Source organism: Halichoerus grypus, chromosome 10 (genome assembly GCF_964656455.1).
Source record: "Halichoerus grypus chromosome 10, mHalGry1.hap1.1, whole genome shotgun sequence".
Lineage (NCBI taxonomy): Eukaryota > Metazoa > Chordata > Mammalia > Carnivora > Phocidae > Halichoerus > Halichoerus grypus.
In genome coordinates, this window is record NC_135721.1 from 46,790,838 (window position 1) to 46,906,564 (window position 115,727).

A 115,727-nucleotide genomic window follows, 5' to 3' on the forward strand; every position below is an offset into this window, starting at 1 on the left:
CAATCTCTTAGCAGATTGCATGATGCACATCACATTCTGGCTTAATATGTACTCAACAATAAATCCATTTTCTTTCTCTACTACTTTTGTGAAGAGGTTTTCTAGGTTGAAAAAAGATTTTGTTTTTAATTCTATTTGCCCAGCAGTAATCGACCTGTCCAGATATACCATGAATCCCAGAAACATTCAGCCAGATAAGAATCCTATGAACCAAACCACTTGCTTCTGCTGGTCATTACCTCCTTGCCTCTAGACACAATGTGGATCTTTTGCAATCAACAAAAGAGCACTGAACAAATTGCCCCCATGCCAAGTATCCAGTAGGCTGTCAGTAATGTGTGTGGGTTGATGTACGCAATCAGGAGGCCTGCGGACACAAGGAGGCCCAGGGAAAGGGGAAATGTTGGGAACAAAGATGGCATCCCTTGATTGTTGTTACTGTCATCTCCGAGCATGGAAAGTTGGCTCCCCAAATATCACCAACACAACCTGTTGAGAGATAAAGCTGAGTTTATTGCTTACCACAATTAAGGGAGAAAAGCATGTAGCAGTGCTTTGGCAGCATCTGAGAAGTGGGAAGGTAAAGTCAGGATGTATTAAAAATTGGAAATTTGATTTAAGGCAGGTCTTTCATGGGGAATTGGGGGGAAAACTTGGGGGTCTGATCAGGATTGTGTAAGGATTACAATACAATAGTCCAGGATTGGTGGAAACAGTAAGGTGAGGATTTCGAGGAGAGAGATTTAAAAACTCTTAGGGCTTGTCTATCTGTTGATGTTTTCCATTGAAGAGTTGATGGGTCTTTGGGGAAGTTCCTATAATGAACAGTCAAACCATTTGCCCAAATAGTGAAGTTCTGCTAATGAAGACAGAGGGGTGGAATAAAGTAACATTAATGTAGGCAGTAAGGCATGGCTTTAATTCTCAGGCTGAATGTGGAGGTAGAGGCTTTTGATTAAGAGCTCAGGCCAAAACTCAGGTGCGCAGGAAATATTCTTCTAATTTTTCTCTAACTCAGCTTATTTTCTATTTTGGATCCTGTTAAGTTTTCAATCTCCATATTTATTAATATTATCCCGAATATACACACGAGGTTTCTGGAGCAGAGCAGATTATCCATGAACAACGAAAAGTACAGGAAGATTTATTTTCCCACAGGCCCTGATTATACTGGAAAATTCATCTCAGCCCATTAGGGTCCTTCATGCCTCTTTTCTCAGGGCTGTATCTAGGTTTCAGGGGCTCTCAAAGCACAAGGCAAGGGGAGGGAGCCCTTTCTGGTTCTCTGGGCCATCTGTTCTCCAAGGAGCCCTCCCATCTGGCTCTTGGTCTATCATTTACCCCTGAGGTAACCCTTCTCCCTCTCACCTGCTATGTTCACCTGGCAGCAACTCTCTCTCTCACCTCTGCTTTGGGCTAAGGGACAACCACAGCTTTGAATGGTCATCTCTGAGGCTGTCCAACCATCCCTCTGGATCTGGACCCAGCTCCTCCTCTAGGTCTTCTATCTCCCCACAGGTGTACCCAAGGAACATGGTACAAGGCCCCTGTGTATGAGAAATAGCCTACATACGTCTCTGCTCTCATCTCTTTCCCTCTGTCCAGCTCGTGCAACCCAGGAAATCTTAAAAGAAGGGGAAAGCCCTTGCTGCTCTCAAACATTCCATCTACTTCTCTCTACTCTTCTCTACTAGGGTTTCTCAACCATCCCCTCCATTAACATGATAATTCTTTTCAGCAGGGGGTTTGTCCTGTGGATTGTAGGATGTTTAGCAGCATCCTACACAGACCCACTAGATACCCCCTGGCTGTGACCACCAGAAAGGCAAAATGTTTCTTGCAGGGAGAAAAATAGCCCCATGTCAAAAATCATTACCTTAAAAGCTTGAATTTTCGTGAAACAAACACCAGGAGGAAAGTCCCTGAGTGTTTCCTTCCTGCTTGCCTCACGTCTCCCCTGAGATCCAGAACTCAGGACAGCCTCCCTGTGTGATGGGGCAAGGCAAAACGAAAGGAAATTTGGTGGAGGGAGAACACAGATTAATATTTCATAATAGTATCCCTTCACCAGAACCCTCCATCTCAGCGCTACTCAGAGTCATCTGATGGCTCGTTAAAAACACAGAATCTCAGGCCCCACCCCATACTTACTAAATTAGAGTCTTGGTTGTATTTTAACAAGCTCTCTGGGTGATTCTTATGCCATGTAGAAATAAAGGAAGACCATCCAAATGAGCACAAGGAGAGGCTTGCTATTCAGAGCTGGCTATTGCAAAGGAATCTGCCATCCATTGGCAAAGACTCAAAGGCAGGCAGAGGTATGGGAAAGCTTTACAGTGAGAGAAAGGGTAGGCTGCAGGTGTGCCCTGATTGGAGGTTCTTGATGTAAGGAAGCTGAAGGAGGCTAACTAGAAGTGGGACATCCTATGAGATTGGTTTGGGAACATATTTCACTTCCTCTGGTTGGTCCTGAGTTGAGAGTGGGGACAAAAATTAACAAAGCTGGCAATTATCAATGAAGACCTAACCACTCTGGGCAAATGGTTGTAAAGGTTGTGGTTTGGCTTCCCAGGCTGGTTGCTGCATAGGTTTTGAGTCAGGTTCTATTGTCACATACAGTCTGGCAACTGTTTGTATATATTCCATCTCTCAGCCACTAAAGCTTCAGAATCATTGCCCTTTCCAAGGCTGAGCCAAGTGCTAAAGATTTGGAGAAGGTGCCCTCCTGTAGGTAAACTGTAGCTGACAGGTTAGCAGAGGAGAATAACATGAAAACTACCTGCCACACAAACCACACTGAGGCAGAGGGCCATGAGGGTGGCCAAAACAGGGTGTCCTGAGAACGGGGAGAAGGAAGTAATTCCCCCTGACAGGGAGATGAGGGAAGGCTCCCAGAGGGTGCAGTATGTGTGGTGAACCTTGAAAGATCAGTGGGATTTCAAAATAAAAAAGTGAACTAAGAGGAACCTACTACTTCTGAAAAAAATAAAATATTTTTGGTCAAGGGAGAGAGTCTACAGGGCTCAAAACTAAAATCTGGTCTCTTTAGATTTCAGGGAAGGGATTGTTCCTACAGTTCTCCTAGCAGCCCACCTATTAGTTTTTGCTGTATCTGTCTCTTTGTACCCAAAAAGACATAAAGGCCAGGGCCAGTTACAGAGTGACGTGTGTCCAGAAGCAAATGGCCTGGCCTTCTGGCCGGGAGCATCTCTGCCCCTGGCCAGCCCTTAAAGACTAAAGGCACTCAAATAGCACAGGTGTAGCAGGAGAAAGCCTGGGAAAGCGCCAAATCCTAGAAGGGGAAAGAAGGTGGGCAGTCATGTAAATAACTTGTGCAGAGTGGAGAGAGGACAAAGAGGAGGGGTCAGAATGAAAACTTGAGGCAACCCAGGGACAAAAAGAAGATGCAAAATGTGGAAGGGTGAATGAGGAAGGAAGGGCCAGAGAGGACGAGCTTTTCTGGAGAGGCCATTGTGAGCCCAGGAGGAAGAAGGGGGCAAAGTCTCCGTGGGGATAAGGAAGGGGCAATGAACTACTTTGTACCGTTGGGATTACAGAGAAGTGGAAGAGCAGAGTGATCATGTCTCCAGTGTTATATTCCCTCATGTGTGGGAAGTCCTAATGCCCAGAGTCTGTTAACTGCCCATCCCCACCCATACAGCCCAGAGTGAGGAGCCCAGTGGTTGGAGCTGCCCGGTGAGTCCCAGAGCAGGGGAGAAGGGGCAGGAGCACAGGGCCATCAGCACAGGGATGTGCCCAGGGCTTGCTTCCTTCCCAGGGGGCAAGGCGGATACAGCAACCTGTCTCTGCTCATCTGCCTTCCAGAGCTGAGAGTTCCTCTCCCTTTCCCCCCTTTCATTCCCAGTGCTCAGCTCTCATCTTTATGATATGGGGAAAGCAAGCGGGGATGCAGCTAATCTTCTAAGCTCTCCTGTCCTCCAAGATGTTAAAGACACATCCTCCTAGATTTTAATCAAAGTCCAAATGTGACTATTCCCTCAAATCCACAACATCTTCCCCTAATTCCTTTCTCAACAGAAAAACTCTGTTTCCAACTGATTTTCCCGGTGAGTACCCTGAGGCACAGAACCCGTGCATTTTGGTCAGGCAGGAACAACTGTCACTGGGAGAACCAGCCCTCAGCTCAAGGGTAAATTTAGTGCAGTTAGTCCTTCTGTGAGGGAAAACTAAGAAAGGCAATGAATATTCGATGGCAGCTGTTACATGCCGGGCACTTTATATAAATTCGTACTTAATTTGAATAACAACACAGGGAAATTGGCACTGTGATCCATGATTGGCAGCTAACACACTGAGGCTAAGGGGTTAGCAAACCAAGTCACTCCTTCAGAAAGCAGAGAAACTGAGGCCCGAACTCTGCTATGCTGAACGTCAGTCTTCTGCTCCCTTTGCCTTCATGATAACTTATCTCTGCCCACCCAGAAGCTTAGCTTCACGATGTCTCCTTCAATTCCCATAGAACCTTGCTTTTTGGAAAGAATTTGTTGCCAATCATTTAACACTGAGTCTATTTTCTAGAGAACGTTGGTACTATGAATTATGGGTTCCATAGGCAAATAAATGTGGAAAGCACTGGACCAAACAAATGTAAACATAGACGTTTACTGCAGGACTTTCTCAGAGCCTTGACTGTGGTTATGTACCCTGTGAAATAAGAAGCCGATAGGGTGATAGGGTGGAGTGGGGTATTGCAAAGGTGCATTATGATTCTCCAGAAGGGGATATTGTGAGGCAAGATAATGCAGTGGGTTATGCTCCCAGTGTCTGGGGCCAGATTGATTAGGTTCCAATCCCAGATCTGGGCAAGTTACCAGGCTTCCTATGTTTTATTAAAATGGAGATAATAATAGAATTTACCCCTTTCATGGGTTTGTTATAAAGGTTAAGTGAAATGATACATACCAACTACCTTTACATTAAAACTTGGGTGGGAGCCATGAAGATACGCCTCTCAGACGTCCTGCTGCAGGGAGCAAAGTTGGCTGATGGCCCCAGCTGTCAGCCCTCTGGATCCACCACTGAGTTTATGTAGACGCCACATTTTCCATCTGGTAGTGCCCTGTGTGGGTCCCAGTGCAAGCCCATTCCTGTGGGGCATGGGACTCCTCCAGCAGGTGACTTCAGCTCCAGAGCTCCCGTGCTCACTGAAACTCTTCTAGCACTGCGCTGTAGCCTGGGATTCTTCCTACCTAATCCTCCTTATTTCTCCCTCTGCTTTCCTGCCTGCACCTGCTTCTTCCCTTTTATTCTTCAGGTGCTTTCCTAATAAAGCTCCTGCATGTCTAATCCCATTTTGGTGTCTGCTTCCTGAAGACCTGAGCTGATACGCGCTGGTACAGCCAGGCATAGCCCCCAAAGGGAGTTTGCCCGTGGAGTCCCTTACTCGGGAAGCTACTCAGGGGACACATCCCGTGCAAAGCATTTTGGGAAATTAGTGACTATATCTATCTGTGGAGTTTGCCCATAGGGAGAGACATTTTAGGCAGCTGTTAACCAGGGAGGGGAGAGAGGGGACACAAGGGCAGAAGGATCCTCAAGTTAATCTGAAATGAAATTGCATACCAACTAACTACCCAACTTAACACATATAACTGGCTCTAGTTAGCATAGCAAATAGACTCTGCTGGGATTCGCAGACATGAAATAATCTGTGAAACTCTAAATTCCCTTTCCACCATAGGACACCATGAATGTGAGTTTAGCTCCATGAGAACCCAATTGGCCCTGGAGAGGGCAGGGGAAGCAAGGACTGGAGAACACTAGCCCTCAGTCCTGTCGTCCAGCAGTGCCCTCACTCATTTCGCAAAGAAGTATTGGGTTGTCAGTCCGCACTGGTTCCGTTCCTAGGTGCCAAGGATAAAATGATACAACAGTCAGATGTGGAAACAACTTCAACAAATGTGATAAAGGCTGTAACGGAGTGTTAAATGCTACAAGAACACAGAGGAGAAAGAACTTGACTTGCCCTAACACTGAGAAGGAGTCTTTCAGGGTGACAAGGAGGAAAGGGCATTCCAGGTGGAGAGAACACCTTGCGAAAGAAAGAGCCCACCTTGCTCAGAAAGCTGACCCTAATCTTAGTGTCTAGAATTAGGGTCCGGAGAGGGAGGAGACTGTAAAGACAGGCAGAGGTCAGACCCCAGTGGGCATTCCCCAGCACACTGAGGACTGTGCGCAACCCTAGGGTCCCTAGCCGGTCACAGTAAAACAATCCATGAGGCATCTGAAGATGATGTCGGTGAGGATGGGCAGATACTGCCACTTGGGGAATTTGTTAGAAAAAAATGTAAAAACCTGTTGTCAGTATTTCTTTTTTTAAGTAGGCTCCACGCCCAGCATGGAGCCCGATGCGGGGCTTGAACTCACGACCCTGAGATCAAGACCTGAGCTGAGAGCAAGAGTCGGGTGCTTAACTGACTGAGCCACCCAGGCTCCCCTGTGGCTGGTATTTCTTAAATTTGTGCGTATGCATGGTCTGGAACACAACAGCAATGCACTCACCTGTGTATCGAAATAAAAGTAAAGGTTTCTCATATGAAAAACCAAAACTAAAAACAAAACGAAGAAAGACTGTGCCCTTGCCCATGCAGAAGAGACAAAGAGCCATGCAGTCCGGCTTGGAATCGAGCCCCAAACACTCAGTATGAGGGACTGGAAACCTCCCTAGAGTGAGTTGGGCCCAAACTGGTACTTGCAAGGCCCTATCAGTTCAAGATAGGGATGTAATAAAGCAGGAATGGAGCACGTGAGAATTTGTAAGGAACACACGTGCGTTATTGCTTTGTTCCCAGAATAAAGTAAGCCCATTCTGTTGAAAATCATCAATATAGAATTGATCTGAAGCACTTACAAGTAATAGAAATGCTCATGTTTTCTATCATAACAATAAAATAAATACTAATGGAATATGATTTGGGAGGAATTGAGATTTCAGAGAGCTCTGTGAGTTTTTCTAATAAGTGGCAGGGTAAACGGTAGTTGACCAAAAGAACAGAAAATTTCTAAATTTGAAAAAGTACAGTCCCAGCATCTTTGTATCATGTGACTCTTCTTTGTGCCCTCATTTTACTCTTGTGCTCAAAATTTTTTTAATCCCCATTTTAAAAACCCATGCATATTTTATGAGCTGAGCCTAAATGTCCCATCATCACAAATTCCTAGGACTCTTTCGGCTCAAGAACTGGTCATTAGCGAATTCATTTTATATTCTAGTGGTTGTCAAAGGCAGTCCTGAAGGTGTTACATTGAGTTTTGACATTAATTGATGAACACTTAAACTCATCATAACTCTGCTGGGATTCAGAATAGCAGAAATTAGAAAGACGAATTTCAGGAGATGAATCCATTGAAAAGAAATGTGACTTCAGAGTCATTATTGCTGAACACTCAGTGTTCCGTGACACCCACACAGAATGCAATAAGGGCTCTGGCTGCAGTCGAGCATGGGGCTCCAGTGGAGAAAAAGGGGGTTATTCTGCATGTGTCAAGCAAAGCTGGACCCAATCACAGTTTTCTGTTCCTGGGCATGCATGAGAACTCGGTTTGCCTTCTTCTGTTAACTAGTGAAAGACGAGCATCTCCACAAGGTAGGGAGAAAACTCTTTAGGTGGAAATCATAAAGAGTTCTTATTTCTATTAGTACCAAAGGATTTGATGAAATAGAAAATGTCAGTCTTGGCCTAGCAATCAGGAGTCAGGGCCATGGAATCCCATCAGCTCTGACAAGCAAATATTAAATAAAATCATGGAGCTGAGAGGGAAATAGAGCAGTTTTCCTTGGTGACAATGGGTACCTGCCTAGTGATGCCATTTGAATGGCTCCATTGGGAGTTCAGTGTGTTACTTGATATTACAAAGCTTTCTGGAAACAGGAAACGATGATGAAATGATTATTACACAGGTTAAAATAAGAAAATATTCAAATTCCATAACTGCTATCCCAGTATGGGTCTAAACCCTCTGGGGTCACATTCTTGGAATCCAAAATCCAATCAATACAAATGACTTCCTTTCTATTTGCTTTACTCTTCAAAGCTCCACAAGGGAGTTTGCTTTGTTTTGTTTACTTATTCTCTAATCCACAGGCTTTCAACTGGTCATGAGAAAAACCATGTGCCAAGAGGTATGGAGGAACATAGAGGAACATAGAAGGCTTTATGAAGACATTATCTCAGTGAGGGCAAGAAAGTTAATCAGCTTTTAGGAAGTATTGAATTCATTAATAATTAAATAATTAATAGCGGCACCTCCTTTGGCCCTGGCATAACGCGAGCCTCCATATACTTTACTTCTTATGCATGAGGAAAGGGATACAATTACCTCTAATTTACAAATGAATAAGTTCAGTTTTGAAAAAGACCACTGAATTTTCAGTCAGACGACTGGTAAATTTTGTACCCAGATTTCAATCCCAGGCACCTTAACCTCAGAGCCCAATATGCCATTTTATCTCCCAACTCCTGGCTCAGTTGACTTATTCATCATGAACGTAGAGTGAGTCATTCCAGCTGAAGGCAGAAAAGAACTGTTCTCACTAGGCACCTTCTGTGCCACCAACCAACTGACTGAGACCCTGTATTTGATTACACATAGATCACAGTGGTGTTACTAGTGATCACAGAATTGTCAAAGAGCCTTCTGGTGAACATTGCATTCAGCCTTGCCCCTCCAGGGGCGACTGGGTGGCTCAATCGGTTACATATATGCCTTCGGCTCAGGTCATGATCTCAGGGTCCTGGGATCAAGTCCTGCATCGGGCTCCCTGCTCAGTGGGGAGTCTGCTTCTCCCTCTGCCCCTCCTCTCCGCTTGTGCTCTCTCTCTCCCTCAATCTCAAATAAATAAATAAAATCTTCAAAAAAAAAAAAAAAAAACCTTGCCCCTCCAAACCATTTATAGATTTGGAAGCCAAGTAATAAATACATCACCCCAGTGATTATATTTTCTTGAATCTAGCATGCACCTCATGTTCCTATGAGTTTTGTAACCTGTTATGTGTTCTTTAAACATTTTTTCTTGTAGTGAATATAATATGAGCTAACACAAAGGATCATATCCTCGAATTAGATTCACAAGAACCAGAGATCTTACTCAGTTTTGAGTCTTAATAATAACTTCATGGATTCAAGTAATCACAACGCATAGACAGAGCATGGAAAAGTCCAAAACTACCAACCCATGGCCAACGTTCTTTCTTGTTCTGGTCCAGATTAAACATACAGGGCTTTATGTGAAGGGTACAGGTAGCATTTATACTTATGAGATAGTCAGGAAACATCTCTATTTTATACTTTGAGAAGTATACATAGCTTTGGTAACATCTTCCAGTGACTCATGATCCAGAAACTCATGGATTCTTGATTTATTTAGTATAAGCAATTCTAGATAGACCAGGTACCTCTTGCTAAAAGTGTGTCACAGATTCTGTACTGTTAAATACTACTAATCTGTTTTCTAGTAGGTCTGCCATTAGCACATTCACAAAGGGACTTAACCAAGCCATCTTTCTCTGTTTCCCCAGTCTTCCCTCCATAAAGAAAATAAAGAATGCAGGGCTCCTGCTAATCCTTTCCTTCCCAAATAATACTCATTGGCAACATCTTTGAAAATATAGAAAATCACCTGTAATTACTAATTGAGAAATATTTACTATTAAAAATATTTTGTTGTGTTTCACCCTAATCATTTATCTATATACTCTGTATCTGATGCACTGTAAACCACTTATTCTAGAGAATACATTGAGACTATATTCCCTTATTTCTACATAATCTTCCAAAATATTATTTTTAGTGATTATGCATTATTATAGCATTTGGATTCAACATTCATATTTAATAAATAACCATTATTGTGTATTTAGATTATTATATGCCAGTGGAGTTTATCCCCCATAAAATTTGCAATTTAATACTACACTCCCAATGAGGTATTCAAACACCAGAACTAAGCTATTTCCCAAAGCTAGATTTTAATAACATATTTTTAAATTTTATTAATTACATAGGAACCTATACCAGTCTGGATCTTTCAGTGGCTACAATTGGTAGAACCCTCTTATTGCTCCACACTGGTCATATTACATGACCAAAAAGTAAACTGTTGTGTTAAGTTCTTGATATTTGGGGGCTGTTTTTTACTTCAGTATAAGCTAGTCTATTCCTACTGATACACTTGCAAATATTTTTTCAATTTTTTTCCTCTAACTTAAATGTAGTTAATTTTTTTACTGTATAAAAATTATTATAATGGCAAATATCTCTGGTTTCGAAAATTGTAGGTTCTTCCTTTGTGTTTACTCATTGAAAGCTCTTTGCTAGTAATGAGATAAATATTCACCTGTGTTTCCTTCTAGCTCTTTTATGGTTTTGGATTTCACATTTAATTTTTCTTTTCTTAATAGCATTCACTACATATTTTTCTAATTATGGGACTAATACATACTTGAAACAAAAAAATCTTTAAAAATGTAACAATCAACAAATGAAATAAAGACAAAAATCTTATGTCACCACCCAAAGATAACCAGTACTAAATATTAATTTATATATGTTGTCAGGAAATCTTTTTCCTATGCAGAGACATACACCTATCTAGGTGAATAAATGAAATGATACTTTCTGTAAGATTTTGAAGCCCATTTTTCAATGACACAAAACATCATAAATATTTTCTTAGATAAATACTTTTTAAAATTCCTGCTTGGTATTTTGCCATGTGCAGATACCAAATATAATTCTTCTAATTCATTATTTTGGGGCCTTAAAATTGTTTCCAATTTTTCACTTTTATAAATAATAGTGTGAAGACTATCCTTATACACACAGCAGATAGCAATAAGAAGGACAACTGGGTACCCACTTGATTCTGGTGTTAGCAAAGAAGGATTGCTCCTTTGAAGGCTTACCACAATCCCCAGATCTTATGGCCTCCTGTCTGTGCATCCCTCCTGTCTTTATACCCCACCCCATGCCCCTCTCTCTGCCTGTGGCATCTTTTCCCTACTCTGCATGTAGGAAAAGTAGGATTTCTGCCTACCTGATTGATTTCATTCTCTCTTTGGTCTTGTTTTTATTTTACTCCAGAAATATTATTATGACTTGTGTTCATCATTTCAGAAGGCCTCATTTGTGTAGATTTTCAGTCTCCCAATCTTGTTCCAGTAACATATCTCATGTCTAATTAGTTCCATATATTTCAATAGCAGCTGATAGTCTGGCTCCGACTAATTACAGCTATTAATGCAAGATAATGATATAGTGGTAATAAAAAGACCACATCTCTTTTCATATTTTGGAATTTACTATAAGTTCCTCTGTAGCTCAAAGAGGATCATGTTTTCATTGCTCAGCTCAGAGACTAAAAGAAATGTCAGAAATCACATTTCAGTACACCATTAATAGTTCTTTGGCTAGCTGGCTGTGTGGGTTTTCAGATTGCAATCTAATCTGTTTTGCAAGCTTTTCTACCTAATTCTTGGCTTTATCCCCAGATTATATACTGAACACTGTTTTAGCTGCTAATTTCCTTGGACAGGCCATCAGTACTACAAAACAGAGGCAACATTTGCAGTCATTTCTCAAGTCACAGAGATAACTGATATAGTTTGCCATAAAGCAGCTAGGGAAATATATCAATTAATATCCCAATGTTCATAGATCTCTTCAAGGTCCAGGGACAGGTAAAGGTGAATAATAAAGGGATTGACAACTGCCTTATAAGAAGATTGAGAATTCTCTTAGGTTTGTTTTTAATTTAACACAAAATCAGACAATATAATATAATTACAATCTCTAAGGTCAGAAACTCCATGAATACAGAGGCCAGGGAATTATTCTAGAAATTCCAACATTCAGTAACATCCATATCACAAAAAGGTGAATGAGGAGGAATAGAGGTCACTGATAATCCCAGATTAAAACTTGTCAAAGCACAGTACGAGATGGACTTAACATGCACTTATTCTATAGATGATAATGCAAATGTGGGTTTTTTTAAGATACAGAAGATTAAAATAGTCTGTTGTTATGGTTTCTTATGATAATTAAAGACTAAGCAATGAGATCTGAACTTAGAAAACTAAACATGGAAATTTACTAAAATGACAAAAAAGCAAGACCTAGCCCCCCTACCACACCCTGCTCTGGGAGAAAAAAGGCTAAAACCATAAAAGTTTTCATGAACAAACTGCTTGAAAACCCCATTCTATGCCCCAGAAACAATTGAAAGTGACTGCAACTTGCCCGCTTCACCTAATCCCAAATTGTTAAATTCCATCCTCAAATCACCCAAACTCTAAACCTAATTCCAATCCTAGGTTGGTAAAAACCATTTTGTAAATTCTCCTTCAAACCAGCGTTGAGACTTCCTTCTTAGCAGTTCTCTCCCTTGTCTGGAAGAACACGAATAAACTAGCTTATATGGTTAACATGTGTTTCCCCAATGATCTCAGAGAGGTCTACAATACATGTGAGCTGGGCTGGGCTTTTTTTTTTCCTTTTGGTTTTGTTTATCTTCCTCTATTTGCTTGTTGCAGTTTTTATTTATTTTTTTATTATGGTAAGAACACACATGAGATCTGCCCTCTTAATAAATTTTAAATGCCTAATCACAATGTTGTACAGGTCTCTAGAACTTTTTCAACTTGCAAAACTCAAACCCTATACCAATTGATCAACAACTCCCCAATTTCCCCCTATCTCCAGCCCCTGGCCACCACCATTCTATTCTCTGTTTCTATGAGTTGACTACTTTAGATCTCTCCTATAAATGGAAACATGCAGTATTTATCCTGTGACTGGCTTATTTCACTTAGCATAATGTCTTCAAGTTTCATCAGTATTATCACATATGGCAGCAGGATTTCTTTTCTTAAGGCGGAATCCTACTTATTGTATGTTGGGGCACCTGAGTGGCTCAGTCGGATAAGCATCTGACATCAGTTCAGCTCATGATCTCAAGGTCCTGGAATCAGCCTGCGTCAGACCCCATGTCGGGCTACAGGCTCCTTTCTCAGCGAGGAGTCTGCTTGTCCCTCTGCCCCTCTCCTGGCTCATGCTCTCTCTCTCTCAGGTAAATAAATAAAATCTTTAAAAATATATATATATATATATATATATATATATTTATTGTATGTATATACTACATATTCTTTATTCATTCATTGGTTGATAAACATTTAGATTGTTTCCACAGTCTCGGCTATTATGAATAGTGCTGCAATGAACATGGGAGTGTATGTCTGTCCTTGAGATCCTGATTTTAATACTTTTGGATAAATATCCGAAGTAGGATTACTGGATCATATGGTAGTTCAACTTGTAATATTGTTAAAGGAACCTCCATACTGTTTTCCATAATGGCTACACCTCTTTACATTCCCATCAACAGTGTGCAAGGGTTCAAATTTCTCCACCAGAACACCAAGTGTTCTCACCAACACTTGTCTTTCTTTTTTCTTATAACAGTCATTCTGATAGGTGTGAGATGATTTGTCGTTGGGGTTTTGATTTGCATTTCTCTGATGATTAGTGACATTGAGCATCTTTTCCTACACCTAGTGACCATTTGTATGTCTTCTTCAGAGAAAGGTCTATTTAAGTCCTTTGCTCACTTTTTTTTTTAAGATTTTATCTATTTATCTGACAGAGAGACACAGTGAGAGAGGCAACACAAACAGGGGAGTGGGAGAGGGAGAAGCAGGTTCCCCACTGAGCAGGGAGCCTGAAACAGGGCTCGATCCCAGGACCCTGGGATCATGACCTGAGCCGAAGGCAGATGCTTAACGACTGAGCCACCCAGGCGCCCCTGCTCACTTTTTTTAAATTAACATATAATGTATTATTTGTTTCAGGGGTACAGGTCTGTGATTCATCCCTTTGCTCACTTTTTAATCAGATTTTGTTGTTGTTCTTATTGAGTCATAGGAGTTCCTTATATTTTTTGCATATTAAGCCCTTATCAGATAGCAAAATTACAAATATTTTCTCCCACTTCATAGGTTGCCTTTTCACTCTCAATTATTCCCTTTGCTGTGCAGATGCTTTTTAATTTGATATAGTCCCACTTATCTATTTTTGCTTTTGTTGCTTGTGCTTTTGTTGTCATAGCCAAGAAATCATTGCTAAAACCCCTATCGTGAAGTTTTTCCCCTAGGTTTTCTTCTAGGAATTTTACAGTTTCAAATCTTATGTTTAAGAGTTTAATATATTTTAAGTTGATATTAGTGTATGGCATAATGGTCCAATTTTATTTTTTTTCTGTGTAAATATCCAGTTGCCCAACATCATTGGTTGAAGAGACTATCCTTTCCCCCACTGCTGGTCAAGGTACTCTTGAAATAAACTTACACATAGACAATCAACTGATCTTTCACAGGGGCACCAAGATCATACCAGGGGGTTTTTAATTGAGGATTTAAATAAAGGCAATGCAACATTAGCTTTCCATCATGCAAATCACTCTCCTCGCCTACTAAGCACTCCAAATACTGTCTTAGTAAGCACCTGAATGTTCACACAGCATAGCTTGCTCACCCTGCGTGCTGTGCCTCCTGAAGCATCTGCCCAGGGCTGTGAAACCACGGTTCATACGCCACGTGCTCGAGACGCTCATTCAAAAGTTCCATCACCCTCCTCGTTAATGTCAGAGCCTTGCAAAATTTTTCTTTCCTTCCTGACATTGTCTCCTGGGCCTAAAATAATTGTATAAGTACTGTGAAGAAATATTGGATGGAAGTTTAAAAAACAAGTTCTCGCCTACATGCTAACTGCCGTACAGACTTCGTTACGCAATACCCCCATTTCCCCATTTGGACAATTATGCTTGTGGAGTAGAGAATGAACAGATACATGTCTATAGACCTCATAAATTCTAAGTCACAGGTCCTCAGACTCAGAAAATGTCATTAAATATACACAACAACAACAACAACAACAATTTCAGAAAGACTCAAACCTTTACTTGTGTGTCTTGAAAACCAGAAAGAGATCTCAGTACCTAATCCACAGAAATCCTAAATTAAATCTTCATCTCTTTCAAATACCACAGCTACTCCTGGGCCTCTCTCTGAAACTCCTCTTCTACCCCTAGCCCACCTGATGTATCTGTCTTCTTCCTCTTTTCCTTTCTCAGTACTTTATTATATAATGTGTTCAACGTGCATCAGAATCACTTGGAGGACTTTTTAAAAACACAGATTGCTGGGCTCCATCTCAGAGTTTCTGATTCAAAAGGTCTGAGGTGGGACCCAAGAATCTGCATTTCTAGCAAGTTCTCAGGTGGTGCTGGTGGTCCAGAGATCCCTCTTTGAGAACCAGAGATCCCTCTTTGAGAACCGCTGTTGTAGATCATCTTAGTTTCTCTGGCTGTGTCCTCTTTTCCTCCTGTCTCTATCATCCTGTCTCCCACTTTCCAGTCTCCCAGTTCTCTGCCACAGAAATACCAGAAACACAAGCATGAAAGATAATTAACTCTTCTGAAATGACAAAGACTGAATTCTTCTTGGTGGGCAGATTAATAGGAGGAAACTAAGTAGTCTCATTAATAAAGATTGTACCATAATTTATATAAAATATGCAATACCATGGATGAATTCTCAAAAACATTATGCTGAGAGGAAGAAACCAAACACCAAAGATTACATGCTGTATGATTCCCTTCACATGAAATCCTAGAAATAACAAAAGCACAGGGACAGAAAACAGATTAATGGCTGCCTCAGGCTGTGCAGAAGCTTTTTAATTTGATATAGTCCCACTTATCTATTTTTGCTTTTGTGTTTTTGCTGGGGAGAGGAATGACTATATACAGAGGCACAAGGGAACTTTTTGGAATGATGGAAATGTTCTAAATATTGATTGTGCTGGCGGTTTCATAGATGTCTACAACTGCCAAAACTCACTAAACTGTACACTTAAAAATGCATGAATTTACCACATGTAAATCCGGAGTCAGTAAATCAGGGGAAATATATATGTGTACATAAAATGAAATGTCTCCAAAAATAAAAAAGATTCCATTTAAATTCAACCGATGCCTTCTCCCCACTTTTCCTCTGATTTTAAAAGAGTTTTCTTGGTTTTTGTTTTTTGTCTTCCACCCCGTGTGCGAAAGGACAGCTACCCAAGCTGTATTACACAAAATCTATGTCTGAATTCATGAAAGTGAGTGAGCCTCATTCTCCTCTCCCTGGCTCTGGTTCAAAGGAGCCTATAGAATTCTATTTGTGAACCAATGAACATTGGCTAGAGTAGCTTTAGTTTGCACATGGTTTACCCTGTGAAGAAAACATAAACAAAGTTCAACAAGAGAAACAATGTGATTCAGGGCAGATCTTCACAAATCTTTCTCTGTGGCAATGCTTGGTGTGGTTCCTTCTTTTCCATCTCCCAGAGGAATAATTACACAAGTTCTGCTTTCTGCTCACCTGCCTCCTCATGTCAGATTTGGCATCTCTATTGCAAGATAATTGCTGCCTAGAATATTCAATTAGCTTTTAATTAAATATTGCTCATTAATAGAACTGTAAGACAATAAAACATATGTCATTTGATTAGCCAAAAATTCAAATATAAATTACATTCATTTTTATGCCAACATGCACTTTACCTAATGAGACATTTATCACCCTGATATAAAAAGATTGTGTGTGATCTTATTTTCTGTTAGAGATTTTTTAAATGCCTGCAAGCAAAGTTTATAAATTATACACAACTCCTATTCTTTTCCTTATCTCCAGGTTAACTATCTAGAACAGAAAATTACACACAGTTACATACAATGAAACTCCATAACAGCAGGTGTTTGCATAGTAGCTTAGCCCCCAATTTTTGACTATGCCACTTTATATATCAAAATGTATCATCTGTTAAGGGGCAGATGTCTTTTAATTTAACAATGAACTTTTATGATTGTAAAAGCAATATATATTTATACAAGAAACTTTTGAAAATACAGAAGAGAAACTTACTAATACATTGAGTATTTTCTTCCAGTTCTTTTTTTCTAAGAATGTTTTCTATGTTTCTTATTCTGCTTTTAAAATTTTAAATTATAGGTAGCTCAGTCAGTTAAGTGTCTGACTCTTGGTTTTGGCTCAGGTCATGATCTCATGATCTCAGGTTAAATAAATAAATCTTTTTTAAAAATTTAAACTATAGCATATATTGTTACATTTAATTATGCTTTTTCCATTTAGTATTATACTGTGAACATGTACCATGCCACTAACTATCCTGAAAATAAAAGCTATATAATATTCTATCATATAAATGAACTATAACTTTTGGACATTAGGGGTTTTTTTTCCCTAAATTTTTTACTGTTATAGATAAAAGCTAAGGCAAACATATTTATGCATAAATCTGATCACATCTCTGATTATTTTCTTCAGATTGATTTCCAGAAATAGAATTATTGAATTAGAAGTATTAAGAGAATACTGTATTTTCAGCTCCTTATGTCATTTTTTTTAAAGATTTTATTTATTTATTTATTTGAGAGAGAGTACGAGCAGGGGGAGGGGCAGAGGGAGAGAGAGAAGCAGGCTCCCCACTGAGCAGGGAGCCCAACGCAGGCTCGATCCCAGGACCCTGAGATCCTGACCTGAGCTGAAGGCAGGTGCATAACCGACTGAGCCATCCAGGTGCCCCCAGCTTCTGTGTCTTTACAGGGCATGGACAGGCCAGGTAGAAACACTTCCAGACCCCATGTAGACCCTGAACTTGGCCTTCCCATAGGAAGGAAGAATGACTAATATGGTTGTAGAATAGGAGAGAGTAAGCCTCTGGTGTAGGTTTGGTTAACTGTGTAGTACACCCCATCTCTTGACATCTTGGCTCACTTAGCTCTTGAAGTAAGATCACCAGACAGGGACCCCCCCCCCACCATCACCCCAGCAAGGAGTGACTGCTTTTTTTACGCCTCACGACCTGGAAGTGAGATGAGTGGGGTGTACAGTAGGGAGTCAGAATTAGCAGATCCCAAGGTCTAGGACTGGAGCTGCCAACAGTTCTCCAATCCACTTTATTCAATAGGCCTCTAGTCTAGAACACTTTCTACTCCTTGACTCAGTTTGGGACTGTATGTCATCTACAAAAACCTAAGCACGGAATAAGGGCGACTAGCAGGATGCATGCGACAAACTCTTCACTAACTCTAACAAAAAGATATAAAGCAAGAACTCAGGGAAGACAGAGCAGTAAATTCACACTTTGAAACACTCCTGTTCCAAATACATGGCAGTAATAGAAAAAAAAAAAAAAAAAACAAAGAAAAAACAAGTAGAAACTGTTTGAAAACAAAAGATACGTACCTTCATAGACCGTACATGGAAAAGAAATGCAAAATGGGAGCTATTAGAAATTCAGTTCCTAGGAAGTAATAGGGAATAAAAATGATTCACTAGACCAGGCAATAAACCAGAGCAAACCCACTGCTTAAGACAGGGTTTAGTAAAGGATCTGCACTTCGTGAAAGCAGGCTAAAGAAAACTACTATCAACTCTGCCTTGGACTGTAGATTTTAAGAGCCATGGGAAGCCAAAGACATAGATAAAATAAAATTCCAAATAACATGATGATATCTAGTGCTAAGAAGGACGTTTAACAAACTTAATATGATAAGCTTGAATTTATTCCAAGCGAAATTAATTCTATAGAACAGTCTAAATCACTTTTAAATAAACATTTTAGGCTCTCCAATTACATTAATAAAGGATATACAGCCATAAAGAAGAAAAGGAAACTATAGAATAAAGGCAAGCTGAAATTTTTAAAAATACAGGTGGATATAAAAAAAGAGATTGCTAGAAATATTAAAATATAAAAATATCAAATTTTTAAATCAATGAATGAGACAAACCGTAGAAGAGATATAGCTGAAGGGAGAATTGTTAATCAGAAAATAGTCTGGGGATTCACCAAAAGCACAACAGTGAAGACAGGAAAAATTACACATACACACATACATATATGTGCATATAGACACATACGTACATACATACATACGTGCATATATAGAAAGCAGTAAGAGACTTTGAGAGAAAAAATTGAGAGCTGTCAACATATGTCTCATAGGAATCCCACAGACTAGAGGGAAGAATAGAAGAGTAATTTTTGACAAAGTAGTGGCTGAAATTTTTCCAGAATCGAAAACATATGTCCTCAAGTTAAACACAGACTCCAACTACTGAGTAAGATAAATAAAAATAAACCCAAACTTAACTAGAGAGGGGAATTATAGAACATAAGAAAAGAAAGAAAATCTTAAAAGCTACCAAAGAGAAAGGAGACATTATTTAAAATATACACTAAGATTGACAGCAGATTTATCTTTTCCAGAAAGAGATTTCGGAAGATAATGGAGCAAAATCTTAAAAGCACTGAGAGATGACTGTCTCTCTTGCATTTATGTATGTAAGCATGTATGTATGTATGTTCTTCATGATCTGTCCAACATTTAAATGTTGGAACATTGCAGGGTTCAATCTTTGGATCTCTTCCTTTATCTCTTTTCACTCCCTCATGAGCTCATCTGGCCTCATAACTCCATGCCATCTATATGTCAAAGAATTCTGTTTCAGTTATCTATTGTTGCATAAGAAACTTCCCTAAAACTTAATGGCTTAAAATAGCAATTTATTATTATCTCTCACTGTTCTGGGGGTGGAGAGGGTCAGCTGGGCAATCTGAGGCAGGAGGCACATAAAGCATATTCATTTACAGGTTTGGTTCCAAGGCTAGGATGATTCTATAGTTAAGGGCCAGTTAGGCATCTCTGTCTCTACAAAGAGTTCTAACTTCCTCACAGCATGGTAGTCTCAGAGTAATAGATTTTCTTACATGGTGTCTGATGCCTAGAGTAAATATTTAAGAGACCCAGGCAGAAGCTGCAATGGTTCCTATCACTCAGTCTTGAATGTCCTAGAACATCCCTTCTGCCACATTCCATTGGTCAAGCAAGTCGCAGCTGCTAGAGTGGTTATTTTCAATGTGAGAGCATAGTATTTCTTTGACCAAAACCCCTCAATGGCTTCCCACATCATTCAGAATAAAAAGCAAAGCCCTTATACTGAATGACACTGCCTTATCCAACCTGATTTTTTGTTCTTCTTAGACTTCATCTCAAAGTATTCTTCTTCCACCACCTCCCAGCTTCATCTCACTCCAGGCACGATAGATTACTTGATGTTCTTTGGAAATCCTGTCTCAGGGCTCTGCATCCCAGCTTCATCTCACTCCAGGCACGATAGATTACTTGATGTTCTTTGGAAATCCTGTCTCAGGGCTCTGCACTTATTTGCTCTACTCAGACCACTCTTCCACCAGATATCTGTAGACCTTGCTCCCTCACCTCCTTTGAGCTTTGCCGGGTATCATCTGGCCTCATAGCTCAGTGAGTCTTCCCTCGCAAATTTGCCTACTACCCAACACTCTTTACCCCTCTTCCACTTTGTATTTTCACCACAGCAGTTATGATCATTAGGAATACTATTTATCTATTTATTTAATCAATTATTACTCTCTCTGTCCACTAGAGTGTAAGTTCCCCGAGGCCAGGATTTTTATCTGTTTTGTTTCCTGGTGGATCACACAACTAGAACAGAGCCTGGCATACTACAGGTGCTCAATATATAGTACTGTGTGAGTAAATGGTTAGTGACCAGCTCTCAGAAACAGCAACCACAAAAACCCACTCTGATTTGTGGCATTTGCCAGTTTCCATGGTGTATATACTCCCACCATCCAATTTCAAGCTCAGTGTCACTAAATATGGAATTGAGAAGCAATAGGGACAATTGGTTCTCAAGAGCCAATACAAGTCGGCTCCAGCATACCACGGTTATTGTTAAAGGAATGGAAAAGAAAAAAAGGAAGGAAGGAAGAAAAATAGATCTGTCCTATAATTCAAAATGGAAGGAAATAAAGACTTTTTCAGATAAACAAAGATTATGGGAGTTTATCATGAACAAACCCTCATTGAAGGAACTACTAAAAACTACTTTATTAGAAGAAGGGCAAGACCAGAAAGATTGCAGGGAACACAAAAAATAATGGTAGTGCAGCAAATGATAAAATGTATTGATAAATGTAATTAACTATCAACTGTAAACATTTTTTTAAATAAGAACTAATTTTATATGTTTCAAGATGCATCCACTAAAACTCTAGACTTACACGTTAAGCACACAGCATAGTGCCTAGCACAGAGCAAGCGCACTGTTATTACCCCATCATGAGAAGCAAATAGATAAATTTCCAAAACATGGAGAAGGAGCAATATTAGCATGCTACAGAGGTAGAGAGAAATACTAAAAGACTCATCTAAAAGAATCTAAAGGTGGGGCACCTGGGTGGCTCAGACGGTTAAGCGATTGACTACTGGTTTCAGCTCAGGTCCTGATCTCGGGGTCTCGATCTCAGGATCCTGAGATCCAGCCCCAAGTTGAGCCCCTGAATCAGGCTCAATGCTCAGCAGGGAGTCTGCTTGAGATTTTCTCCCCCTCCCTCTTCTTCCCCTTCTTTTCCTCCCCCACCCCCCAACTTGTCCACGTGCATGTGCGCTCTCTCTCTCTCCTAAATAAATAAAATCTTTTTAAAAATAAATAAATAAATAAAGGAACTTAAAGATATTTCATCTAGGGGAGGGAAATAAGATGTCCTAGGTTTTTTACAATAAGCTTCATTGACTATTTGACTCTATAATTGTGTTTAAAAAAAAAAAAACAGTAAAAGAAAATGAGAAATAAAAAAGCAGGAAGCTGGCAGGCACACTGACAAACACTAACCAGAAGAAAGCTGGTATAACAATATTCATACCAGATAAAATAGAATTCAATTATTTCAGAGGGATAAAGAGGGACATTACACAATTACAAAAGTATAATACTTTTGAACTTGTGTGTACTATGCAGCAAAGCTTTACACTAGATAAAGCAAAAATTGACAGGATTATAAGAAGAAATGTTTTTAAAAACATAAACAATCATACTACCACAGTCAGAAGTTAGTATGTGAAGCAAAGGAAAAAAATAATATATGGATTATTTGAGCAATTAAATGTATAAACGAAAAAGTCTCAACAAATAAAATAAAATTTTAAAAATCCAGATCATGCAGACCTCATTCTACGTCCACAATGAAATTGAATTACGTATCAATAGTAAGAAGAACATTTTTAAAAAGATACCCATATGTTTGAAAAGTTAGGAAAAAATGGTCTCTATATTCATAGGTTAAAACAAAATAATAATAGAAAATACTAAATAAAGAGAAGGATAATGATGAAAGTTCTGGCAGCAAAACCAGTGGATACTGGGAGGCCTTGCTAGCTCAGTTGGTGGAGCGTGCAACTCTTGATCTCAGGGTTGTGAGTTCAAGCCCCACGTTGGGAGTAGAGATTACTTGAAAAATAAAATCCTAAAAAAAAAAAAAAAACTAGTGGATACAGCTAAAGCAATGCTTAGTGTTACAGTAATGTCTTTAAATGCATGTACAGAGGCGCCTGGGTGGCTCATATGGTTAAGCGTCTGCCTTCAGCTCAGGTCATGATCTCCATCCAGGTCCTAGGATGGAGTCCCATATCGGGTTCCCAGCTCAGCAGAGAGTCTGCTTCTCCCTCTCCCTCTGCCTCTCCCCCTGCTTGTGCTCTCTGTCTCTCTCTCTCAAATGAATAAATAAAATCTTTTAAAATAAAATAAAATAAAATAAAAAACAAATGCATGTATAAAAACCAAAAAGATAAAAATTAAATGAGATAACTGTTCATCTCAAAAGCCAAAAAACTGAAAGAAAATATAACCTAAAGAAAGTAGACTCAAAATTAATTCATTAATTAGAAAAAAAAAAAAACAATAGAGACAATAACACAAAAGGTAGTTTCTTTGAAAATATGAATAAGATTTACAAATCTCTGGCAAAAATGATCAAGAAGAAAGATTAAGAAATATTAGGAACAAAAAAAATAGTATATAAAGCAAAGAGTTTTCTATGCCTCATTAAATAAATTGGACACAGAATTGAGATTTTTATATAATAGAGTAGTATTAAAAAAACACCTTGTCACCCCAAAAAATATAAACTTGAATAAAATGGACAATTTCCTAGAGAAATATAAATTAGCAAAATTGACTCGAGATGAAATAAAAACCAAAGTGAACCAATAACCATTAAATAAATGATAAGGGTTAAATGGGTGATGGGTATAAAGGAGGGCACTTGTCGTGATGAACATTGGGTGCAACACATAAGTGAGGAATCACTAAATTCTACTCCTGAAACCAAAATTACACCATATGCTAACTAAATGGAATTTAAATAAAAACTCAAAACTAACTAACTAAATAAATAATCAAAAGTTTTCCTCACTCTCCCAACAAATGACAACAATCCTAGATAGTTTCATACTTGAGCCTTCTAAACCTTAAAGGAGCATCTAATCTAGTGTTTTTCCATAGAAAGATTATGCAAACCCCCATGTAACTTTATGTTTTCTAGTGGCCACACTAAAAATGTGACATTCATCTTTGTGTGGGTGTGTGACACTCATCTTAATAATATTTTTATTTGCAATAATGAAAATAGTTCATTTTGATAAGTGATAATAGAAAGTTTATTTTTAAAGTATTAGTGAAATAATTTACACACCTTTTTCCATATTAAGTCTTTGAAATCCACCTAGTAGTTTATATTCAATTAACAGCCCACATTTCAAGTACTCACTAGCCACATGTAGCCACTGATTCCCGTATTACACAGCATGGCTACAATCTCTATTTTAGACACACTGTTTCATATAATAGAAGAAGAAGAGCTGGCCAATTTATTTAATGAGGCATATAAAAACCCTTATACCAAAACCAGACAAAAACAGTATAAGAAAAAATGTATAGACTAATCTCACTTAAAGCATAATAAATAAATTCTTTTTAAAAAATTACATAAAATTCATATGAAAAAATTAAGGCCAAGAATATTCAAGATGATTTGGAAACAAACAACAGAGTACAATTTGTCCCACCAGATATTAAAACTTATTTTAAAGCCAAGGTAATAGGATTGTGTGGTATTGGTGCAGGATCAGACAAATAGGCCAAAAGAACAATGTAAGAGAACATGATATGTGACCAGAAGTAACACTGCAAAGCAGAATGTCCTGTTCAGTCTATGGCACTAAGACAATTTACCCACAATTTAAAAAAAGAAACGGAAAAGGAAAAGAAAAGAAAATTGAACGAGATCCCTACTTTCCATCTACAAAAATATGTGCTAAGTGATTTAAAGACCTAACTATAAGAAATGAAACTTTAATACTTCAAAAGAAAATACGACTTTGTAGTGGGGTTTCTTAAACAAGATTTGTTTTTTTAAAAAAGATTTTGTTTATTTATTTATTTGAGAGAGAGAGAGAGATTACGAGCAGGGTAAGAGGCAGAGGGAGAAGCAGATCCCCGCTGAGCGGGGAGCCCAATGCGGGGTTTGATCCCGGGACTCCTGTATCATGACCTGAGCAGAAGGCAGACACTTAACTGACTGAGCCACCCAGGCGCCCCTTTAAAAAAGATTTCTTTCCTTTTTTTTTTTTTTTTTTTGTAGAGGGAAAATGATTCCCTGAATGCATCTTATATCCTTCTTTTAAAATTTATTTTATTTTATTATAAGATCCCCAAAAGCACAACTTACTTGGGTAAATATTGATAAATTTTACTACCCTAAGTTTTAAAACTTCTATAAAACAGAAAACATCACAGAAATAAAGTTTAAAAATCATATCCAGGCTGAGAGAAGATATTTATAATGATAAAACTAATAAAGGAATAGATCTGAAATGCATAAGGCATACTTAAAAATCAATAAGGAAAAGATGAAAAATCCAACAGAAAAATGGACAAAGAAAATGAAAAGAAAAATGTTCACACCAAAAAAAGAAACACAAATGGCCATTAAACATATGAAGAGGGGCGCCTGTGTGGCTCAGTTGGTTAAGTGTCTGATTCTTGATTTTAGCTCAGGTCGTGATCTCAGGGTTGGAAGATCAAGCCCCATGTTGGGCTCCATGCTTGGCATGGAGCCTGCTTAAGAGTCTCTCTCTTCCTCTGTCCCTCCTGCCCCCCACCTGCTACTTGCCTGTTCTCTCTCTCCCTCTAAAAAACAAAACAAAAAACAAACAAAAAATATGAAGAAATGTTCAACCTCAGCAGTGACCAGGTCAACGCAAATTAAAACAATAATGAAAAAAACATGCACACTGATGAGATTGGTAAAATTTTAGTTTGATGATTCCAGGGATCGTAAGAATGCAGAGCAACAAGAACTCTTATGTACTGCAGATGTGAGTATGAATTTGAATGAGCAATGAGGAAGGCAATTTAATAATATCTAGTAAAGCAGAGAATGTGCAGGCTCCATCAGCAATTACACTTCTAAGAAAATACCCTTGAGAAATTCTTATTTATTGTGTAAAACAATTTAATTTCCTCTTTTTGTCTTACATTTACTCCCTCCAGACTAGGTCCAGAGGAGACTGCAGTTCCTCAACCCCCAAACACATCAAGCTATCTTATGATGTTTTCTTCTTTTAATTTTTTTTAGTATAGTTGACATACAATGTTACCTTAGTTTCAGGAGTAAGACATAGTGATTCAACTTCTCTATATGTTATGCTATGCTCACCACAATGATAGCTACCATCTATCACCATGAAACACCATTACAATATCGTTGACTATATTCCTTATGCTGCGACTTTCATTCCTGGGACTTATTCATTCCTTAACTGGAAGCCTGCATCTTCCACTCCCCTTCACCCATTTTGCCCACCCCTCTAACTTCCTCCCCTCTGGCAACCATCAGTTTGTTGTTCTCTATATTTATATGTCTAATTCTGTGTTTTGTTTGTTTATTCATTTGTTTTGGTTTCTTTTTTTTATTCCACATATGAGTGAAATAATATTCTCAGTCTGACTTATTTCACCTAGGATTATACCCTGTAGATCCATCCATGTTGTCCCAAATGGCACAATCTCATCCTTTTTATGGCTGCATAATATTCCAGTGTCTGTGTGTTTGTGTGTATCACAACTTCTTTATCCATTCATTTATTGATAGACACTTGGGTTGCTTCCATATCTTGGCTATTTTAAATAATGCTGCAATAAACATAGAGGTGCATATATCTTTTCTAATTAGTGTTTTCATTTTCATCGGGTAGATAGTAGTGGAATTATTGGATCATGTAGTATTTCTATTTTTAATTTTTTGAGGAATCTCCATACTATTTCCACAGTGGCTGTACCAATTTACATTCTCACTAACACTGCAAGAGAGCAGTCTTTTCTTCTTTTCTTTTTCTTCTATAGTCTCACCAACAATTGTTATTTCTTGCCTTTTTTATTTTAGCCATTCTGACAGGTGTAAGGTGATATCTCAGTGTGGCTCTTATTTGCATTTCCCTAATGATTAGTGACATTGAGCATCTTTTCATATGTCTGATCACTATCTGCATGTCTTCTTTGGGAAAAAATGTCTATTCAGGTCTTCTGTCCAGTTTTTAATCAAATTTTTCTGTTGTTGCCTAAGTTCTTTATATATTTTAGATATTAACCTTTATCAGATATATCATTTGCAAAAATCTTCTCCCATTCACTAGGTTGTCTTTTTGTTTTTTTGATGGTTTTCTTCACTGTGCAAAAGCTTTTGATTTTGATGTAGTCCCAATAGTTTATTTTTGCTTTTGTTTTTCTTGCCTTAGGAAACATATCTAGAAGAAATGTTGCTCTGGCCAGTGTCAGAGAAATTACCGCCTATGCTCTCTTCTAGGATTTTTATGGTTTCAGGTCTCACATTTAGGTCTTTACTCCATTTTGAGTTTATTTTTGTGGATGGTGTAAGAAAGTGGTACAGTTTCATTATTTTGCATATAGTTGTCCAGTTGTCTCAACACCATTTATTAAACACACTGTTGTTTCCCCACTGTATATTCTTGCCTCCTTTGTCATTGCTTAATTAACCATGTAAGTGTGGGTTTATTTCTGGAATCTCTATTCTGTTCTATTGATCTATGTGTCCATTTTTGTGCCAGTACCATACTGTTTTGATTATTACAGCTTTGTAGTATATCTTGATATCTGGGATTGTGATACCTCCAACTTTGTCTCTCTTTCTCAAGATGGCTTTGGCTATTCAGGGTCTTTTGTGGTTCCATACAAATTTTAGTATTATTTGTTCTAGTTTTGTGAAAAAGTGCTGTTGGTATTTTGATAGGGATTTCACTGAATCTATAGATTGCTTTGGGGAGTATGGACATTTTAACAATACTAATTCTTCCGATCCATGAGCATGGAATATCTTTCCATTTGTTTGTGTTGTCTTTAATTTCTTTTATCAGTATTTTATGTTTGCAGAGTATAAGTCTTTCACCTCCTTGGTTAAGATTAATCCTAGGTATTTTATTCTTTTTGGTACAATTATAAATGGAATCGCTTTCTTAGTTTCTCTTTCTGCTACTTTGTTATTAGTGTATAGAATTACTATCAATTTCTGGGTATTGATTTTGTATCCTGCAACTTTACTGAATTCATTTACCACTTCTAGTAGTTGTTTGATAGAGTCTTCAGGGTTTTCTATATATAGTGCCATGTCATCTGCAAATAGTGACAGTTTAACTTCTTCTTTACTGATATGGATACCTCTTATTTCTTTTTCTTGTCTGATTGCTGAGGCTAAGACTTCCAGTACTATTTTGAATAAAAGTGTAAAGATGGACATCTTTGTCTTATTCCTGATCTTAAAGGAAAAGCTCTCAGTTTTTCACCATTGAGTAAGATGTTAGCTGTGGATTTTTCATATATGGCCTCTATTATGTTGAGGTATGTTTATGATGGTGTTTTCTTACAACAAATACAAAAAATCACCTTCCCTGAGATTATGCTACTGGCCAATAATACAAAAGTTGCTATGGTCAATTTTGTTTAAAATACTAGTTTTCTTTCCCATCACAGATATAAATTCCACTGTAGTAAGAAAGCATTGCCAGAAGGAGAAATAAAAATGCAAGTATCCAGAAGGGACACACAGTCTCCCACATCTGAGACCAGCTCACCTCCCTGTTTGGCCCTGGCCGGCCAGCAGCTGTAAAGCCCTGGTTCTCCGAGCAGCAGTGTGGACTTATCCTCCTGCAGCTCTTGCCAAGCTGCAAAATCTCAGGCAACAGGGCTGCTGAGGGTGCAAGTGTCTGCTTGAACCTGTAGCACTCAGATTCCAGGACAGAACGTGTCCGGCCAGGAGTTTAGGCTGACAGGGAAAGGAGGATAAGACATTCAAATACTACATCTCTGGAGCACTGTGAATGCCCCAGTCTCTCTCAGCTGCCCCAAGCTTAGGTGGTCTGCATGTCTCGTTCTGGCCTGCTGTGCCCTCTTGGGGCAGGCTTCACACAGCCTAGACGTCAGTAGTGACAGCTATCTCCTCGTGAGAAAACTGGCCTCCAATGTGCCCAGCTTCTTGGGCCTTGGGTCAAAGAGCTGAGTCCATCATTATTTCAATGCAAGGGCAAGAACCAATTACCCAGAATTCCATGAAACATTAGTTCCTATAACCAGGACCTAGGATGTGGTACAAGGTTTGGGACTGTTAAGTCCTGCATCAGAATGAACATCCACCCATAGATCCAGCCCCTTTGGAGGAATTAGTCTGCCCACTAGAGTATATGCTTGCCACTGGGATTTGTAGTAATTAGAAGAATGGATGGGCCAGGGGTACTAAGATAGTAGCCAGGAAGTTGTGGACATGTACCAATGTGCTTCACTATTTGCAGTGAATATATCTATTCAGAAATCCTCAGAGCCTCAGAAACCTTATCTAATACCTCACCCAGTGAGTCTTGCAGTTGGCCCATTAGATAGTGCCAGTCAGCCAAGCCCTGCCAAGGTCTATGGATGGCATTGTTAAACATCTATGTCAGGCCAGCCACCAAACAGATTGCTTGGCTTAGGCTGGAGGTCCAGTTGTTTTCAAGCAACAGACAAGAGCTGGTGGAGAGGTCCTACCCATTTCTCCTTTTCTACAGGGTAAGGACCTGCCACGCTCAACTCCCACGTAAACTGCAGCTTGACGTTTGTAGATGCAATAGGGTTAAACAGATCTGGAAAGAGTGCTACGACATCAACAGGCAAAATGGGAAATGTGTCTGTTGAGAACTACCAAAGCCAAAGTAGATAGTGCCCTCATGTGGAAAAAAAAATTTTTTTTCAGAAAAAACACTCCAACGGGTGACCTGTCGCTATTGAGTGTTTTTCAGAGATACACAGGAGGCTAATACGTCCAAGAGCAGCCCACTGACAGTTCTCCACAGATCGAGAGGGCTAAAATTCTGAAGCCAGATACTACATGACAAAATACTATGTGCGAAGAACAAATGATTAACTTTATCATATAAAATTTGAGCCCAAGAAGTTGTATGGGGCTCAACAAAACCAGACAACTTATTTTTAGTATAAAGAGGTAAATATAACAGCTAGTTAATAGAAAAATCCATTTTTCCTGCCCCACTAAATAAAGGTGAAGTTTATTTATTTATTTAAGAGTTTATTTATTTGACAGAGCACAAGCAGAGGGAGAGAAAGAGAGAAGCAGGCTCCCTGCTGAGCAGGGACCCCAATGTGGGACTCAATCCCAGGACCCTGGGATCATGACCTGGGCCGAAGGCAGCTGCTTAACCGAATGAGCCACCCAGGCGTCCTGAAGTTTTTTTTAAAAGGTCAGTTTGAATGGGTATCCAATTATTAATCTTCCCTGGGGAAACCCTTATTGGTACTGGGCCCTAAGGCATAGCCCCGGGTAAGGGAAGAGCAGCAGGGTTTCACGAGCTCACTCGTGATTTTTTTTTTTTTTTCTGGGTGAGGCAGGAACAGTGGTGCTTGAGAGCACTGGACACAGAGCCAGATCTTTGCCAGATCTTTGCTCAGTCCCCTGAACCCAGAGCCCCTGCAAGAGGGGTGAGGGTGCTCTCTGAAAAGGGAGGTCACGTTGAGAAGAAGAGAGAGGAGTGTCCGAGCTTGCAGGGAACTAAAGTCTTGTGCTGGTCTTCCGGGGTGGCAGAGTGACCCGCCAGCTAGGTAAGTGTGATAGTATCTATACCAGTTCCACCTTGGAAAGCAGCAAACCCTACAAATTAGGGGTGTTCTCCTGGAGAGCTGGCTGTTTACCAAAACACCACTGCTCCTATTACTTAGACTTAAGCTCTCTTACACTTTGATTCCTGCTACCTTTACTTTGCGTCAGCTCTACACTTGTATTCCTTTCCCCTGTCCTGTTTGCCTTGTCCAGGCACCTCCCCTGGGCCTCCCCTCTTCCCATAGCCAGTCGGGACTCTCTGGTGCTTGCACTCTTAACTACATAGTCCTACCCCGTCTACAATTTCCCACCCATGAATCCATCGAATCTATGCCTTTTTTTTTTCTACTTCATGGCATCCAATGGCATCCAAGCTTTGCTGGAGAAAATAGCATAGCCCTGAGTGTTGGTATCATCTAAATCTGTGGGATACAGCCTCACAGTGTCCTCCGTGCTTCTTGGAAATCTGCTTGCACTTGACCAGCTTAGCTGTGGTGCAACTTACACCTACTATATGTTGCAGTTAACCCCTCCTTCCCGTTCTGTCGTAGGATGAGTTGTTGTGTCATCTGACATGACAACGGTTATGCAGTAACATTTTAAGATTCTGGATGACATACATTGGCCAGCTGCAAAAAAGCAATTACCTGAAACAATGTGATTATTCATTCACTTTTGTAATAAATCTCAGAACCAGGGGCCTAGAATATAAATCCTCGACAATGAAAATATGTGTCCCAGCATCTACCTGGGTCTATTTTAGAAAGCCAGGTAGTCATGGGCTGTTTTACTTGCTTTCTAGTAGATGAACACAACAAAAAGTAATTGCTATAGCATACATTTTTCCTTCACTAGTTAAGAATAATTCTAAGGCTATGCGACTATCCACACTAACTCTAGCTAGTGAACTTAAATTTAAACTGATTTATTATGCTTCCAGAGACAAAGGTGTATAATTTGTAAGTTTTACTAAATTTTGACATTCTTTCTCAGTTGCACTTTCTTTTTTTAAACCATGGGAATTATAGCCTATGTATTATGCATAAAGAGGGAGGTAATTTTCCTTACAGGATACTTTCCCAAATAGCCTGTGCTTGCTTCTCTTTACAGATTTCTGGGCATTATTTTCAGGGAAACATGATTTCCCAGTACTTTTAATTTTCTGAAAATCTCTAACAATTATCCTGAATACACAGATTACCTTAGCGTGTGGCAAGCAGGTATATTTCACATAATTAGTACTCTAACAGAGACAGATTATACTGAGAGCGTAAGTATAAATTAATACAACAGGAGCAGGCAAAATTTTGTCCCTCAAGTTGGGGAGATGCCTTGAGTGGATTTAAACAGTTCCTGCAAAGTAGGTGTATCTCTGAAGAGAACAAACGGACTGTTGTAGGAAGAATGGCCTGAATATTAGTTCTTATTTTTGAAAGGCTAGGTTTTGCTGACACAGTTGTAATGATTTCAGCAAAAGCATTTTGCTACCACAAGGTCAAGGTTTAATTTTTACAAGACTAAATAAAGGTTGGGATTAATGATGTGAGGGAAATTTAAGTTATGGAAGGTCCTATAAAAAATAATCTACCTGTTGAAGTGTTTGAAGGAACGGTTATTAAATGTGTCGGCAGACAGTTAATTCATAGCCTAGCTATGATCTGAGGAAAACACATCAGGAAGTTTTGGCTTTTTTCTTAAGTGGCAAACACCATACAGAGTCTAAAATGATAGAATAAAGATAAGGCTGATTGTATTGAGAAGTCTTTTAGCCAGTTCATAGAGCGTATCAAAATATAATAATAAGTAAGATTAATGGTAGAGTAAAGGAAAAGCAAATGGGTAATAAAAGATTAGAAAATAAATCTTTTCTTGGGTGGAAGCTGCTTTTTCTGTAATTAGCAATATGTTCTGTCACCTTGGGTGAAAAATTTCTGTAGTCAGAGGCTTCTGGAAAATTCCAAAAAAATATAAATTTAAGGTCTCTGAATGGAATGGACATGAAGGAGTCAGAGGAAAATAATACATGTCTTGTAAGTTGAGATCAAAACCTTGGAGTTTTACCAGGATGTCAGTTGTTAACATTACCATGTAAGGTCTGTTCCAGTGGGGCTTGGCAGTTTTTTCTCTAGTGCCTCCTTTAAAAGACTAAATATCCAGGTTTCAGATCATGTAGAGTCTACCTAGGTGGATATTTTAGAAATGCAGCTCGTTAATAATTAACCTGGAAGCACCAAATTAGTCTCCAGTAGTGTTCAGTCTTATCAGCTTATACTAGGCTAGAATTTAGGATTGGAAACAATGCCCAACTGCTTGAAGCAAACTGTTTTTAACTCACAGGGAAATAACTTACGGTTCCAAGAAGGAGAATCATTATTGCTATCATGGCTAAGGGCGAGAATTCAGCCTTGGGGGGCCTGGGTGGCTCAGATGGTTAAGCGTCTGCCTTCGGCTCAGGTCATGATCCCAGGGTCCTGGGATGGAGCCCTGCATCGGGCTCCCTGCTCTGCAGGAAGCCTGCTTCTCCCTCTCCCGCTCCCCCTGCTTGTGTCCTCTCTCTGGCTGTCTCTCTCTCTGTCAAAGAAATAAATTCTTTAAAAAAAAAAAAAAAAAAGAATTCAGCCTTGAAAATGTGAGGTTTCTTCAAACTTTGATAGTTATAGTTTTAGAATTCCCTATGTTCTCTTCATTTTTCCTGAGGTTTGTCAGTGATAAGGATAGTGGAGATTCTGAGTAAAAGATAAAGCTAGAATGGAGTGACACTCAGGAGGAATTCTACCCACTGTGAAAACGAAGAGGCTAAGAAAGCGAGTTGACCAAGAGGGATAAGGAAGCAGACATGCTGACAAGAGATATGGAAAGAGAGTCCAATTTTTACTTTCAGGTCTAAGACCCATCTATATTACTACTCACAAAACACCCTGTATTTTCATAAGAATTCTTTCTCCTCCTCGCCTTCCTCCTCCTTTTCCTTCTTTGCCTAAGTAGCATTGGTATATGTTATCACCATTTTCAAGTCCTAATGAATTATCAGACCTAGATATTAAGGCTTAATGGCAGCTGATATCCTACACACCCACCCAGCCACACACACACACATACACAGACGAAGAGACAACTAGATATTATATGCCTCTCCATGGCAGAAAATCACCCTATCAATGAGGTATCCTTGCTATAAAAAGTTGAACCTGAATCTGAGCAAACCCCTACATACAGGAAATGCAGGGGACAAAGAAGCATGTTAAACATGACAACATGTACATTGCAATCAGCAAAAACCAACCAGACTCTGGAAAACAAATCTACAGTTTTTTTCAATAAGTGAATTATAAGAATGCAAGAGCAAGAGTGAGAGAAAATGGTTATCACAGATTAAAAGAAGTTTAAAAGATATCAACTAATCACCATTTTGACCCTCATTTAGATCCTGATTCGAATTGTAAATATATATATATATATATATACATATATATATTACGAGTAGATTGGACATTTGAATAGTAATTGATATTTTATGATGTTAAAAATTATTGTTGGGGTGCCTGGGTGGTTCAGTCAGTTAGGTGTTTGGCCCTTGGTTTCAGCTCAGGTCATGATCTCGGGGTACTGGGATTGAGCCCCACATTGTGCTCCATGTTCAGCAGGAACTCTGCTTTTCCCTCTCCTCCCACCCTCAAGCTCCTCCCCCCATTCACTCTCTCTCTCTCATTCTCTCTCTCAAAGAAATAAAAATCGTTTTTAAAATGTTAATTATTTTTAAGTATGATAATTATATTGTGATTATGGTTTTTTTTAATAGTATAGTCCTTACATTTTAGAGATGCCTGAACTACTTATGGATGAAACACTATGACTGTGATTTATTTCAAAAATAATGTATGAGGAGAGAAGTAAATAGTAGAGATGAAACAAATTGTCCATGGGTTAAAAATGATCAAAGCTGAGAGATGAGGGTACATTAAACTGTTCTGTGTACTTACTACATATGTTTAGAAGTTTTCCATAATTTTTAATTAAATTGGATCAATTGGATATTCATATAAAAACTTTTTTAAGCTTGTATTTATTTATTTGAGAGAGACTAATACACTGAAAATTGCAAAACACTAATGAAATTAAAGAAGACAAAATGAAAAGACACCTGGGATTCATGGACAGGAAGACTTGGTATTGTTGCATTAATTGTATTACCCAAAATGATCTACAAATTCAGTACAATCCCTATTAAAATCCCAATGGCATTTTTTACAGAAATAGAGAAAACAATCCTAAAATTCATATGGAACCATAAATCATGCCAAATGGTCAAGCAACCTTAAGAAAGAAGAACAAAGTTGGAGGCTTCATATTTTCTGATTTTAAGACATACCACAGAGCCACCATAATTAAAAACAGTATGGTACTGCCATAGGGACAGACATATAGAACAATGATACAGAATAGAGAGCCAAGAAACAAATCCACACATATAGTCAAGTCAATTGATCTTTGACAAAGGTGCCAAGAATACACAATGGGAATAGAATAGCCTCTGCAATAAATGGTGTTGGGAAAACTGGGTATCCGCATGTAAAAGAATGAAACTGGAACTATATCCTACACCACACACGCACACACACAAATCAACTCAAAATACATTAATGCAATGAGTTCTACCATTAAACTGTACAACTCATAAAAGAAAATATTAGGGATCCTCATGACATTGGTCTTGGCAATGATTTTTTTTTATATATATAACATCAAAAGCACAGACAACAAAATAAAAAATAGACAAGTGGAACTACATCAAACTAAAAAGTTTCTACACAGCAAAGGACACACTCAATAGAAAGAAAAGATCATCTATGGAAAGGGAGAAAAATATTTGCAAACCGTATATCTGAGAAAGGATTAATACCCAAAATATACAAGATACTCCTACAACTCAGTTGCAAACAAACAAATAATCCAATCTTAAAATGGGCAAAGGTTTTAGGGTTCCTGGGTGGCTCAGTCAGTTAAGTGTCTAACTCTTGATTTCGGCTCAGGTCATGATCTCAGGGTCGTGAGATCAAGCCCCATGTTTGGCTCCATGCTCAGGGCAGAGTCTGCTTGAGATTCTCTCTCTCCCATCCCTCCACCACTCCCCTGGCTCTCTCTCTCCCTCAAATAAAAAAAAACCATGTATATAGCAGTCCAATTTTCCCAGCACCATTTATTGAAGAGACTGTCTTTTTTCCATTGCATATTTTTCCTGCTTTGTCGAAGATTATTTGACCATCGAGTTGAGGGTCCCTATCTGGGCTCTCTATTCTGTTCCACTGGTCTGTATGTCTGTTTTTGTGCCAGTACCCTGCTGTCTTGGTGATCACTGCTTTGTAATATAGCTTGAAATCAGGCAACGTGATGCCCCCAGCTTTGTTTTTCTTTTTCAACATTTCCTTGGTGATTCGGGGTCTTTTCTGATTCCACGCAAATTTTAGGATTATTTTTTCCAGCACTTTGAAAAATGTCATTGGAATTTTGATCAGGATGGCATTGAAGGTATAGATTGCTCTGGGCAGCATAGACATTTTAACAATGTTTATTCTTCCGATATTTGCAAATGACACTACAGACAAAGGGCTGATATCCAAGATCTATAAAGAACTTCTCAAACTCAACACACAAAAAAACAAATAATCAAGTCAAAAAGTGGGCAGAAGACATGAACAGACACTTTTCAAAAGAAGACATACAAATTGCTAACAGACACATGAAAAAATGTTCATCATCATTATTTGAGGGAGAGAGCCAGGGAAGTGGTGGAGGGATGGGAGAGGGAGAATCTTAAGCAGATTCTGCCCTGAGCATGGAGCCAAATATCTGTTTTAAAAATAAATAAATAATTTAATTTAAATTAATTTAATGGGCGAAGGTTTTGAATAGACTTTCTCCAAAGTGTCAACAGGTATGTGAAAGATGCTTAATGTCACTCATCATCAGGGAAATCCAAATCCAAACTACAATGAGATGTCACTACACACCTGTTACGACAATTAAGATTTAAAAAAACAAAAAACAGTCAGTGTTGGCAAAACTGTGGAGAAATTGGAACTCTTATATACTGTTGGTAGGAATGTGGAATGGGAGAGTCGGTATGGAAAATACTATGGAGATTCCTCAAAAAATTAAAAATAAAATGACCATGTGATCCAGCAATCCCACTGCTAGGTATTCATCCAAAAGAACTGAAATCAGGATCTCAGAGAAATACATGCACTCCCATGTTTATTGTAGCACTATTCACAATAGCTAAGTTTTGAAAACCACCTAAATGTCCATCTTCCAATGAATGGATAAAAATGTGGTGTACTCATACAATGAAATATTGCTCAGCATTAAAAAAGAAGAAAAACCTGCCATGTGCAACAATATGGATGGATTTTGAGGACATTATGCTAAGTCACAGAAAGATAAATCCTATATAATTCCACTTACATAAGGTATCTAAAATAGCCAAACTCATAGAAGCAGAAAAGAGAAGGGTGGTTGCCAAGGTCTTAGAGGAGGAAGAATGGGTAGTTGCTATTGAACAGGTATAAAGTGTCAGTTAAACAAAATGAAAAAGTTCTAGAAATCTGCTGTACAGCATTGTGCTTATAATTAATCATACTGTACCGTACACTTAAAATTTTGTTAAAAGGGGGGTGCCTGGCTGGCTCAGTCAGTAGATCATGTGACGCTTGATCTCACGGTTGAGTTCGAGCCCCATGTTGGTGTAGAGACTATTAAAAATGAAAAATCTTTTAAAAATGTTTTTGTTAAAAAGGTAGAACTCATCTTAAGTGTTCCTACCACAATTTATTATTGAAATATAATTGACATACAATATTATATTAGTTTCAGATATATAATATATTGATTCAACAATTCTATACATTACTCAATGCTCACCACAGTAAGTTAAAGATAGCATCTGTCACCATAAAATATTATTAAAATATTATTGACTATATTCTCTATGCCATACTTTTCATCTCCGTGACTTGTATAGGAAGTTTATACTGGACCTTTTTTTAATCCCTTTCATCTATATCACCCATCCCCTCACTCACCACCTCTGTGGCAACCACCAATTTGTTCTCTGTATTTGAGTCTGTTTGTTTTTTTGCTTGTTCATTTGTTTGTTTTTTAGATTACAAATATAAGTGAAATCATATGGTATTTGTCTTTCTATGTATGACTTATTTCACTTAGCATGATACCATTTAGCTCTAGCCATGGTGTCGCAAATGCAAGATTTCATTCATTTCTATGGCTGAGCAATACTCCATTTATATATACATCACATCTTCTTTATCCATTTACCCATTGATGGGCACTTTGGTTTTTTCCAAATTGTAAATAACACTGCAGTGAATATAAAGGTGCACTTACCTTTTTGAATTAATTGTTTTTGTTTTCTTTGGGTAAATATCCACCAGTGAACTTACTAGATAATATGGCATAACTATTTTTAATTTTTTGAAGAAACTCCATACCATTTTCTACAAGAGTGCACCAATTTACATTCCCACCAACAGTGCATGAAGTTTCCTTTTTCTCCACATCCTTGCGAACATCTTATTTCTTGTCTTTTTGATACTAGCCATTCTGACTGGTGTGGGGTAATATCTCATTGTGACTTTGATTTGCATTTCCCGGATAATGAGTGATGTTGAGCATCTTTTCATGTGTCTGTTGACCGTCTGTATGTCTTCTTTGGAAAAATGTCTATTTAGATCCTCTACCCATTTTTTAATTGGAGTTTTTTTAGTGTTACGTTGTATAAGTTCTTTACATATTTTTGGATATTAATGCCTTATCAAATATATCATTGGCAAAAAACTTCCCCCATTCACTAGGTTGCCTTTTTGTTTTGTTGATGGTTTCCTTCACTGTGCAAAAGCTTTTTATTTAAATGAATCCCAATAGTTTATTTTTGCTTTTGTTTCCCTTGCCTGGGGAGACACATCCATAAATATGTTTCTAAGGCCAATGTCCAAGAGATTACTGCCTATGGTTTCTTTTAGGAGTTTTATGGTTTCAGGTCTCACATTTAGGTCTTTAATCCATTTTGAGTTTATTTTTATGTATGGTGTAAGAAAGTGGTCCAGTTTCATTTTTTTGCAAGTAGCTGTCCAGTTTTCCCAACATGATTTATTGAAAAGCCTGTCTTTTCCCCATTTCATATTCTTGCCTCCTTTGCCCTTTAAAAAAAAAAAAAAAAAGGCATTTCCAGTAAGCCAACCTGTAGAGCTAATTTGGCTCATAGCACCTGACCCTTGGGAGCAGGACCCCATATGTTGTGACCCTCTGGTCCGAGCACAAGGTTCCCATCACAGTAAGTACTCAAAAAATAGATAGTGAATAATGAAAGTATAATTAGGTCCATATTTTACGGATGCATTTCCACAATAACTTTAAAAAAAAAAAAAAAAAGGAAAAGGGAACTCACTCAAAGGAAAGAGTGATACTTTACTTATAAACATGACTTTGAAAAATTTTGTCATCTGAGAAATTTTGACATAGGTTGGCTTAAAAGTGAATATATATCCATTACTTGTAACAAGAGTGAATGAAAAAATAGCTCTATAATAAGAAGGAGGCAATTTCCAAAAGATTATTTGACACAATTCTTCTGTAAGTAACCCATGTCTCACTAGAGGGAGCTCAGAACCCACTGATCAAGAGCAAGAGACGCTGAATAAAATATCATTTCACTTCGGGGGGGGGGGGGGTGAAGAATCTGAGTAAACATGACATTGATTTCCAGGAGTTGGTAATTTTTCATATGCCAATTATTAACTTCAATTTTTAATTATATAATAGGTAAATAATACAAAGTCTCCTAATAATCAGTCAATCGATTTAATAAGCTTTTATTGTAAGTAGGGTGTAGGACAAAAAAAGAGACACGGCATTATCCTTGCCTTCTTAGGGGAAAAAATTCCTAGTATTCATGAAAAAGAGCAAACAATATAAGGCAGTAATGAGTATAGGTACCCAGAAAGGCTCTTTGGAGAAATATAATTCTCACTCTCTGGCTGCTCTTTTCCTATCTCCGTGGGTAAACATGCAGGGCACCTTACCCTTTAAAGTTGCGCCTTCTTGGCTACCTGTAGGGAAGGGGTCTTTCTCAGAGCCACACCAAAGCCAGTATGCTCAGCAGCCTGCTTCTTTCCCTGTCACCCCCTACATCTCCTCTGACACTCTCACATGAGAAATTAAAGAGCCACCAGCCCTTCCTCATCTCAAAGGGGCTGCCACCACCGTGGCCTCAGCTATCGAGTCCTTCATTCCCAACAGCAGTGGTAACTCAAGACTTGGGGGAGCAAAGTTTTACTAAAGGCTTGGGGAGAAGAGCATCTTAAAAGTCCCTTGTCCCACTGTCCTCTCACTCCCCGCAACTGGGACCTTCGCATTGAGCATCATTTCTCCTCAGGTTCCAAAAACACGACCACCCACAGGTTGCAAAACCTTACTCTACCTTTTGAAATTTTTCACATCTTTCTTTTTCCTAGGCTAGGGTTCCAATATGTCCTATTCAAGTATGTCCCAAATATTGGATGGGACATACTTATACTAAAAAACAATTCCTTGTTTATCTGAAATTCGAATTTTATTAGGCATCCTATAATTTTCCTAAATCTAGCAGCACTACCCTAGATCCTTTTCTCTGCTTCCCCTGGGGTCAGAGGAGGAAACTCAGGATTCCTCCCCCTTTGTTAAATGAGTCCCTTTTTAAAAAAGATTTTATTTATTTATTTGAGAGAGAGAGAGAACGCGCAGAGGGAGAGGAAGAAGCAGACTCCCTGCTGAGCAGAGGGCCTGTGGCAGGGCTCAATCCTAGGATGCTGAGATCATGACCTGATGCTGAACGCAGATGCTTAACCAACTGAGCCACATAGGCACCCCTAAATGAGTCCTATTTTATCTTCTCCCATTCAGACAATACCAAGAGAAGATAACTTATCTCACTTCTCTCCCTTGGAACATATATTTGGTTTATGTTTTAAATAACCAAGTTTTTCCTTCTATCTGATAACTTATTTGTGCCCAACAAGTTAAAGTGATTTGTTTTCAGGTTTCATTATCATGATCGAAGAGAGGTGTTTCAGAATTGCCTCATCCACACATTTAGTTCATTGAATTCATGTTAATTCAATGTGTGCTATGCATTAGACACTATACCAGCTTATCTCCTGATAAGCATATCAGGGGAAAGAGAAGGGTCTTGTCTGGCAAGGCAGTGTAACTTAAAATGAGTAAGTAAACAACTAGCTCATATCAGCTGATGGCTCAGAACCCAACTGAAAAAGTGACATCTCCCTACTGTTTTAACAAACATGGTTTGTGAGTTGGTGACTTTTGAAGGGAAAGGGAACACCAGCATCATACTTAGATTATTCTTAAATAAACTGCTTCCTTTGTGAGCAACACTGAGAGTTAATTCTGTCCTGTTGACCAACTTTCAAACTAAGACAAATGCCTAAAGCAATTTTGGAGACTGGTGGAGAATCCTTCTTGAGAAAATGTAGACAGATATCCCTTATGGTAACTAACTACTACAGTTAGATTAACTCAATCAATGTGAATAGCTTCTTATTAGTTTCCCTCTTTGAGGATTATTTAGCTTCCAAATTTTGAGGTACATAATGGCATTTGCATGCTGTTACAATTTGAAATGGAACTCATCAATGATTATTACCCAAAACATTTTTTTTTTTAATCTCTTAAGGGTCATTAACTTTTCTTAGTATCTGCCCTAGAACCTTGCTACTTAAAGCATGGTCCTCAGACAAACAGCTTTGGCTTCTCCTAGAAGCTTGCTAAAAATGAGGATTCGGGTTTCACTACAGACCTGATTAATCAGCATTTGTATTTCCATACCATTCCTAGATTATTTGAAGAACAAACACTAGATTTGAGGAGCACTGGCCTAGGGCCTAGCATGGTGCTTGGACTAGTAGATGCATAATAAATAATGGTTGAATTGTATAATGCACGACCATGTTTCTTTATATAGTGCATAAAAGAACACTGAATTTCCTTCTAATTACAATCATGATCATCTTACCTCATTCTCTTCACCATTTTAAAGCCATAATCTAGGGGCGCCTGGGTGGCTCAGGCCATTAAGCATCTGCCTTCAGCTCAGGTCATGATCTCAGGGTCCTGGGATAGAGGACCAGGGAGTGTCAGGCTCCCTGCTTAGTGGGGAGTGCTTCTCCCTCCCCCTCTGCTCCCACCCCATGCACTCTCTAGCTCTCTCTCTCTTTCTCAAATAAATAAAGTCTTTAAAAATAAATAAAGTTATAGTCTACTTACTGGTTTTACATTAAGTGCTTCGTAGTGTGATTTAGAAAGACATCCTCCTCTGCTTAGGGAGAATAGAGCAGCACTCCCCGCAGGACTTGGGAATTCTACATGGGTAGCTGGTATGCCAAAAAGCAAAGGAAATACTCACTGACACCCCATGCCTCACCTTCAATCTTTGGAGTTCTTTCTAGCTATAAGGAATGCTTGGTCCATGTGCTGGGAAGCTCTTCTTTTAGAAAACACTAATATCTCCATTTCCAATTATTTGCCACCACCCGAATAAAAAGTCTTTCAGACAGTGCCCTAATTTTATCTAAATTTTTTTTAAAAGCTCTCTTTAGAAGTCATTAATAAGTTATGAATAACTGATAATCCTTAATTATAGCATTTCCCAAGTGTGTTCTGGAAAGTACAAGTTCATCAAGATGAGCCATGGAAAGGAACTAAATCAGTCAGGGAAATTCTGCCTATTCCTTATCCCTTTGGTGGAATATAGTCAGCAGTACAATGGTAAGTGTTCGAAAATTGGCTCTCTGGAAGAAAAGTCCTGATTTTTGAGATCTGTAAGTTTCTGTGGTATGAATACTCCCACCATGGCTGATTTCAAGCTACCAACATGACACCACTGAACACGGAGTTGGTAATAGATGTGTAGGAGCACAACAATACACAGTATTTCCACCATACAGATACAGTGGACATAAATGACCTCAACAGCAGAGATAACAGAGAAAGGTTGTAGGAATTAGGAGTGGTGAGTTTTGGGTACTTATTACCTTTATTTTTTATATACTTTATTTGATTGTATTTCTTTAATTCCATTTTTAATGATGACTATGTTTAACAACTGGCTCACACACTGCCTGAACATTTTGCAAGCACCTGTCCAGCACACACAGGAGATGACCTCAGCTCACCACTGAAAGAGCTGTCTCACAGCTCAGACATTCACAGGCTATGGTTCATGCCACACACTCAGGAGAAAATGTGGCTCTTTCCCAAAGCTAATATCCTAGAGAAAGATTTTACTTGTTCTACCATGGTTAGGTGTCTATTCTGATCCTGCTAGCCTTGTCCCAGGAGATGGACATAGCTACAGAAACCTAATTTGGGATGGAGGATGGATTTCTAGAGGAGAATTGGCTTATTGGTAGGGTATACCCCTTAAAATGCACGGCAATGTCTATTCTAACTATGACTCTACCCTCCAACCAATTTTTTTTTTTTAAAGATTTTATTTATTTGACAGAGAGAGAGACACAGTGAGAGAGGGAACACAAGCAGGAGGAGAGGGAGAGAGAGAAACAGACTTCCCGCCGAGCAGGGAGCCCGATGCGGGGCTCGATCCCAGGACCCTGGGACCATGACCTGAGCTGAAGGCAGACGCTTAATGACTGAGCCACCCAGGCGCCCTCTCCAACCAATTTTTAAAATACAATCCTTATGAGACTTCCTATGCAAGAAGTTTTTTTCTGTCTTTTGAGCAACTGGAGTTTCCACAGTCAGCAGAAAAAAAGCTAGAAGTGGTATAGTCATCTGTGATGGTGAACTTCACACTTTTTTGCTTGTATATTCCTTCAGAAGTTTTAGAAATCCATTATCTCAGAACATTTTCAGGTATACATTTATGAGTTCTCATTATAAATTTTGACAGTTGCCAAGGATGTAATTTCTGGTGTATTGTACATATTGGCACTTTTTAAATATTTATTTATTTATTTATTTGAGAGAGAGAGAGAGAGCACTTGGGGGGGGGGGCAGGGGAGAGGGAGATAGAAAGAATCTGAAGCACACTCCCCGCTAGGCACAGAGTCCAACACAGGCTCTATCTCACAACCCTGAAATCATGACCTGAGCCAAAATCAAGAGTCGGATGCTCAAGGGCCTGAGCCACCCAGGTGCCCCAGCACTTTTAAAATAGATGTGTTCTAATTGTGGGAATGCAAGTTGGTACAGCCATTCTGGAAAACAGTATGGAGGTTCCTCAAAAAGTTGAAAATAGAGGTACCCTATGACCCAGCAATTGCATTACTGGGTATTTACCCCAAAGATTCAAATGCGGTGATCCAAAGGGGCACTTGCACCCCAATGTTCATAGCAACAGTGTCCACAATAGCCAAACTGTGGAAAGAGCCAAGATGTCCATCGACTGATGAATGGATAAAGAAGATGAGGTATATATATATGTGTGTGTGTGTGTGTATATACAATGGAATATTATTCAGCCATCAGAAAGGATGAATATTTACCATTTGCATCAATGTGGATGGAACTGGAGGGTATTATACTGAGTGAAATAAGTCAGAGAAAGACAATTATCATATGGCTTCATTCATACATGGAATATAAGAAATAGCACAGAGAAGCATAGGAGAAGGGAAGGAAAAGTGAATGGGAAGTCATCAAAGAGGGAGAAAAATCATGAGAGACTCTTAACTATAGGAAACAAACCGAGGTTTACTGGAGGGGAGGTGGGTAGGGGGATGGGGTAACTGGGTGATGGGCATTAAGGAGGGCATGTGATGTGATGAGTACTGGGTGTTATACGCAACTGATAAATTGTTGAACACTACACCTGAGACTAATGATGTACTATATGTTGGCTAATTGAATTTAAATTAAAAAAATAGATGTGTTCTGGAGTTGGCTGGAGCTGTTGCCATGACAAGCATTTTCTTAAGAAAGCTCTGCTGTTGAGACCTTCCAAAGCTGGGGGTTGAGGTGGGGAGCACGAACTTCCTGGGGAACCATCCCTCCGAGGAGAGCAAGGCCAGAGACACCCGTCCAGCTCCCCTGCACCCATTTTCTTCCAGGAACCTGAGAGGTCCTTCCCTTTGGGAGGGCCGGGGGAGGAGACCCAGCCCACTCCCTGGCCATAGCTGGAAAGGCGAGAGGGCAGAGGCAGCATCTCTAGCCTGGTTGCCACACTGGGGAGACCGATGGGTGGTCACCCCCATCCTACCCCATCCATGGAAACCCGGAGGGAGAGTCCCGCTTGGAGAAGCCTGGATCTTTGCTAGAAAGAGAGAGAGAGACCCAGCGAGAGAGGGAACGCAAGCGGGGGAGTGGGAGTGGGAGAAGCAGGCTTCCCGCGGAGCAGGGAGCAGGGAGCCCGATGCGGGGCTCGATCCCAGGACTCTGGGATCATGACCCAAGCCGAAGGCAGATGCTTGACGACTGAGCTACCCAGGTGCCCCCTGGAAGATATTTCTGAAGAAATTATATAGATGATGGAAAAGAAGATGGAAAATATGGAAGAGGTGTACAGGCAGGAAAATAGAGCAGGGGTTGACAAAGTTTTTCTTTAAAGGGCCAGAGAGTAAATATTTTAGGCCTGTGGCCCATATGGTCTCTGTCATAACTACTCAGCTCTGCTATTGTAGTGTGGAAGCAGCCTGTAGTCGATATGTAAAAGAAGGGGTATGGCTGGACGCTAATCAAACTTCCTTTACAAAAACAGGCAGCAGGCCAGATTTGGACCATACGTTATAGTCTGCCCATCCCTAGAATAGAGTAAAAAGATCCCAGTGTACCTTTAATTAATGTTCCAAGAGGAGGTAATAGAGAAAACAGGAATATGACAATATTTGAATAAGCGGTGGTCAAGAATCGATGAAATACAATCATTATATTTATGATACCTAATGAATCCCAAGAGGGATAAATAAAATTCACCCCTAGACACATCAAAATGAAACTACAGAACACCAAGGGTAAATTATTTTAGAGTAAACCCAGAAGGTAAATTGCTTTCCAGGGAATGACATTTAGACTGACAACTGATTTCTCAACCTCAATGAGAAGAGCCAGAAGACAGTGGAATAATATCTTCAAGGCACTGAGAAGGTAACTGCTAATACGGAATTCTAGCATCAGTGACAATCTTTCAAGAATGAGGGTAAATAAAGGCCTTTGCAGACAAAAACAAGCTTCTACCAATAGTGATTTCTAAAGGAAATAGTTCAAGAAGAAGAAAAATTACCTTAAAAGAAGTCTAAAATTCAAGAAGGAATGATGAGTTAAGGAAATTGTAAACATGGTGCTAAATCTGAATACTGATGCCAAAGAAAATAAAGACAACAATGTCTAACTTACAGGGATAAAATGAAACTACAATTAAAATCCCCAGTAACAATAGCATATAAATTGGAAGGTGAGTAGTTGGAGTTCAAGTGTTCTAAGGTCCTTGTGTTGTTTGGGAAGAGGTTAAAGATACTGATCATAGGGAGTTTTTAAGTTAAATACATATGTTAAGATTTCTAGACTAACACTAAAAAACTAGGAATAATGTAACCTCAAACTAGGGAAGAAAGAAAAGGAAATAGGAATGAAGACAATAGAAAGTGTGGCCATTAAAAAAAGGTTTAAGGTTGTGATCTAGAAAAAATAATAACTATTACCATTTATTGAGGAGCTACCATGGAGTCATTTTGATTCATTAACATTCATAATTTCATGTGATATGTGCAAGAGTGCCAGGCAAAAAGAAATCATAAAAAAAAAATAGATGTGTTCTGTCATTCATTTAAATATATCTAATGTAATCTAAATACCAAACCTATTTAATACTCATCATCCATTTAAAGAATGCACAAACCCTTGACATCATTGCTTTTTCTCCTCAAATATATATTTTTATCACCTACAACATTTCATCTAATGAAATATAGTTAACACTTAAAAGTCTCTTATTGATCAATGTATACTTCCCTATAAAAGTATGTATGGTGTGTATACATTATATATATGTGTGTGTGAATTTTATATATATATAAATATATAATTTCTTGTGATTACAAAGCTCTAATTTTTTTTTATCCTGGATTGAGTTGTCTTCATAATTTTAATAATGAGAAAGTGAAAATCAACTCAGCTGGAAGTCAAGACCATACTGCCACTGCAAGAATTACTTCTGAGTGACTCCCCCTTCTTACTAATGACACTCCAACCCCAGAGTCTTCTCCTATTCCTCCCACTTCTTGAACAAAGTTACAAAGGTACCCAACTGCTGAACTGTCCCAACTTCTTGACATTATGCAATCCAAATCTGGCCCTGCTTCCCTTAGCTCTCCTTAAAAATCTCCTAGTACAAAGCAAAATAAGTCAGTCAGAGAAAGACAAATACCATAGGATTTCACTCAGAAGTGGAATTTAAGAAACAAAACAAACAAACATAGGGGACATAAAAGGGGAGACAAACCAAGAAACAGACTCTTAACTATAGAGAACAAATTGATGGTTACCAGAGGGGAGGTGGGTAGGGGGATGGGTGAAATAGGTGATGGGGATTAAGGAGGACACTTGTGATGAGCATTGACTGTTTTATGGAAGTGTTGAATCACTAAATTCTACACCTGAAACTAATATCACACTATATGTTAACTAACCGGAATTTAAATAAAAACTTGAAAAGAAAAATATCTAGCACAAACCCAAATCCTATAATAAGCTCCACTCAACTCCCTCTTACTAAGAAACACCATAGTTTCTTTGGTCTGTGTGTTCCTTTCCTGAGACAAGCTAAATGAACTTGACTTAGTGTCCTCCTGGTAGCCTTCAGGGGGCTGGGCTTCAACACACTTGATCAACACAACATAAATACATCAAAATAAATCTCAACTTTTTTGACAAAAGAACATTTTTGTTGGGAATGCATCTCATAATGACAAAGACAGTCTTCCCACACACATTAGTTCATACATCCAAAGACAGCTATTACTTATTGCTAAAATGGTATAGTGTTCATTGTTAATTGCATTATTATACTTTTATTTTACATTATATAGGCACTGAGAAAACTTTCCACATATGAAGGGGTGTATTTACCCCTATTCTTAGTTCAATTCTTAGAACTCTGTCTGAACTCTGCAAAAATCAGTGATTCATACTCAAAAATTATTTTGAGTGGTCAACTGAAAGCAGGAGTTGGTTCTTCATTGTTGTTGAAAGCAAGACATTGGAAATGGTCTGATTTCCAGCAGAACTATTGAGTTTAGAGGTATTTATTCTCAACCTGACAATAAAATTTTAGATGCAGGAGTTTTTACACGTGGATGTATGTACTGTAGTACATTCAGGATGGACAGCGAATTATGTCTCTTCTTTGTAAGAAGGGGAGAGAAGACTACATTGGCAGAGCGCTGCATGAATGTAGGGGTTTTCAGGCAGCTACATACAGAGGGGGGTGAGCATCTGGAAATTGATCTCTTAAAACAATTCTTTTTATGAACCTCTTGGAAAGTCTTCCTGAACTTTAAAGCACGAACTGAAACTTTGTGGAGCATGGGGCCAAAACCAGCAAGAGAATTTAAATGAACGGAATGGTTATTTGCTTCAGATGGATATGGTCAGAGGCGTCCAAGTTAAGAATGGGCTTTACCAAGGAGACCAAGAACTCAGTCCATGGTGAAGGCTTCCTCTCTCAGCAGTGCTTAATCGATCCAGTCCAAGTTTCCCACGGTTTTTGCCGTCCTTCTTACCACTGCACGTCTTTCTAAACAACACCCCCTTTTCTCATATACACTTTTTTCTGATGGGCCAAAGCATTTAACCAGGCTCTGTTGAAACCTGGCTGCCTAGAGCAATCATTTGATTTTTGCTTACTTGTGCATCGATCATTTATGTGTAGGTTTTACTCTTTAGCTTTCAGAAGCAATCTCCCCAAACACACACACTCTTCTGATTTTTTGTTTAATTCTTGGTTGGAGAGAATTTTACTCTCTTCAGAAAGTAGAAGACAGCAGATCAGGTTCCAGTCTAGGATGTAGATATAGTGCCTGATTCCTAGATAGGGTTTGCACAAGGAGACCCTGTGAGTGATGCTCTCCGTGGCACTCAGCTGCAGGAGTCTGCCGGACTCTCTCCACAACGAATCGCCACCTGCACAACCTGGCCTCGGAAAGAGAACACTTAGCATCTCCAAGCCCCAGCCCTGAAACACAACTCCATAGACCAGAACGAAAAAGACAGAGCACGCATGCGCAGGGCGAAGGGGGAGCGGTTGGCGCGCGAAACGGGCGCGCGCAGACGGTCGTAAGACCGTATAGGCGGGAGCGCGCCCCGGGGTGGACGCCGGAGACTCGTCTGGCGTGTGACGGAAGAGGACGTGCGCGAGGCGCCGGGGCCTCGGCCATGGCTCACAGGCCGAAGAGGACTTTCCGGCAGCGCCGAGCCCACTCTAGTGACAGCGACGGCGCCGAAGAGCCGTCTTCTGAACCCGGGGCGCCGGAGGAGCAGGCGGCCCCGGGCCTTACGGAGGAAGGGCCGCCCTCTGGAGGGGGACGCGTGGAGGTGACGGCCCGGCGTGTTCGGGGCCGGGGCCCTCGGGGCCGGGGCCGGGTGTGGGCAAGTTCCCGGCGCGCCGCGGGAGCGGCTCCGCGCGCTGAAGGCGGCTCGGGCGTCCCAGGTGAGGCAGGGCGGGGTCCGCCGGAGGTGAAGCGAGGTGGGGTGGGGGGAGAGGCCCCCGGGGTTCTCCGGAGGTTCCTGTGGCCCGCTGCTGACCGAGAGCAGTCGCGGCGACAATAAACAAGACAGCCCGCCTTCGAGCACTCGCCCGCAGCCCGCAAGTCCGTGGTGGGGCGTGAGGGGGGAAGACCAGGAAGAATCCTGTATGGCTTGTGGCTCGTCTGTGTTTGCACCATCAGGTGAACTCTCACGAGTTGTAGCTTTAGTGCAGTACTTGCCGTTTGTGAAGAACCTGAATCGTCACAGAAGTTTAAAAAAAAAATTCCTGATACTTTTAGGTAGGGGAAAGTTTTATGTACTTTTGGAAACAGCTCCAGTTATTTTTCTAGAAAACACTTAACCAGAATAATACATTAGAAGAATCTAGGTGACAGACACATGGGACGTTTTCTTTTGCTTGTTTTGTTTTTCATCAGTTATTTGCAAGAACGGAGATTAGAATAACGCTCTGTGTCCCTGAGTAACACAATGGGTTGACGACGCTGTAGACTGTACCAATAAAGGCGTTAAGTACAATGTAATAGTTTTGAAGTACCCTTTCGTTTTTAAATACAGAATTTAAGCAGCCTAAAGTTGTTTACATAAAACGTGTTCTAGTTTGAATTGGAGCTTAATAAAAATGCAGTTTTCGGTTAGTATTCAGGTAAAAAAAAATTTCTCCCCCACTATTTTTAGTACAAGTGATTTTGGTGATTTCTTAATTATGACCTTCTGTTTGTCTAAAGCTTTGATGACTTTTTATATTTTTCTACTCTATGGAAGTCACCTGGTCAAACCTTAATAGGGAGAAGTGAGGCCAGGAGTTGCCTTTTTTTTTAAGATTTTATTACAGAGCACGAGCGGGGGGGGGGGGGGGAGGAGGGGGCGGGCAGAGGGAGAAGCAGGCCCCCCCCAGTAGGGAGCCCCATGCGGACTCTGTCCCAGGACCCCGAAATCATGACCTGAGCCTAAGGCAGCCACTTAATCGACTCAGCCACCAAGGTGCCCCCAGGAATTGCCTTTTTGCTTGCATTCCAGAAGAGTGGTTCTCAAAACTTTTTGGTCTTAGTATCCCTTTTATAAGGGTATCCCAGAGAGCTTTTGTTTCTGTGTATTATATCTGTTGATATTTACCATGTTAGAAATTAAGATAAATTTTTATTCACTTTTTTCTAAATTAAACCATTACATGTAAGGATAAGTGACATTTTTGTAGGGGGAAAAAAAACTTTTCCAGAAAATAGAGTGACATTGTTTTCTATATGCAAATCTTTAATGTCTGGCTTCATGGAAGACAGCTGACTTCTCAAAGCAGCTTCCACATTCAGTCTCTTGTGATACGTTGTTTCATTTGAAATATGAAAAGAAAACCACAGGTATGTATGTGGTGTAATAGGAATACCTAATAGCCTTTTTAGATCATTGAGTGTGTTCTGCTTTGATATTACAACAAAGATCAACAAATAGTAGCTTTTTAAAGGTAGTTTGCAACATGGCAGCTGAAACCATACCTGTCAGTTTTTTATACTCCATTACATTAAAATCCATTGGTCTGTTTTGCACCTCAATGAATCTTTTACCCATGCATGATTGGTAACATCATGCATTGACTACTGGAAAGTATTGGTTCACTGAGTTTGCAAATGTTGGTACATTTTATTATATAATATCCAAAAAAAAAAAAAATCTGTTAATGTCACTGCGTTACTTCTGATAATCATCAGTCGTTAAGTGACTGAAAGATACTAAGTTCACAGAGCAGGATGTAAGTTTTCCAAAATTCTTGAAGTGATAGGCACACCTTTGCTCATTTTTGAGAAAATTTGTCAGGTATACATGTGGGAATAACTTTGTCAGTTTGTCAGTCATTCTTTCAAGTAAAACAGTGTTGCTCCTTGAAGACAGTGGCTAGCTCCACTTGTAACTCATCATACAAATGCTTTTCAGTGAGGCAACCATTGTGTTTCAGTATGCCCCAGAAGTGCTTTATACACACTTCCATTTTGTCCCACAGAATATTTAAAAGATGTGTATTCAAAGGTCAAGATTTAATAAAGTTAATAACTTTTTATTGCTTCATTAAGGATGGTAAGTACAACTTTTTTTTTTGTTTTTCCTCGCAATGCATGGTGATGAATACAATGGCTGTCACTGTCTTGATTCATACGGAGAAGCCAGGGGTTTTACCCACCACTGCTTTTGCTTCATTATGTAAATAGCAACAGACTGAAAAGGGCAAATAACATAAAATTGTGATGAAAGTAGTTTTGAACTCACATACCCTGTGAAAGGGTCCTAGGGATTTCCAGGGGTTGATGGCAGATGCTCTTGAGAACAACGGCTGTGGTATTAATCCACTTTGACAGCAGGTAGGAGTTGTCATAACTAGTAGCAAAGAAAGATATAATCTGTAGTTATATTACTTTGTGTTCTAAGTTTTGATCTTCAGATTTTTAAAATTCTATATAGGTCTATTAAGGGACATTTTTAAGGTAAAGAGTACTGTTTTTGTAATCTTAAGTTTTAAAGTTGTTCATAAAAAATAGAAAATAATTATAAACTAGCCAGTCCTTTCTTGTCAATAATACCATGAATTCTTTCACATTTTGTTCATTCAATTCTCACAACACCCTTATGGGTGTTATCTCTTAATGTTATTTTTGCTTAATAGATTATGGACAGACTTTCCTTCCCAAAATCACGTAGTGGAAACAAAGAGATCCATTATTTAATGGAGACCACAGTGCTCATTACAGTACTACTTGCCACCAGCCATTGAAATATGACATAGAGTCTAAATTTCGGAGGTGAATAAAATTAGATTGAAAGCCCTGCTTCTCCACTTAGTAACTTTGTGACACTGGACATGTTATTTAGCTTCTCCAATCCCTAATGTTCCCATCAATAATAGCATTTACTTTATAGAATTGTGAAATTCTGTAATTGTGTGAAATAGACCTTATAAAACAGATTTAAGTGTGCCTAGCATATAGTAAGTGTACATCCAGTTTTTTTTCATTTTGAACTTACTACCACTATTTTTCTTTTTTGTTTTAAATTTTCCTTCACTTTTTGATGCTTTTTTTCTCTACTGTTCCCTTCCCTTTTCTCATTGCATCTTTTAAGAGAATATTTTATTAGGTAAGTAGATCTATACATTTATTAGATCATCCACTGGTTTCAGAAAGAAGGGAAACGGACAAAGATCTGTATATATATTTTAAATACATGGAGAAAAATTAAAACACTGTACATGTATAATGCTATGTGTTGTGTAGAATTTCAGTTATTAATTCCACTATCTTGACTCTTTCTTGTTGTATTCAAAAAATGTCCTGTTAGAATCCAGAGTGGTTGATCTTTCAACAGATGAAGAGGGTGAAACACCTCATTCCTCAGAAAGTAAGGATGATCAGGGTTCATCATCCAACAGCTCTAGCTCTTTGGAAGAAGAATTTTCATCAATAGGTTAGTAAACTCTGTAATTTTGATTAACTTTATTTCTAATATCAGTATTTTCTATACCAGTGATTCTTATTATTGATAACACAGCTATAGTGAAGTATGGAGCAAGTAAGTCATTACCAATGATTGTCAAAGTGCCAAAATTAACTGCTGTTTTCCATTACATGACATGTGCAAGGTCAGACAGCTTGTAAGAGGCAGAGCTAGGATTCAGACCCAGGCAGTCTGCTCCAGAACCTGTGTTCTTAACCACTGTGCTATACTGGGTGATTCATGCCAATATCTGACGGATGGTAAGAATTTGTTACTGAGGATGATTCTGGTATAGGATATAGCAAATGTAAAACTCTAGGGAAGTTAACATAGCATATGCAGAGAACTAAAAATAGTTGTTGAAATGAAAATATTTGGTTGGAGTTTAAGAAGGAGGAACAACAAAAACAGACAAATTGGAGTCAGACAGTATAGAGTTTGGGAGAATTTTATGCAAATACATGGCATGACCATTTTTGTGTTTTAGATAATCCAGTTCAGTGGTTGGCAAATTACCACTTGTGAGTCAAATGTGACCCATCACATGCTTTTGCAAATAAATCTTTATTAAAACACAGCCATTCTCATTCAATTATATATCGTCTGTGGCTGCTTTTGCATTACGGTGACAGAGTTTAGAGGTTGTGACAGCTAATTTGTGAAAGCTGAAAGTATTTCTCTGGCCTGTTACTCAAGCTCAGGGGTTTGTAACTTGTTTTGTGCTTTGGACTCTTGTCAGTCTCATGAAGTCTGAGACCCCTTCTGAGAAAATAAAAATATGTAGCTTTATAATATTAACTTGAAATGTAATTGTTTAAATACATTTTTAAAGACTGGAAATAGGACACCTAGGTGGCTCAGTCAGTCATGCGTCTGCCTTCGGTCCTGGGATCAAGTCCCGCATCAGGCTCCCTGCTCAGCGGGGAGTCTGCTTCTCCCTCTACTCTTCCCCCCCTTCCCATGATATCTCTCTCTCTCAGATAAAATCTTAAAAAAAAAAAAAAAGATTTGTAATATAGTGAAAGTGCTTTATTAACTTATTAAATAACAAGAACCAGTAGCTCTTGTAATTTTTTTCTTATACAAGTTCACGAGGTACAGAAATACTTAATGATGAAACCAGTATTAAGAATTGAAGCCTGGTAGATGAGTGATTGTCTTGTCTAGACTGGAGATACAGTGCTGTCCAATAGAACTTTCTGCGACGATATAAAAGTTGTATATCTTCATTGTCCAGTATATTAGCCCCTAGCCACATGTGGCTGTAGAGCTCTTGAAATGTAGCTGGCTAGTGCAGCTAAGGAACTGGAATTTTAATTTGGCTGAATTTAAATGGTCACATATGGCTAGCGGTCACTGTATTGTACAGTGCTGCTTTAGAAAACGGTGGATTAGACAGTATAAGCCAGTAGTTGTAAAGTGTTGGCAGCATTGCACATCTAAGGAGAGAAGACATTGTTTGCCAGTGCGTGGGATAGTTTTTAATTATTGTCATGACAGAGGTGTTGCTGGCATGTAGTGCCCTGGAGGCAAGAAATGATACATGTCTCAGAGAACAGGGCAGTTCAACACAGTGAAGAATTGTCCCTCCCCAGAGCTCATTTCAGAAACACTGAAAGTTGAAAATTTGTCCTGTTTTTCTTTTTTCTGGAGAAGAAAAGATGAAGGAATGTGAGAAGTTTGGGGATTGGTTTGTGGATGAAGGAGTGCATTTGTTTTTTGTTCAAACAGTGGAACTGTTAGAATGATCCAGTAGTGGAATATCTGCCTTGAGATGTTGCAGATACAGCATGTTACACATGGGGCATGATGTTAACCTGTACTCCTTAGATAAGATGATGTATGTGAAAATTATTTAGCTTATAAATCTGCATGTTTATATTATAAAGCAATATGCTAACGTTATTAATTCATTCCATGTTTGGCCAGTATCTGCTGTGAGCTAAATGGGTATAGACAGGACAGGATAATAACTCTTCTCTTGAACTCTTTTTTCTTTATTGTTAGCTTTATGTAGCACTAGTACTTTACTAGTCAGTCTGGTGCCTGTGATCAAGTCATTTGCAGTTGAATCACTTACACTTCCTACACTTCCAGTATTTCTGCTTTTGTATTCATACACTTGAGTATATGAACCTAAGTGTATCATCTTAGTCCTGATTTTACATTAAAATTTCCTAGAGGTCTATAAAAACATAGTGCTGCTCAGCTCCACCTCAGATCAACTGAATCTGAATCTCTGGGATGGGGGGCTTAGGTACCAGTAGATTATCAAGCTTCCCAGGTGACTGTAATGTGCAACAAGCATCAAGATATGTTAGTGTTGGGGCGCCTGGGTGGCTCAGTTGTTAAGCGTCTGCCTTCAGCTCAGGTCATGATCCCAGGGTCCTGGGATCGAGCCCCACATCGGGCTCCCTGCTCAGCGGGAAGCCTGCTTCTCCCTTTCCCACTCCCCCTGCTTGTGTTTCCTCTCGCTGTGTCTCTCTCTGTCAAATAAATAAATAAAATCTTAAAAAAAAAAAAAAATGCTAGTGTAACCTGTGAAGGTTTTGAGTCTTAATTCTGCCTTAGGTTATATTTAGCTGTCCCTCCCAGCTTTAAGGACATGTCTTTTTATCTTCGTTCATATCACATTAAGATCATTAAACCAAGCAAGACGAACCACAGAGCCCTTAGCAGATCCTTACAATGCTTCATAATCAACATTTTTTTTTTTTTGGAGTAATTATTCAACCAGTTAAGAATCCTGTGCAATATGTGATTTTCCCCCACAAATTTTAACATTATCTACAAGGAAAACATGCAACTGTTAAATTCTTTGGGAGGATGAAGAAACATCTGACCTGCATCATTTCCCTGATGCTAACCTATATATTAGTACTGGTCTATAAAAAGTAAGTCACTTGATTTGATATTCCTTATTTATTTATTTTTTTTTAAGATTTTATTTATTTATTTGAGAGCGCACACTGGTGTGGGGAGAGGGAAAAGGAGAGAATCTCAAGCAGACTCTGTGCTGAGCACAGAGCCCAGTGCAGGCTCAATATCATGACCCTGAGATCACAACCTGAGCTGAAACCAAGAGTTGGCCATTTAGCCTATTGAGCCATCCAGACACCCCTGATATTCCTTGTTCTTCGTGAGCATATGTTGGTTTTTAGTGATCACCTGTTACTGTTTCATAATTCAAGCACTTGTTTTCCTTAGCACCAATGTCAAGCATATTGGTCCATAATTTCTATATTTCTTTTTTTGTTGTTTCAAGAGTTGGAACATTTCCACATCTCCAGGCATAGGACATCTTTTTATTTCTCAAAGAATTTGGAACAGTTTATGGTTAAGTTTAGAACCTTTTACTTGAGCCTTGGTAACTTAACATCCCTAATTAACATTTTGAAGTGCTTGAAATAGTGAAAATTTCTTTTACCATTTTGTTTACCTTGGTATTTTGCTTAAGAAACTATTTTTTTTCCAGAAAGTAAAGATCAATTTCAGCTTAGATCATGCATGAAGAAACTTGTTTTGAATTGGAAGAGTACCCATTAATATGGTTTATACTCTATAAAGAAAAATTAAAACAAGGCTGTACTAAAAGATGTCACTTAAATATTTTTCACCTAGTTAATGAACCTGATTATTTTCTTTACGTTTTTTAACTTCTTATATTTATTCATGTGGAAATCACCACAGGACCTTGAAGGCTGACTTAGCTGTGTGCTGGTTTTAGTCTCTCTCACTCCCTATATGCCTGGATGCCCTAAGGGGAGGGGCATCCTCTCCCTCTTTGTGAGTCAGACTTGCCTATCCCCCATCATTCTAACCTCTACAGTTCTGACTGACTAAGCAGCTCCATGCTCAGCAGTCTCGACATCCTAAACCTCACAATCTCAGAGCTTCTAGAAATGAGAAAGAGTCCTCAACTAAAAGCCAGCAACAACAGCTGATGAATAAGAGAGCTAAAAGATAAATTGAAGTGATATCAGTATATTTTCTGATACTTCTAGATTAGGTTCATTTTCTAATTTATATTTAATCTATAAAAGTAATTTTCTTATGTAGATTTTGAGCTGTGCAGTTACATTCGTATCAGAATATGAAAAAAGTTGGAAAGACACTGCTTTTTTATTTTATTTAAATAATGAGGATATGTATTTCTGTTGGTGTTTGTTTTTCATTGTCTTCCTCTTTGTTTCTTTCAGTAAATATCCCTGATGCAGCTTTTATTCAGGCAGCCCGCAGAAAACGTGAATTGGCCAGGGCCCAAGATGACTATATCTCTTTGGATGTAAAACATACCTCTACCATCACTGGGATGAAGAAAAACAGTGATGAAGATTCTGAGAGTGAGCCTGACGACCATGAAAAGAGAATACCATTTACCCCAAAGCCTCAAACCCTTAAACAAAGAATGGCTGAAGAAACAAGTACTTACTTAATTTATTTACAATATATTAATATTAAGGGATTTTTCACTTGAATATAATATGTTAAAATCTCCATAAAGACATAATGGAGTGTCTCATACTTTAAAAAGTGTTAGAAGTTGGTTTTTATTTAATACCAATTTGGTCAATGACATCATAGTCTCTGAAAGACATGTCTGTTAAAATATTATTATCAAATAATGTGTAATAACATTTACTATTATCTGACCTCCACTTGATCTTTTTTGACAGATTAAAAAAAATTGTACAGTCTTATTTTTGATATTGAAAATTTTCATTCTCACCTTTATAAAGATTTTTTTTAACATGGAAACATCTACAGGGATTTTAGCTGTCATTAAAATCTCCCCTGCTCTAATAAAATATTTCCTCTACTGATAATCCTTAGGTCTCAAAGGACTATTTTTACATTTCACATTTATAAACAATATGTTTTACCAAAACTTTTGTTACTTCAAATAATAATTTTTCAGAATGAGACTTTTGGTTTCCTTATAACCCAGAAATTATTTTTCAATATTTAGATTTTTTTTTTTTTAAGATTTTATTTATTTATTTGACAGAGAGAGACACAGCAAGAGAGGGAACACAAGCAGGAGGAGTGGAAGAGGGAGAAGCAGGCTTCCCACTGAGCAGGGAGCCTGATGCGGGGCTCGATCCCAGGACTCTGGGATCATGACGCGAGCCAAAGGCAGACGAGCCACCCAGGCGCCCCTCAATATTTAGATTCTAAGGTAGAATTTATACTCTCTGAGAAGGAATACCAAATGTTTCATTTTTCCAAGTTTTTTTTTTTTCCCATGTGTGAAACTGTAGTGTTTTCAGTGGGACAGTTTGGTGATGAGTACGGATTCCCAGATTCAAGACTCGGCTTCAGCACGTTCCTCAGACAAATTATTTAACCTCCTGATAGGAGTTTCCTCCTTATAAAAAAAAAGAGTGATAATAGTGCTTTCTTCCTAGAACTATTGTGAAGAATAAGTTAACACGTGTAAAGCTGCTAAGCCAGCAAGTTATAAACCCCCCCAAAAATGTTAGCTGATGCTTTTAGAATGGAAAAATATGGACTATTCATGAATTTTTTTTTTTTTTTTTATTCTTAGCACCCAGAAATGAAGAAACAAGTGAAGAAAGTCAGGAAGATGAAAATCAAGATATTTGGGAACAGCAGCAAATGAGGAAAGCAGTTAAAATCACAGAGGTAGTAATTGTTTATACCATTTGTATTAATTTTCTGTGGCTGCTATAACAAATTATCACAAACTTGATGGCTTAAAACAAGACACATTATTCTCTCCCAGGTGTGGAGGCCAGAAGTCCAAAAGCAGGGTGTTAGCAGGGGTGTGTTCCCTTTGAAAGCCCTAGGGAGAATCTTTTCTTGCCTTCCAAATTCTGGTCACCCAGGTGTTCCTTGCTTTGTGACTGCATAACCCCTCTCTCTGTCTCCTTCTGTATATGGCCTTCTCTGTGCCTGTAGTCTTATTTTATAAGAATACTTCTCAGTGGGCTTAGGGCCCACCTGAATAATCCAAGATTTCTCATCTTGCGATATTTCACTTAATTAAAACCACAAAGACCCTTTTTCCAAATAAGGTCATATTCACAGGTTCTGGGGGTTAGGACATAGACATAACTTTTGTGAGGCCACTGTTCAACGTACTATACCTTATGTTCTTTTCCTTTTAAACACCTTCCACATTTTACAGGCCACCTGAGGGGACCATATTTTGTCTTTAATTTTATAGTAACTGTGACATAGGTGTGTAAATGTAAAGTTTAAACAAATAAATAGATTTAAAACAAAACTAATTAAAAAATACTGTTCTTGAGGTCAAAAGTCCTAGATTTGGGTTCTGGCCGTACCACTAAAATATATGCTTCATGAGGTCAAGAATTACTAACTATTCAGTGTTTATCCCTCCGTGTCTAATACTGTGAGTGCTCAATAAATACTTGTGCAACTTTGAGCAAATTATTTAATCTTTTTTTTTTTTTTAAAGATTTATTTATTTATTTTAGAGCACACACACGCCTGAGCAGGGGCTGGGGATGGTTGGAAAGGGAGAGGGAGAGAATCTCAAGCTGACTCCAGGCTGAGCATGGAGGCTGATAAAGGGCTTGATCTCCCAACCTTGAGGTGAAACCAGGAGTCAGACATTCATCTGACTGTTCCACCCAGGCACCCGAAATTATTTCATTTTCTAAATCTGTTCTCTCATCAGTAAAATGGGAAGATAATGTTAACTACATGAGTAGCTGGCTATAGGCTCAAAATCATAATTTAAATCAAAGCACTTATAAATTATATAATATTCAAATATAAAGGTCTTATTTTTTTAATCTGTTTAACAAGAATGCTTTGAAAGATTATATGCTCTTTTAGGTAAGAAAAGTATTGTTAAGATCTCTACGTCATTAAAACTAAAAAGCTAAGTAAAGATAAGCCTTTGGTTTTAACAACATTTAGAAATCTCTGACCAGAGAAATGGTTTAGAGGGCTATTTTTATGATGTAAAAATAATAGATGTAGGACCCCCCCTCCTCTTTTTAGTAAAGTCAGTATAGCTAAACAGCATGAAAAAAATAACTTTGAGAAAAAACATGTCATAGTTCTTACTCTGACTGCTCAAGTTTGCATAATTCCTTTTTAAGTATTTGTTTAATTGCAGTCATAGTATATATTAGAAGTTCCCAGACTTCCCATTCATGGAGCCCTCAGTGTCAGTAACTTTATCCTGGTTCCCCCAGGCCAAAAGAAGTACCAAACAGTTCTATTTATGAAGTATTTAGGGTCAAAGAATTTAATAATGTTTATGTCCTAATAACTTAGTAGCTTTTGGAAAACACATAGATAAATTAAGAAAAAAATCTATTTCATTTTTAAATAACCACAATTACTTATTAATGGGATGCACCTCTTGGGCACTGCATGATATCTCAGACCTTGGAATCAGATTATTCACTGTCATTCTCACCTCCTTTCCAAATTGATTTTCAGTCACTACTTTTTTTTCGTTATGTCCACCAAGAACCCACCTTCAATAATAAGACTTTATCAGAGGATGTAGCACAATCTAATGTTGCAACTGTGAACTAATAAAAACTAGTAGTCCAATAAATGAATATGTATTCCCCTAAAATATTTAAAATATCTATATTTAAAATGTATATTTAAAATATTTTATAGCACTCCTTTGAGTTCACCAGGATGCCTTGGCACGTAGTTTGGGAACTACAGTATGCATGCAGTTTCAAATTCTGGGTTTTTTTGCTTGACCTGTTATAAATATTTTCCCCTATTTCTATAGATATCATAATAACTAATTTTTTAAATTGCATAATATTTATTAGAGTCAGTGAATTATAATTTTTTAGCCATTCTTCCTTTTGGCAAACATTTTAAGTTATTAACAATCTGAATCTTTTTTTCTATTTTTTTTTTTTTTAAGATTTTATTTATTTATTTGACAGAGAGACAGCGAGAGAGGGAACACAAGCAGGGGGAGTGGGAGAGGGAGAAGTAGGCTTCCCTCCGAGCAGGGAGCCCGATGCGGGGCTCGATCCCAGGACCCTGGGATCATGACCGGAGCTGAAGGCAGACGCTTAACGACTGAGCCACCCAGGCACCCCTTTTTTTCTATTATTAATAAGAAATAGGGGCGCCTGGGTGGCTCAGTTGGTTAAGCGACTGCCTTCGGCTCGCGTCATGATCCTGAAGTCCCGGGATCTAGTCCCGCGTCGGGCTCCCTGCTCAGCGGGGAGTCTGCTTCTCCCTCTGACCCTCCCCCCCCCTCATGTGCTCTCTCTCTCTCATTCTGTCTCTCAAATAAATAAATAAAATCTTTAAAAAAAAAAAAAAAGAAAAAAAGAAATAGAAGGGGCACCTGGCTGGCACAGTCAGTAGAGCATATGACTCTTGATCTCAAGGTTGTGAGTTTGAGCCCCACGTTGGTTGTGGAGATTACTTAAAACTTTAAAAGAAATAATAAGAATTGGTAAATATTTGCTTGCCTTTTTTTCTTTTCTTTCTTTTGTTCAGATGTATGTTATCTTAGGATAGTGGCCAAGTGTGGTGTTAACCAATAAAGGACATTTTTATGGCATTTACTACACTTTTCCCTATTGCTTTCTAAAGAAAATTTAGAACAATCTGTAATGCCATTGATATTATGGGAATGTTTCATTACAGTCTTGCCAGCTTAGACGCAAGATTAGTTGCACCAGAAAATGGAATCTCAAGCTATTTGATTTGCATTTTTTATTATTAACTGTGAGTATATTTACAGGGTCCTTTATTGAAGATCTACCACATGCTACTGTGTTAGTTTCCTGTGACTATTGTAACAAATAACCACAAACGTTGTGGCTTAAAACAACAGAAATTTAGGGGCACCTGGGTGGCTCAGTCGTTAAGCATCTGCCTTCAGCTCAGGTCATGATCCCAGAGTCCTGGGATCAAGCCCCGCATCGGGCTCCTTGCTCAATGGGAAGCCTGCTTCTCCCTCTTCCACTCCCCCTGCTTGTGTTCCCGCTCTTGCTGTCTCTCTCTCTCTCTCTCTCTCAAATAAAATCTTAAAAAAAAAAATTTATTTTCTCACATTTCTGGAGGTCAGAAGTCGAAAATCCAGGTGTTAGTAAGTCTGCATTCCTTCCAAAAGCTCTAGAGGATAATCTGTTCCTTGACTCTTCCAGCTTGTGGTAGCTGTTGGGATGTAGCCACCTCTCTCTCTGCTCCATATTCGCATCACCTTTTTTGCGCCCCAAAACTCCCTCTACCTCTCTTATGAGGATATATGTATTGCATTTAGGACTCATCTGGATAATCCAGGATAAGCTTCTTCTCTCCAAATCCTTAATCACATCTTTGGCCACGTAAAGTAATATTCACAGGTTTGGGAGATTAGGACATGGACTTACTTTTTGGGGTCGCCATTCAGCCCCTACACCACTTAATAATGATAGACACTAGAATGTACAGTCTTTATATGGGAGAGACAGCTAAACAAAGTAATTGTAGTGAAATCTTACAGATTCTTTGACAGAACCTATACCGGGTCCTGAGATAGCACATAGGAGCAAGGGAGTGGTCAGTTTTGTAGGTGATAGGGAGATTTGGAAAAGCCTCTACAAAAGTCGATCATATTTGGATGGGTCTTTGAAAGATGTTTATAATGTAAGGGATTTGAGACAATATATCAGGATGTAAAGACATAAGATGTGAAATAATCTGACTAATTTGAGGATTTGCAGGAGTGATTAGAGCCGGATGAGAGGATTGGTTAAGAATTAGCATGAGAAATGATGCCTTGTGGTAAACACAAGGACAGTTAAGCCAGTGATTTGGCTTAATATCTGGTCCACTTCTTTGCATATCCTTGTCTAAAACACGCTCTTAGAACTCTTTCAACATGCTAAGTATGATGGTGATAAGCTATGATTAGTCAGAGGATAGTAATACGAAATGTTGTAAGGTGTACTAACTAGAACATGGTCCTCGACTAGTAATAGATAACCCAAATAACAACAGTAGCTTAAACAGAACTAAAAGCTTTATCCCGAAACCCTCCAAAAGACTTCCATTTACTTTTCTTTGACTAGAGGAGTTAGGTGGATACTCCTATCATGGAAAACATAATCTTCTGAGAGTACATTAGGTCATAAACAAAACTAGCTTTAAAAACACTGAGAAGCAAGCTTTTGTGAAAAGTAAGATTTTGTAATTTGCCTCTTGCATGCAAAAGTTATATATATTTTTTATTTTGTTGTTTATTTTTTTATTTTTGAGAGAGTGTGAGCAGGAGGTGGGGGGTAGTGTGGGGCAGTAGGGCAGAGGGAGAGAATCGTAAGCAGACACTGCCCTGAGCCCAGCGGCCCAACGCAGGGCTCAGTCCTCATGACCTGTGCTGAAATCAAGAGTCGGACGCTTAACTGACTGAGCCACCCAGGTGCCCCTAAAGTTCTGTATCTTAAAACTAAGAATTATAAAAACATTTTATTGTAACTATAAAAAACGTCAAAGGCACGGAATTTTGAGCTGGTGAGACATTGGAATACCCAGTCTGCTTTCATGTTATTCATCTTTATAAGATTAATGAGTCTTTTAAAACAATACAAATTTTCATATTTTTAGGGACCAGGCCTAGATCTTTCCTACAGCAGTGAACCTCAAACAGTAAAGAAGTTTGATACTTCGATTTCATTACCACCAGTAAATTTAGAAATTATAAAGAAGCAATTAAATACTAGGTAAGTAAATACTGATTTTAAAATACATTTGTCCTAGACATTTAATAGTGAAAAAAAGCACTGTGTTCTTCTTAATTAAGTATAAATATTAGTATTAAACAGATTTGTAGGAAAAAAAATAGCACCACCTTTGTTACCACACTAGCACAACTGATTTTCTTTTCTGTATGTGTCTTTTTAGTCTTTATAATAGATACATGCTACATGGTTAAAATCAATAAATATCAAATTCTGCCTTTTTTCTTAGTATTTTTATAAGCCTTCATCTGCATTGTTAAATAGCCTTTAATTTTTAAAAAATAGTAAGTTGGGAGTGATGTCAGGAAGATGACATAGTAGGAAGCCCCAGACTTCATTTCCCCTTAGAGATACCAACTTAATATACAGTCTAAAAAGCCTTTTTGAGAATTCCAGAAACCAGTTAGCTCAAAGCCAAGAATAGCCACACTGAAATGGGTAAGAATCCATTTCATTTCTTTTTTTTCAATTTAAATTCAATTAACATATAATGTATTAATCTCAGAGGTAGAGGTCAGTGATTCATCAGTCTTATATAATACCTAGTGCTCATTACATCACATGCCCTCCTTAATGTCTGTCACAAAAGCCATTTCATTTCATCTGCATCAACCACTCTTGAAAGCCTGCACTGCTTGTGAGAGAGAAAAAGCCCAACTCACAGCTTCTCCACTGAGAGGGAAAAAGGAAGAGTGGAACAGACCTCCAACGTTTTGGCTTTTGGAGGGACTGCCTGTTTGGCTTTTGGCTTTTTGAGGGACTGCCTGTTTGGCTTTTGGCTTTTTGAGGGACTGTTTCTACCTCGTCTGTCTCAGAGCTGTAATGGGGAACTGTCATACCTTGGTTTACTGGGGACCACAAAAAGCTCAGTTGTTGCAGAGCCAGAAAGCCTGCCATACTGCAGACAAACAGCAGAGGGAGCAAGAGACTATGAATGCCTTAAAAAAGAAACACCCTCTCTAATAGGGAAATTTCATATAGAAGCCCAAAGAAGATACATCCCCCATGAAAGATTTGAGGAGACCTCCCCTTGCCCCCCAGGTCTCTAGACAGGCTGGCTGGTGATGTTCCTTCCCCGTATGAAACTATTTCCCTTAAGTGCATTTTCAAATGCATAAGACAACAACAAAAAATAACAGGAGACATAAACAGGAAAACCTGGCCCAACCAAAGGAGCAAAATAAATCTCCAGAACTAACCTTAAAGAAACATATCTATGAATTACTTGAAAAACAATTCAGAATAATCTGATAGAAGCTGAAAGTGCTACAAGAGAACACACACAACTAAACAAAATCAGGGAAACAATACATGAACAAAGTGAAAATATCAACAAAGAGAAACTATAAAAAAGAACCAGAGATTCTGGAGCTCAGCAATACAGTAAGTGAACAGAAAACTTCACTAGAGGAGATCAGCAACCTATTTGATATCAAGCAGAAGAAAGAAGCAGTGACCTCAAAGACTGGTCATTTGAAATTATCAAGTCAGAGGAACAAAAAGGAAAAAATGAAGAAAAGTGAAGAAAGCCTAAGGGACTTACAGGATACATCAAGCAGAACAACGTATACATTAATGGAAATCCAAGTCGGAGAAGAGAGTGGGGCAGGGAGCTTAATCTGAAGATATCATGGCCAAAAATTTACCAATCTGAGGAAGGAAGTGGACATCCACTTTCAAGCATAAAAGATTACAAGAAGATTGAACCCAGAGAAGCTCACACTGAGACACATGAACTTCCAAAAGGCAGAAAGAGAATTTTGAAAGCAACGAGACAAAGCACCTCATCAGATACTAGGGAGCCTCGTAAGATTATTAGATTTCTCAACAGAAACATTATAGACCAGAAGGAGTAGGATGGTATATACAAAGTGCTGAAAGAAACTCCCAGCCAAGACTTATAACCAATAAAATTGTCTTTCAAAAAATGAAGGAGAAATAAAGACCTCAGATAAATAAAAGCTGAGGGTGTTCATTACCATTAACCTGCCTTACAAAAATTGCTATTAAAAGTCCCTCAAGGGGCACCTGGGTGGCTCAATTGGTTAAGCGACTGCCTTCGGCTCAGGTCATCATCCTGGAGTCCCGGGATCGAGTCCCGCATCGGGCTCCCTGCTCAGTAGGGAGTCTGCTTCTCCCTCTGACCCTCCCCGCTCTCATGTTCTCTCTACCTCATTCTCTCTCTCAAATAAATAAATAAAATCTTTAAAAAAAAAAAAAGTCCTTCAAGTTGAAAGGAAGCCAGCCGATAACATGAAGCATATGAAAACAAAATATAAAGCTGTCTGGTAAACATACATATGTAGACAAATAGATACTCATGTACTACTGTAAGGGTGATGTGAAAATCACTTTTAGTTCAGGTATAGAATTTAAAAAATAAACACATACAAAAAACTGTAACACTGTTACTGAATACAAAATTTTTAAATGTAATTTGTGACATCAATAAAAAAATGGAGGACATATGAAGGAATAAGTACAGTTTTTTGTATGTGATTGAAGTTGTTACCAGCTCAGAATAGATTAGAACTGTAAGATGTTTTTTGTAATCCCTATGCTGTACACACACACACACACACACACACACACACACACACATGCACAGAACCTATAGAAGATACACAAAAGAAAATGAGAAAAGACTGAGGGCATGTCCCTATAAAGAATCAACAAAACACTAAGGTAGCAAGAGAATAAAAGGCAGAAGTGACTACAAGCCAGAAAACAATTTACAAAATGGCAATAGCAAGTCCTTCTGTATTAATATTACTTTAAATATAAAAAGATTAAACTGTACAATCAAAAGACATAGAGCAGCTGAATGGATAAAAAATTTAAGATCCGGCTACATGCTGTCTGCAAGAGACTCATTTAGATTTAAGGATACATATAGACTGAAAGTGAAAGGATTGAAAAATATATTCCATGCAAACAGTAAACTAAAGAGCAGTAGTGGCATAGTTAAGAACTATTACAAGAGACAGAGAATGACACTATGGTATATAAAGAGATCAGTTTATCAGGAATTATAGCCGTAAACAAGTATAAATTTGCATCTAACATTATAGCACCTATATAAAGCAAATATCGACAGCTGAAGAGAGAAATAGCAATACAGTAATAGTACAAGACTTCAGTATTCCGCTTTCTATAATGGATAGAACATCCAAACAAAATCAATGAGGAAACCGTGATCTTGAACAAAATGGACCTAACCAGACATATAGAACATTCCACCCAACAGCAGCAGAATGTACATTCTTTTCAAGCACACATGGAATACTCTTCAAGAAGGATCAAATGTGAGGTAACAGAAAAGTCTAAACATATGTAAGATTGAAGTCACACCAAGTATCTTTTCCAAACACAATGGAATGATGATGTTCATAAAGAACATTTTCATTGCTTTTTTTTTTTTAATACTTAGGAATTTTTTTTTCTAATACACAGTAATAGGTTCCAAATTTTCTTCCCCCGTATCTTTTGTATAAATCAGCTTTAAAGTAGGTTCATTCCGTAATCATATTGCAGTTAAGAGATATTGGTCATAGTTGCTGATTTAAATGGTTTGACATAGAAAAGGACATTTTATAGCATTGTATAGTGAAATGTAAAAATTTTTAGATGTACTAGTTTTAGTTTTAGGCTATCTATATTATGGGGAGTTAGCAAACTGCCAACCCACTGCCGATTTTTGTAAATAAAGTTTTATTGGCACACAGCCATACTTAGGCATTTATGTATTGTCTTTGGCTGTTTTAGTGCTACATCACAGAATTGAGTAGTAGCAGTAGCAACCACGTAACTCCAAACCCTAAAATAGTGACTATCTTGACCTTTATAGGAAAAGTTTGCCAAGCTGTGTTGTAGGTCATTGTTTTTCAGTAGTGATATTAAATGATGATGATTGCCTTGATTCAAGACTATTTTTGTAATAACCTCACTATTATTTACTCTCCTTCTGATAGTCCTTCCTTAATTGGAAGAAAAGAGCTAGAATTATACTTATTGTATCAAAAATTGCATATAACTCAGGACTTGGGGGGTTTTGTTTTTTTGGCTTTTTTGAAATTGTGTTGAAGACAGTTGTGTTGCATGAATTATAGAATAGGAAAAAGGTAGCAGACCACTGATAGAGATTAGCATTTCACTTTATCTGGATAGGTTTTATTTTCAACTTTAGTGTATTTTTTTTTTTTTTAAGATTTTATTTCTTTGAGAGAGAGAAGGCATAAGAGCAAGGGGAGGGGCAGAGGGAGAGAGAGAATCCCAAGCAGACTCTATGCTGAGCATGGAACCTGATGCAAGGTTTGATCCCATGACCCTGAGATCATGACGTGAGCCAAAATTAAGAGATGCCCAACTGACTGAGCTGCCCCTATTTTATTTTTTTATTAACTGGGTTTTTTATTTTAAAAAGAAAATATGTTTTCATGGTCCAAATACTAAAGACAGAATCAAACAATACAAAAAGATATGCAGAGAAAAGGAAGTCACCTTACCCAGAGGAAACCACTCCTCCCAGTTTCCTATGTTCCATTCCAGAAGTAGTCTGTATATCTATACAAGCAGATATATACTTATGTATTGCCCCATTTTTTTATACAAAAATGAAGCACACTGTATACCCTGGTCTTACCTTGCTTTTTTCATGTAATACATATTTATGAGCTTATTGCTATAGCCAATAATATTCCAGTCAATTCAGGCATTTTATTCATAATGTTTTCTGTCCATTATTGTCTTATTTCTTAACTGTCTCCATTCTTTACATAAAGCAAGGAAAAACTTTGAAAGACAAATGTCAGTGTTCCAGGGAAACTTTGATAGATGACATTTGGTTTAAGCAAGTACTTACTAATGACTTTTCAGTGTACAACACGTTAGCTGGAGGAGTTGAATTTTTGAAAAAAAGTTCAGTTCAAGACCACGTACTACAAACTTGTTATTTCATTTGTAGTTAATTCTCTAAATATAATGTACTCACAGTGTCGAATATTAGTGGAAAATACCTTCCAGATATTTTTAAAGAAATAGGTTTCTTACTCCTCTACTGGCAGGTGTATGGAGAGAGAACTGTATTTTAAAAAATAAACAAACATTGAATTATATTTGACACTTTTTTTTCATGTTACATCAGTTGATATATGTGATATTCACAAGGGTTGAAAAAAAAGGCTGTCTTATCAATAGAGAAGCGTATGGGGGCTACAGCAAAAACAGGAAATGAAATATGCCTCAAAGAACATCGAATTCTAATGACAGATAAAACCATTGAGTCACAGAACAGATTATACCAAATCATAACATGCTCAGATGGTTTTAATACCAGCTTATTCAAATATTCCAAGAAAGACCACAGACTGATCTAACAGTAACTCCAGATGGATTCCCAAATTTCAAATATAAGACCTAGGATTGTTCTAGAAACCAATTCTGATCAATCCACACTTACTAACTTTCTAAAATTACCTTCTGATTAGCTCAACAACCTAAAAACCTGTAAGTGTTCTCTCCTACTTTTTCCTTTGAGACCTCTTTTCATTGTGGCGCTCCCCTTTGCACAGCAAGTCTCATAAACCCAGGTTTATAGGATTGTCAGTTTCCTTGGTGGTCTCTGTAAGGTAGCTTTGAAAAAATTTCATTAGACTGCTATTTACTGTAGTAGAAATAAAAGTTGGAAAAACAAAGCAGTTTTTAGTTTTCATTTTTCTTTATTTTGTTTATTTATAGATTAACATTGCTACAGGATACTCACCGCTCACACCTGAGGGAATATGAAAAATATATACAAGATGTCAAGAGTTCAAAGAGTACCATCCAGAACCTAGAGAATTCATCAAATCAAGCTCTAAATTTTAAATTCTATAAAAGCATGAAAATTTATGTGGAAAATTTAATTGACTGTCTTAATGAAAAGGTAACATGGTTATAAACACAGTATTTCCTTTTTTATAAAGAAATCCCCTTACCATGAGATTTCTTAAAAGTAAATCCTACAACTAAATACTTTCCTCTAGGGTTTTCTTATACATTTTTGACATACTGCAACATTAGGTACCCCCTTAATGTTGGACAGTTAGGTTTTTTGCAATTATTTTGGTATTACAAAGTTTTGTATATAAATTTTTATGTTAAAATTCCATCCATTTAAGAAAAATTCCTAGAGGGCACCTGGGTGGCTCAGTTGGTTAAGCAACTGCCTTCGGCTTGGGTCGTGATCCCAGGGTCCTGGGACCGAGCCCCACATCAGGCTCCCTGCTGTGCGGGGAGCCTGCTTCTCCCTTTGCCTCTGCCTGCCGCCCCCCCTGCTTGTGGCACGCGCTCTCTCTCTCTCTGTCAAATAAATAAATAAAATCTTTAAAAAAAAAAAAAAATTCCTAGAAGGGGAATTGTTAAGTCAGTGTCTAAATATCTTTAAGACTTATGAAACATTGTTTAATTATTCACCAGAAGGATTGTATTGCTTTTTTTTTTAGCTTATTTCATTTAAAAAATGGTTTTTGTTTTTACATATTGTTTTTTTCTCATTTTTTTTCCTTTTTTAAAATTTAAATTCAATTAACATATAGTGTATTATTAGTTTCAGAGGTAGAGTTCAGTGATTCATCAGTCTTATACCCAGTGCTCATTACATCACATGCCTTCCTTAATGTCCATCAGCCAGTTACCCCCCATCCCCCACCCCCTTCAGCAACCCTCAGTTTTTTTCCTATGGTTAAGAGTCTCTCATGGTTTGTCTTCCTTTCTGATTTCATTTTACATATTTATTTTGATCTGAAACAACCCTTTGTTTTATTAACACATGTAGTCTTTTTTCTTGCGAATTGTCTTCTTTGCCCTGTTATCTTTTTAGTTCATAGTGGGGATTTTTCTTTTTCCTTTCTTTTTTTCCTTATATGGTGAAAATTTCTTACTGCTTAAAATTTTTAAATATTTTATCCTACTTGATGTAGATAAACTTCGGTTCATCTTTTGATTTGCAGTGGTTTTTTTGACATCCTGATGTTTTGAAATTTTTGTGTTAATCAAATCTGTGAATCATTCTTTCCCTTTATAATTTCTGTTTTTGTTTTATACATACTAAGTCCTTACATTAGGGTCTTGAGTTGACATTTTTTTCTTTTTAAGTAGATGAAATCATTTTTAAAAATACACTCTACTTTCTTCGTTGCTTTTTATTTACATTTAAAATGTTACCAAACGGATTTTTTCTCTCCTGTTGTTTCAAGTTGACTACTTTTTACTGTCCCTTGGTAGTTACTTTCTGAAGTATTTATTACAATACAACTTTCTTCATTGATCCTTGAAGAATGACACTCTTAACATTTCTTGGCCTACACATTGATGTACCCATGGCAACTATTATGGAACATCGTTGGAGTGGGGGGAATTGTTGCCCAAGAAATGTAAGAACATCGATTTTAAATAATCATTCATTTCTGCTTCACAGCTTTTCTACCTGTCTGGTTAGGTCTCTTCCATTCTCCATTTTTTCAAATTTATCAGTTTCGTCAAGTGTGCTCTTACAGTTTGCCCCCTCGGCTTGTGAAAAATAGGTGCACCCCTCATTTTCTCCTTCTCATATCTCAAATAAAGAATCCTATTTCTTGGGGAGGGTATGTGCTCTGGTAAGCACTGTGAATTGTGCAAGACTGTTGAATCTCAGATCTGTACCTCTGAAACAAATAATGCAATATATGTTAAGAAAGAAAAAAAGAAGAAGAATGTAGCAGGAGGGGAAGAATGAAGGGGGCGAAATCGGAGGGGGAGAAGAACCATGAGAGACGATGGACTCTGAAAAACAAACTGAGGGTTCTAGAGGGGAGGGGGGTGGGAGGATGGGTTAGCCCGGTGATGGGTATTGAGGAGGGCACATTCTGCATGGAGCACTGGGTGTTATGCACAAACAATGAATCATGGAACACTATATCTAAAACTAATGATGTAATGTATGGGGATTAACATAACAAAAAAAAATTAAAAAAAAAAAAGAATCCTATTTCTTATCTATCCATTCTTATCCATATTCCTGACTCCAGCCTATTTGCTTTCATTATTTATGATATTTATAGCTGTTTTAGTACAGTAAGTTGATTTTCTGGTTTTATCAATATTAAAAGCATTGGCAGCCATCTGTATCTCACAATATTTTTTTAATTAAAATGTAGTATTGAAAATGTTTCTTTGTATAAGAATGTATTACTTTTTGTAATTCATTATTGATGACCTGCAAAATGTTACTTATATATGTATTTCAGATTATCAGCATCCAAGAAATAGAATCATCCATGCATGCACTCCTTTTAAAACAAGCCATGACCTTTGTGAAACGCAGGCAAGATGAATTAAAACATGAATCAACGTATTTACAGCAGTTATCACGTTAGTGTTTTTCATGTTCAATATAATTTATTATTCATTAAGCTGACAATTAGCTGGAGAATAAAATATTTTTATTCCTGTATAAAAAATGCTTTTTGCATATCTTCCCACTAAGCTTTCACCCCTTTTCAAAAACTTCAAAATATTTAGAGTTAGGGCTTCAAAATGTCCTGAATTCTGTCTAAGACAAAAGTAAAAATAAAAATTATAACTTCTAATCATTTAGTTTTTGAGACAGGATATATAGTCAGATAATGACTGTTTTGAGACGAGTTGACATAAACCTATAGGCTGTGTCAGAAATCTAACTTAATAAAGATTTCATGGCCCTCCCACAGATTATTTATGAAGGTTAGAGATGTTTTGGTGGGTTTCAGGAGAGAATCATCTGTGAGATCTCAAATAAGATTTGGATGCTACCTTTTAGTTCTCTCACTGGTTTTGTATTTTCAGAGATGCCTTCCGTTGATTAAAGTGCAGTCCAGGGAATAGTGAAAGAGATGAGATCATAACCAAATAGCTGATTAAAGCAAAGTGACTCTCAAACACATGACCTATAGTTGGTTATAAATTATGGTACATACTAAAGTAGAAAATAATATAAATAACATATTGGTAATGCAAATAATTCTAGCAATTCAGGGACAGAAAAAAAACTGGTGAAAACTACTGAAAAAGAATATGAGAAAAAGAAACTTGGTAGAATTTTGTTAGTATTCTCAAGTGCTGAACTGTATTCACCAGCCAAGGTATCAGGCCAGCAAGCTCAATGCCTATTAATATTGTGATAGGGAGTTAACATTGAAATTTCAATGCATGATGAAATATGCAATTTAAGCATATTAAGTGTATTTATATATACCTATATGTATATACACCCAAGATACAATTTTGGTTTAATAGTGTCTCCCTTTATTTCTTTTAAGAATGAAATCAATTTTATTCATTAACAGGCAGAGCTGAGACATCAACAAATGAAAGCTTGGCTGTAGATGAAAAAACTCAATGGATTTTAGAAGAGATTGAATCTCGAAGGTAGCTATATAAACTGAAGACTTAAAGCATCATTGAGCAAGTATTTTTCACTACTTAAATATAGTTAACCCGTATGGTATAATTAACCATAACTGAACATTAATTTGTGAGAATGATGTAAAACCAAAATTTAGTTAAACAGCCCTCACCCCCAGGGTTTAAAGACACACTGGTGTATTAGGTCAGTCAAAAGGAATGGGTAAGATGGCATTTATTGGTCTAGGAATTGCTTGTAACTACAGCCAGTCATTATTATATTGTTACCACCTCTTTAAAGTGTGGGTAGCCCATGGGAATGTTCTGTAAGAAAAAGAGGGAGAACCACCAATTCAGATTAATCAAGCTGAAATGCCAAAAATATTAGCATAAAATTCTGTGGTGTATATTCTGGGCATTGATGAGTCCAGCTTTTTGTTTTAAAGCATTTCTTTTCAGCAGGAACTGTTCGTTTTTAATTTGCTTTCGGTTTATTGCAAAACATAGGTCACGAAGAAGACAAGCTAGGGCACTTTCTGGGAATTGTGATCATCAGGAAGGGACATCTAGTGATGATGAACTGTCTTCAGCAGACATGAATGACTTCCAAAAAACCCAAGGTCAGTTAGCAAGTTTCTAATATGTCTTTATTTGAAATATTGAAATGGTAGGAAATTCTTCTCAGTGCTTGCCCCCCTTAAATACATAAGCTATATAAAATCGTTGGGAAAATTTAGGAAAAAAGGAACACATTTTTTTCCCCTTTTTAGACTTTTCTTGGGGCACCTATCTGGCTCAGTCAGTAAAGCATGTGACTCTTGATCTTGGGGTCATGAGTTTGAGCCCCCACTTTGGGATTAGAGTTTACTCAAAACAAAACAAAACAAAAAAACCTTTTTCTTCCTCTGAAAAAATGGGATAAAATGGAGGAACATTGTGAGTATTCTGCATCTTTATAGTTTTTTTCCCCTCAGCCTTCCTCATCTTTTGTAAAGGAACCATGGACATTTTTTATTTTGTTACTGTACTACATACTTTCTATATCATCATTTTTTTTTTTTTTTTTTTTTAAAGATTTTATTTATTTATTTGAGACAGAGAGAATGAGAGAGAGAGAGCACATGAGAGGGGGGGAGGGTCAGAGGGAGAAGCAGGCTCCCTGCCGAGCAGGGAGCCCGATGCGGGACTCGATCCAGGGACTCCAGGATCATGACCTGAGCCGAAGGCAGTCGCTTAACCAACTGAGCCACCCAGGCGCCCTATATCATCATTTTTAATTGAAAACTTAAATTTAGGGGTGCCTGGCTGGCTCAGTCGCTAGAGCATGCAACTCTTGATCTCAGGATTGTGAGTTCGAGCCCCACATTGTTGGTAGAGGTTACTTAAAAATTTTAGTGATATGAGAAGGTAAAATATTGTATATTTGAAAGAATGTGGGCCTTACAGTCAAATAGATGGGTTTGAAGAAGGGCTGTATTCTGTGTGATCTTAGGCAGATCCATTGATCTCCCTGAATCTCATGTTGCTTGTTTGCTTGTTTTTTGTCTGTAAATAGGGTAGTGACACCTGCTGTAGTTGTGATGCTGACATAGCAGGAACTCAGTAAGTGGTGGAATTTGTTAGTGTCAATATTGCTATTAAAGTGATTTTTTCTAATAAAAAACTAATTTATATGTTAATATCGAAGGAAAGTTTTCAGCTCAGTTGATTACATACATCTTTGTATGTGACTATTTATAGGAAACAAAGTTCACAAACTTAAAATGTATTATACACCAGAGACTCATTTTGTTTACAGGTGACATTTCACAGGATCATAAGAAGATTTTTGAAGATGTACGTGATGACTTTTGTAATATCCAGCATATTTTGTTGAAATTTCAACAATGGCGAGAAAAGTATCCTGATTCTTATTATGAAGCTTTCATTAGTTTGTGGATACCGAAGCTTTTAAATCCCCTAATCCGAGTTCAGTTGATTGATTGGAATCCTCTTAAGGTATTTAAGCTTAACATATAAAAGAAATAATTCTGTCATGTTCATTATTTAAATGCCCTTGTTATCAGGTTAGCTTTAAAATACATAGAGTTGGATTTGATAATTAGTGTTTTGGGGTAATAGTTTGCATTCATCTTTTTTATTTTTGGTTCCCCCTTTATTTTTAAGCCTGAATAGCACTAAATATCTGTCAAGGAAACACTTTTTTTTTGTTTTATAGCTGCTTCTATGATAAGTTTAATATTTTTAAATGATTTAAAAACGTAAAGGTAGTATTTTAAGAATTTTAGTCTGTTTGAGGAAATTCAGCATAGGTACCAAGAGTTCTGAAGTTGGAGATGATATATTGGTAATAATTTGGTTTGGAAAGCTGCATTGAGGAGGGGGAGTTGAAATGAGGATTGGAAGGGTCTCGAAGATTTAAACAGGAGACAAACTTTTTTGTAAAGGTGCATAAGGAGAAATCGTAGTTCAGGAGCTAGAGACTGTATAGAGATTCAGATCCTAAATTAAGAGATAGGAACTTATTTTGGTAAATAATGGGAGGAGTAGCATTATGAAAGTAATGTTTTAGGAAGCCCTAGCAGCAAGCTAACTTGGAGGGAAGGGAGATAAGAGGTGGATATAATACTGAAAGGCTACTGCTGAACCCCAAGTCCAAGGTAGTGAATTCCTCACATAGAATGGTAGTGACAAAGGAGAGAGAAAGAAAGTGTTGATTAGAGAGAAAGAGAGAAACACCAAGAAACAGACTCATAACCATGGAGAACAAACTGATGGTTACCAGAGGGGAGGGGGACGGGGGAATGGGTGAAATAGGCAATGAGGATTAAGCTGTGCACTTGTCCTGATGAGCACTGGGTGATGTATGGGGTGTTGAATCACTACACTGTACACCCGAAACTAACACAACTGTATGTTAACTATATTGGAATTAAAATAAAAGGAAGAATTAGTAAAATACTGAGAATAACTCTGACACATCATCACATCGAAAGGTGGCCCCAATGTTTTGATTCTGGGTTGTTAGAACAGTGGTAGTTCCATTAATAAGAATGGGGACTTCCAGGAGGGAAAAAGATTTTGAAGGAAGTTTTAATGATAGTGGAATATCCATGTGGATATGTCTAGTAAGGAAACAAATGAGAAAATGAAATTGAAGGAGTAGAGGAGAACCAAAGGTAAAGATTTAACAGAATAAAGGAGACAGAGCCATGTCCTTTTATCTTTTTTCTGTCCTAGTCATGCATGCCTGTTGCTGTGTTAGGTTCAGGTCCAGGCAGTCTTCATAGTACAGGAACTAAGCTGATCCCTAAGAAAATTAGTAGTTGGTTGGACAGCAGCCTAGTTGTTAACCACTCAAGCTGATATGTTCATTCATTCAACAAATAATAATTGGCCATCTGCCACTTGCCTGTTAAGCTAAACCACCTGTAAAATACACATTTGTCCCTATGAGAATTGAGAGAACCAGAAATGAATTTTGCATGAGGTAAATGAATTTTTATAAACAAATTCCATGGTTATTTTAAGTGCTATTCTTACAAATGTATGAAAGTAAAGTGTGGTAGGTTCTGAACATAGTGGGCATTTTTGGAGTACTTGTCGTATGAATGATGGGTAGAACGTAGTTTCTTGTCATACTGTTTAGACATCATGTCTTAGTCATGTCATCCTGCCTAGTCTTGGTGGTCTAGTGCTAAATACAAGGGGTTAAAATATGGAATTGTTCTTTTTTGATTCTCAGAAAAGTTCCAGTGATTACTGAAAAATATAACTATTTTAAAATAATGTTTAAGAATGTATTGATAATTTTGATAATTTTATTTATAAGTTTGATGCCATAGGTTTAAAACAGATGCCGTGGTTCACATCTATAGAAGAATTTATGGCTAGCAGTATGGAAGATTCAAAGAAGGAAGACAGTTCTGATAAGAAAATCTTGTCTACTGTCATCAACAAAACACTTATTCCTCGACTTACAGGTACTACTGCTTTGTAATCTTGGTAAAATTAAATTATTCTCTGGCAAAGTCTAAGATCATCAATTTCTGTTACATTCACAGATTTTTTTTTCAGAAGTTTCTGAACACAGGGAAATGTAAAATGCAGTAAAAATCAATAGATGTCATAATTGAAGGTGATTAAAAAGTGCTTCTTTGCACAAGTGATCAGCTACCAGACTGCTAGTATTCTTCAGCCTTTAGCATTTGTGACATTGGTGTTCCTTCTATAACACTTAAGTCATTTATTAGTGGCATTCTTTCATTCCTACTACAGTAGGATTTCTTTCCCTTGACTTCTCCCCGTTTCTTTTCATTTCTTTCTTTAAAAAACCTTACTACATCTTCCCCACATCTGCACTTAGCATTGATGCTTCTTTGTGCTTCAGTCTGAGGACTTGTTTCATCTGAAATTGTACTTGATCTGATTCACCATGTCCCTGAAAACAGATTCTGATAGCAAAGACTGCAGAACTCTTAAAAGGTGAAGCAACCACCTTTGTATTACTTGTTAGCCAATTTAACTAAACTTTAAAGATTTTTCTCAGTGTATCTTGCAGTACAGTCATGGTTTTATAAGAAAGTTACTACTTTTACCTAGCTCTGTTAATGATAGCACAGAATATGTATGCCTCATTTAAGTACTCTTCTAAAAACTCCAAATACATCACTTAAAATTAAACAGTCCCTCAAATAAGTAGAATTATGAGAAATTAATACTATATATTTATTCTCAAGGTCTGTCCTGGACCCTCTTGTACTCTTCATGAGCCCCCTGGGTAATTTCATGCTCTCCTTTAGTGCCATCTGTATCTGTGTTGTTCAGTGTAGTAACCAGTAGCTAAATGTGATTATTAAAATTTTCAACTAAGTAAAATTAAAATTCAATTGCTCAGTCACACTAATGACATTTTAAATACTTAATAGTCATACATATGTAGCTCATGGCTATTAGATAGTACAGATATAATGTGTTTTTTCCATCATTCAGAAAGTTACTTCAGATAGTGCTGCTCTACATAATTTTAAATCCAAAAGTACCGGAGGAAGTCCAGATCTCTCTTATCAAAGTACCTTTCAAGTACATCCACTTGGATGTCCAACAGGCACCTCGCAGTCCACAAGTGTCATCATACTTACCATCTTTGCTGCAGATCTGCTCCTCTTATATTCCTTATCTAGAAGGTGACATCTCCATCTACCCATGTATTCAAACCAGGATTTTCGAGTCGTTCACTCCTCCATCTTTCTTATTTATATAAGCAATGGCCACATCTGGTTTGGGTTTGTTTGTTTGTTTGTTTCCCATTTTCTAATGTATTTTCTATACTACAACCAAAGTAATTCGTCTAAAATGTGAGTCTGATTCTATCATACCTCACTTAAAACCCTTTCATTATTCTTTTTTTTTTTTTTTTTTTTTTTTTTTTAAAGATTTTATTTATTTATTTGAGAGAGAATGAGAGACAGCATGAGAGGGAGGAGGGTCAGAGGGAGAAGCAGACTCCCTGCCGAGCAGGGAGCCCGATGCGGGACTCGATCCTGGGACTCCAGGATCATGACCTGAGCCGAAGGCAGTTGCTTAACCAACTGAGCCACCCAGGTGCCCACCCTTTCATTATTCTTAACTGCCCTTGGGATGAAGCCTAAACTCTTTAACATGGCTTTCTTGGCCTTTCAGAATCACTCTCTGCTTAGTAATTCTCCAGCCCCATCTCTTGCTAAGCTCTATTCCTTCTTTTCCTCATTTCCGCATTTCAGCTATATTCTTCCTAAGCCTTTGTATCTTCTATGTTCCATCCGTTTGACAAACCTCCTAGCCCCACCTCTTCTGCCTGGCTAATTCCTCTTCATCTTTCAGGACTCAGTATAGACATCACTTTTAGGAACTGGTTCACGCATATCTCTCTGGGTTCCTGTAGCACTCTGAACTCAAACTTCTGGTAACACCAACACACTGAATTATAATTGCTTATATAAATGTATTCGCCCTTAGACAAAGTTGTTCAAAGGCAGCTACCTACCTAATCTTATTCATTGCTGTGTCTCTTGTATTGAACACTAGGCACATAGTAGGCTCTCAGTATTAGTTGACCAAATATTTCTAAGGTTATTAAAAACCTTCTAGAGGCTCCTGGGTGGCTCAGTCGGTTAAGCGTCTGCCTTCAGCTCAGGTCATGAACCTGGGGTCCTGGGATCGAGCCCTGAATTGGGCTCCCTGCTTAGCAGGGAGCCTGCTTCTCCCTCTCCCTCTGCCACTCCCCCTGCTTGTGTTCTCTCGTGCTCTCTCTTTCAAATAAATAAAATCTTTTAAAAAAAAGAAAAGAAACCTAACCTTCTAGATGCTTGAGAAATCACTGTTTTTTGTCTTTTTTTTTTTTAAACCTATTTCATTTTTTCTATTATTTAACTTGTATTTTACAAGGGCCTACCCTGTGTCAGGCACTTTTGTTGACTCAGCATATACAGTAGTGAACAAAATAATAATCCGTTCCCTCCTGGAGCTTACATTCTGTGAAAAAGATAATAAGTAAAATCTAGAAAATGTTAGTTATGAGGGCTGAGATGAAAAAGTAAGAGAAAGGGATACAGATTATCAAAGAGGAGTGCAATTTAAAATGGAATGGGCAGAAAAGGCGTTCCTGAGAAGGTTACAATTGAGTAGATTCTGAAAGGAAGAAGTGGGCCATAAGAATATCTGGGGAAACAGAATCCAATGCAGTGGAAACAGCAAGGCAGGAGCCAGCCTGATTTGCTTGAAAAACAGCACATAGGCCATTGTAGCTATAGTGGAGTGAGGATGGGCAGAGAACAAGAATTGGTTAACAAGATGGTAAGAGCTCGGTCACCTGGGTGGCTCAGTCAGTTAAGCGTCCAACTCTTGGTTTCAGCTCACGATATAATATCAGGGTCATGGGATTGAGCTCTGCATTGGGCTCTGCACTCAGTGTGAAGTCTGCTTGAGATTTTCTCTCTTTCTCTCTCTCTCGCTCGCTCTCTCCAAAATAAAAATCTTTAAAAAAAAAAAAAATGACAGGGGCTACATTATATGGATCCTTATAATCATTCGTAAGGACTTCACTTTTTATTGTAAGTCAAAGAGTGAGAAGTAATTGGTCTGCCTAACATTTTAGCAGAATCACTGTGGTTACTGTGTTGAGAATGAACTGTAGGCAGACCACTTAGGAAGACTTTGCAGTAATCCAAGCAACAGATGATACTGGCTTGGGCTAGGGTGTTAAAAGTGGAAGTGCTGAAAAGTGGTTGAATTCTGCATACATTTTAAAGATAGCACGAACAGAATTTTCTAATGGACTGGTTGTTTGGAGCAAGAGAGAGAGGAATCAAGAGTGATGCATGGGTTTGGGCCCGAGCATTTGGAAGGACAGAGTTGCCATTTCCTGAAGTGAATGAGACTGAAAGGAGCATGGTTAGGGTAAGGGGATGTTATCAGGAGCTCAGTTTGACAAATGTTGAGTTTGCAATGCCTGTCATCCAAGTAGAGATGTTAACTAGGTTGTTGAATATATGAGTCTAAAGGAGAGGGCCAAGTAGCAGACATAAATTTGGAATTTATCAGCACATAAATGACATTTAGAGCCACAAAACTGACCTTAAATACTAAGGGTATAAATGTAGACAGGAAGGAGAAGGTAAGTGACCTGAGTCCTGAGGTACTCCAGCATTTATGAATCAAGGAGATGACAGGCAGCCAGCAAAGGAGACCACAGAGATAGGTGGGAAACCAGGAATGCTATCCTGGATGCCAAGAAAAGAAATGTTTGTAAGGGGAATGATCAACTGTTCCAATTGTTGCTGATAAATCAGATGGGGACTAGAATCAACCATTAGGTTTTGCAATGTGAAGGTCATCTGCAATGGTAAGAATAGTTTAGGTAGAATGGTTGGAGATAAGGCCTAATTGAAATGAATTCAAGAGTTAATAGGAAAGAAATCAGAGATAGTTTCAACAGTTTTTTGAATTTTGTTGTAAAGTGAAGGAAAGAAATAAGGCAGTACTAGAAGGAAAAAAGGGTCAAGGGAGGGATTATTTTCAGTATAAGAGAATAATTGTAGGCTGATGGGAAAGATCCAGTAGAAGTGATGGCAATACCGAAGTTAAGAGGGCAGAATTCTGGGAACAGGATCTTCCAGTAAGCCAAAGGGGTTGAGACCTTTTGCACAAAGTGAGGAGCTTGGGTGCTTCATCCATAAGAATGGAAGACAAGAGTACATGGGCATAGTTGTAGGTAGGTGTGTAGATTCTGCAGTAGTTGCTTATAGAACTTTTCTTCTGTTTTCTCATCAGTTGAGGAAATATTAGCATGAGGGTGAGAGCAAGGGAAGAGACAATAAAAGGTAAATAGTTGTCTAGAAGAGTCAAGTCCATTAACTGAGAAAGCAAGGAGGAAGAAAAGGACAGGAAATGATCATCTGGATGAGAGGGAGGGGGAATGGGCCAGGAAAACATGATTGCTAGGCAGCATGAAGGGCTCACTGGAGTTTCACAGTGATAAATTTAAAGTATTTTTTTTTCCAGCCATGTTTTAGCCATATGGTTGGAGCACAGACTCGGTGACAGGTGGATTTAACTAGAGCTGTGGTTGAGTTACACAAGTTCAACAGAGCCCAAAAAGGACAAGGAAATTGAGGATGTATGCAAATACATAATGGTAATGATTGGCATGGATTTTAAATCTCATAGGATGGAAGTCTTTGCTAAAGGCCTCGGTTGTTTATACATGAAAAGCAAAGCAATTTAGTAAGTAAATTGTACACTACTGAAACTTTTGTTTCAGACTTTGTAGAATTCATTTGGGATCCCCTGTCGACCTCACAGACTACAAGTTTAATAACACACTGCAGAGTGATTCTTGAAGAACTTTCCACTTGTGCAAACGAAGTTAGTAAAGGCAAACAGGTAATAATTTCTAGAGTTAAAAAACTTCTTGATTTATTTATAGGTTAATGTACTTTTGTTCTAAATCTTTGTTTCCAGAAGATGCAAAAGAAGTAATTACCAAAAAACAATTTGGGAAAAAATAGATTTACTTCTGATTTATAGAAACTAGGATTGACCATTTCTTCTTTATAATAATAAGATGAAAGAATATACCTTTATGTTTATGAACATTCTAACAGGGATGACAGTCATTATTAATTGTAGGATACACATACATGTAATAAGACCCAGATTATTATTTTTATTTTTATTAGTTTATTCCTCTCTGTTCAGTGGTCTGGTTTTTGTTCTCATGGTCCAGCCAGCCATTTTTCAGGTTTGTGAATATACATTGGCCCTGCAGAGATGAACAGGCATAAATGCATTGTGCAAATTGGTTCCTTCTAAGAGGAAAAAAATTATTTTCTTTTGGCAAAAATCTAGTAGTGTGGCTTTGCTCTAACAATGATTTTAAAATTAGATTAACATTCATTATATGAACTAGTTATTTGTAATCTGCCAAAGTTAAGAGCAGTAATCTCTTTAAGGATTCAAAGTTCAGTGAATATGGGGCACCTGGCTGGCTCAGTAGAGCATGTGAGTCTTGATCTTGGAGTCATGAATTCAAGCCCCACATTGGGGTGTAGATTATACTTAAAAAAAAAAAATCCTTAAAAAAAGTTCAGTAGGATAGATTTTCATCTTACCATGATTTAGAATTGAGTTTTATCCAACATAAGACATAAGGAGAGACCTTTTAGAGGCTTTGGTGAGAATTTGTTAAATCTTACTTTTATTGTGGTACTCTTTTTTATCATTCTGTTTGTTGATGAGAATGTCATATATTCATACAGTTAAATCAGTAAACCAATTATATGTTGACCTTTAAGGAAATTGAGAGAGATTGTAAGCAAGGTGATTGAGAAGTGAGGAGACATGTCGCGTTCATATTACCAACACCATTAAATTTTAGCACTGGGAATTATGAAGGAGGGAAGCTGTAAGAAGTAAGAGGGAGAAGAGGGAAACCAGCATGATTCCGTCTTCAAGAAGCATGTAATCTAAAAGGAAATAAGATGTACATAAATTGTTATTTAAGGAGCGCCTGGGTGGCTCAGTCAGTTAAGCTCCAACTCTTGATCTCCGCTCAGGTCTTGACCTCAGGGTCATGAGTTCAAGCCCTACATTGAGCTCCACGCTAGGTGTGAAGCCTACATTAAAAAGGAAAAAAAAAATGTTATTTAAAATAGGAAGTGAGAAGTGGGGGAAGACAAGGAACACTTACTTAATTCCTGCTAAGTACTTGGTACTTTATTAGGTCTTGTTCCTATGTCATCTTAGTTCTAGCAGCTCTATTAAAAAATGGGTGATAGCTTCATTTTACAGATGAAGAGACAGTCTCAGAAATTTGTTCATAGTAATACCTTGAATTAGAACTAGGATTTGAACCTTAATCTTATTTTATTTTTTTTTTTTTTTTTAAGATTTTCTTTATTTATTTGACAAAGAGAGAGAGAGGGAGAGCACAAGTAGGCAGAGAGGCAAGCAGAGGGTGAGGGAGAAGCAGGCTCCGCCCAGAGGAGGGAGCCCGATGTGGGGCTCGATCCCATGACCTGAGCCGAAGGCAGATGCTTAACGACTGAGCCACCCAGGCGCCCCAACCTTAATCTTATTTTAAAGCCTAAGCTCATGTCACTGACCACATTGCCTCCCCATCTTCCCACCCACCCCCCCACCTGAGCAGCCCAGATAAAATACTGTGAAATGTTCAAGGTGGCATTTGAGCTGGGACCTAATGGAAAGTAAAGGATTTGAACATATAGCAACTGTGATGGGAAAGAGGGCATTCTTCACCTTCCTCCAACAGAATAAAGACCTATAACTTGAAAATCATTGCAGAAATTAGAGATATTTAACTTAGAAGAAGATATACATGACGATTCTATATTTGAAGAAGGAATGGGTTTATTCTGTGTTGTTACAGAGCATAGAACCAGGATTAGTAGATAAGAGCCACAAGGAAGTAGATATGGAATCTTACATTTGCTCTCTATATGGGACTATGTAATTGTAACCTAAATATATATAGTGTTTTACTGTTTAATAAACATTTTCACATTGTCTCATTTGATCGTCACAACCTTGTGAAATGTATTGACTTTAATTGCATTTTACAGACGAAGAAGCTGGGGCCCAGAGGGCCACGTCCCTTGTAAAAGGTCACTTGGGTACTAAGTGGTAGACCCGGCACTTCGTAATTTGTAATAACTAAAATTTTCAAAAGTGTTACAGAGTCACTCATGAAGTTTTTATACCAGTAATTTTTATTCTAGTAGCCCTCCCACAATAAATGTGGAAATTTCAAATGGGTTCTTTGTGTAATTAGTAAGAGACTGGACTACATCAGGACTTTTCAGCTTCAACAGTCTTCATTTGGAGCAGATAATTATTTGTTGGGGGAAGTTGTCCTGTGCATCGTGGTGTGCTTAGCAGCTTCCCTGGCCTCTGACCCCTAGATGCCAGTAGTGCTCCCTAGTCTTGACAACCAAAAATATCTCCAGACATTATAAAATATTCCCTGGGCGTGTCACAGTCACTCCTACGTAAGAATCACTGAACTACATAGTGTTCCTGGTTACTAAGACAGTTTGCCTTGCCAGTGAGATCACTGTGTTTTTTTCAGTGACGTGTAAGAAATTGAAGAGAATGAAAAAGGTTCTAGAAGAATGGACTCAGCATAATTCTTGTTTTCGAAGTGAGAAGCAAATGATTCTATAAACTAATGCGTGGTTGAGAATAGTTTTGATTCTTGTTAAGATTCTAAAATAGATTATTACAGAGATAGATTATGAACACTTAAAGAAAGTAGCAGTTACAATCTGTTACTGATAGGATTCGTCAATACAGGTGATTGCTTATTGAAGCAAATTTTCCCATATTATCTCAGTTACTTTCACTGATGAATAAGATACTGTTCAGGTAGAGTAGGTAGTGTATTTAAGTATGTTATGATTGTTCCTGTGGATTAAATGGGGAAAGATAAGCTTAGCAGTGGTACAGTTAGGTACAAGAAACTGGTAGAGTATAGCTACAGAATACTGGACCAAGAGGGATGTGGCTACCTTTGCGGGGAGTCTTTTAGTATTAGATATCTTCTCAATATTTGCCGTGTTCAGTATTGAACTGGATGAAGATGTAAAATGCATGCTAGTAAAATTTGTCAATGGCACAAAGCTAGGAATTCTGCATAGATTTAGGGATAGTAGAATAGTATCCAAAAGGATTCCAAATACTGAGAAAATGGACTAACTCTCAAAATATATGGTGTAAAAGGAATATATATTATGTCCTACCCCTGTATTCAAACATTCAACTGCAAAAATAAAAGGAAAGAAACGACCTTGAAGCAGCATTGGTAAGCCAGAGAAGGATATAATCAACAGTAAACCCAATATGAGTCAATAGTGTCACTTGAGTAATAGAAAGACTATGGGGAGTTCTTTCTACTGGGTGTGTGCTATTTTGAATACAAGTGTTAATATGTGCTCTGCTCACAGGTAAGACTGCCCTGGGTATGTTGCATTTAATTCTGGGTGTAAGTGTATTAAATGGAAAGTGTCTAAGATGGTATGGGAAAGAGAAAATGTAGAAAAGGGAAATACCAGTCTTAGAATCTGAAGAATTGTCATGTGGAAGGGAGATTAGTTTTGTTCTGTATGATCTTAAGAAGTAAATTAGGACCAAGGAGTGGAAGGTATAGAAAAGTTTGTTTCTCATTGTTAACTGAAATCTAATAGTTAATAACTGCCCAAAGTTATGGGCGGCCTCAGGAGATCATGATTCCCTGTCACTACATGTTTTTAAGCATAAGTTGGTTGACCAGTTAGTGGAAATGTGAAAATGTTATCAAGTATTTAGATTGCTAGTTTTCAGATTTCTTCTATCAACAACTTTTTTCACATAAAATCTTACACACCCCTGTACACAAACACACAAAAGCAAAGCTGCTCTGCTGTAGTCAGCACCTCCCCTCTCTCTCCCTTGAGGGCCTCAACATCTGCCCAAGCCACCCAGGATTATCTCCGTGGATATACAGAGCAGTGTAAAAACTACTAGCTAAAGCTTCTAAGAGTCTTTTCAATGCTATTTTAAAGAATGTATACTTGTGTGTGTGTGTGTATTTGTTAAAACTTTACTGTTTGGAGACCTTTTTTTTTCCCCCACACCAAATAATGTATTTGAAAACTTGAAAAAGTTAATGAGCTCAGAGTTTTAAAATATATGAATTTGTTTTAAACAAATTTTTGGAAATAATGTCAAACTTAGAGAAAACTCTCATGAATAAAAATAGCATACTCATAGGCCATTTACCCAGATTCACCTGTCATTAACATTTTGCCCCATTTTGCTTTATTATCCGCTGTGCCATTGTATATATACACAATTTGTTTCTCCTGAACACTTTGAGAGTAAATTGCATATTTGCTCAGAATAAAGATAGTCTGTTACATAACCATGGGACACTTATTTTCAGTAAACTTCATGATATTTACTCTGCCATCCATATTCCACTTCCATCATTTGACTCAATAATGTCCTTTATAGCATTTTTTTAGAGAACTGTTTTTAAGAAACAAAAATTTAAACAATATGGAAATACTTGTCAAGGCTAGCATTCAATTACAATGATGTAATTTAATTAGAAAAAAATCAAAACATAACTGTCTGTCTAGTACAAACACAAACTCCGTAATCTCCATAAGTAAGATACTACTTTGTGGAGATAATGCCTAGAAAAATGATCTTTATTCTTTTAAAATAATTCAAAATATTTTAGAAATGGGGTAAAAAAAAATTGAATTTTTGTTTTTAACATTAAATAGTGATATGTGACCACTGGAGGAATATGTCCTTGATATTTAAGTGGAAAAAGAAACAGGACTTCAGTTAGATATACTTTTTGTGAAAAAAAATACATTTGGTTGAATTCTACATTTATGAGTAATTTGGCCAGTATGGGCTTTTGAGAGCTTAATTTGTGCTACACATTGTTACCGACTTGAAAACTATTCTAGTGTGTTTTGTGGCATTTTTATTTTTCAAATATGGATTCCTTTTTAAGAATAAGAAGAATAATATAGAAATTTTGGTAATACATGAAAAAAAATTTAAATTCCCCTTATCTTTTCATCCTCGTACAAGGACTTGATACCATTGTAGGATATTTTTATCCAGCCTTTTACTTCAAAGTTATAATCCTAGTGGACATGTACATTTGTATCCTACTTCTTTCCCTTAACATTATCTCATTAAATATTTAATTTTATTTCTTACTACAGTCTTTATAAACTTTACCTAAGTAATAGTTTCTTGCAATGGATGATATGTCTTAAAAATACTCTATGATCGAATATTTTGGTTGTTCCCAATTTTTTTTTTTTTTAAGATTTTATTTATTTGACAGAGAGACACAGTGAGAGAGGGAACACAAGCAGGGGGAGTGGGAGTGGGAGAGGGAGAAGCAGGCTTCCCACGGAGCAGGGAGCCCGATGGGGGCTCGATCCCAGGGCCCTAGGATCATGACCTGAGCCAAAGGCAGACGCTTAACGACTGAGCCACCCAGGCGCCTGGTTGTTCCCAATTTTTGATTCACAAACATTAAAATGAATGTGCCAAAGTGAATTTACTACTACATCAAAGGACATTGATAAACCAACAAAGGACCCATAGCTAGAGTATATAAAAGACTTCTACAAATCAGTAAGAAAGAGAATCTGATTTTTAAAAAATACATAAACAAGCAGCTTTTAATTAGGTACTTAGCAAAATGGCATATCCAAATGACAAGAATATGAGTGGATACTCAGAGCCCCTGTGTGGCTCAGTTGGTTAAGCATCCAACTCTTGATTTTGGCTCAGGTCATGATCTCAGGCTCCATGCTCAGTGGGGAGTCTGCTCCTTTCCCTCTCCTTCTGCCCCTCCCCCCGCCCACATGCATGCTCTCTCTCTGAAATAAATAAATCTTAAAAAGAATATGTGTGGGGGCGCCTGGGTGGCTCAGTTGGTTAAGCGACTGCCTTCGGCTCAGGTCATGATCCTGGAGTCCCGGGATCGAGTCCCACATCGGGCTCCCTGCTCAGCAGGGGGTCTGCTTCTCCCTCTGCCCTCTTCCCTCTCATGCTCTCTGTCTCTCATTCTCTCTCTCTCAAATAAATAAAATCTTTAAAAAAAAAAAAATATGAATGGATGCTCATCATCACATTACTCAACAGGAAAATAAAAACTAAAACATAATAAAGTATGACTATATACCCCAGGAATTGTAAACATTAAAAAATAAAAGGATACCACATATTAGTAAAGGGGTAGGGAAGCAGGATTTCTCATACATGGCTGGTGGAAATGTAAATGGGATATCACTGCTTCAGAAAACAATTTGGCATTATGTACAAAGGTGAATGTATATACATAAACTAAATTCCAGCAATTACATTCTTATGTGTATATCCATTAGAAATGTAGGGCTGTGTATATTAAAAGACACGTATAAGAACTTTTATACAATATTGTGTGTAATATAGCCCCCAAACTGGAAACCACCTGAATGTCCCATCATTAGTATTCATGTGACAGAATATGCTATACAGCAATGAGAATGCACTAGCTACAGCTGTGTGCACCAACATGGGTGAATAAAGTTCTCTTGTACCTAATTGATAGTTATTTTAACACCTGATTCTATGTATACAAATGTGTACTATACTTTTAAAATGGTAAATAGACTTCTACCTATGGCCATCACTGATGCTTTTAAATTTTTATATAATAGGATTTACTTAAATCCGTTGTTGTGAGAATGAAGAAAGCAATAGAAGATGATGTTTTTATTCCTCTGTATCCAAAGAGGTAAGAGCTGTTGATTTCTAGATTATATGAAATAGCTAATCATGTAACACAGAATTAAGAATGTAATACAAAAGAAACTATATTAAGTGTTCTCTCAAACATACATACACCTATTAAGGTGCAAATTGGATTTCAACAAAATATTTCTCACTTTTTATATGCCATGTATGATACCTAGCACACTTGGACATCAGTTTTTTTATGTTAAGAACATAGCAGGGGGCATCGCAGAATGGTTAAATCCATACACTGGAGCCCAGATTTACCATTACTAGATATTTGACTTTGGGCCTTTGTGCGCATCAGTGTCTTTGTATGTAAAGTGAGGTATTAATGCCTACTTCACAGGACATTGTGAAGATGAAGAGCGTGCTCAGAACAGTGCCTGGCACAGAAAGCTAGAAACTATCTGAATTGTGGATTTACTTTAGGAAACAAGTAGGGGTTTTTTTTGTTTTTGTTTTCCTTGCCTGGGGAGACATTTTTCTAGATGAAAAACATTGCTACAGCTGTTGCCAAAAAAAATTACTGCCTGTGCTCTCTTCTAGGATTCTTAGGTTTAAGGTCTCACATTTAGGTCTTTAATCCAATTTGAGCGTATTCTTATCTATGGCATGAGAAAGTGGTCCAGTTTTCCAGCACCATTTGTTGAAGAGACTGTCTTTTCCCCTTTGAATATTCTTGCTTTTTTAATGTAGAATCAATTGACCATATAAGTATGGGTTTATTTCTAGTTCTTTATTCTGTTCCATTGATCTGTGTGTCTGTTTTTGTGCCAGTATCATACTGTTCTGACTACAGCTTTGTAGTATATTTTGAGATCTGGAATTGTGATACCTCCAGTTCTGTTCTTTCTCGTGATTGGTTTGACTATTTGGAGTTTTCTGTTGTTCCATGCAAATTTTAGTATTATTCTAGTTCTATGAAAAATGCTGTTGGTATCTTGATAGGGATTGCATTAAATCTTTAGATTGTTTTGGGTAGTGTGGACATTTTAACAGTATTGGATCTGCCAATCCACGAGAATGGAATTAACTTTCCATGTGTTTTGTGTTGTCCTCACAACACAATTACATTTCTTATGTGTATATCCATTAGAAATGTTTCTTTCATCCATGTTTTATAGTTTGCAGAGTATAGGTCTTTTACCTCCTTGGTTAAGTTTATTTCTAGATATTTTATTCTTTTTAGTACAGTTATAAATGGGATTGTTTTCTTACTCTTTTTGCCACTTCATTATTAGTGTGTAGAAATGCAACAAATTTCTGTATATTTATTTTGTATCTTGTGACTACTGACTTCACTTATCAGTTCTAGTAGTTTTGGTGGACTCTTCAGGATTCTATATACAGTATCATGAATCAAGTGGTATTTGATGCATATTTATACATTTGCTAAGAAGGCATCAGTTTATAGTAGTGGATCATGAACTGAAGCTATCCAGTGAGTGTTCACAGGATCGAAGAGCTTTTGTGGGGAGAAAAGAAAGGAACTTCTAAGCTTTCTTGCTAATTTAAATTGTGAAGAGATACCTGCATGTAAAAATTATGCCCTGTTAAGGCTTGTTGTAGAATGTTTAAGAAATCTATTCATATGGTTCAAAAGTATGAGTATGTATTTTTTAATTTATATTTAAAATGGGGTCTTCCTCCCTCCCACTCCTGCCCTCCATCCAGTTTTTGCCCTTCCTCCTCCATATACATACATGCATGCCATAATAATCACTGTTAGTAATTTTACCTTTCCATAATTTCCTCATGCAATTAGAATTACTTACATATGCTATAATCTTATTTCTCCCCCCTCCCCCGTTCTATAGCAGAGGAAGTGCATTTGTAACCATTGTCTCGTACCTTACTTTGACTTAGTACATCTTTGAGATCATGTCATCACCAGAGTAGTTTCCTCATTCTTTAAGCTACATAATATGCTTTCATATAATGTAGTGTAACTGGTGAGCATGTGAGTGGTAAACCATTACCAGCAGTACTGTGAATAATTTTATAGACCCGCCATTGGTACATGTGCAAGTATACCTCCAGAAGGCATGCTCAGAAATGGGGTTGTTGGATCAAAGTGTACATGGAATTGTAATTTTGATATCATCAGAGCACTCCATTTACATTCTGTTAATGTGTTAAGGTTTAATTTGGTTGGTTTAAAAAAACACTGAGTTTTTTAAACTCTGGTTCTGAAAGATTAACAGTTTGCATTTTGTCCTGTCTCGGTTTCAAATTAGGACTGTAGAAAACAAAACATCACCACATTCCAAGTTCCAAGAAAGGCAGTTCTGGTCAGGTGTAAAGGTAAGTAGAAAACTACAAAATTATTTTTATTTTAAATCTAGTATACTGTAGAGCAGAGATTATCAAACTTCTGTAAAGGACCAGATAGTAAATATTTTCTGCTTTGAATATCTGTTGAACTGTTCAGCCCTCGGCCTTTATAGTGTAAAAGCAGTTATAAACAATATGTAAACAAATGAGCATGGCTGTGCTTTGGTAAAACTTCACCTGTGGACACTGAAATTTCAGTGTCCTAACTTTGACATGTTACAAAATACCCTTTTTTTTTTTTTCCCCAATCATTTCAAAATATAAAAACCATTCTTAGTTTACCAGCTCTGCAAAGCCAGGCAGCAAGGTAGATTTAACCCACAAGCCATAGTTGGCCAACTCCTAGTCTAAAAGATAAAGGATGAAGTCGTTGCTAAGTCAGTGGTAATAGGGAGGGATGGTAAAAAGTTGGGTTCAGAAGATACTTAGGATGGAGCACTGAAAGGACTTGATGACTAAATGATAATTGCATATGAAGACTAGGGTACTAGCCAAGTTCCTGACTTTGGCAACTTGGTAACTTACAGTGGCATTCTTTGAGGGCTTTGGAGGGGATACAGGAAGAAGAGGTTTGAAGGAAAGATAAAGGTCTGTTTCAGATGGTGAATTGAAGATATCTATGGGGAAAAATATAGAAATAGATGTAAGAGTCTGAATTGTAGGGGACAGATCGGAGTTGGAGATTTGGGAGTCAGCCACATGTAGGCAGTATTTGGAGCCATGGTCATGAATGACAACCTCTGAGGAGATGGGATGAAGCATGAGAAGAAGGCTAAGAACACAACCTTGGGAAACACTGACATAAGAGGCAGACAGAGAAAGTGAAGTCTTCAAAGAAGCATTAGAATTTATTGTGAAACTCAGAGTGGTCACAAGAGGGTGGCATTATGGAAACTAAGCAAAAGGTTTTTAAGAGTGAAGACAGAGTATTAAATGCCACCCAAGGGAATTAGGAGAAAGACTGAAAATGTTTACTGGATTTGACAATTAGGTCTTGGGTGACCTCAGCAAACTTAGTTTTTAATAGGGTGAATCCATATTTGTTATGTAGGTGAGTCAGGGAAAACACTTTCCAGGAAGAGGGAGCAACATAAATAATGACACAAAGTATAGAAAAGCATTGCATGGTAGAGTAATAAATACAGTACTGGAAAGAAAATGGAAAACACCATAAAATTCACAGAAAGGTATGGATTTAGAGGAAGGAAAGGCAACCAGTATTTTATTAGAATAGCTTATATTTTTTAATCTTCTATATCAGAGCAGTAACGGTTTCTCAGGATCACACATTAGTAATAGTGGCACTGGCTTTAACAGCAGTCCTTCATGAGTCCTTGGGTCCTGTGGTCTTGTACCTGATGGCCCCAGTCTCTGGGAGTATGAATTGAGGAGGAAGATTATTGATCTGGAAAGGCGCCAGTGAAGTTATTTGAGATGGATTTTGGGTGATAGTCCTAAAAAAATAGGATGAGCAAATATATGGAGGTTGGAAAGAATTGTTTAGAAATGTTTTCTATTGATTGTAAAATTGATACTTCTACTAATGAGTTTAAAATAGTTTGACCAGGGGTGCCTGGGTGGCTCAGTCGTTAAGCGGCTGCCTTCGGCTCAGGTCATGATCCCAGGGTCCTGGGATCGAGCCCCGCATCCGGCTCCCTGCGCCGTGGGAAGCCTGCTTCTCCCTCTCCCACTCTCCCTGCTTGTGCTGTGTCTCTGTCAAATAAATAGTTTGACCAACGTTTTATGTTTGTTGGAGACTACTACAGTTTTCCTTTAGAGAAACAGCTACATACTCACTTGATACTTTATTTTAGCTCTTCCACAATATTCTTCTTTGGAATGGACTCCTCCCAGATGACACCTTGCAAGAACTAGGACTAGGGAAGCTGCTAAATCGTTACCTTATTATAGCTCTTCTTAATGCCATACCTGGGCCAGATGTTGTTAAAAAGTGCGACCAGGTCAGTGTAATTTTATCATTTTTTAAAATTATTAAAATATATTTTGTGGGCCACCTGGCTGTCTTAGTCAGTAGAGCATGTGACTCTTGATCTCAGGGTCATGACATTGGGTGTAGAGATTACTTTTAAAAAAAGTTTAAAATCTATTTTTAACAGAATAATTAAAACTGTGGTACTCAGTAAGTCAACTTAATAAACGAGAAACCCAAAAGCAACCAACCCCTCAGTATTTAAGAATTAGTATACTGATTTGAATTATCACCAGGGAAAAGAAAAATTATTTAATAAATGGTGCTGGGCCAACTGGTTAACTCTATAAAAAGAATGTTAAATCCTCAACTTTCACTAAATACCAGTATAAATTTCAGATAAAATATAAAAATGAAACTATAAAATACTGTACTAAGAGGATAAATGTATCTGATGGTAAGGGAGTCCTTTTGAACTTAAAAGCAAGAAACGAAATGATAAAGTAAGCAATTTGATGAAAGTAGAAAACTTCAGTGAATGAAAAAACATTTAAAAGGTATCAAGATTATGTGATCAGGGGCACCTGGTTGGCTCAGTCGTTAAGCGTCTGCCTTCGGCTCAGGTCATGATCCCAGGGTCCTGGGATCGAGCCCCGCATTGAGCTCCGTGCTCAGTGGGAAGCCTGCTTCTCCCTCTCCCACTCCCCCCTGCTTGTGTTCCCTCTCTCTCTCTGTCGAATAAATAAATTTAAAAAAATCTTTAAAAAAAATTATAAAAAAAGATTATGTGATTATTGTTAAACCTGGAGGATAGGTTCATTGGGGTTACCATACTTACTCCTTCTCGTGTTGGTGTGAAATTTTCTATAATGAAAAGTTTAAAGGAAAGGGAGTTGAAAACTGAGAAAAGTTATAAGCCATACAAGGATTACAATCCATCTTTTTAAAAAGCTCTTTAAAGTTAGTAAACAATTCAGATATTCCAGTTAAAAATGGACAAAAGACATGCAACAGGAAATTCACCAAAAAAAGAATATGTAAAAATAATTTCTAAACACGTGGAAAAGGTTAACCGTACTAATCCGAGAAATGCAAAATAATATAGTAAGGATATTATTTTACCTGTTATGCTGGCCAGTTTTTTTTTTTTCCCTAATTCTTGTCATAATGAGGAAACAATAGCACATTATTTCAGGGGCACCTAGAATGGGTGGTGCTGGGGTTCTGAGAAACACTCTTTGCTGTTGGAATGAGAAATAGAACTCTAGAGACTTTTGGCATGATGGCTACAAACCTTTAAAGTTCATACCCCTTGACTTAGGATAAATTCCTTGAAGTAAAATTGCTAAGTTAAAAATCAGAGATGCACATGTAGATTTGTTTAAAAAAAAATTCAGTGGAGTAAATTTGAGATCTAAGTGGCTTTATTAAGGATCTGTGAATCAGGCAGCATTCCATCTAGCAAGTAGAGAGATACTCTCAGGAGTTGTACAAAATGGAAGGCTTTCATAAGAAAGAGGGTGAGACAAGAAAGCTATTAGCAAAAGAAAAGGATTATTTCAGGCCAGGACAAGGTCTTACTGGGGAGAGGAGAATGGCATGGTTTTTGTCATGCAGATGACCTCACTATAGCGCCCATCCAGAAATTTGGGGATTGACTATTAAAAAGTGACATTCCCGGGATGAGTTGAAACTGCAGTTAAAGTCTTGGGTTTGCTCTTGTAAGGAGCAAATGACTATCTGGGGCTTGTTTCTTCATCAGAGTTTTAGTACAAAGAATATTATTGTAGCATTATTTATAACAGAGAGTTGGAAACAACCTAAATATCCAAAAACATTGTCTATTCAGCAGATAAAAGTCATTTTTAAGAGTATGGAAAAATATTTATAAATTTAAAAACAACATAAGACGTTAGATAGCAATTCCTAACCCACCATGATTTTTTGGGCTATGGTCTTTATATCACATAGTTTTAAATTACATTTTCCCCCCAAAATTGAATTCATCATCCATGCTATGTATTTCAGGTTCAGTTTAGTCCCTTTTGACCATGAGTCTACTATCAGAAGTAGAAAAGTGGCAGGAGATTCTCTCCACAGCTTGTGGCTAGAAAGCCATGCCAAGGAGCACCTGGGTGGTTCAGGCAGTTGAGTGGCCTACTCTTGATTTGGCTCAGGTCATGATCTCAGGGTCCTGAGATGGAGCCCTGCCTCAGGCTCCCTGCTGAGCAAGGAGCCTGCTTGGGGTTCTTTCCCTCTGCATGCCCCCCACCCATACACACACATGCTGTCTCTCAAATGAATATAAATCTCTAAGGAAAAAAAAAAAACATGCCAAGACAGTGTGGTTTTAAATCCTGTGATCATTTATGGGAAAGCTAGGTAGTTCTGTGAAAATTTTATTGAGTTATGTGATACAGAGCAAGAGAAAAGCGTGTACAAATAAGTATTTCTACCCTAGGCAGTCAGTGTGTCTGCATTTTTTCTGTAACTGAAAAAGGTGATTAAGGAATAGGATAAATCTTTTTTCCTCAACTGTGTTTTTGAAAGAGTACATTCCAGAACTTTCATTTAACATACTTTATAATGTATATGTGGTGTATTTTTCCCAACTTTTTACTTTTATAAATACTGATCTTGATAATAACTGTAGGATAACCTATTTGTCCAAGAATTTCTTTGCATAGTGTGATCTCAGGTTTTTTCTTCCTCCCATTCTCTCTTTCCTTTTATTCTTCTGCTATGAGGAAGTTTTTTTTGTTTTTTTTCGTTGTTTTTTAACTTAAACATTTTTTTGTTTTTACCAAAACTTTCCCCAAGATCATGTTTTACCTTTAGCATAATGGTGTTGGTGCTTTCCCCCCAAAAGAAAAATTGAATGCAACAGACTCTGTATGCTGCCATGAACATTTAAAGCAGTGTATTAAAGGATCAGAACCATAATTTTTTTTATTCTGTGTATCTCACAATCCTCCACTGGATTCCTTAACTATAATTTGTTTATGTAGATCATATGCTAGGTCACTCAACTTCTTAGTATGAAATAATACTAAAATGTATTTTATATTTATGTTAACTGTTTTGTGTCTAGGCATTTCTGGTGTTTAGTTGTAAATGGCATTTGTACAGATTTAATGGCTTAGGAATACAGAGTATAGAAAGTATTACAAATACCCCTAGAGAGTAATCATAAAGAATAGTCTATTTTAAGCTCTTGGCATTAAAATACAATTTTTTTAACTATAAACTTTGACAAAGGAAAATTCTCAATTTATTCTACCATAACCATAAAGGATTAAATGAGATGGACTGATGTTAGCAAAAGGCCTTAGATAACTGTTATTAAAAACTGACCGTGTGTTTTAATTAACAGATAGCAGCATATTTACCAGAAAAATGGTTCCAAAACTCTGCCATGAGAACATCTATTCCCCAGCTAGAAAACTTCATCCAGTTTTTGTTGCAGTGTGCACATAAATTATCTAGAAGTGAATTCAGGTAATTTTGCATATTTGTATCTCCATAAGTGCACAGTTCAACGATTCTGTTTTACACTCAGCAATTTTTAGATTTGTACTTTTATTCTATTTTTAAAAGTCTGTGGAGACTACCACTCTAGAATTAGTAGATATTTTTATGTGCAGTCTTTGGAATCACTACTTTATACTCACATCTCATGCCTAATAGTTCATATTTTTAAATGTAAATCTCTTCCAAAATAAGCATTTTAAAATCTCAACAGTTAAGTACAGGTCTGCAGCCTGCTCTTTACCCAGCAATAACTAGAATCTGTTTTGGATGTTTCATTAACAGCACCAAATGTTTAGGGGCTTAACACCACTAAATATACAGTAATGTTCTGGTAAACCACTTCTCCAAAAGTTTAAAAATTTTTTAAATAAAAAACACAGATTTGTAGCATTTCTGTGGGTAAATATTCCCACAGAGGCTCCCACCAAGCTGATAGCCCCACACTGTAACTCAGTTTTCTGATGATAGATTTAACTGCTTTTTACAGTCATTCACATTAAAATTTGCCAGCATACATCCCCTAATAAACTATATTTGAACACTGTATGGAAAAGATAACATCTGAATAATTTTAGATACGGGTTTAAAATTGTTTCAGATTAACAACTAATGATTCACTAGGCTCTCAAACTTTTTTTTGTTTTTCAGGGATGAAGTCAAAGAAATAATTCCTATTCTGGTGAAAATAAAAGCTTTGAATCAAGCAGAATCCTTCATAGAAGAGTATCACCTAGACCATCTGAAATCAGTAATTAAAGAAGTTTGAACAAACTATAGGAAAGTACTAACATGAGATTTTAATATAGTGACACTTGCCTCCTTTGCTTGGGGGCCGGGTAGAGCAGGACTCCATCCCTCCATTCCCTTCTTACCTTCTGGTATCATGAAAGCTGCCCCCCTGTGGTGGTTGCAGCAATTAAGCACACGGGAGCACTAAGAGTTTAATTTACTCCCTTTGATTCTTTTCACGTTTCCAGTTGAAGAGAGAAATTGGAGAAATCTTGCTGTTTGGGCTTTGGTGAATCTTCTGAACTACACCATAAAAATATGTTAGTTCTTTTCATTTTAACTATCTGTTTACAAATAAGTTAAAATGGAAATCTTAATTGGAATGAATTATTTGCTAAGTATTAACTGAGTAAAAGCATTTTAAGACTTTTGATAACTACTGATTGTCAAATTGTCCTTCAGAAATCTGTACCGGGGACACCTGGGTGGCTCAGTCAGTTAAGCATCTTCCTTCGGCTCAGGTCATGATCCCGGGGTCCTGGGATCAAGCCCCACATTGGGCAGGTCCCTGCTCAGCGGGGAGCCTGCTTCTCCCTCTCCCTCTCCCAGCCACTCCCCCTCCTCGTGCTCTGACAAAATCTTTCAAAAAAAAAAAACAAAAATCTACACCAATATATTGTGCCAACACAAGTGTAACAGAGGCCAGTGAAAACCGCCCCCAGCATAGGTATTACCATTTTTTTTTAACTAAATGCAAATTTAGATGTAAAAAAATCTTAATTATTAATTTTGGCTATTGGAGAGTAAGTACTTGTTTTTTTGGCTATTTGTAATGCTTTTTTAAATAATCCATTCATCTTATGGATTTGTCAGAACTTTATATTTTAAAGATATTGATGTTTTGCCTATCCTATGTTATAGTTTCCTCATTGCCATTTTTATTTTAATTTTGTGTATGATGTTTTTAGTGTGCTAAGGCAGTACTTGTTAGGTACTTAACTCCTTTTGTTAGGGTTTTGTCATTGGGGGGTAGGCTTAGACAGGAAACAGGTATTTTAAATACTCAGAACATGTGATAAACTTCCTGGTAAAATATTTGTGTAATTGAAAAGAAGTTGAAAAAATTACTAGTAAATGCTCATTTTGAGAAATTTTTTCTTAAATCTATTTGTTAAATAACTCAAGAGCAACCCTGAAAATTGTTTTTGTAAATTATTGCCCCAAAGATAATCAGGAAAAATTTGATTTGAGCATGTGGCTTCTGCCATTATCATCTCTAGTTTTCAAGCTGTGTATATTTTAACAGGTTGATGTGTTATTTCTACTGCAGTGAAGACTTGTGATTCACTAGTAGGAACAGTTTAAATTTTCTTTTACACATATTATATAGGAATAGAATCTCTTCTAGAAAATTCAGACTGTTACTGAGAGACATTTAGCATTCCTTCACAGTTGCTGTCCCAGAGGTAACTGCTGTTTTCATTTTAATGTTATCCTTTCAGACCTTTTCTCTACTTACACAAATATATGTGTGTGTTAACATAAATGAGATTTTTATTGCATATGAAGTTTCTAATTTTTATTAAAATGTGTATTTGGAAATTTCCGTAAGACTTACGCATTTTTAATTAAAGATGTGTTGGATGTGTTCCCTACATTTTTAATTTGGGTAGAGAGATTTCTCTTTTCGTAGAATGGAAAATATTAGAACCTGCTTTCAAAACTACAAATTGAATTAAACTCCCAGTAGTTTAACTACATTTCATTATACTGGGCTTCATTATACTTGGAGTTTGAATCTCAAGATTTTTATCCATCATATACTCTAATTGAGGATATTCAAAAACATGTGAGAGGAGGAGCAAGATGGCGGAGGAGTAGGAGACCTAACTTTGGTCCCAAGAATTCAGCTATATAGGGATCAAACCATTCTGAATACCTACAAACTCAACAGGAGATTGAAGAAAAAAATAGCAACTCTCTGAACAGAAAAGCGACCACTTTCTGGAAGGTAGGATGTGCGGAGAAGTGAATCCAAGGCAATATTGGGGAAGATAGACGGTGGGGGGAGCCTCCATCAGCCACTACTGGCAAGTGATAGAGCCGCGGAGCACAAAATCGGAACTTCTAGAAGTCTGTTCCACTGAGGGATGTTGCTCCAGTGGCTAAGCAGGGGGTGGAACCCTCGCTGAGACAGTGTGATCTCGGGACCCTGAGGGTCACAGAAAGACGGGGTGCCTGAGTGCGGCAGAGCTCCCAGGTATCAGAGCGGGGAATCCGGCTGCAGAGATGGAGCCGAGGAGTGGGCTCTCAGCTCAGGGTTGCCATAAACCGTGATCCGCGGCACAGTCGGGCCACTGCTCTTCCAGCAGATCCAGGGAGACTCCCCTTCCTCCCCTGGGAGGAGCGGCGTGGGAGCACACCGCAGGGATCTGCTGGGTTTGGAGACCACACGGGGTCGGGTGCCAGAGATAGAAACGCTCGGTCACAGGCCGGGTGAGCACGGAATGCGGCCGGAGACGGGGGAGATGGGAGTGATTGACTGCTTTTCTCTGGGGGTTCACTGAGGAGTGGGGCCCCGAGTTCTCGGCTCTTCTGGGGCGGAGATTGGGAGGCCACCATTTTCACACCCGTCCTCCAAAGCTGTACAGAAAGTTTGCAGGGAACAAAAGCTCCCCAGAGCAAACCTGAGCAGATGACTTAGCCCGGACCAGCAAGGGCCCCTGCCTCCGGCAAAGACATTTGGGAACCATGGCAACAGGCCCCTCCCCCAGAAGATCAGCAAGAACAGCCAGCCAACACCAAGTTTACCGGTCAATGAGAATGGCAGAATGCCAGCACTACGGGAATTCATGGCTTTTTTCCCATGATTCTTTTGTCTTTCAAAGTTAATTTTTTTAATTTTCTTTTTCCTTTTTCTATTTTTTTTTTCCCTTTTTCAACCAACATCTTATCAGTCCTTTTTAAAAATCTTTTTCATTTTTAGAGTCATTCTATCCCTTTATTACAGTTAACCTTATTTTTGGTATATATATAAGTTCTCTCTTTAAAATTTGGGATACACTTTCTTCTAACAGACCAAAATATACCCTAAATCTCTAGTGTATGACTTTGTTCTGGTCTCCTGCCTGATCACATTCTCTCCCTTGTTTTTTTTTTTTAATTTCTTTCTTCAACCAACTTATCAATTCCTTTTATAAAATCTTTTATAATTTTCATCTTTACAGTCATATTCCATCCCTTCATCATATTTACCCTTATTTTTGTATATACAAGTTTTTCTTTCTTTAAAATTTTGGGAGGCAGTTTCTTCTAACAGACCAAAATACACCCAAAACCTAGCGTGTGGCACTGATCTATTCCCCAGCCTGATCATATTTTTTTTCTTCTTTTTCTTTTTTCTTTCTTTTCTTTTTCCCCCAGTTTCAGGTCTCTTCTGATTTGTTTAGTGTATATTTTTCTGGGGTCACTGTTACCCTGTTAACATTTTGTTCTCTCATTCATCTATTCTCCTCTGGACAAAATGACAAGACGGAAAAACTCACCTCAAAAAAAAGAACAAGAGGCACTACCGACTGCCAGGGACCTAATCAATATGGACTGTAGTAAGATGTCGGAACTAGATTTCAGAATGATTTTAAAGATACTAGCTGGGCTTGAAATAGGCATAGAAGATACTAGAGAAACCCTTTCTGGAGAAATAAAAGAGCTAAAATCTAACCAAGTTGAAATCAAAAATGCTAGTAATAAGGTGCAATCAAAAGTGGAGGCTCGGACTGCTAGGATAAATGAGGCAGAAGAGACAGTGATACAGAAGACCAAATGATGGAAAACAAAGAAGCTGAGAAAAAGAGATAAACAGGTACTGGATCACGAGGGCAGAATTTGAGAGATAAGTGATACCATAAGACAAAACAACATTAGAATAATTGGGATCCCAGAAGAAGAAAGAGAGGGGCAGAAGGTATATTGCAGCAAGTTATAGCAGAGAACTTCCCTAACTTGGGGAAGGAAACAGGCATCAAAATCCAGGAGGCACAGAGAACCCCTCTCAAAAATCAATAAAAATAGGTCAACACCCTGACATCTAATAGTAAAACTTACAAGTCTCAGAGACAAAGAGAAAATCCTGAAAGCAGCTCAGGAGAAGAGATCTGTAACCTACAATGGTAGAAACATTAGATTGGCAACAGACCTATCCACAGAGACCTGGCAGGTCAGAAAGGACTGGCATGATATAGTCAGAGCACTAAAGGAGAAAAATATGCAGTCAAGAATACTATATCCAGCTAGGCTGTCATTGAAAATGGAGAGATAAAAAGCTTCCAGGACAAACAAAAACTAAAGGAATTTGCAAACACAAAACCAGCCCTACAAGAAATATTGAAAGGGGTCCTCTAAGCAAAGAGAGAGCCTAAAAGCAACATAGACCAGAAAGGAACACAGACAATATACAGTAACAGTCACCTTACAGGCAATACAATGGCACTAAATTCATATCTTTCAATAGTTACCCTGAATGTAAATGGCTAAATGCCCAATCAAAAGACACAGGCTATCAGATTGGGTCTTGTTTTTTAATCCATCGATATGCTGTCTGCAACTCATTTTAGACTCAAAGACACCCCCAGATTGAAAATGAAGGGGTAGAAAACCATTTACCATGCTAATGGACACCAAAAGAAAGCTGGGGTGGCAATCCTTATATCAGACAAATTAGATTTTAAACCAAAGACTATAATAAGAGATGAGGAAGGACACTGTATCATACTTAAAGGGTCTATCCAACAAGAAGATCTAACAGTTGTAAATATCTATGCCCCTAACATGGGAGCAGCCAATTATATAAGCCAATTAATAACGAAAGCAAAGAAACATCAACAACAATACAATAATAGTGGGGGACTTTAACACCCCCCTCACTGAAATGGACAGATCATCTAAGCAAAAGACCAACAAGGAAATAAAGACCTTAAATGACACACTGGACCAAATGGACTTCACAGATATATTCAGAACATTCCATCCCAAAGCAACAGAATACACATTCTTCTCTAGTGCCCATGGAACATTCTCCAGAATAGATCACATCCTAGGTCACAAATGAGGTCTCAACCAGTACCAAAAGATTGGGATCATTCCCTGCATATTTTCAGACCACAATGCTTTGAAACTAGAACTCCACCACAAGAAGAAAGTCAGAAAGAACTCAAATACATGGAGGCTAAAGAGCATCCTACTAAAGAATGAATGGGTCAACCAGGAAATTAAAGAAGAATTTAAAAAATTCACGGAAACAAATGAAAATGAAAACACAACTGTTCAAAATCTTTGGAATACAGCAAAGGCAGTCCTAAGAGGAAAGTATATAGCAATACAAGCCTTTCTCAAGAAACAAGAAAGGTCTCAAGTACACAACCTAACCCTACACCTAAAGGAGCTGGAGAAAGAACAGCAAATAAAGCCTAAACCCAGCAGGAGAAGAGAATAAAGATCAGAGCAGAAATCAATGAAATAGAAACCAAAAGAACAGTAGAACAGATCAACGAAACTAGGAGCTGGTTCTTTGAAAGAATTAACAAGATTGATAAACCCCTGGCCAGACTTATCAAAAAGAAAAGAGAAATGACCCAAATCAACAAAATCATGAATGAAAGAGGAGAGATCACAATCAACACCAAAGAAATACAAACAATTATAAGAACATATTATGAGCAACTATATGCCAGCAAATTAGATAATCTGGAAGAAATGGATGCATTCCTAGAGATGTATCTACTACCAAAAGTGAACCAGGAAGAAATAGAAAACCTGAACAGACCTATAACCACTAAGGAAATTGAAGCAGTAATCAAAAATCTCCCAAAAAACAAAAGCCCAGGGCCAGATGGCTTCCCAGGGGAATTCTACCAAACATTTAAAGAAGAATTAATACCTATTCTTCTGAAACTCTTCCAAAAAATAGAAGGAAAACTTCCAAACTCATTTTATGAGGCCACCATTATCTTGATCCCCAACCAAAGACCCCATCAAAAAGGAGAATTACAGACCAATATCCTTGATGAACACAGATGCAAAAATTCTCACCAAAATACTAGCCAATAGGATCCAACAGTACATTAAAAGGATTATTCACCACAACCAAGTGGGATTTATCCCTGGGCTGCAAGGTTAGTTCAACATCTGCAAATCAATCAATGTGATACAATACATTAACAAAAGAAAGAACAAGAATCATATGATCCTCCCAATAGATGCAGAAAAAGCATTTGACAAAGTACAGCATCCTTTCTTGATCAAAACTCTTCAGAGTATAGGGATAGAGGGTACATACCTCAATATCATAAAAGCCATCTATGAAAAACCTACAGCGAATAACATTCTCAATGGGGAAAAACAGAGCTTTCCCCCTAAGGTCAGGAACACAGCAGGGATGTCCACTATCACCACTGCTATTCAACATAATACTAAAAGCCCTAGCCACAGCAATCAGACAACAAAAAGAAATAAAAGGCATCCAAATCGGCAAAGAAGTCAAACTCTCACTCTTTGCAGATGATATGATACTTTATGTGGAAAACTCAAAAGACTCCACCCCAAAACTACTGAATTCCTGTATGAGTTCTAGCAAAGTGGCAGGATATAAAATCAATGCACAGAAGTCAGTGGCATTCCTATACACCAACAACAAGACAGAAGAAAGAGAAATTAAGGAGTTGATCCCATTTACAATTGCACCCAAAACCATAAGATACCTAAGAATAAATCTAACCAAAGAGGCAAAGAATCTGTACTCAGAAAACTATAAAATACTCATGAAAGAAATTGAGGAAGACACAAAGAAATGGAAAAATGTTCCATGCTCATGGATTGGAAGAACAAATATCATGAAGATGTCAATGCTACCTAGAGCAATCTACACATTCAATGCAATCCCTATGAAAATACCATCGACTTTTTTCAAAGAAATGGAACAAATAATCCTAAAATTTGTATGGAACTAGAAAAGACCCCGAATAGCCAGAGCAATGTTGAAAAAGAAAAGCAAAGCTGGTGGCATCACAATTCCGGACTTCCAGCTCTATTACAAAACTGTCATCATCAAGACAGTATGGTACTGGCACAAAAACAGACACATAGATCAATGGAACAGAATAGAGAGCCTAGAAATGGACCCTCAACTATGGTCAACTAATCTTCGACAAAGCAGGAAAGAATGTCCAATGGAAAAAAGTCTCTTCAACAAATGGTGTTGGGAAAATTGGCCACATGCAGAAGAATGAAACTGGACCATTTCCTTACACCACACACAAAAATAGACTCCAAATGGTTGAAAGACCTCAATGTGAGACAGGAGTCCATCAAAATCCTAAAGGAGAACACAGGCAGCAACCTCTTCGACCTCAGCCGCAGCAACTTCTTCCTAGAAACATCGCCAAAGGCAAGGGAAGCAAGGGCAGAAATGAACTATTGGGACTTCAAGATAAAAAGCTTTTGCACAGCAAAGGAAAGTCAACAAAACCAAAGACAACCGACAGAATGGGAGAAGATATTTGCAAATGGCATATCAGATAAAGGGCTAGTATCCAAAATCTGTGAAGAACTTATCAAACTCAACACTCAAAGAACAAATGATCCAATCAAGAAATGGGCAGAAGACATGAACAGACATTGTTCCAAAGAAGACATCCAAATGGCCAAGAGACACATGAAAAAGTGCTCAACATCGCTCGGCAGCAGGGAAATCCAAATCAAAACCTCAATGAGGTATCACCTCACACCAGTCAGAATGGCTAAGATTAACAAGTCAGGAAATGACAGATGTTGGTGGGGATGCGGAGAAAGGGGAACCCTCCTACACTGTTGGTGGGAATGCAAGCTGGTGCAGCCACTCTGGAAAACAGTATGGAGGTTCTTCAAAAAGTTGAAAATAGAGCTACCATACGATCCAGCAATTGCACTATTGGGTATTTACCCCAAAGATACAAATGTAGGGATCCGAAGGGGTACATGTACCCCAATGTTTATAGCAGCAATGTCCACAATAGCCAAACTATGGAAAGAGCCAAGATGTCCATCAACAGATGAATGGATAAAGATGTGGTATGTATGTGTGTATATATCTGATATGTTAATCATATACATACATACACACACACATACATACACACACACACACAATGGAATATTATGCAGCCATCAAAAGGAATGAAATCTTGCCATTTGCAACGACATGGATAGAACTGGAGAGTGTTACGCTAAGCGAAGTAAGTCAATCAGAGAAAGGCATGTATCATATGACCTCACTGATATGAGGAATTCTTAATCTCAGGAAACAAACTGAGGTTTGCTGGAGTGGTGGGGGTTGGGAGGGATCGGGTGGCTGGGTGATAGACATTGGGAAGGTATGTGCTTGGTGAACACTGTGAATTGTGCAAGACTGTTGAATCACAGATCTGTACCTCTGAAACAAATAATATATGTTAAAAAAAAAAAAAAGAAAGCAGGAGGGGAAGGATGAAGGGGGGGAAATCAGGGGGAGACGAAGCATGAGAGACGATGGACTCTGAAAAACAAACTGAGGGTTCTGGGGGGGGAGTGGGAGGATGGGTTAGCTTGGTGATGGGTATTAAAGAGGGCACGTTCTGCATGGAGCACTGGGTGTTATACGCAAACAATGAATCATGGAACACTACATCAAAAACTAATGATGTAATGTATGGTGATTAACATAACATAATAAATAAAAGACAAAGACAAATTAAAAAAAAAGAGCATGCCATCTTGATCTCGAGGTTGTAAGCTCGAGCCCCACATTGGGTGTAGAGATTACTAAATAATCTTTAGAGAAAAAAAAAGTTTAAGTAATCAAGACTGGTATTAGGAGAATAGATTAACATATCAGAATCAAGAGTCCAGAAACAGACCTACACATTAACAATTTTTGACCAAGATGCCAAGTTAATTCAGTGGGAAAAGGAAAGTATAATTGTTGATGGAACAACAAAATATCTGTATGAAATAGAAAGCCTTGACCCTTTTCTACTCAGATGTGCCTATGTACGTGCACGCCCCCCCACACACACAAAATCGTGGATTTAAATGTAAAACCCAGAAAAAAAGCATGTAGAAAAAAAAGATTCATCTTTGATCTTGGAGTAGGTAAAGATTTCTTGGGTTGGACACAGAAAGCACTAACCAAGAAAGAAAAAAAAGGACAAGTTAGACTTCATCAAAATTCAAAATTTATGCAACATCTTAGGTCCTCTGGGAAGTACAAATTAAAACCACAATGATACACCATTTCACACCCACTAGAATAACTGAAAAAGACTAACATCCACAAATGCCAAGAATGTGAAGCCACTGAAACACTCTTACATTGCTGCTGGAAGTGTAAAATGTTCACCTGTTCACCAGTTTCTTAGTAAAGTTAAACATTCATTTGCCATCCAATTCAGCAAATCCATTCCTACGCATTTATGCAAGAAAATAAAAATAGGCTGGGGTGCCTGGGTGGCTCAATCAGTTAAGCATCCCACTCTTGATTTCAGCACAGGTCATGATCTCTGTGTCGTGAAATCTTAATCCTTGCATTGGGCTCTGTACTGGGCATGGAGCCTGCTTAAGATTCTCTCCCTCTCCCTCTACCCCTCCCCTGGCTTGTACATTCACGTGTGTTCTCTCGCTCTCTCAAGTAAATAACCAAAATCTTAAAAAGAAAAATATGTTCACAAAAACATTAGAGTATATGTAAGTATAACAGTGTTGATATGAGCCTCAGTAATAGCCCAAAACAGAATGGATAACTGGTGTATTCATAAAATAGAAAACTACTCAGCATTAGAAATGAGCCAAGGCATATAACAACTAAATCACAAAACATCATTAAATGAAAGAAGTTAGAAAAGAATGCATGCCTTATGATTCAATGTATAACAAATGTAAGAACAGACATAACTAAAATGATGGAGGAATGAAAATAGACAAGGAAAAAAAAGAAAATAGACAAGGAATTTTCTGGTAGTGATGGAAATGCTCTATAACTTGATTTCCATGATGGGTACATGGGTGTATTCCGGTTTTAACTCATTGAATGGAAAACCTAAGATCTGTGTATTTTACTGAATGTTGTAGTGATGCATCAATTGTTTTAAATACTTTATAGATCAGACAAGTGTCTGGAATACTGAACAATCTCAGACAGTTATCAATGGGTTGAGTACCATTGAAGACCATACTAATTGCTCTTCATGATACTTTCAAAAGGTCATTAGTGGACTTTAACTAAGGAAAATGGATAGGGATATCCAGAGATATTTTTGTTTTTAACATACACAGTCCATTAGACTAGTGGTTTTTAAGCCCTTTCTACCGAAACAAACCTAAACCGAACAGATTTCCATCAAGAATAATGCTTTAGAACCACTGCCCTGAAGGATTTCCTGTTAGGAATTCAGTGTGATCTGCTAACCAGAAACGCCCCAGGAAGATTCTGTAAAAGAATCAAAGACTAATTTATGTTGACAATATTCTCTTAAATAGTCAAGGCTCCTGGAGTTAGTCCCGAGAAATGTGAATTAATGTCAATAAAGTTTTCCAGGCTTTTTATTAAATGTCAGAGGAGGATTAAGGTTGACTATTGAATTGAGTATTTTCATGTACAATAACAAATGTAGATGGTATTGAGACAGAATTAAATAACTATAGACCCACAGTTCCCAAACTGAGCTGAGATGCCCCAGGCTCTGCTGTAACTCACAGGGCACTCAGGAGAGCAGTACTCACCACCAGTCACAAACCACTGGAGCGTCCAGCTCAAGGTTGTTCAGGGTCAACATTAGAGCATGTTACACTACTTTAGAAGACAGTATGTATTCGTGTAGCTGGGTTACCAGAGGTGGCTCTTCTTAAAAGCAAATGGACACCAGCCTTGAAAATTCCCTGAGCAGGCAAAACCAGTTTTGTCCTACAAGCAAAGCTTAATTTAGCTTATTTTGCAAGACTGCCATGACCTGGGCCATTTTTTGTTTACACCTCTGGAAATCATAAGCAAAACTTGAACTGTTTCCCCAGGTTGATATAAGGTCACCACTGACCAATTCACTGTCATTTAAGAAAATTGTAATATAACGAATGACTGAAGAATAAAGTCACTGCTTTATCTCTACAAACTGTTTATAAGAACATGTACCTGAGGGGCACCTGGCTGATTCAGTTGGAAGAGTGTGCCGACTCAATCTTGGGATCGTGAGTTCAAGCCCCACGATGGGTGTAGACATTACTGAAATAAATAAACTTTAAAAATAACAGCATACAGGGGCGCCCGGGTGGCTCAGTCGTTAAGCGTCTGCCTTCGGCTCCGGTCATGATCCCAGGGTCCTGGGATCGAGCCCCGCATCGGGCTCCCTGCTCCGTGGGAAGCCTGCTTCTCCTTCTCCCACTCCCCCTGCTTGTGTTCCCTCTCTGTGTCTCTGTTAAATAAATAAATAAAATCTTTAAAAATAAATAAACAACAGCATACACCTGAGCTTCGTTCCATGTTTTGGCTTAACTGCTCCCAGTTCACAAACTATTTTTACTAATTACTACTTTGGTGATTCACTGGTTTTACTCCTGTTATTTCTGAACTTTTGACACTGATAAAAAGCAAGTACCCCATGAAATTCCATGTGGAACAGAAAATGAGTGGTAGTGTCCAATCTGATTCCAAGGTTTGGTAAGTTGTTCAGTAGCCAACAGATACAAACATCCCAATTAGTAATTGTAATTTAAGGATGCAGTTTTTTTTTTTGTTTTTTTTGTTTTTTTTTAACATTTAAGTCATCTCTACACCCTACATGGGGCTTGAACTCACAACTGTGAGATCAAGAGTCACATGCTCTTCTCACTGTGCCAGCCAGGTGCCCCTGTGTATTATTTTTAAATACCTGGAACCTAAATGGTTAATAAATGGTGCTCAGTATTTCTTCTCGTCTAGGGGGTGCCCTTTAAAATTTTCTAAAAAACTAAGTTCTCTGTTAAGTAAGAAAGAACCACTGAGAATTTGTTCATAGAAAAATGCAGAATATCCCTAGACACATTTGGGCTTATTTTTAAGCTTTTATTTTTAATCTCTACACCCAACGTGGGGCTTGAACTTACAACCCTGAGGTCAAGAGTCACACGCACTAGGCTGAACCAGCCAGGCACTTCTTAAAGCTAAAGAAAGAAATACATAGGGAAACCACTTGTCTACTGTGCTCAAATTCTCAGAAACACATCTAGGATTTTTAAATCATAAAAGACTAATACAGATCATTAAATTCCATAAATATCTGCCTGATAGGGTGGCCAGCCATAGTGGTTTGCCAGGACTCAGGGGTTTTTCAAGATGCAGGACTTTCAGTGCTAAAATCGGAGAAGTCCCCAGCAAACCAGGACAAGTTGGTCACTCTACTGCCTTTATTGGAAACGACCCGAGCATTTTAGTTAGAGGCCTAATTTAGAGCAAAATGACCTGCCTTGAATTTCACCTCCATTTTGCTGTTTTTCTGTAAGAAGCAAAATGTTAAGTGCAGTGATTCTCAGAATTAGTTGTACATTAGAATCATATCAGGAGCTTTTTAAAACATCCCTTACCATCTCATCCTATTCTGATATAATCTGGAGACTTTTTTAAAAAAACTGATTTTGAGAGTTCCGACTCAGGCACTCCTGAGGTTTAACATTAGCCTCACCACCTACTATCTGTGGCACTTTAGACAAGCTGCTTACCTCTCTGAAGCAATCTCATTTGTGAAATGGAGCAGAAGCACCTGTCTCACAGGGTTTTGTGAACAAGAGACATGAAATGCCTTGCTCAGTGTCTGGAACATAGCAGCCCTTCTAATGGGTCAGAGACTAGCCTATCCCTGAAAACTGAAAATTTAAATACATCATTTTTCTTTTTCTAATTGGAAAAACCTAACAGTCTGAATACTGTGCATTATATAAAAGATTCAGGGAGTTATTTCTTTTAAGCAATTGTCCCACCACAACGCTAAAGGGAGATTTAAAAACAACACACACTTGAGCAAAATGATAGAGTAGGCAGCCTCAAGGTCTCGTCCTCCCACAGAAACATTAAACAAGCAGGAAGGGTCAAAAACAACTTTTTCAGAACTCTAGAAAACAGTCACGTTTATAGCAACCAAGCAAACATGGGATCAAAAAAAAAAAAGGCAACTTTATAAAGGCAAGAAGTCACTAAAATAGCAACATAGGTCATTCCAGACTTTGCACCTCCTCACAAGAAGAATTAACAAGTACTCATGGACAAGACACCACTGAAAAATCCTAGAACATGGACGCGAGGCTGAAGCCCGCGGGGTGCCGCCCCACCCCCCACCCCCAGCGCGCACCAGAGACAAGACAGACCGCATTAAAAGAGGGGGAGCATCTACACGTTCACCACGTTGCCCCCTCCTCTCGGCTGGGGCAGCACCCCAACAAGAGGTCTTCACTGAGCCTTCCCTGAACCCCAGAACATTTGGTCACTTATTGGGAGTCCCAGCCAGTCTTACCTTACAGGAAAAGCCAGCTCAGAATACCTGAAGTTGCATATCCCAGCGGCGCTAGAGTCCAGCAGGCAGAATCGGTCATCCTCAGAGCAAAGCCAGTGCCACCATTCAGCCAGACTTCGGGGTGCAAGTCGGCTTGAATCAAGACTATAAACAACCTACTTGTCCAAACTTAGAACTAATTCCCCCGCTCCACCAGGGCAGAGAAGCTAATTTATACCACCACGGAGTGTAGCTCCTGGCCCCTCCTGACCAGAAAGCCTGACTAGAAACACCTGAGAGGATGCTTAGAGCTGGCTTTCCTGCTTTGTCCGGGCAGGGAGCTATATCACAGGCCCAATCACTGCTGAGTAGCTTCTGGCCCCATCTCAGTAGAAACACTAATCAGGAACACGTGGGAGGCTGCTTGGAGCTAAAACTCCTACTCTACCCAGGCAGGGAAGCTGGTTGATAGCCCTTCCCACTGCTGAGTGTAGCTCCTGAATCCCACCTGGCCAGAAAGCTTGGCTGGAACACCAGGAAAGCTCCATAGCCCTTTAACAATGCAGAGGTTAAGGGTGCCAACCCCTATGCAGTTGAAAATCCACATAAAACTTTGCACTCTCCCAAAACGTAACTTACTTAATAGCCTACTATTGACTGGAAGCCTTACTGATAACATAACTAGTCGATCAACACATATTTTGTATGTTACATGTATTTAATATATATACTATATTCTTCCAATAAAGTAAGCTAGAGAAGAACTACCATAAGATCCAGCATTTCCACTTGTGGGCATATACCTGAAGGGAACACAAACGCTGTCAAAGAATTACCTGCACCCCCACATTTACAGAAGCATTATTTACAATAGCCAAGACATGGAAACAAACTAAGTGTCCAAGGCAGATGAATGGATAAAGAAATTGCGTTATATACGTATGTACACACACACACACTCACATCATACACAGAATATTATTCAGCCACAGCAAAGGATTTCCTGCCATTTGTGACAATACAGATGGACCTTGAGAGTATTATGCTAAGTGAAAAAATCAGAGAAAGACAAATACTGTATCTCACTTAAAAGTGGAAGTAAAACAAATACTCATAAAGAGATCAGATTCATGGTTACCAAAGGCAGGGGGTGGAGAGGGGTGGGGAAATTTGATGAAGGTGGTCAAATGTACAACCTTCCAGTTATAAATGAGTACTGGGGATGTAATAATGTACCATACAATGGTTATAAACACTGAAATATGAAAGTTGAGAGATGTTAAAACTTCTCATCACAAGGAAAAAAACCACTTTTTCCCTTTTTTTTTTTTTTTGGTGTATGTATGAAATGATTGATATTAACTAAATTTATTGTGATAATTATTTCACAATATATGAAAGTCATATCATTATGCTGTACACCTTAAACTTACATAGTGCTGTATGTCAACTCTATTTCTTTTTTTATAGCAGGCCTTTTTTTTTTTCTAAAGATTTTTATTTATTTATTTGACAGAGAGAGATAGTGAGAGCAGGAACACAAGCAGGGGGAGTAGGAGAGGGAGAAGCAGGCCCCCCACCAAGCAGGAAGCCCAATGCGGGGCTCGATCCCAGGACCCTGGGATCATGACCCGAGCCAAAGGCACATGTCCAACGACTGGGCCACCCAGGCGCCCCCAACTCTATTTCAATTAAACTGGAAAAAAATAAAATGATAGGAAAGCTTTGTGGCATTTTTACTTGCCCTTTTGATGTGGCAGCAGTCCTGAAAATGGCACCTATATTCTCAGCTTTCAACTCAGGCTGTTGGACTTAGTGCAAGCCTGGATAAGTATTGAGGGAGCAACACAGAAAAGGGACAATTGGCAAAGACTGGGAGAGGTATCTGTTCTGGCTCCTGGCTTTCAAGGAAATGCTATCTAAACACAAGTTAAGAGATAGGCTTCAGTGATCACACACAATAAGGGATCAATTCTTTGCAAAAATAGTTTGGAAACATCAGTAAAAAAATGGACTACAGTCCAATAATCATAATAAAAGAAACTCTGGGGAAGGAGAGGGAATGTCTGATTTCCAGAATCACATTATAATATTTAAATGTCCAGTTTTCAACAAAAAAAAAGTCACAAGACATTCAAAGACACTGGAAAGTATGGCCACCAAAGAAACAAAATAATAGAAAACATCCCTGGAGAAGCACAGACATCAGAATTAATAGACAAGAACTTTAAAACAACTGTCTTAAATATGCTCGAAGTGCTAAAGGGAATCATGGACAAGCAATTGAAAGAAATCAGAAGAGGGATATATAAACAAAATGAGAATATCATAAACATAAAGAAATTATAAAAATGAACCAAACAGGGCGCCTGGGTGGCTCAGCTGGTTAAGTGTCTGCCTTCGGCTCAGGTCATGATCCCAGAGTCCTGGAATCAAGTCCCACATTGGGCTCCCGGCTCAGCGGGGAGCCTGCTTCTCCCTCTGACCCTCTCCCCTCTCATGCTGTTTCTCTCTCTCTCAAATAAATAAACAAATAAAATCTTAAAAAAAAAAAATGAACCAAACTCTGAGGCTATAAAGTATAATAACTGAAATTAAAAGTTCACTAGTGGAGTTCAAAGCTAATTGGAGCAGAGAGAAAACAGAATCAGCAAACTTGAAAACAGGACAATTACAATGACCAAGTCTGAGGACCAGAAAGAAAATAGAAAAAAAGTGAACAGAGCCTGAGAAACTGGTAGGGACACCACCAAACAGACCAGCAATATATGCATTATGAATGTCCCAGAAGGAAGGAGCAGAAAGAATATTTAAATAATGGCCAAATACACCCAAAATTTGATGAAAGACATGAATTTGCATATACCGGAATCTCAATGGAAACTCCAAGTGGGATAAAGGCAGAGGCCCACACCAAGACCTAGTACAATGAAACTGCTAAAATGACAAAGGCAGGGCCAGTCCTGAGAGCAGCAAAGGAGAAGCAGCTCCTCATGATCAAAAGATCCTCAATAAAATTAACAGCCAATTCTCATCGACACCATAGAGGCCAGAATGCAGTGGGTGCCATATTTAACATGTTCAAAGAATAATACATTCACCCAATAATTCTGTATCTGACAGAACTGTCCTTCAAAAATGAGGGAGAATTGAAGACTTTCCCAGATAAACAAAACCCAAGGGCATTCACCACAATGAGACCTGCCCTACAAGAAATGCTAAAGGGAGTCCTTCAGGCAGAAATAAAAGAACAGTAGATAGTAATTTGAATCTGCATGATGAAATAAAGAACTCCAGGAAAGGTAAATTCAGGGGCAAATATAAAAGCTAATACTGGGTTGTATTTTGTTTTTAACTCCTACATGATTTAAAAGACAAATGCATACAAAATAATTATAAATCAGTTACTGAGCACACAATATAGAAAGATGAAATTTGTGACATCAATAATATAAAGGGAGAACAGAACTTTATAGGAGTGGAGATTTTATATGCTATTAAAGTCCTTGGTATCAACTCAAGCTAGATTATTATAAATTTAGGATGTTAAATGTAATCCCCCCAGTAACTACAAATAAAACATTTAACAAATATATACATAAAGAAATGAGAAGAGAATCAGTTCACTCCAAAAAATCAACTTAACACAGAAGAAGGCAGTAATGGAGAAAATAAGAAACAAAAATGGTATATTTTAAAGGAAACAAAGAACAAAATATCAGAAGTCCATCCTTTTACTAACTGATTTAAATGTAAACATATTAAACTCTGCAAACAAAAGGCAGAAGACTGTCAAAACAAAAAGCAGAGAAAAACACAAGATCCAGCTATATGCTGTCTACAAGAAACTCACCATAGCACCAAAGACACAAATATATTGAAAGTGAAAAGGATGTATATATATACATATATGTGTGTGTATATAAATATATATGTGTGTATATATATATATATATATATATACACACTTTTTTTTTTCCCCCAGTAAATTCTACCCCCAGTGTGGGGCTTGAGCTCAGGACCCTAAGATCAAGAGTTGCATGCTCTACTAAGCCAGCAGACGCCCCAAGAAAGATACTCTATGTAAACAGTAACCCAACAAGAGCAGAGGTGGCTTTATTAATATCAGACAAAACAGACTGTAAGCACAAAATTGTTAAAAGAAACAAAAGATATAACATATTGATGTCAATTCATCAAAAAGATATAATTTATGCACCGAACAAGGCCCCCAAAATCTTTGAAGCAGACATTGACGGAATTAAAGGGAAAACTAGACAGTTCTACAATAATTGTTGAAAACATCAATATTCCACTGTCAAAAATGGATAAAACACTGAGATCAATAAGGAAACAGAAGACTTGAACACTATAAATTAACCAGGCCTAACAGTCATTTATAAAACACTCCATCCAACAACACAATACACACTTTTCTCAAGTACACATAGAACACTCTCCAGGATAGATCATATGTTAGGCTACAAAACTTTCAATAAATTTAAAAAGATTGAAATTATACAAAGTATCTTCTCTGACCATAACAGAAAGATGCTAGAAATCAGTAACAAAAGGAAAAGTGGAAAATTCACAAATATGTAGAAATTAAATAGCACCAATGGGTTAAAGAAGAAATTGGAAAGAACATTTAAATACATATGAACCAGTAATTACATTCCAGGGTATATACCTGGAGTATAAAGAGAACATGAAAATAGCAGCTCAAAGAGATATGTGTATGTCAGCGTTCACTGCATTACTCACAATAACCAAAAGGTGAAAATAACCCAAGTAGTCATCAACAGGTGAATGAATAAACAAAATAAAGTATATTACACAACAGAATATTATTTAGCCAAAAAAGAAATGAAATTCTGGTATGTTACAATATGGATGAATCCTGAAAACATATTCAGTGAAGTAAGCCAAACACAAAGTACAAATATTGTATGAATCCACTTAAAAGAAGTATCTAGAATAGACAAATTAAGAAAGAGTTGAGTGGGATTTACCAGGAGCCTGGAGGAGGGGGGGACAGAAATAGAGTTATTACTTGATGGTCACAGAGTTTCTGTTTGGGATGAGGAGAAAGTTCTACAGCTAGTGGTGATGGCTGCACGACACTGTGAATGTAATTAATGCCACAGAAATTGTACATCTAAAAATGGTTAAAATGGTGAATTTTATGTTACATATCTTACAATAAAATTTTTATCCTATACACATTTAATACATTAAGATTTGCTTTGTTTCTGGAGGAAAATTCACAAGAATTTTAAAGATAACTTTACAGAGTGAAAACCATGACTCGCTGTGCTGTTATGA

At 38.0% G+C, this 115,727-nt stretch overlaps 1 protein-coding gene across 9 annotated transcripts; it reads left to right on the plus strand.

The window, feature by feature from the left end:
• The first annotated feature begins 48,486 nt into the window (after positions 1–48,486).
• Positions 48,487–98,485, plus strand: GCFC2 (GC-rich sequence DNA-binding factor 2). 9 transcript variants are annotated; one of them, XM_036099439.2, is made up of 17 exons: positions 48,490–48,859; positions 52,240–52,365; positions 56,595–56,819; positions 57,944–58,041; positions 62,971–63,086; positions 68,841–69,027; positions 71,369–71,492; positions 72,446–72,527; positions 73,011–73,123; positions 74,302–74,501; positions 76,336–76,486; positions 81,304–81,425; positions 88,277–88,353; positions 90,593–90,659; positions 92,504–92,650; positions 95,993–96,117; positions 96,799–98,485. In XM_036099439.2, the coding sequence occupies exons 1-17, from the start codon at positions 48,586–48,588 to the stop codon at positions 96,914–96,916; spliced, it is 2,352 nt and encodes a 783-aa protein (XP_035955332.2). In that variant the 5' UTR covers positions 48,490–48,585; the 3' UTR covers positions 96,917–98,485. The 9 variants fall into 9 exon arrangements, 7 of the variants coding, with proteins under 7 accessions (XP_077912506.1, XP_077912501.1, XP_077912504.1 ...); XM_078056377.1 differs by lacking the exon at positions 48,490–48,859 and adding an exon at positions 50,255–50,273; XM_078056375.1 differs by lacking the exon at positions 92,504–92,650 and having other exon boundaries at positions 48,488–48,859.
• Positions 98,486–115,727: the final 17,242 nt, after the last annotated feature.

Coding starts and splice junctions, on each gene's coding strand:
- GCFC2 (XM_036099439.2), top strand. CDS start 48,586: ATGGCTCACAGGCCGAAGAGGACTTTCCGGCAGCGCCGAGCCCACTCT. Junction 63,087..68,840: donor AAGAAGCAATTAAATACTAG/GTAAGTAAATAC, acceptor GTTTATTTATAG/ATTAACATTGCTACAGGATA. Junction 90,660..92,503: donor AGTTCTGGTCAGGTGTAAAG/GTAAGTAGAAAA, acceptor ACTTTATTTTAG/CTCTTCCACAATATTCTTCT.